Below are 107,747 nucleotides of genomic sequence, written 5' to 3'. Positions count from 1 at the left end.
TAAATTTTACATGATAAAAAAAAACCCAGAGAGAGGAGTAAACAGGCTTCTATAGATAAACATAATTTCACCATTAAAGCAAACGTTTAGTATACATTTCATAGCTCAGCTGATCATTGGCCCCTTCCTGGTATGCCTGGTGTTCCACTTGGTATGTAGGATTTTTCTAGGATAAAACTTTTTTAAATGCAGATATAAACTGTGATGAAATAATGTATCCAAATGCCTTCCTGAGGCTGACATTGAAAGCCTGAAGATTTAAAGAAAACAAATCCCCATTCCAAAAGTGTGATTTTTAGAATGAATCTTTTTTTTCTTACTGTTAACTAGAAACTTAAAGAGCTAAAAGGGAGTGTTTTGACTCTCTTTTAACTAACCAAAGTCAATTTTTTAACGCAAAATCTCTAACCTCATCTGCACCAACACCAAAGGACCAAATCAGCTGGCTGAGTCCATATCAGGGGTCAAGAACAGCAGGTCTTACCTGTCCCTTCCCCCCAGTCTGTTTGGGGATCGTGATAACCAAATCAGAATCATCAGAATCAGAATCAGAATACTTTATTGATCCCTGGGGGAAATTATTTTTTGTTACAGTGCTCCATTTTAAACCAACATTAAGACAAGACAGACAATACGCTAACTAAGAATAGTACACTATATACATATATATACATACATACATACATAAGTCACTTATAAATAAATATTTGGAAAAGAAACATGTGTAGTTGTAGCAGCAAACAGTGTGTTAAGTGGATGCGTTGTACAGGGAGATGGCCACAGGCAGGAATGATTTCCTGTGTCGTTCAGTGGTGCTTTTCGGTAATCTCAGTCTCTCACTGAACGAGCTCCTGTGACTGACCAACATGTCATGGAGTGGGTGGGAGGTGTTATCCAACATTGTCTTTATCTTGGACAGCATCCGCCTCTCCGACACCACCTTGAGGGAGTCCAGCTCCATCCCCACAACATTGCTGGCCTTACGGATCAGTTTATTAAGTCTGTTGGCATCTGCGACCCTCAGCCTGCTCCCCCAGCATGCAACAGCATAGAGGATCGCACTGGCCACCACAGACTCATAGAAAATCCTCAGCATTTTCTGGCAGATGTTGAAGGACCTCAGTCGCCTCAAAAAATAGAGACGACTCTGGCCCTTCCTGTAAAGTGCTGTGGTGTTTTTAGCCCAGTCCAGTTTATTGTCAATGTGTACTCCAAGGTATTTATAGTCCTCCACAATGTCAACACTGACCCCCTGGATTGAAACAGGGGTCAAGTGTTTCCTGGTCTTCCTGAAGTCCACGATCAGTTCCTTGGTCTTTGCCACGTTGAGCTGCAGATGATTCTGCTCACACCACGTGACAAAGGAGTCGACCACAGCCCGGTACTCTGTCTCATCATCCCTGCTGATGCATCCAACCACCGCAGAGTCATCAGAAAACTTCTGAAGATGGCAGGTCTCTGTGCAGTGGCTGAAGTCTGTGGTGTAGAGGGTGAAGAGGAAGGGGGAGAGGACAGTCCCCTGTGGTGCCCCTGTGTTGCTAATCACCTTGTCAGACACACACTGTGGGAGACGTACATATTGTGGTCTTCCTGTCAGGTAATCAACAATCCAGGACACCAGAGAAGCATCCACCTGCATCGCTGCTAACTTATCACCCAGGAGGGTCGGCCTGATGGTGTTGAAAGCACTGGAAAAGTCAAAAAACATGACCCTCATAGTGCTCGCCGGCTGGTCCAGATGGGTGTAGACACGATTGAGCAGGTAGATGATGGCGTCCTCTGTTCCGAGACGAGGCTGATAAGCGAACTGAAGGGGATCCAGATGTGGTCTTACTATGGGTCGCAGCTGGTCCAGGATGAGCCTTTCCAGGGTCTTCATGATGTGGGAGGTCAGTGCCACGGGCCTGTAATCCTGGGGGCCACTGGGACGAGGCGTCTTTGGTACAGGGACGAGGCATGATGTCTTCCACATCACCGGGACCCTCTGCAGACTCAGACTCAGCATAAACAGTTTATGAAAGACTCCACACAGCTGGGGGGCACAGGCCTTGAGGACAAGGGGACTCACTCCGTCTGGTCCAGCAGACTTGCCTGAGTGAAGTCTCCTCATTTGCATCTCAACCTGGTATTGAGTGAAGGTGATGGGTGGGGGAGGGGTGTCAGGAATCTCACAGGAGGCAACATGTGAAGAGAGAGGCTGGCACAGTGGTGTGGCTCTGGATTCCAGGCTGACTGCAGGTGAGGTTGTGGGGGTGGGAGCAGACACTGTGGTGTCGAATCTATTGAAAAACAGATTCAACTCGTCGGCTCTATTCTCACCTCCCTCAGCTCCCCTGCTGTTGGTTGGCCTGAATCCAGTGATGGTCTTCATGCCCTTCCACACCTCTCTCATGCTGTTCTGCTGGAGTTTCCACTCCAGCTTCCTCCTGTAATTGTCCTTAGCCTCTCTGATCTTGTCCTTTAGTAACACCTGGACCTTCCTCACCTCCTCTTTGTTGCCCCCTCTGAAAGCCCTCTTCTTGTTGTTGAGGAGGGCTTTGATGTCCTTAGTCACCCACGGCTTGTTATTTGGGTAACAATGAACAGTCTGAGCTGGAACAATGGAGTCGGTGCAGAAAGTTATGTAGTCTGTGATACACTCAGTAAGCCCATTGATGTCCTCGGCGTGAGGCTCACAGAGTGTTTCCCAGTCGGTCACCTCGAAACAGCCCTGTAGTTCCGCTATTGCCTCCACTGACCACCTCCTAACAGTCCTGGTGGTCACAGGTTCCCTCCTCACAATTGGCACATAGCGGGGGGTGAGGTGAATCAGGTTATGATCTGACCTACCAAGTGGGGGGAGGGAGGAGGAGCTGTATGCATCCTTGACGTTAGCATACAGTAAGTCTAAAGTTTTCTCTCCCCTGGTGGGACAGTCCACATATTGTTTGAATGTTGGTAGTGTATTGTCCAGTGATACATGGTTGAAGTCACCCGAGATCACAATAAAGGCACTCGGGTGCCGAGTCTGTAGCCGAGCTATGGCAGAGTGGATAGTGTCACATGCAGCTGTGGGGTTAGCAGAGGGGGGAACATAAACAGCCACCAAGATGACGTGAGAGAATTCCCTGGGTAAATAATACGGCCTGAGTCCAACAGCACACAGTTCAGTGTCCGGGCAACAAATCCTTTCTTTGATTGTTATGTTGGCAGGGTTACACCACCGGTTGTTAACTAAAACAGCAAGCCCACCTCCTTTACGCTTACCGCTAGCGATGCTGTCCCTGTCCGCCCGAACAGTGTGGAAGCCTTCCACGGAAGCATTCTCATCGGGAATGACCTGGTGCAGCCATGATTCGGTGAAACACATCAGGCTACACTCTCGGTATTCCCTCTGACTCCGTACCAGTGCTGAGAGCTCGTCGATTTTACTTGCCAACGATCGCACATTTCCCATCACGATAGACGGCAGACACGGTTTAAACCTCCTCCTCGCTTCGAGCCTCCGCTGTCTCACCGTCACCTTTTTTCTTCTCTTCTGTCCTTGACCTCTGCATCCCCGATGTGTTTTCCTCCAAATTTCAGCTGGTACTTCTGCGGGCACTTCTGCGGGCCTGGCCAGCGAGCCGGCCGGCATCAGGATGTTTTGTTCTCTTTGTTCATGCAGACAGTAAGCATAGTCGGCTGTCTCAAAGAGTAATTCTTCCACTGTTGTTATGTAGTTTAAAAAGCAGTGAGTTTAATTGTGGTTTAGTGCTGCATATCCTCAGCAAGCCCCCTTTGTTAAGTTCAGAACTGCTTTTTCCTCTTTGGGACATGTACTGACCCACATTAAATGTGTGTTTAACACATCTAATAAAGGTTTTACGTCTTAGCAAACACTCGTGCTGTAGCTGTGATATTTACTGCTTTATTATTTTTATCAGGAAAGGATGCAGGTTAGGAATAATTATCCAGAAACAGGTAAAATTGCTCTGAGTCAGACAGAGAGAATCTGTTTGGTGTGCATAATGATTCACCTGGGCTGTACAGCAGAGAGTCAGGGCACCCGGTGGCCCCCATGTGTGTGTCAGGTGATTGTGAGAGGGTATAATCACCTCCAGTCAAAGTGTCTGTGAGCGGTAAACTAGCTTTGGCACAACAATGGGATTGTTCAAGTATTACTCCCTGAAAATCCTTACAGGAACGCAAAACAGTGACTGCACTGTTCTTATAAAAGCTGCTCTTAACCTTTTGATTAATAAGTACCAACTAACTAACTGACTACCAACAACAGGCTTGTATAATCTAATGCAACAGAAATGCTGAACAGGCATTTTGACATATTAGGAGCCAGAAAGGCTGATCAGTACATATAATGTACTTTGATTGAATTCACCAATTTGACTCAAAAGTTGAGTTAGTGACTGAAAGACAAAATTGAGAAGGATTTGCAAGATTTGGGGATTGCACTTTGCTCTATTTAGTAGATTTTGCCACTAGTATTGAGGTGAATTAAAGGTACAAATAAAGAATACGGTTTTCTCAGAGGGGTATTGCAAAAATGCTTAGAGAAATGTTTGAACATCCCATATATGTTACTTTAAAATACTGTGTAGTAAACTCACTAATCAGTGGTAATATAGCTCCATCTCTGAAAACATGGTGTTTCAAAAGTTTTTTTAAAAAGAGAATGAGCTTCAAAGTAAAATTATAAAATAATTTTAAGCTGTGAGAACAACACTATCAAATCAGGAGACTGACCAAAACATTCTGCCATATCACACAGCAAGCATCTATTATATAACAGACTGCATACAGTTTGCAGTCTGGGGCTGTTGCATGACTGCTCAGTATAGAGTAACATATTCGTCTATCTGGTGTTATCATACCTGTTAGCAAAGGCAGTACATGAGCTGCAAAATGCACATCCATTGTTTGATTTCAACAAATAATACAAAGAAGAAAATGATTTTTGTGTTGAGACTGTAAAGCAGCTGTCTGTGATTTTATAAATGGCTGCTGAGGACCCCGTCAATCACCGATACATCATTTCATATCATTATTTATTTATAAAATGTATCTATTCATTATTTATTATTATTGATTTGTGAACCAAAAGAAAACCAAAAGAATGAGCTTAAAGACACACTGGCTACCCATTTTTAAATTTGGCACCATGACACATATAAATATATTTTTATTTATCTTAACAGTATGACAGCTTGAATATAAATCCTTAAAAAAAATAAAGTGAGAGTAAGGAGATGATGAATCACCCGGCGTGATGAGGTATTTGAATATTTTTCAAATTCAGTGCCAGTAGAAAAACTGCAACAAATGCATACCCTTAAAAATAAACAAATACAAACAAACACCACATTAGGGAGCTGATTAGTGTTTAGAAAATGAGACCATAAGATGACCATTAAAACAAAAGCCCCAGAGCTGAAATTAGAAACAAACCGACTACAGCAAAATGTAAAACAACCCAAATCAGACAGACAGCAACAATACCAGATGCAAAACAGCAAAAACCACACAAACCGACTTCACAAGAGACAAAGAACGGCTGCAAAGGCATGCAAAATTACTAAAATACAACCAAAATGTGCCAAAATGAAAGGGAATGCATGCTTTGGTTCTTCATAGGATGAATGTGGGGCCTTTACGTATTTGTACCCGTTTGACCTCATAGCTTCTTCATCTGTCAGTGACTCTTAGGTAAAGAAAAAGAAAGAAAGAAAAACGCATTGAAGAATAGAAGACTGACAGCCCAGTTGTGCATTCAGTGCTCAATATGCTTTACAGTTTTTACTTGGCGATGGAAACATATGAGTCTAATAAGAAGGTCCTCAAATCAAATAATCATAAAATGCTCATTTTATCGGAAAGATTTTTTTTAAGACATCTGCAAAAATAAAACCAACTTACTCCTCCTGATCTGCTTCTTTCTTCTCTGTATATTTTTTCCAGGAAGCAAAATAATGACTCAGACTCAGTCTCACCCTAGATATACATAGAAGTAGATTCATATTAGGCCTGCTGTGCTATAATAAACCTTTTTAAGCAAAAACCTGGTATGTTGGATACATGTGCACATCCTTTTAAAATCTGTAGAAACATGAACAAAGAGGGCGTATGCTGATGGGAGGGCTGTGGCTCAGCAGGCTCCTCCTCCCTGCATAATAAGCCGGGTCCATTGAAATGAGTAGACAGCAGAAACGGCGCAGGCAGCTCCACAGCGGCTTGTCGGGACACTTCAGAAAACAAGTCCGAAAGTGTCCGAAAATCAGAGAGCAGAATGACTCGTTTCATGACTGGCACAGAGTTGTGAGCAAGTATCCGGAAAAAAAGAGAAAAGATTTTATTATCTTACCGAAGCGGATGGGAATAATTTGGGAATACAGCCCGCTCTCCTCCTCAGCTGTGGTACCCTGAAGTCAGACTACAAAGAGCCGTGAGGTCGAGCACTGGTTAAGATGAATACTTCCTTTTTAGAGGTGAGTTCGCCTGCTTTCTCTATAGCGGTATGAATACTTTTTAGTAGCTCTTTGCTTTAATTTGGAGCCCTACATGGATTTTTGAGACCTTCACGCTCCTTTGTTTTGTTTCACCACACTGTGTTTTGAGCTTTTTATAAATGCGGGATGGGTTCAGACCACTTCATGATTTTCACACCCCTTAAAAGCAGCCCTTATTATGATGTATTCTGCGGTCTTTGTGATCCTTTATCAGCCGCTCATGTGTCCTATACCTCTACAGGATGGAGCCAGAGTGGCAACCTCACTGTCCACAGAAGCCTCTTAGTCATACAAATGTCTGCCCTGACAAAAACTACTACAGCTTCTCAGGGAAAACTGTGTGTAGCTTTAATTAGAGGCTACACAATGCAACTCTCAATGCAGTGACTGCTGAGCTGGATGTGTCATCTGCCAATCAGTCCAGAGAGCAGCACACTCTGATGTACCGGTAGGTGAAAGCCAGGCTGGCTTTAGGTCTGATTTGTCATGCCCCTCTGACTCAGAGGAGGGCACACACACTCACAGAGAAGACAGATGGAGTACAGGGGAGTGAATCTCCTCCCATCCTCTACTTCTGTACCTCCCTATCAGCCATGCCCCTCAGTGATGCTGTGACTCACAGAAGTTTCAGCATGCAGGAGGTGCTCCATACACTTTTCTTTGCAAAGGCAGGTTTAATGCTGATTGGACAATTATCGATGCATTTCTATTTTTCAGTGACTTCAGTCATACAATAATAAATTCAGCAGCTTCGAGTGTAGCTTTCAATAATTTGCTGCACACACCGACTGTGTAGCGAGCAGATGGAGGAGAGCTGGATTTTGACTCATAATCTGCTTTTATTACAGTGATATGCTGCGAAGAGGAAGGTTATTATTTCAGCTCAGTTTTAATCTGGTTTGTGTCTGTTGACCTTTACCAACAGAGCAAGACATCCTGTAGTATTTGCTCCAAATAGGTGTATGTTTTTTGGGGTAGGTTATATTTCATTCTACTTGATTTGTTAGGTTGTCTTTGGACTTGACTGCATTCATTTGCAGTGTTTTAAAATTTTAAGCTAAAATACATATTGGTTTGACTTCGTTGTACTTACTGCTGCTTTTTTACTGTTAAAATTAAACTGAGTCTCTGTAACAGACCACTAATGGACAACAACAGCATAAAAATATATATTTATCTCTACCTGCTGTTTCACATCTCCGGTCTGTGCTGTGTTAGAGGGAATGACTGACCTGTCCTGGTTTTCAAGTGAATTTCGGTGTCATGGAAAGATGCCAGGGTCTTGAACTCCACAGTGCCACAGCTTGGATTTAATTAAGCAGGAATTCTGGAAGTGAATTAAGATAAGGATTAAACTCAACTCTATAAACAAGTGCACCAGGATAAATCATATGGATGTGTCTTTGCTGTGAATGTCGTGGTTGTATAAAGCTGGAACTGTGTAGATAGGAGCACATCTTTTTTAACCTTTTGCATCACAAAACTCTGTTGCAGATCATGCATTAAAGAAATATGCACGTTTACCAATTTGCCAGTTACTAATCTAGAATCGGCTTTTCCTCATAGGCCACTGTTTGTTAAGGTGGAGACGTTGACAAGGGTTAGAAATCATGGTGGACTGAGAGGAGTGGTCATGGGTGTGCTCATCCTGATGGCCCATCCTGTCCACCATAAAACCTTCAGCACTGTCCTTTACCCCACACCCAATACGTTATTCTAATGGAAGTGACCCAACAAAAACACACAAGTATCGAAGGGTGTTTTTTTTATACTGCAAGGCTGCTGGATTTGGCAGACTTTATATTCACATTTTGTTTTTTCAGACATACGAGAAACTCCCTGCCCGCGTCACACCCAAATTTGGATGAATCAGAGCTTCCATTATGAAATTAATTTCGTTTATTTAGCTTTATCCACAATATCTGCTAATTTTAACCGTTTTTCCAGTGAAAAGTTTTATGCAAGAATCCATTTCATATAGCGTATATGAGAAACATTGTTGTGCCTTTGGGCCTCTTCCTTCCTGGCTATTAATTTGCCAGGTAATATGAGCATTATCTATACCTTTGTGCGACCTCCCTTTGTATGTGTGAGCTCCCACACGCACTTTAGATACTTGATACCTTTGTAGAACATCCTGAATCCCAGCTATTTTCTAAACTTGGTAATCAGTTTCTTTATAGCAGCAGCTGCTACACACTGTAAACCCAAGCAAGGAGGACCTTTCCACACCCATTAACCCCTTCATTGCATTACACACCAAATTCCTTCCTCTTAAAGATACTCTGACAGAGGGAATCCCAAATACCCAGCCTTGACCTCCCAAATTCCTGGTCACGGCTGCATGTCATCCATCCTGTAGAGCTGCGGTTGCAAGGCTTTAGGTTTCACACCGTCACCGCTGACCCCTTCACCCTCAGACACATTCTTCCCATCCTAAAAACGTCCCTCGTAGCTCTACGTGTCGCTTATGTCTGGATCTCTGAAGTCGGGGCCGTGGATCGGTATCCGAGGCTGCATTCTGTGGTGAAATGGGTAACGTGAGAAAGGCAAACCTGCCGTAGTAGTAGGTGGACTATTTTCCCCCCTTTGGCGACAGACACTTTTCTGCCCAGTTGTCACTTCCTCCAGCTGCCACTTTAAAGAGCCGAGAATCATTGCTCCCATGCAGCTGGCTGATGGAGTAAGGAAAGAGCCAGGAAGTACAGTTAGGATGTGAAGAAGGAAGGAAGGAAATGTAATGGGACCAGCATTCCTTTTTTTCTTCTAAGCGGTTGTTTTCATTTGTAATTAAAATTGAAGTGCTTATTGTCTGCATTGTCACATCAAATTAGGGGATTTTCAAACAAGGCTCTTTAGAGTTTCGGAGCTGCAGTGAATTAACGGGGCCGGTTGTTTATGATCACAAAGAGGAAGGTATTATTAAGGCAGCGGTTTGAGTGTGCGACAGCAGAACTCCTGCAGCTTTGGAACAATCTGGAGGTGGTTTAATCCACCACAAGAGCACAGAAGCTAATTACCAGCAGCCATTGTCTGACCATGCACCAGAAAACATGGATAATCCGTTCTTATCATGTTACAGATTTGCAGCGTCAGGATTTCGAGACCACAGCTTATTCAACGATTTCCTGAATTTTCCGTTTTAACGTGAAATAAATTGGAGTCAGCGCTCTGCAATATTCTGACCCGATCCCTTCCTAACTCTTTAGCTTGTGTTTGCATTTCTTGTGAGTCTAGCAGTAACCTGACCCCCGTCTATCAGTGCGCTGACCATCACACAGGGAACTCAGCGCTGTGATAACCTCCTGCTGACGCCATGCTGTTGACTTTAGTTTTATCCGCTATGTCACCGAGCTCTTCAGACAAAGCCGTCTGTGTTTGTGGAAATAAAAGGAAAACATATCTCCATCTTTCCACAGTTTCTTTACCAGTGACAAATAACACTGCACGGAATCGTCTCTTCCTGTCTGTTAGCTCCTGATGATGGACGAACTGTTGCTGCGTGGAGTCTCTCGTGGTCTTGGTTGCCTGTAAACCTGAAAGAAATAGTTACCACTCTCACATCTTTACAATCTATATGAAGCTTCTTCTATGTGATGTTCTGTGCACACGTGTTGGAGGTGCCATCATGGTTCATCAGAACTTGGTTTGGAGGATCTTTTTTGTCCTATAGAGTAGATATTTCCTTAGTGATGTAGGCGATTGGTCCAAACCAATGTGTATGTTGATACAGCCACCATTTGAATGCAGCACAGGGAGCACTGTTAAAATATCCATGCATATAAACAGCAGCGCTTAACACTGTTCAGGCTTTACTGACACTATGCTGCCTACACAGTGAGAAAAAATGAAGTCGAATTACAAAAAAGTAAAGAACAGCAACAGGAGGTGACGGTGCATTATTAGGTACTGGTGATGCAAATGGAAAAACGCTACCAAGGTTGGGTTCCCAGGACATCCCCAGTGGGTAGTCCTACTTCTATAGATGTGATTGGTGACAATCTTATCATCTAACTCTTTGCAAATTAGCAAATCCCCAAATTAAAAACAAACAAAGCTTCACTCAAGCTATTCCTTTAACAGCTGACCTTCAACCCACTTGACTCAAATCCATCCTCCATGATTAGAGACCTCTCACTCAGTTGAGGCACTACACATGAAAAATCACTTGTAATCTTCTCTCCAACGCCCATCCTTCCTGCCGCCCTCCCTGTGTGTGTGCATCAGGGCCGTTCTGGGTGTGCTGTTCTCTGAAATATTAATCACATCAGGGCACTTGGGCAAGTAAGTCGGTGATGACAGAGAACACTCTCAAACTATTATATGCCAAATCTGCTGAAAAGATACAGTCATACTGATCTATGTACTTTCTTTATTCAATGATAAAACATTCTCTGATGGAAGTAAGTGACTGGCTGAAAGGCTGCAGGGTTTAACTTTGGACCTGGACCCCTTTCTTGAATGGCAGAGCCTCTTGGTCTCTCCCTTCTTTCTTGCCTGCTTACTAATAATCCTGTCGAATAAATGCGAAACAATGCCGCCCAAAAAATCTAACACTCATCCATCCATTCTTTTTTTTTTTTCACTTAGCAGGGACCAAGTTGTACTACAAGTTGGACCAGTTAACCCTACACAGGACAGGCCCTGTCTGGCTTCTTACCCAGGGTCATTTTGTCAAGGGGAGACCCTACCACGGGTCGGTCCTGGGATCACTTGGACATAGAAACCCCTCCACTGACCACAAATATAGCTGTATCAGTTGTGTCTTGCATGGGTAAAAAGAAGGTCCTGGTTCTTACTGTTTATTAGTTGCACTGATTTTCTTGGGTAGCCTCCAGAAAGATGTCATATATGTAAATGTCCCAGACTGTTATTTTCACATCTCAGTGGCGTCTTTCTGTCACCAGCGATGTTTCTGAATGATGGGTTGTTGATATTGTAGGCTGACTGGATGTCTGTGCCTGGGCTGCTCATGTTACTGGTGTGGTATCTGCGTTTAGTTTAAAGTGTCAGGCATGCAGTCCCTTCTGTCATTCATATCTCAAAATGATTTTCAGTACATCTCCGTGAGGTAAAGGTGGACGACTCAAATCCAAAGACAAATCAGATTTGTGTGCAGGATTTGAGATTTTTACACAGACAAAATTAAAGATTATTGTCGCTTTCCCTCATGCAAAAAATTTTAAAAAAGTGTTTGTTGTCTTTCACCTTGACTGGCCGACCTGATGGACATAGTGAGATGGTAATGAGTGTCGCTTAAATCCCCTGGGTTCCAAGGTTTCGTCTGGCAGCTTAATAACAGCCAACCTGTGATTTACTGCTCCCAGTCCAGATGTTGACTTTCCTTTTTTAGTCCCCTATGATTACGCTGCACAGAGTCAGCCTATTATGGGATGGAGTATGCGTGTTTCTAAGCTACACCATCCTGTGAGTTTAGGTTAAACACATTGCAACTACCATATGTGAATATAGCCTGAGGTGAAATTTTTTTTTTTTTAAAAACAGTAAAATTTGTTGATTCTCGTGAAGCGATTAATGCTATAGCTGTAATTCCAGGACTAATTACAGGGGTGAGCACCCTGTAGAGTTCGAGTACACATCCCACTCTGCATGAGCCTAGCTTGCCGTGGTGTGAAGAGCCTGACTGGAGAAAACAGCACAGCATGGCACAATCCACAGTCATGACATGTTAGCTTTCCCATCCACTCTAAGTGTGTTTTATTATAAGTGTGTGTGTGTGTGTGGTTAGAGGCCCGGGGCTTTTTGTAGGATGATATGCTGAGAAGCTGAGACTAACATGAGGAGGAATGTCCCGTGTTTTTAGGACTCTCTGTGTGTTTATCTCTGCCACTTGAACGCACTGCTAAACATACTTCATCCCCCTGCTTTGTATAAGAAACACTCGCCACAATCCAAGGAGAGGTTTGAGCAGTTTCACTCATATTTGTTCTGGGATTTCTGATTGGAATCAGTCTGTGTGCTGTTGAAATGCTGCGCGACCAGTGGATCTAATAGTTTTGGCCAAAGTTTCTTCATCCTGACCTCCAGTCCTCCCTCTTTCCTGTTATAAATTATACATCTGACTATAACACACAAAATCCCTGTCTGCTCGTTTGCCCGCAAATTCCTCCAACACCATCAGGAGCTGAGCAACCAAGACTGGCACGCAAGTACATCTTAGCTCCCTGAAGGTTCTTATCTATATTATGATGCCATCATGTTGCTTAGCAACCACTTACCAACAGGTTAAAATGACCCATTTGTAGCGTTTATGCACCTCCTAATAGCATCGTATCATTTCAATGTCATGACAGTAGCATCTAATTTATAGCCACAAAACTTGAATTATGCATTATGTGCTGTGATGTCATCATGCTGCCTAGCAATCACCTAGCAGCTGACGAAAATCACAGACCAGACAATACCATAGCATGGGCGTGTACTGGTAAAAGTAAAATGTGCATTGTAAGCATGTGATGCAGTTCAAATAAAAGTTTAAGGGCATATTTCAAGAAGAAAAGTACAGAGAATGGTTGCACGTCACTAGTGACAATTTGGAGGTTAATTGCAGTTACAAGTTGTAAACTCAGATTAAAGGCAGCTTATTATTTTATTCTGAGTCTTTTATGTTTGTTGCTATCATATCATCAGCTCCTGCTGGATGGGTAACATTTGTTTTAAGGATAATGCTGCGGGAGTGTTTCATGAAGCTTTTCACAATTCATTACACAGGTGGTACTGTTTCTGCAGGCGCTAAATCAGCACCATTTTTAAAAGTGAAACAATATCCTTGCAGGTTTTTAGACTCAGGACATGTAAATAAATTCACTTGTGACAGAGGTTAAAACTGCATTTATTTTATTTGCTTACAGAGTCCTAACAGTGACTTTAACATCGACAGTATCACCAATGTGCAGCTTATCATTGCCAAATTGGATTTGATCAAACCATAAATAGCTTCAGTATGAAACACTCAAAATAATAAAATGCTGAAGATAGGAGAGTTTCTAGTAATCAGTGTGGACAGCATGAGCTACAAGGTCAATGGCAGCGTAACAGTAGCCGCGCTGCTTTGTAAGCTACCACTTTGCTTACCGTGCCCCACACGTCTCACACTCTCAAACACAACACTGACTGAGCAGCATTCCTCGAGTACCTCTGGGTTTCCTGCTGTGTGACCCCATAGCTATCAGACGAATAACAGAGGTATGCAGATGCCAGACGGGCGAGATGCTGGCATGTGGCTCGGTAGATATTCCAAGTCATCAAGCTTTGCTGGAAATCCAATCAAACCTGCAGTAATCACATCATTCGTTGCCTATTTGCCCCGTCCTGTAACCTATTCCATTGTGTGCACCCAGGATCAGGGCGCACGCTTTGATCAGCAGTGGAGTGAAAATATGTTTGCACAGGATAAGGAGGTAAAACGCGACACTGTGCCTGGAGTATGTGGCAGAGATTCAAGTGTTTCTCTTCTTTCTCTTTCGCTCCCGAAGACACAATTTGTTATTCAAATTCTCCTCAATACACTCATTAGCAACACAACAGATTAACGCTGTCAATGGATGACAGGGTGGTGCCCTCGAACCCCGCCTTTGCAGACAGTGTGTATCTGCTGACTGACAGATAAATGGACTACCAAACACACTTGGACACAAAAAAGACACACTCACTTAATCCTGCTTGTGCACACAGACTTGTGCATATTTGTTAGATTAATATTGTAACTCATCTCTTTCAGGTCCATCAAGTGTGATAATGATAATGGCTTGCACGACAGTGATAACAGACTACTGTTTGATTTCCATTTAGCTACGGATACTTCTCAAACAGTCCTTCTCAGTTAACAAAAACATTTTCCTCGGTGTAAAGCTTCTTCTGTTCAGGGTTTAGGCTGTTCTTCAGATTCAAGAACAACCAGCGACCCAACGCCCCCCACCCCACATCATCACAAACAGGGAAAGCCCTGTTCCCCAGGGGACTCCTCCTCCTCCATTAGCTAATTTCTGATCAGCTGCTGTCTCCATCATTAATTCATACGTCTTCTAGCACAGATGCTAGAGGTTGCTTTTAATCTTCTGATTTCTCCCCTCGGTCACACACCCTGCCCTCACCCCATGCTGGCTGGGGGTCGTAGGCTGTAACGTGTGCGGCAGGCAGACTGTGTAGTTGCAACGAGGTAACAAAGAAAGACGAAGACATAAAAGGCATGTGCCGAGACATGAATCCTTGGAAAATCTGTGCAACGGAGGATTTTTCCTTTGTGCTGCAACAACCGCTGCTGAAAAACCCTTGAATTAAATTACCTCCCTTTGAGTGAAGCTGTTCACAAGTAGATACATTTATTTTCACACACATTTACACACTAAACATGTTGTATAAATTAAAATAATTCTCAGGTATACTGTAATAAGGTAATAAATAAGTAGCGTCTTGTGTTTATGAGGGTAAAGAAACTGCAGTTAAGCATGGGCCTTGCTGTTTGTAGGATATACAGGAGACAGTGGTTTAACCTACTGGAAAGTCTTCTGCTCAAAAACCCAGAGGGAGCTTTGCCCAGTTTCCCCCTCCAGCTGCCTAGTCCTATTTATTAATCTCACCATCCACTTGGAAGACTCCCACTCATCCCACTCACCCGATGTTCAGGAGATACCATTACAACTCCTAAAATTTGGCTGTGCTCTGCTACAAAGTGATGTGCTGGTTTTTAAAAATATATATATTTTAATGGTTATAAACATCTATGTTTCAGCTGATATCCCAGCAAACCACCCACTCCTACAAATATGTTTACTTTTAGTTCTGAAAGGAAGAAAAAATTCTTTTTGAAAAGTTCGTTTCAATGATTCCAACATAAATAACTAATAACATATTTTCTGTTGAACAATTATTGCACTGGTTTCTGTGAAAGTGCACAGCATTAGCGTGCAAGTACCAATTTGCTGCTTGACCTTATTAAATGCTACAGATCCCGTCAATGCTCTGGACTGCACATCTGTCTGCACAGTGGTAGCGACACAACCTTGTGACTCTGTTTGTTATGCTAATGCAGTCTTAATCTCTGAGGTGTAAATGCAGCACTGGATTACACTTCTATCCATAAAAATGATGGAGAGAAATCTAAATGAGATTAATCGAGAGCTCGAGTTTTGTGTTGATTTTAAACAAGCATGATTGCAAACCAGATTGTTATTAGCGTTAATCGCCACATTAATTCTTTGAAAGGTGAAGTAGAAAAGGGAGAACGGAAACATATTCCTTTTAGTCGAATATGTTGCTGCTGCACATGTTCCACTGCTAACTTTATCCTCCTCCACATGTGAGCACAACAACAACTGATATGCTTGTCAGGATTCGAGCTGGAGGTTCTCAGGCATCGGTCCTACCTGCAGGGCAGCCGTTCGTTCACCATTCCCCAAAACCACTTTATGATCCAAGAAAGTAGCTTATCATAACTAATTGTTCAGCCGAGTCCAAGTCGGGCTGAGTTAATTAGCTTTCTCTTGTTCTCTCTAATAGGATCACCTGATACATGCCAGACGGCAGAGAAAGAGCCGTGGCACCTTGTACTGTGTATGACCTTAAATATTTAAGGGACATTCATTAGCAAATCCTTGAGCTGGATGTCTTTATACAAGCTGCTGAAACTTAAGCCTCCAGCTCCAGGATCACATCATTCAGCCTGAGTGGTCTCTGTGTCAAAAGGCATGATGGGAGGTTGGCGTGCAGCCTGTTTTGGTGGAGTCAGATTACTATTGTCAGCTGGTTCTGCCTCAGCAGTGCTACACATGCTGAGTGACGTGCAACATTAAGAATTTGAAATTAGCTTGAGCCGGAGATGTCATGGCAGCGTTTCTGCTTTGCTTTTTAATGGCGCTAATAAAACATCTGGTTACCAGAAGCAGAGGAGCCCGCTAACCGACTCTTCACAATTAATCCCACTTGCAACTGGGCTTCATCATCAAATGCACACTGTACTTTCCCATGATTACAAATAAAGATATGACTCTGTTTGTCTAGCTTGGAATGGGAAGCTGTGCAGCAGGAGGTAACTGAGGTCTGTGGGATTTAATACGAGCCGCTACCCGTGCTCCTTTGTGTCCCAGCTGGTCTTTGTTTGGGATATTTCCGCCTGGCTAACTGCTGAGGCCTCAGTCAGAGGTGATTGTCTTTGTCCTGACTTAGTGACAGAGCTCCTAAAGATGGAGAGGACGAGGGGGAGGAGTTTTGTTTAGACCATCTGTTGCTGCTTCTTAGACAATTCATCTTGACTTCATACCCTACGGCCTGAGACTCGCATACCAAAATGCAGACGAGTGTCCAATAGTGCCAATGTATATCACAGGCAGCCCTATTAATTTAAGTTTGCATATATTTAATACAATTCTACAGTTTTCTGCAGCTGGTGGCTTATATTTGGCTCCTCACATCACATAATAAGACATTTTTTGGAAGCTAAAGTAGTTAAAACAAGCTAACGTGCTACTAGGGGTAACCCCAGTCTCTCCTATCTGAACTGAGCTTTTTCTGGTTGTGCATTAGAAGTTAGCAAGAGGGATTTCTGCCTATACAGCTTACTAGGAAGAACCCAGAACCTATTTAAATGATTTTCAAACCACATGTTTACTGATATAAACCGAGATGTCAAAGCTGGTCATCAGATGTCATCTTTATAGGGGAAAGAGTTAAGTTTGCAAGTCGGAACTATTATGGTGGAGGTGTTAGCTTTATTATTAAGTCAACTTCCTTTATGATTAGTTTTATTTTTTGTCTATAGTACATAAACAAAACAGCAATACGGTAGCACAGCACAGTATCTCGTTGGGTTTTTTTTGCCCACCTTTGATTATAGTGTCTGGGAGAGATTTATCCAGAGTGCGAGTCACTCTTTACAGATGCTGGTGCAGCAGGCTGAGCTGTTATTAGCATCTTTATGGGCCACTTTGGCTACGTTCACACTGCAGGTCTTAATGCTCAATTCCGATTTTTTGATCAAATCCGATTTTTTTGTCTGCTCGTTCACACTACAAATAAAATGCGACAGCAAACGCGCTCTAGTGTGAACGCTCAAAGCGGCCCGCATGCGCAAAAGAAGCTGTCACACACAACGAGCTCTGTTTAGACCCAGAGCAACAGTATTGTTTGACTGATGGCCCTTAATATGCAGACTTCGGACTTCGTTTCCCAATTTTTGCTTTAAGTTATTTTGTTATTTACATAATAATGTAAATAACCTAATAATGATCCTTATTGCTGTTTAAGAGAGGAGCGGTGCTTCAAATGATAGCTGCAGATTTCTGTCAGAATCTGCAGATTACAGTACAAATAAAATGTTCACATTGTCTTCCCAACAGTTTCACTAACATCTACACTGGATGGCCAGGAAGCGTTCGCGATGTCTTCTCGGGCGCTTCTCTGGCGCTGATAATTGGCTTCAGTCTTGTGTCGGTGACGTAAAAGGCGGATTTAATGCGACTTGACCGTTCAAACAGCAGTCGCTTTCTAAAACATCGGATATGTATCGGATTCAGTACCACATACGAAAGTGACCCAGATCGGATTTGAAAATATCGGATTTGCGCCGTTCACACTGTCATAGCATGATCGGATATGGGTCGCATAGGGTCAAAAAAATCGGATTTGATGCGCTTTCGCCTGCAGTGTGAACGTAGCCTTTGTCACTGATGCTTGGTTTACCATATACAGTCACATTTTTTTTTATTTGAATTCCTAATTACTTTAATCTAAAAAACTACGTGTGGTGGGCATGCAGCTGGTATGCAGTGGGTTTTTGTTCATGTGAGTGGAAAAACCTCTGAAACTGACTCAGCTGCTGAGCCACTCAAAACTTTCCTTCACTTTTTGTAGTGCTGAAATTTCTTTATTGAGGCAATACTGGAATGGGTGTGGAAATTTGCCATCTTATGAGCCATCACAGTCCTCTCCTTGTCACGGCTTGCCCCCTGTCTTATTCTGCTGTACATCTCATGCAATCTGTTTGTTACAAAATACTTTCGGCTCTTTTGTCGGCCTTACTGTTAATGTCAAGTCGTGACACGAGAAAGGAAAAAACCCCTATAAGATGACGAGAACTAGCAATATTCTGCTGAATTCCAGTTATGTAACTGAGGCTGATCTTCTTGAAATCTATAGAGCAAACACTTGTAATCCCTGCACTTGAGCAAACTCACGTGAATCAGCTTTTCCCTGAACAGGCCAGGCATGTAAGGCTGGTACCAGGCAGAAACTGGTGTGAAAGTCACCAGTCGTCTCTGTTAATGGGTGGCCACGTGTTGCAGGATACCTCTGTTATATTTCTGTCCTGATGTTTCTGTTTGTCTGCCTCTTTATTCAACACAATAGGAGGCAGGGCATTAAGAGCTGCTCGCACCCTTCCTCTTTCCCTTCTCTCTTCCCCTCTGCCTCCTCCTCCTCCTAATTTACACGACCCTCTTTTGTCCCACTCACTCCTTTCCCCCGTGGTTTAAGAGCCACATTTAGATGTGCTCCATTAGCTGACTGAAAGAAAAAAATCTGCGATGATGGAAGTGTTTCTTTTATTTTAGACTGACTTGCTTTGTCTAAGAAAGAGGCCTGAATCGAAAAATAAAGAAAACATCAGCAATCAGTCATCACACAAGCTGCTGAGGGACTTCATTTATTAGATTTTTTTTAGCGTCTCTGTGTCTCATCTTGTAAATGGAGAGTGGATAAAACAAAAGCATGTTGGTCTTGTGGCAAACACATCTGTGCTTCGTGGATGAAAGTGTGCACACACGTGGCAGCCTGTTGTTAATAGTTAATGTGGATTGATGTCTGGAAGTGGTGACCTTGTCTAAGGTTTCTTAGTGGAATCCATGCATATTGATCTCTTCACTTTGATCCTTTGTTGGTCACACACTTTATTTGCTGATGCTCGTTGCTTCTCTGGCCCCCCCACCGGTGGCACTTGTGATTATTAACCGTGTTCAGCTGTTAAAGCCAAGCTTATTACAAGAGGTTGCAACTTTTTGGGTTAAATTTTGTTAAAATCCACATCCTAGTCGTCTCCATCAACTAAAATGCTAAATGAGGAATTTTCTTTGAGATCGAGGACATTTTTCATACTGCTTTCATCTCTCCTTTGCAAAACTGCAAGTTTCAATTTGAGATTTTGGCTCTAATGAAACAATTAAGATTTTAATTACACAGAAAGTTGCTGGATTATTGTAAGCAATCAGACATGAAGGTGGTACCATCTGTCTTTCTGCAAAACTACATACTCCCGTTTACTATCAGACAAATGCGTATTTAGTCATGCAAAAAGATTTTTACTTTTTATTCCACAGGGTCAGACAGGCGACTGTTTGTTTTCATTTAGTACAGTCTTTCAAACAAAGCCAAATCTATAAATGTATCCGCCGGTGCTAAAGTGGCAAATGCTGTAAGGAAATGACAGTTTGCCTGAGCAATCAGCCTCAGATTCCTGTTATTGCTCCTAGTTACTCACATGCTAACAAACATGTCTGGGAAGGTCAGCGACTCCGTATGGATACGCAAACACTGGAAACTGGGCCGCTGGGATCAGATATTAGTGTCTGTCTGGAAGCGGCATCTGATAATGGCTAGAAGTGTGCTGCGATTTGCCCGACTGAAATATAGAAAACAAAGGAAGGATGATAGACATTTGAATCGATTGATATGCTAAAGTGGTAAATGCTCATTTGGGGTCATAGTCTTTTCCTTTATAAAGGAGACCAGGCACACTGAAAGCATTTTTGACAGTGTATATGACTGAGTGGTGTTTTGACTCTCTGGCACGGACTCATCATGCAGGTCTGGTGAACAACTTCTTCGCTTCTAATCATAGTTTAATAAGAGACTAACTGTGTCCATCCAATCTTGGTGAAACAGTGGCTACAGTATGTGGCACATAATGGTAAGCAATTTTGAGGGGATAAAATGGAAAAAGACAGAGAGAAGAAAAGCAGAGAGGATAATTCTTACTTTTAGAGAAATTCTCTGCTCTTGCTCACCCAGCTCTTTTATAATATAGCTAAAAAGCCTGTGCGTGTGGGGAGTGGTGGTCGATCTTTGTCTTCCTTTGTTTCTGGTAATATGAAGAATAAGAACATCAATGGAATACTTAGTATCTGTAATGCAAATGTGTAAGACCTTTGTGTAAAGCGCATGACTCCAATGCAAGCCCAGTGTCCAGATGTTAAGGTTGTTGTGCTATTGTGTTGCAGGGGGCCCGTGTGTGGCTGAGACACAAAGAGCAGCTCCGCCCCTCTACTGTCAGCTCTTGTGATGATTCAACCCTCATCCTCACCACCGACTATGGGAAGGTAAGAAGACGTTCTTTTTCACTAGTCTTGTCCCTGATTCGTCACCTTGGCAGTATATCTGGAACATGAAGCTTTTATCGTTGGTTTAAGCATTCAGACTCTGTGTTTGCAAGTTTACGCTTAAACCAACATTATTCCTTTTAAAAATTAACAAAGCAAAGGCGCTGAGGTGCTCAGAGAGTATTTAAGTGTCCACAGCTGATTGTGTCCATTTAAAATCTCACCCTGGTTTTGTCGTGATCTGCGGAGGCAGACCGTGCGGCGGTGTGTGTGGTGGACCCAGGTGCGAACACAACGAGAGTAGACTGGAGTAAACTTAACTGAAAGCGAGCCTTTATTTTGGCTGGTGACAAGGAGTGCAGACAAGGCAGAAACGCAGTGACAAACTAAACTATGACTAAACTGAGAAAGTAAAACTAGGAAAAACTATGAAGACACAGGAAACCATAACTATGAATACTAAGACTGGCTGTGACAACATGGAGGGTGGGAACACAGACGACACGACACAGACTACATGAAACACAGAGACTAAATACACATGAGGGATGATCAGGGGAAGTGGCCACACATGGGAGCACAGCTGACACACATGAACCTAACGACAGGACAGGAGAAGTGACACTGAATACGCTGACAATGAATACAGATTTTCAAAGTAAAACATGGAGATTAGACATGACAAGAACTAAACATAACCACGCAGACATGACACATGAACCAGGGAGACTTAGTACAGGGGGAGATGACATAAATAACTAAGGAACAAAACTAAACTGCAATCTAGAAATTAACTAGGTGAACTAAGCTAGGTGCAAATGAATACAAAAGATACATGAAACTCAAATACTGGGTCGCTTGACCCAGGACCATGACAGGTTTCTGTTAACTCGTCCAGGGTCGTATAAAGTAAAAGGGGGAGGTTTGTTTCCCATTGTGTATATGTGGGAGACCTAATTGTTTGCACATATGTGTTTCATCTGAGGGCTCTGCAGCGGCATCAACATCTTTTGTAATAAAGTAAGAATGACAGGAATGGAGTCCAGCAATTCACTGGCCTCAGCTTATCTGTTTGGCAGTGCGTGGTGGTCTTTGTGTCTGGAGGAAATCCTGTTACAGAGGCAGAGAGAGAAACAGACACAGGGAAGCAGACACACACACACACACACACACACACACACACACACACACACACACACACACAGAGGTGGAAGGTCAAAAATAATTTCTCATTCAAGTCTTTGTGAGTCAAAAACTGTAGATCAAAAGAAAGCTGTTTTATCTTGTGTTATATATCTGTACTTATATGCGCTTTGCCTTCAGAGGAGTCCTTCTAAAAAACGGACTTATAAAGTAGAGAGTAGGTTGCTAAATTGTAAGGAAGCTGCATTTTTTTTTCATGCTCGTGCATTAACTGGTTAAAGGAGTACTTGCTTTATTGTCACTGAAACTTTGTGAAGCTCTGGAGTTTTTGTCAGGTGCCCATTTCCACTGGATGCACTGTTTTTATCTAAAAGAGTGCCCCTTTGTACATTGATGTTGTTAACTTTCACACTGTTATTAATATTGTGGCCACACAAAACCAGTATTGGCAGTCCTGTACTGGTTGCTTAGGGCTTATGACAGTTAGCCATGATATTCGATGTCATCCACCATCGTTGCAAAACATTTTGAGCTGCTGGCTCTGGGTCATTTTACATTACATTCAACATTAGAGCCACACTAGTCTATAACACAACAGCAGCTACACAAAGGGTGCTGTCAACGCAGCACAGCAACAACATATGTAAGTTCACTGTTCATCAGTTCTCTCTCATGATCCTCTATCCTTCCTTCCAAGCTGCATTCATAGCTTTGGGACTTTTGCATCCCCATCTCCCTTTTCACATGGAGACTGGAGTTTCAGGCCAGTTCATCCCAGTCTGTTAGGTTACCTGTTCACTTTCTAACACCATCATCAAGTCTGCAAGTGACATAATGGTGTTTGGCCCAGACAGGTGCAACATGACTCAGTTCACAGGGACGAAGCATGGCACCTTGGTGCAGAAACAACAGTCTGACCTTGAACACAAAGAAGAGCAATGAGCTAATAGTGGATCTAAGAAAACAGAAGCTTATTGCTAGAAGCTGTGAATGCATTCCCATCCATATAAATGGTCTGGAGGTGGAACAGATGTCTGCTTTCAAGTAAACTCTATGGAATATGGAATTAAGTACTGGGCCAGTTTTTGGTGTTTGTAGTCTAATTGCGACAGGACTCTGAATTCGAATATGATATTGTTGCAGAATTCAACTGTGGCAACAAGTCAGCTTGTGAAATTTCTTCCTTCATATATTTTCCACAATCAACTGTAAGTGTTGTTGTTAGCAAGTGCTTGGGAACCATAGTACCTCAGCTACAAGGTGGTTACCACATAAAATTATAGAGCTGAGTGCTGAGGTGCTCTGCTGAGTCAACTGCAGAGATCGAGACCACATCCTCAGTATGAAAAACGTGCGCAGGGAGCTTCATGGCATGGTTTCAATGGCTGAGCAGCTCCTATGGGTGTAGTGTGTAGGTGGCCTTGTACTCGTCCATAAATTGTATCTGTGAGTTCAGGACTTTTAATTGACTCTCAGAGAGAGCCTGGAACAAACAAATCAGGTGACTTTAGTTGACTGCTGCTAACACCTGCATCTGCTAACCAACCAATAGAAATGTCCCATGAAATAATGTGATGAAGTTGACAAAAAAATTGTAAAGAAACAAGAAACAGAAGAAACTTGTAGAAGGATTATTGTCTGCTATCATCATGACTGTATCGAAGATATAGTTGAGAAAGAGTAAAGAACAGTGGAGGACTAGCAGCTGTGCGTGTTGGTTCTAGTTTAGTCTACATGCATTGAACTTGATATCCTGCTCAGGTTTATTAGATCTATGTCACACAGTGTGGTTTCCACAGAGTGCTGGCGCCTTAGATCCTAGTGAACGTTCATTGCCAACGACTCTGCCACAACCACTGACTTTTTTCCATTCTGCCATTCAGGAAGCAATAGAGGCAACTAAACACTTTAGTTTCTTCAGTGCTGGTGTTCTTTGATCTCAGACAGTGAACCATAAATGCACAATCAATAATCTGTGTACATATATACATAATTTTCCCTGTTTTTTGAAACACGTATACATGGCCCATTTACTCATCCTCGGGCCATCGTAGCATCTTCTGCGGTGTTTCTGTGGTCTGTGGAAGGGATGCAGTCAACCCTGCGCTGTCCAAAGGGCAGGGACAACTCTGGGTAATGGAATATGACTGGAGAATGACGTGGAGTGCTACTCCCAAAATATTCCACCACCCTCAGTGGGAGTTAAAAAAAAATAGCATTAGGTTTATGTGGTGCTCCACTTTTTTGACTGGTAGTAGGACCACTGCATTGATGGTGGCCTGAAGCTGGTCTCATATGATCTCGACATGTGAGCAGTGGATGCTGCTTATCGAGCCAGGCACATGTGTCTCTCCTCTGTTTCCAAAGCTGTAACAGAAATGCCAGGAATGTGAGATTGGGAAACAGACCGTCTCCACCATCAGGATTCCTAGCTGACCTGATGTCATCCCCCGTTCCTGGATGACGTACAGTATCTTCTTCTTTTTTTTTTTTTTTTTTTTTTTTGCCTGTCCCATTTGGTTCTTTAGCCATCAGAATTGTTGTCTGAAGACCAACAAGGATACCCAATGGATTTACTTTGCCAAATGGATCATCGTGGCATTGCCGTATTGGTCCATTTGGTCGATCTTTGTTTTTATTATTTATTATATTTTATTTTCAGATGTTACAGACGGGACAGACATGAGTGAGAGATAGGAAAGGGAGAAAGAAAGAGGAAGGAAAGGAAAAACAGAAGGGGAGAGGGACAGTGAGAAAGGGGGGGAGAAAAAAAATAAAAATCTCCTGGATCACCTGTTGAGAGAAGAATAGAAAACAAGCAGAAAAAAAAAACAAAGCAACATACTAAACACAACACCATCGCATTAATCTAGCTAAGTGTAAACAGCAGTAAATACTAAATATTCAATGTTGTTGTGCAGCACGCAGGACAGATGTGCTTCGAAGTAGCAGCCAAGAAAGGTGTAATTTGGGTCTACGAGCAGTGAACACCCGTGTGCATACCTGTGTGGATCCGCGCGCTTGCATTCCAAAGGTTTCTCCATGTAATGATCTGCTAGGGAGTGTGTGGGGGGGCCACAGCCCCGTCCTCCGGGGTGTGAAGCGGGTATGGAGGAGATCAAAACTCCAGACATCCAGAGGCCCCCAGAACACAAGAGACCAAGGAAGACCAACAGAGGGGCAGCCGCGCCACTGTTCCAGTAAGAGCTGAGGAGAGTCCCAGATGAGGGCTCACTCAGCAGCCGCGGAGCAGAAGCCAGGGGGAGTTGCAGTGACGCGCCCATGAGCTCCGCCGGCCCCCAGCTGTGCCTGAGTGACCGAGCCCCAGGCCGAGAGGCCGGGGGCACGACGTACAGTATCTTCTGAGGTTTATAGGCACTTACTGATCTAGTCTCTGTCTCTTATTTAATTAAGCTTCTCTATCAAGCCCAGGGTATTGTGTCTGTGTATATGTGTTGTCTGCCAGCCTGCCTGTGTCTGTTTCCTACCATATCAGAGGGTGTTTGTTAAATGTATTGTGGCAGCATTTTAAACTCGGGGGTTGGGATATACTATTATCCATTGCTCCCTGCCTGAATGCCCAGCTTATCTCCATAGAGCACCACCGGAGTTTCTTTACCCACACGGCCTGGGCCTGGCTCCTGTCATATTAGCCATCATATCAGCATTCATCACTGCCATAGTCCTGACCGGACGGGTAAAATACAGCAGAGTGAATGTCTTTGTGTGTTTGAGTGCATGGATCCATCTGTGTGTCCGTGTGTGTGTTTGTGGCCAGATGGCACAAGCTGGATTAACGGTGTGTGAGTTATCCCCAGAGGAGTCTACATGTAAAGAAAAGCAGAAAGAGGATCGGCCACCTGAGCCGAATACCTGCTGCTGGGCTGTCATTGTTGTCCCACTTGACCAGTGTTAGTCTACGACCACCAATGAATCGTTTTACACATACAGTACAAAATGCATGTGGCTTGTGGCTTGACTAACTGAGAAAATCAATGGCATTTTTATTAATAAGAAGTGAAAACAGTTCCTTTTTGATGGCCTCAGTTAATAGTGACTGTAAACTAGCCTCCGTCCCGAGTTGATTGTACACTAAAAGCCTTTTTCATGACATTAAGAATTTAACTCGAGCGAAAAACCTATTCTTATCCAGTGTGAATCCTGAAGTTGTCCAGAGCCTGTAGACATGCTGTCTGCAGTTTTAAATGGGTCATTGATGGCCCTTCAGCCTTTTCTGGATAATTAGTCAATGGAGCTATTATGTGAGCCTTTATGTGAGTGATGCACATACACAAGTAAGCTGGAAGAAATAACACAAACATTATTGTTAGCATCTGTTTGTGTGATAAACAAAATCGTTTTTGAGGATTTGGATTTACATGGATACTTTGCCTGATTTTTTGAGCTGTACACAATCTCTCTCTGTTATTTCTTTTCATATTTTCACCAAGCCTCACCCCCACCCCCTTCACTGCCTCTCTTCTCTTGGGTCTGGGCGGGATCCCCCTGCAGCAGATGGATTCACTGTAAGACAGAGGGACTCAGAGTTTTTAAAAAAATGAGAAAGGGAAACAGAGAGAGGCAAAACAGCAACAAACAAGACTGTGTTTGTATCCAGAAGCTTGTGATTTTGTGTCTGTCCATGTGCCCCAGTAAAGGCCTGAATACAGCTGACATTAAAGCATAAGTGCTGTGAGCCACAGAGCCTGACTCCACCTATATGTGAATATTAAGTAGAGTTGCTTGGACAAAGCGCAGCAGCAGGGTGTGGTTTCAAGGAAGAGGAAACAAAAGGGAAGAGCAACACAGCTGCAAAACAACTTTAAAACTCAGTTATTTGCTGTTGCTTCCTTTTAGTCTGTGTAATTTTTGTATCATTTTAATTTATGTTATATAAATTTCTTTCTAAGGATGAAAAAACCCCAAACAATCTGCCAGTTATGTATTTCTTTAAGTCATCTGCTGTAGCCTATCCCAACCATCCCAGAGGGAAAGCCGGGGTACACCTGGACACCATGAATGTGACTATCCATTGATTTTCTTTTTATATAATCATTTTTATTTTAGATTAATGTATTGTTTTATCAAGAAAGCAGGGATAGAGTGCAGGAGGAATGACATGGAGGAAATGGCCTGGGGCCAACTTCAGTCCGGGCCCTCGGAGAGACGTTTCAGGACACGGGTCATCTGTTCGACCCAATGAGTTTAATTTTATTCATATTTTTTTATTTGTATTTCATGCACACATAACGATTTTTTTGTGGGCTTACAAGACACAAAAAGTACAGGCACAGTGGTCAAACTTTTCATTAAATTTCTTTTATGTTTGTTATTTTACAGCTTGGCCTTCAACAAAATAATCTTCTTTCTCTGCTCAGCCTACCAAATAAAACAGCCATAAAAAGGTTTTCTTGCAAAAGTGCAACTCACTTTTTATGAGTCAACAGAAATGGAGGACATTTTGCCAACAATTATGTAATATCGTGTTTTTAAATGATGGGAAACAAAACAAAATGAGCCTGATTGTCTCTCTGAGGCTTATGGCAGTGTTTCTGAATGCATGTAAGGCTCAACAGTGTAGCTGTTCTGTGTAATGCAATAAAATCATAATGTATGTTGATGTCTATGTCTTTATCGCTATCTTGACATATTAACAGGTTGCTTAACCTTATACGTGGGGTATCAGATCGATTTGTCACAAAGTAACCTGCTCAAGGAAGTGAATGACACTTTTTTTCAAACAAAATAAAGATTTTTTTACTCATTAGTGTGGGCATGACTGCAAAATGTTAGTCTATATCAAAGCATTTGATATTTTGGGGGTGTGGGATAGCTCTTTATTTTAAAAGCACAGTGTCACAAAGACAGGAAAGTAGGGAGAGATGGACTCAAACCCAGGCCCCTGCAGCTTTTTGGCACATGCGTTATGGGAGGTTCCCATCCCATATCTCCAGTAAATTCTCCAGAGTAATGATGATTTATGCAAACTGGAGATATTACTCCAGTTTGCATAAAACAGAGTTACAACTTTAAGTTCAAGGAAACCCAAAACACCTGCATATGCAGAACACACATGACCTGTAGAGTTATGTGTCCGCACCGAATCCTAATCTGTTAAATTTTTGAAAATTATGTAAAATATGTCTTTTCACTGAGTTGTATAGGACATTAGGTTAAATTAGGAGAGAAACTAAGCGAAACACGGGGTGGTTAGCACTGTCGTCTCATAGCAAGAAGGTCCTGGATTCAAGTCCCCGCCCTACATGAAGCCTGCGTGCCTCCCCTTTGTCCTTCCCCGAGGACTTTGGCCTCTTCCTGCATCCCAAAGACATGCACGTTAGGTTAATAGGTGATTCTAAATTGGAAGTAGGTCTGGATATGAGTGTGAATAGCTGTTCTATCTCTCTGTGTGTTAGCCCTGTGATAGCCTGACGACCCAACCAGGGTGTATCCTGCATATAGTCATCATATAAATGAACACTGGGGCTTTTTGCATTTTCTGCTTTGTGTGCTGCGCGTGTGTCCAGCATCATAGCTCTCTTGTGCATACAGCCTCCATTTGTAGAAGATCAATTTGCACCGCAGACAGCTTTGCTAATCAATCATGTCGTTGTAAGTGGCATGAAATAGTTTCCATCATTACACCACTCCAATCATTAACAGCGGTGACGCTGCCCCCTCTGTGGAACAGGCGTTGTGATAATTGTCTCAGGGATGTCTCGTCTGAAAGGTTATGACTTAAAAATGTTAAATGGACAAATTTAACAATAAATTCAAGCTGTGATTTCATTTGGTTTCGTTGAAAGGAGGAAAAATAGAAATCCATGCGTCTCAGGTGTCTTTTATCTCTTCCCCAAGAGGAACTCGTGCAGTCGATAAATCATTTGAAAACAAATTAATAACGATAAATATTGATGAGCTGTGGCTATTAGGAGAAAGTTCAAACTTCTCTCACAGGAAAGCAACCAACAATGAAACCAAGATCACAGTGGGGCAAAACAGAGGAATGTGAAACCTTTTGATGCCCAAAACTTCAGCTCAGTTTGCCCCTGGGCATCTCTGATGTTTCAGGGAGGAAAAAGTCCCTGCGGCTCGCTCTGTGAAATCTGAGCCACAAGTTATTTAAAGAAGATCAGAAACAAGGTGATAATGTGCACGGAGACAAACACCCACTCTGTGTCCCGACATACACAAAAATGCAAACAGGTAAATTATCTCCCCGTGTTACACTCTGCTCCCAGCCACCTTAAAGCTGCTTTGAACTTGCATTTGGTGAATGCTAACATCAGCAGTCAGTGTTATTGTAGATATCTGCTGTTTGTCATCAGTGTCAACAGAAACGCTTTTTAAACCACGTTTTTGTTTGGCGGTCTCAGTAATTATCTTAAAAAGAAAAAGAAACCAAAGAAAATCCATCAGAGTGTTTAAAAATGGCATCATTCCCTTTAAGTGACTGGTGTAAATGCTAATGCTGCTGACTGTGGATGTATTCAAAGTGAAAAGCCTTTCTGATTTATTAGTCACTCAGGCCCCATAGTGAATCTTCACCAATTTGCCAAAGGAGAGGGTGGGGTTAAAGCCAAATGTTGAAGGACATCTGGCTGCAAATCTGCAAACTTCTGCTCGCTGAATGACATCATTGCACAAATTGCTTTTTCTCAAAGGTCTTTACTCATTTATAAACGTTAATACCACAGAAACATTACTGACTACATTGTTGTTGTGACTTTTTCTCATCATACACCCATTCTATTGTGTTACCCATTGTGTTACTTACTATAAACGGCCTCGTCGACATTTTTCTTTAAAGATTTACTAACTGCACATGTGATTATTTAAGATATTCAGACTCTAACGTATGCCATCCCGGAAAGGGTTTTACAAAATAAGACACATTTGAAAATGCAGGTCATATAGTTTATCTTCATGCAGCTGATTTTTATAAAGGTATAATGTGCACTCACTGGCCAATCTATTAAGGACAGCTGCTGGGATTTTCATACACAACGATCTCTAGCAGACCGAATGTTCTCAGTCTGCTTTGAGCTGACAGGAAGGCAACAGGAACTCAAATAACCACTTTTACAATCAATGTATGAACAAGACCATCTATGAGTGCACAACACATCAAACCTTAAAACAGAGGGGCTACTCCAGATGCCATCTACAAGAACAAAAACTTCTATTTGCATGCTCTATTAAAGGAAAGATTTGATATAGTCCTACTTCATGTTCATTAGATCTACTTTCAAAGAATCAACAGAGCCTCAAATGTTTGACTACAGTCTATTAGCAGCCTCATCAGCCAGCCTTTGCTGACTCAGTGTTTCTCTGAGACACAGTGTCTCCTCCCTGCTGGGACACACATGAACATGCCAGGAGAGCAGCAGTAGTGCATTGGGATGCCACAGCCTCTTATCCATCAGTATCGATCTGGACACCGCTTCCCTGACTGGTGACTGACATAGTTGTGGTCTCTCTGCTCTCTTATCTTGTGCATTAGAGTTCTGATAGCCAAAGAAGGCTGCGACCGTGGCTCAGGGGGTTGGGAAGCGCATCTGTAACTGGAAGGTTGCCGGTTCGTTCCCTGGGCTCTCTGTCCTGGTCGTTGTGTCCTTGGGCAAGACACTTCACCTACCGCCTACTGGTGTTGGCCAGAGGGGCCGATGGCGCAATATGGCAGCCTCGCTTCTGTCAGTCTGCCCCAGGGCAGCTGTGGCTACAACTGTAGCTGCCTCCACCAATGTGTGAATGTGAGAGTGATTGAATAGTGGCATTGTAAAGCGCTTTGGGTGCCTAGAAAAGCGCTATATAAATGCAATCCATTATTATTATTATTAAGAACCTTATTCGCTCTCACTCTTTCACTTCCATTATATAAATGCCGTTAGATCTTATCCATCCCTTAATTTCTCACCCAGAGAGAGGTCGTGAAAGAGCCATCCGGACATGAGTAAGACAGGGGCTCTCTGCCTGCCTGGTATGCTGGCAGCAGGCACAGACAGGCACATATCAGGGGTGCAGTCTATCTTATTTTACTTCAGTTATTCCTGAGTGATATTTCTGATCTACCTGTCACCAAAGCATGCAGCGAAAGACTGACGTTCTGTCAGGAGTTTGATTAACATCTTAAAGGTGACCCGGACATAACTTGTTTTGTTCAAACCCTGATGTAACTGGCTGCTTGCTGTCTTTGTTAGCCATGATTAGAGATGCCATGAGTAAACATGGGGTAATTTATTGTGTTGCTATAGTTTTACAATGGTTTTAAACTTTATTGGTACTCTTTACTTCAGAAATAAAATAACAAAGTTCATTCCACTAAATTATCAGTTACTAAACATGAAAAAGGATCCCAGTTGAATTTTAGTGAAATGCAGGAGGTATCGATGTCGTTTACTCTCCTTTTCTTGTGCAGAGACAAAATGGTGCAGCTTCAATGTACAGCAACTTGTGCAGTTCCACTTATGGGCTCATATAAACCTTGACAATACCTTATGTTAACATATATGTCTATGTACGTGTGCCTTTTGCTGTTACAGGTGATCTGCCTACAAAAAGAGGAGCTGAACAGGGAGATGGTGTACCCAATGCACCCCAGCAGCATCCATGGAGTAGAAGACATGTCCACACTGGCAGAGCTGCACGAAGCGGCAATCATGCACAATCTGTTTCTGCGCTATCAGAAAGACAACATCTATGTAAGTGTTCATTGATGTACCAGTAGAGTCCTGACTTGAGGTTTGTGAGTCAATATTTCTGGGAATAAATAATGTGAGGAACGGTGAAAAGTAGAACACGTCTCGAACAGGGGAGGATATATTTATATACTGGAAAATGGTCAGAAAGTTATACAGGGACAAACAAAGAGGACTGGGGGCAGGGTGATGTTTAATAATATTAAATAATACTTACAATACATATAAACTCTGGAATAATGTGCGCGTATTCAGAACAGGATTTCTATTATCCTTGTTTCACCTACTCTCACCCCCAGGATTGCTTTCAACGTAAAGCTCTGGGCTTCCACGGAAATATTATCCAGGTATTATTAAAATAATCACTCCCCACAGACACACATTAACTATGCCTTTGGAAATCCTATCTCCTGAGCTCATCTCGGAGCATTCGCCAAGCCTGGCTTCGTGGTATTGGAGAATAGTATCACTGTGTGGAAGGATGACCCACAAACACACTTTTGTGTGTGGGGGGGACTTTTTTCCCAAAGCGCATTAACCGAGCAGAAGCAATGGATCCTAAAATATTATCATCCTTACAGCAAACTAGGCCATATGCAGTAGTTTAATACTATTGCTGAATGCAGGTACTCAGTGAATCCACCGAAGTAGGAGTATTCACTAACAGTACTGCAGAGCTCAATGAATAGCAAAGCGATTAGTGAATTATACATTTTAGTGTGTTCTTTCATACCACCTGTGTTATCCTCTGACTTCTTTTGTCTTCCTTCATCTATCTGCTCTCAGACCAACATAGGTTCAATTCTGGCAGCAGTAAATCCCTATAAGCAGATAGCAGGCCTGTACGATGGCGCTGCTGTCGACTTGTACAGCAAACATCACATGGGGGAGCTGCCTCCTCATATCTTCGCTGTGGCCAACGAGTGCTACCGCTGCCTGTGGAAGAGACACGACAGCCAGTGTGTTCTCATCAGGTGAGTCCTGCAAATTTATTGGCTGCACTATAAATCTTGAGAGCAGAATATGAAATAAGGAATATCGTAGTCTTCCTTTGACCTTTGCAAAATAGGTACTCCTATCTGAAAAATGTTCTCTTGCATTTCCCAAAAATACTGTATGAATAGACATAGTAAAGAATACAGTTGACCAACTGAATGCAGCACCGTTGAATCACAGCAAGAATATCCTCGGTTCAAATCTTTTGGTGGAGTTTGCATATTCTCCATACCTGCGTGGGTTCCTGCAGTCATGTTAGGTTAAGCAGTGGCTCTAAAGTTTCCGTACATGCGAGTGTGATTGGTTACCTGTCTCTCTGGGTTAGCCCCGTCCTGATTCTCACCCTGTGAGATCAGCTCCCGCATCCCTGAACTGGATACGCAGTTTAGAAAATGGATGCATGGAGAGATTCAAGCAGATCCGTTTATGTATCTTCTCTGTTTTTTGCATGCTCAGTGGGGAAAGCGGTGCTGGGAAGACGGAGAGCACCAAGCTGCTGCTAAAGTTTCTTTCAGTGATGAGTCAAAACTCAGCAGGTACTCCTCCTTCAGAGAGGACAACCAGGGTGGAGCAGGCCCTCGTCCAGAGCAGGTACTGTGTAAATGCATCTCCCCAGGTGCAAGTCATTATTTTAATGTTTAGGTTATTTGATTTTTAAATTAAAATTATTTGCATGGTAAGATAAAAAAATTTGTTATGAGCTTACCCTCAAATACCAGTTCAAACTCTCCAAACAGCTTGTGGCAATGGCAGTGATGTTAACCTAATTCAGCTTCAGACATTAAATAATCTGGATCCACATCACCGTCACTGCAGTGTGTGCTCACCGGATACATTTTAAAGGCTTCTTTATAGTAACAGATTTGCTTGATTGTCTTTATCCTTTCTGTAGTCCCATCATGGAAGCCTTTGGGAATGCTAAAACAGTGTACAACAATAACTCCAGCCGCTTCGGGAAGTTCATACAGCTCCACTTTTCCCAAAACGGAAACATCCAGGGAGGTTGCATCATTGATTGTATCCTTCACACAGTAAATCAACTCTCACATACTATAAAGATAGTATTTTGCACAGATGATCGAGTCGCTGTAACTTTTTCCTTAACTTTGAGCTATCAGACTTGCTGGAAAAGGTAAGCTTATATTGTGCTTGTGATACAGTCAATATCTTCAGCAAGTCTTCTTCAATGACACCAGTGTTTAAATAAGTAATCGGAATAACTCGTTCAGTTGTAAAGTACTTGTAGCAGTTTTTCTAATCACGCTGTCTTTCCAAGAACCGCGTGGTCCGACAGAATCCTGGTGAGAGAAACTACCACATCTTCTACGCACTGTTAGCAGGGGCAGACAAGGACCACAGAGGTTGGTTTTTAGTCTGTGACTGACTATGATACCCATATAAACACTTCTTTAGTGAAGACATATGACTGCTATGTGACTGCTATCCTGAAAATATGTACTTTGGGGCATCTCTACAGCTACCTCTGAAATAACGTCTGTGTTGTCCGTTTGAAGTGTTTTATTACATCTACTTTGTCCGTTTCTGTGTCACAGATATGTACCTCTTGTCTGAGGGTCCTGAGTCGTATCACTACCTGAGCCAGTCGGGCTGCGTGAAGGACAGCAGTCTAGACGACAAGCAGCTCTTCAACAGTGTGATGGTGAGGATGAAAAGGACTCTTGTACATCATTTGTTTCCCCTCCAGGGGGCGCTGTAACTCTTTTTCATGAGTCAGAGACCTCGCTTCCATAGAACATGAGCCTTGGGTGAACTTATTATTTGGCAATCTCACATTGGGTCTGGTTTGTAGGTGGTTGCATGTTAATTAATGAATTTAATTTGTTTTAGGATTCCTTATTGTGGCACATCTGTGTAACTTTGTGTTGCAGGAAGCTTTGAAAGTGATGGAATTCAATGAGGAGGAGATCAGGGACGTGTTCAAGCTTCTTTCGGCAGTCCTCCAGATGGGCAACATTGAGTTCATGACTGCCGGTGGAGCTCAGATAACTTCCAAAGGAGGTAGAAAAAGAAATTAATACCAAAATCTTAAAAGATCTGGTGGTGTGTTAAACTTTATGTACATGTATCAATTTGTGTAGAACGCACTACTGAATATTTGGTCTGTTGTTGCTTCATTTACTTGCCTCAAAGTTGAGCTCGGTGCACTTAGTAATGCCAGTGGTTACTTTGCGTGTCATTGGTATCCAAGGTGTCGAGTTTCAGTCGACAGTCTCTGGGCACCACAGAGTCACTTCCTGAGTGTGTGCTCTTGATGACACATTCTCAATGTGAACCATATTACTGAAGCTTGGAATTACACAGATTAAAAGCAGTATAAAAACCTGGAAATGCTCTAACTCTATGGTAAAAAAAAAATAGGCCATCCACTTTCTTCTGCTTATCTAATTCAAAGTCAGGGTATGCAGGAGGAGCCACTGTGATAACCACCCCACCACTGTGCCTCAGCTAAATAAGCTAAACTGTGTAACTGGGTGTTACACTTGTATTTGTTTATTTATTTGCTGCTTCTTTTCTTTTGTTGATTCCTTTATTAGACTTTAGTGAAAGGGAAATTTTTGTATGAAAAAAAAAGATCCAAGCAGTGGTTTTAGTACTGAAAGCAAATGCGCAAGCTATGCAGGTTTTATCAAGCAGTTTAAAAAAAATTCCAAAATAAACTCAGTCCAATTGTTTCTGGTGAAATTTCCGAAGTAGAGAACTGGGTTATCAGCGATTTTGGACGGCTCTGCAGTATTCCTCACGGCCCTGAGTTTGACTGACATTGTACCAGCACACAGAGCACCAAGCAGGCTGTAACATGAGCTTCAGGCTCCTTTGTTTGCTGTGTCCGACCTCTTTTCCAAAGAACCTGTGAACTACGGTGACTGCCAACACTACAGACTTGCCTGCAGAGTAGAGTTTCCTGCAGATGGTATAGGATTGCTGTGTATATGCCACATCTGTTGTTTAACATGAATAGGAGTCACCTGAACTGTTTGCGTAAGTGATAGATACCCTGTGTACATCTGTGTGTGCTTGTGTTTGTTTCAGTGGTGAGTAACGTCAGCGAGCTGCTCGGCCTCGACTCCTTCCAGTTGTCAGAGGTGTTGACCCAGCGCTCCATGATCCTCAGAGGAGAGGAGATCTGCTCCCCCCTCACTGTGGAGCAGGTAACAACACATCCAGCCCAATTTCCCCCTCTGTTGCTCATTACATGAATCACACAGTTAACACGGAAACAGAAAAGAAGCACTTGGACCTCACTTCCCAGAATTCAGCGTATAATTTTAAGTTCAGGCACCATGCTCTGTCAAGAATCTTAATCATGCAGTGGATCCATATCTGTCCTCGCCCCTCTCCTTCTCCTGTCCTGGTGACACACTCACACACACAATTTTCTCTGACGCGCTCCACCACATGCCTTTCCAGATCCCCTTGCGTGACTCCCAGCCATTTCCTGCTTTTTGTCTGCCAGATTTCAGGCACAATAAAGCCATCGTGATAGTGATCTGAGTCAAAAGCACAATAGAACCAATGACTGGTGGTGAAGTAAGAGTCTTCTCCTCTGGAGGCAGTGCAGCCAGGCACTGAGACGCTGGCATAAATATCCACTTGTGTCTCCCTCAGCTTCAAATGTCTGCGCTGACATCTGTAATACTGTAAACATTGCACAAGTTTTCATCTGCATGTGTTGTGCTTTTCACCATATGCCACAAGAACACACATGCCACAATCCCTTCTCGGCTGGGCTCAACCCATCGGCCCACTCACGCTCATAAATGTCAGCGAATATGCAGGGAGGACCTTTATTATTATCACCGGGACACGAAAGCTACAAGAAAGCTTTTCATCAGCAGACAAAGAGTCTTGTGCTGTCACCCTGCTGCTGCTTGTTCTGCCTGGCCTTTGAAGCAACTTGCCTCTTAATAGAGTTCATTATTCCAGACCTAGAGTCGGCAAGAAAGACCTCTTCTCACAACAGCCAGGGGTCACTCCCCCTCACAACTTCCAGCAGTAGACCCCCACCCCCCACCCCTTGTCGTGGACAAGCAGCCATTCTTCTCACCCCCGTGACGGAGATCCTGGAGCCAGCAGCGCTCTGTTCGCTCCCAGTAGTCGTACAAGGTGACCAGGCATGATGGATTACTGAAAAGCCCAGGAGCATTGTGGCTCTGAATAAAGTACACACGGCCGCACTCTTGTTTTGTTTTTAAATCAAGCACAATACCTGTCGAGGAAGTGTAGCTGGCAAGCTCAGGCTTTGTATATTCATACACAGGCTGTAAAGCTTCCTCAATGGCAGCTGGAGAAAATTACCCTGGACTCAAATGTGGATGGGAAGTAGATTTTCGTTGTTGTTCACATTGTAGCATCTGTCCTACGAACCACGGAGAAGTAACGTGTCAAGTTATTAATTATGTTCTTTTCATGTTCTTCTGTGGAACTGCGTGTAGCTCACAGGACTTCTCATCAGTTTTAGTTTGAGTAATGATTTGGACAGTTTCATTTTTAGTTTTTACTTGTGAATTTATGCCAAGCTCAAGGCCTGTAGGCCAGAACCAGGCTGCTGAAGGATCCAGCAGACTGGATCCAGAGTGTAAAAATTGCAGAGGAGCAGGGTGTAATTTTGAAACTTTTCACTATATTTTAGAAGCAAGCATTGTGTTTACGTTAGGAATGAATCCTTCATGAGAGGCTTTGTCCGACCTGCTAATTTCATCCTAAGCCTGGGGGCTGACTCATCGGTTTCACAGCCTTACTAATGACAAAGACATTACACCGAAGTAAGATGCAAAGGCCAATGAGTCCTGTGGATGTGTTTTTGTGAACTGGGACAGTTTCCTCGAAATGACAGCACGCTGGCTTAATGTGGAAACACTGAGACATTCTTATTTTTCTTAGGACATCTGAGACTGTTCGTCATCTGTTTTGTAAATGGATGGTTCATTTAACTTGAAGGTTTTTAGAATGTACTTCTTTGTCATTTTCAGGGGTCTGGCCAACAAGTCCGGCCTGTATGTGCTGTATGTGGGCCCATGAATGCACAAAGCTTGACACCAAGAGTTTAGCACATGGCCTCCGTCAAGCCTCTTACTGAAGTAAAAGTGCCAACAATTCAGAAAAAAGCTAAATACATTTAAACCGTATCAGTAATTATAGATCAGTTTTCTGCTCTGAGCACTCAAAGCACTTTCAACTACAAACCTCATTCAGCTATTCACACACACACACTCATACAAGCACTTTTTATGTAACGCTCATGCTCCAGTGGATGCATCAGGGGCACCTTAGAGTTCAGTATCTTGCCCAAGGATGCTGCAACATGTGGGCTGTGGGAGCTTCCAGTTAACAAATGACCCGCTTTACCTCCTGAGGGATCGCTGTGAAGATCTAATGTGAGAGAAATGGACCTGAAGTCAGAAAAAGGGGCACATGTTCATTCTTTCTATGTAAAATCTTACTTTTATTAAACAATAGATGTCAGATAAGCGTTGTACCGAAAACAAAACATCAGCTCTTTCTGAAATTTAGTGGAATGGAAATATAAACTACAAAGCAGCTGAAATAAATCTCCAAGTGAACTTGGATGCCTGCCACCATGAGCCTCTTTCTGCCAGGTGGGCTTTGGGATTTTTCTGTAGGTGTCATTTCCTTTAAAAGAAAAATACTTAAAAAAACAAATAAACTTTTACGCTTTATTCCAGTTTGCCGTTGTTTTCACTGGATTTTTCTAATGTTACAGTGCAGTGCGTCACTCTGAAGATATTTGGGTGATAAAAAACACTGACTGTTGTGAAAACAGACGTCTTCTCAACTGCAGACAGACGCTGACATAACACACCTTTGTCTTCAAGCCACTATTTGTTTTATGGAACTGAGGCCTCACACACGCTATCATTCAAGCAGTCCAAACATATCTTTTGTTTTTAACTTCTTTAACCGCCACCTGATAGAACCGATGAAATGTTTACTGTGTGGTCATAAATGCTGTGTTTAGGGTACAGTTTGCAAAGTTTCCTTTTTTCCCCCTCCTTTTTATTTATGCCTGACGTGGTTTCTGGTACGCCCTCCATCTCTTTTTCCCTGATCTGTAGGCCGTGGACTCGCGGGACTCGGTGGCCATGGCGCTTTATTCCCAGTGTTTCTCCTGGATCATAATGAGGATCAATCAGAAGATCAAAGGGAAAGACAACTTCAAGTCCATTGGCATCTTGGACATCTTTGGCTTTGAGAACTTTGAGGTGAAAGCCCCAAAAGAATCAAATCCTGGTTTAAATCACCAGATAACTTATCTTCTCTGGTGCATTGTGAGAATACCAACACAATGACTGTTCTATCAAAGCATTTTGCTACATTTTGTATTTCTTCCTTATCTGTGCTCTTTTTAGTCACGTGCATTTGACAAACATGAGTCACATCTGCGGTAGTAGCACACACTTGCACACACACACTGAGAGTATTACACCTTTTTTAATACTGATAACGAGACCTGCAACATTAGAGTTTTAACAATTTCCTAGAACAACAATATGCCAAGAAAATATCCCCCACACCATTACACCACCACCACCACCAGCCTGAAGCAAGCTGATACAAGGCATTATGGAGCTATGCTTTCACGTTGTTTATGCCAAATTTTGATCTTACCATCTGAATGTCATGGTAGAAATCAAGCCTCATCAGACCAGGCAACATTTTTCTAATCTTGTGTCCAAATTTGTTGAGCACACACAAACTGTAGCCTCAGTTTCCTGTTCTTAACTAACAGGAGTGACTCAGAGTGAAGTCTTCTGCTGCTGTTTGACTTGTTCTGCATTCAGAGATACTCTAACCCTGCTTTAGTTGCTTTACTATCAACTTGAAGCAGTTTGACCATTCTCTTCTGAGAGTACTACCACTCACTGAATATTTTCTCTTTTTCCCACCATTCTCTGTAAACCCTAGAGATGGTTGTGTGGGAAAACCCCAGTAGATCAGCAGTTTCTGAAATACTTAGACAAGCCCGTCTGACACAATAAAACCATGCCACTTTTGAAGTCACTTAAATCACCTTCAAGTGAATTGTTTGACCTTCAGGGGGTCATCCTGACCATGTCTACATGCTTACATGCACTGAGTAACTGTCATGTGATTGACTCATTAGAAACATGCGCTAATAAGCCGTTGAACAAATTAACTAAATAAGGTGGCTGGTGAGTGTGTGCTTTTATTTGATTTAAATCTCAGAGAGTATACTGAAAGCATGTTCTTCCATTGTGTAGGTGAACCGGTTTGAACAATTCAATATCAACTACGCAAACGAGAAACTCCAAGAGTACTTCAATAAGCACATCTTCTCCCTGGAGCAGCTGGAGTACAACAGGTCAGAAACCTTTACATAGTTTAACATCATACATGGATGCATACAGTGGAAAGAGCAGACAGCGCAGACACAGATGGGGATGGGGGTTGAGCCTCTTTGTGATCATACCGGCAAACTGCCAGACGTTTGGAAATGCCTCACTTTCTCCCGCAGCCAGTTGTTTTCTGGTACAATAGGCCAGCAGCCTGGACATGGCTCATTTCATCACATGCTCACACTGGATAATGCTGCCATTGTGTCTTCCTGGTTGTTGATGTTTATGTATACATGGTGTGTCTGTCTGTGTGGGTGTTTGTCTTCACAGGGAGGGGATCCAGTGGGAAGCCATAGACTGGATGGATAACGCTGAGTGTCTGGATCTCATAGAAAAGGTAACAGACAGTCAGACCCTGACAGAGCAAAGTCATCACCAGGACAGACCGCTAACCACCAGCCAGAGCGGGGCTGACCCAGACGCCACACTGTGCTTACACTGACTCCCATCTCGCAGTCTATCATTATATAGTCTCATTTTGCATGTTGTTTGCACAGTAATGTACACTAGTCAGCGGTTAGAGGTATGGTTAGAGTAAGGCATGAATTTGTGTTATTTTACCACCATACTTATAATGACGTTAAAACTGAGCCTCTACATAAGTGTTTGAAAGATTTCTGGTTTAAAATCACAAACTTGGCAAGTTTGGAGGAAACACTACACTACAACTACTTCATCCCTACATATCTGTCTGATTTTAGTTCATTATAAGACATGAAACTACTCTGCTGAGCGCAGTGCCTCCTCTCTCTTTCTCAATTAAAAAAAGCATATTGAATGAATAACATTGCTGTTTCCTGTACGTATTGTTATAGCTGCCAGATGTGCCCCAATGGGATTACAACTAGTTCCATCATGACTTTGGTGTGTTTCAAACTCTTTGCTCTCTCTCTCTTTTTGTCTGTCTCCCCTTTAGAAACTGGGCATGTTGGCTCTTATCAATGAGGAGAGTCGCTTCCCCAAAGGCACCGACTACACCCTTCTGGAGAAACTACACAGTCGACACGCAGTGAGTCCACACGCACACGTGAAAACCTACATGGCTCCTTTACACACTCTATCCCTCCCCGATAGACAGCAAAGCCATAAAAATGACCCATATCCGCGCACCAAAGCTTCTTAACCCCAGCTGGGGAAATGCCTTCACCGCCCACCAGCTCAGACAGCCTCAAAGAGTTAAACCTCTGTCCTGGCTGATGAATCGCCTGTTGCATTGAATGTCTGAGCAGCACTCGTACACACCCCCGGGCGCTCCGGCACATGAACACAATAATACTGAAATGTGATCAGCCATTCTCTGGGTCTGACCAGCATTGTGTGCAGGAGAAAAGAGTTTTCTATGGCTGACGGAAAAAACAAGAACGATACAGAGCGAGACTTAAGAACCGCATGACCTCGCCCTGAGGTGTTTGCTTGGGTGCGGATCCGTGTGTTACGTTTTAAGGTCGCGATCAGAGCAGAAGATGTTTGTATCACATCATGTAAGGAAGTTGCAAACAGCGTAAATGAATCAACACATGTAAACGTGTACGTTGTATTTTTTTGATAAATTTGTTTATTAATTAGTTTGTAAACCCGGGTTCTAGTATCTTCAGCACAATAGATAGAAACTCATTATATACAGTACTGTGAAAAGTCTCATGACCTACCCTTCATTTCTTTGTATTTTGCTTCGACGCACCCAGACTTTCGTGTATTTTATAAGTGGTCTTGAGCAATAGTTCTCCAGGCTTTCTGAAGGTCATTCGAAGTTTTCTTTGGACACTGGCTGCTTTTTACTCATTTTCAGTCCAAACTGACCTATGAATCATTTAAGAAGAAGAAAAAACCTACCTAACTCAGGAAAGAAAAAGTGTTGTGTTTACACATAACAGACAACTAGCAAGGAAGCAATTTAAAAAACTGTACCACAACTGTCATAAAAAGCACATGTGTTTCCAATTCTTAATTCGAAGGTACAAAAAATTGACAACACATAGTACAGTTTGACAGGCTCGTGCCCCGAAATAGAATTTTGGGATCAACAAAGAGCTGTTAGCCGCTTGGCTAATAGCTCATTGTTGCCCTAATTAAATACTGTTAGCAACTAGCATATCTTGTGCTAATGGTGGAGGACCTAGAAAAAAATCACTACCAATAGCAGATGAACAGTATCATTAAGAAAAATAATTAAGAAATAGCAAAAAAAGACCTGAGAGATTCATCTGGCGTTTCCGTTTATCCACCGACTATTCGCTGAAGCCTCATTGGCAATGGTTTCAATAGAAGGTGGTAATTTTATCTTTTTTTAACCACTGTTCTGGTAGAAGGGCAATTTTACAATGGCTTTTAAAGGACTATAACTCTGTTACCATTTGTGCTAGAGACATAATTCAGTGGTTTATAGAAGAAGAGAATGCTTTTATGGGGATATTTGGTGTATCATAGTAACACAAAGCATTCACAAAGTACTGCAGTCTGAGCACAGATGTAAAACTCAGCTGTTACCATGTGCACGCCACATTATGGGGTTCCGTTTGTAAAGTGAAACATGCTGAAATTAACGGCAAAATTTTTCCACATTTAGCTCAAAACCTTACAAAAACATATTTTTTCGAGTAATTTTTTACAACATTTAGCAAAATATTTGTAACTTTTCATCAAATGTTAAATATTAAATCTAAATGTTAAATATTAAATCTAAATATTATATTTAAATCTAAATGTTAAATCTAAATGTTAAATATTAAATCTAAATATTATATTTAAATCTAAATGTTAAATGTTAAATCTAAATTGAGTCCAAACGGTTCTCATGTGCTCTCCTTTTTCCGTTGCCGTAATTTAGGAACGTGTTGGGTACCCGAAAGCATAAAATGTTGACAATTTGTCACCTAGCGAAAATTATTACGCTTTGGGAGTGAGAACGTGTCTGACCACTACCGGCACACTTTTGCACCGGAGGTTTCCGGAAAGCTTTTATTTTGGTATTTCCGCTGATCCGTGCAATAAATTTGCATGTTAGCCTAAACATTTAGATTTAACATTTAGCATTTAGATTTAACATCTAGCATTTAGATATAACATTTAGATTTAAATATAATATTTAGATATAACATTTAGATTTAAATATAATATTTAGATTTAACATTTAGATTTAGATTTAAATTTAATATTTAAATTTAACATTTAGATTTAAATATAATATTTAGATTTAACATTTAGATTTAAATATAATATTTAGATTTAGATTTAAATATAATATTTAAATTTAACATTTAGATTTAAATATAATATTTAGTTTTAACATTTAACATTTAGATTGAATATTTAACATTTAGATTTAACATTTAAAATTCTGTTTTAAATATGAAAAGTTACAAATATTCATAACTAGGCCTTGTATTAATTTTATGTGTTTTATTTTGTTTCATGTGCTTTGATGTTATATTTGATGTTTAACTTGTCACATGGCATTTTATTGTCTCTGTGAATCCAGCGCACAGTGTCTTCTACTTAATCTCTTTATAACTACATGAGTGGATGTCATGATAATTTCTGTATCTTTGTCCTTTCTCTCCAGACAAACCCGTACTATGTCAAACCAAGAGTAACTGATCACCAGTTTGGCATCAAGCACTACGCTGGAGAGGTATTTAACAACATTTACACATACATACACACATGACACCAGCTTTTTTTTTTTGCTTTTTTTTTTTTTTTGCTCCCTCAATTGTTAGTTTCGGGGAAGTGAGGTAGCTGTTGGACGGACAGTGGGATCTTCCTGGCCAAAATCTGCTGCGGGATGTTGATGCCTGATGCCTCCTCCGCCGTCTTTTTCCCTGAGTCAGGAGAAACTGCTTTATGATCGTCTTCTCCTCCCTTTGCTTTGCAAGATAAGGGAGGTCACTACTGATGTGAGTGTAGGAAAGGCCAAAAAGACACCAGGGCAGGGGAACAATTGCAGTGATTGAGTGGGACAGTGGATGTAATGTGGAGCAAGAGTAGAAAGATTCGCTTTCATATAAAGAATGGCTTTATGAAGCCTGCCTCGGACAAGGTCTCCTTAGTGCAAGTGGGGTGGCTCAGTCACAAGCCTGGCAAGGATGGCTATGGTAATGACCTGGTCCAGAGAAGACAGGCGCTGCCAGGGCAGCCAGTTGTTCTCTCTCTAGACAGTATACTCGCCTCTCTGAAAGCCCTGTTTGTTATTTGAAATGTTGCTGAGGTTTCTGGAGGAAATCGTAGCATCTTCCCACAGATTAGATAATCTGCTCGGCGCCAGAGAAAGACAGATAATTTGAAAAACAGACGGGAAGTTGTCCAAGAAAACTTAATGTCTGATATTTAAGCTTTAAGTGTTTATTGATAGTCCAAATGTATTCAGTTTGTTACTGTGTGCAAACATATTGCATTAAACTGTAATTCCTCCAGACAAATCTAATTTGCTTTAGAATCACGAGACCACCCCTGGTTTACTGTCTGAATTAACGAACCTGAAATTGAGTGACGCAGAGAGCGTCCTATATGAGATTATTCCATTAAACCTGCACTGGAGTGTAATTAGTGTGTCTGCAACAAACATAAACTCTGAGTGTATCCCTCTGGATCAGGGTGAGCTTAGGAATGCCGCGGAGCTGAACGGGACACAACAGGTGACGCCCTCGACTGAGCTCGACAAGTCACCCCCACCGCCACCTGCTCCCTTATCTTTATTTACATCAAGCCTCAAACGCATATTCATAGTCGCTGTAAATCCCTTGTGTCGCATTCGTGAGCGTAGGACATGCAGTGCAAAAGTTTACTTTGATTTTTAAAGTTACGGGGCAAAAGTCATAACTTGTTCCCATCCACAGTGCATTTAAACAGCTGTATTCATCTTATTTCTTTGTATCCTAACTCCTATGTCTCCTATGCTGTTCTTCAATCTAAACACGCTCAGTCTTTTTGGTTTTCATTTCCTCAGGTGCTCTACGATGTGCGTGGAATCCTGGAGAAGAACCGAGACACCTTCAGAGATGACATCTTGTTCATTCTCAAAGACAGCAGGTGAGTAGGGCACGCTCTTTTCCTTTTTTATTCTGAATGCACACCTATGCGATTGAGCTCATGTGTTTACATTCACGTGCAGGCTTGACTTCATCTACGACCTCTTTGAGCGTGTTGGCAGCAGAAATGGAGATGAGACCCTAAAAATGGGCACGGCCCGACGCAAGCCCACCGTCAGCTCGCAGTTCAGGGTGAGACTGAAGCTCCTCAGACCTAAATATCTCTCTCACTTCTACGCACATGACGCCGTGATTGCGTCATTACACTAACAATGAGCCAGTTGTCTCCCAAATACTGCTGTGTGTGGTGATCACTTAACCCTTAACACTACACTTTTTATATTGGCATGGTGAGTGCAAGTGCAGCGGCGTAAATGCAGAACAGAGGGTTGAAATCCTGGAGACACAGATGGGGAGGAGAATGCCGTATGTGTACTTGATCTGCAGTAGATGATGGGTGATGGGCTGTGTGAAATATGTTGTTGTGAGCTGGGCTGCGGGTGGAGGAGGGGGTGGAGTGGAGGACAGCTTAGCATGCTCTAACTGTAGTGTGGAGGGAAGGAGCGGAGAAGGATTTGGCAGGCTGCCCTGGCCTACAGTTCCCAAAGCCAGGGGATTAGGGTTGATGGCTGGGCAGAGAGGGGCCAACCAGGGGCCAATCACACTCAGCTCTGCCAGGCCAGGCCTTACTGGAGACAGTCTGTCTGAGGCAGGAAGGAAAATGAACCTACAGGAGTCTGTGAGGTTCAGGGGTCCTCGGAGTGTGGCTTTGTATATATACATTTGTGTCTCTTATGATAAATGTGGGAGTTGAGAAGTACCAAAGAACATTTACTCAGTACTTTTACTTATTACACCAATACCTTAATAACAACCCACTTATACTTAGCAGACAAAGTACAGAACAGTGAGACAAGTGTTTATATTTTTCGGCAGACTTAAAAAAACAAACAAGCAGTAATATGCTCTTGTGTTTGATGCTTTTCAGGACTCTCTCCATTCCCTGATGGCCACACTAAGTGCCTCCAACCCCTTTTTTGTACGCTGCATCAAACCTAACATGGACAAGGTAAGTCACGTCATTTTTATTCATCGCATAAAAAAGAAAAAAAAAAAAGTTCCTCTCAAGGTCAGCGCCTGTGGAGGTAAACCTCCTCGGTGTTATTCACTGCTTGGGGTTAATATTTAGTCTTGTTGTGTTTATGTTCTTATGCCTCCCACATCGCGATCGCACTTTGCCTCAAAGTCATTTAAATGATCCGTATTGAAAAGTTATTTCTTTTTTTTCCAAGTACAAGCGTTCATAAGTAACAAACGTTGGTGCAAAGGCTCTCATTGTACTTCCTCAAATAAAAGGGCTGTGTACCAGCACATTCCTACCACTTTAGCCTCTTTGCCAGAGGTCAGAGGTCAGTACTGGCCACTCCAGCTGCAGCAGCTTGGCTAATGCTCTGCTGATCTGGCTGCACCAGTGGAATGCCAAGATAAGATCACATAACTGTATTTGCGTTCCAGCTAGCGGGGTATTTATTTACTACTCCTATGCTCCCCTACTGCTCTTTACCACAAAACTGCAACCTGCTTCTTAATCTGTGTTATGGTTTATTAGATAGTTGGAGTGTCAGTTATATCAGCTTCTTTGTTTTCCTTGTGAATGACTGTGGTGTAATCCAGGGACATTCTCCTTCTTACTGTTATTATTGTACACAGAGCCGTGGTTGTCCTTCCTTCACTACTCTTTACCTCCCACTCCATATACGTCATTCCACAGCTTCTTGCTTGCTTGCTTGGATGGAAACTACTCTGTTGTCTGTTTTTCCTCACCCATCTGCTTTTTTTTCTGCCTTTCTGTCTCATGTGTCCCCTGCTCTCATTGGCTGTCTTGTATTCCTTTACCTAGCTTTGGTTGGTCAAGATGGAACAAGCCGGGCCTCTGCTAATCCTACAATATGATGGCATGGCATGCACAATCCTCTGACATGATTACATGCATGCAAATGCATCCAGACACGCACACACCAAGAATGTATTTATGCGATTTCCATGCTCCTGCTTTTCTTAGGATAAATGTCACCGAGGCAAGGGTCAGCTTGTTTTTCACTCAAGCAAGTCAACATTTCGTACCTTTTTCAAGCCGCCTAAATCCTCCGTTAAAGAGCAGAGTTCAGAGCGCGGAGGGCTGCCCTTTCACGTGTGTGTTTGATTATGAGCACGAGCACATGCAAAGCGTGTCTGTGCCTTTGTAAGTATGCCTGTTTCCATGCGTAGTAGCATTAGCCTGTAATTAGATTGACACATCGAGGAATGCTGTGGTCGTGTGGGGCTTATCCAGCACTCTGTGCCCTCTGGGTGATAAATGGCCTTCGTGTGGAGAGCAGTGATCAGGCAGCTTGTGTAGAAGGGCGGCAGACATCACAGATCCTTTTTGATAAGTAGGTCGGAGGATTACTGGTAACACAGAACTGTGAACAATGAGGCTGATTATTCCTCAAAGAAAAGGCAACTCCGTCTGGTTATGTCTTGCTCAACACTGTTCGGGTTTCTCTCGCCGGTGGTGTGCGCTTTCCTTTTAGTAACCTGATTGTTAATGTAAAATGATAGTCCTCGCCATGGTAATTTACTTTTTAGTTCAAGTTTAACTCGACTCAGCAGTAAAACTGTTTGACTAGGCGTGCCTGCAGGTTTTAGCTGCAACACATTTTGCACTACCTACAATAAGGAAGGTTATATATAGAACGCACAACAGGAAAAAAATGGCATCAGTATTCTAAACACTGATGTCTTACTGTTATTATTTGACATGAAAAACATGTTTTGTTGTTTACCAAATACAGAAGGCCAACCAGTTTGATCCTGACGTTGTCCTGAACCAGCTGAGGTACTCCGGGATGCTGGAAACTGTAAAGATTCGCAGGGCTGGATTCCCTGTCCGGAGAACCTTTAAGGACTTCTATAGCAGGTTGGAAAAATATGTGCACACAATAAAACTGAGATAATTGGCTAAATATTGTAGTCGAAAACTATTTTTAAAAAATCAGGAAAGAAGATTTGTGCTGTATGCTTTTTTTTTTCTGCAGGTATAAGATGATCCTGACAAACAAAATCCGCTCAGAGGACGAGAAGGAGAGTTGCTTAGAGCTTCTCACACTTCACAACAAAGACAAGAAAGAGTGGCAGCTGGGGAAGACAAAGGTGCAGCACGCGTTCACACATGGACTCACTTATACACATGCCCAGACTTGTTTATGTCACTTAGCAGTACATGGCACTGACTTTAACTTATGTCCTGTCACTAAGCCAACCCTGCCCCTACCAGTAATCTAAATTTTAATTGATATACCTAATATTATGCAGAAAGAATTTTAATGTTTTACCTTGTGAAGATGAGCTTTTTGTTACCAAAATAGGAGGTGAACCCCCACACCTTATCTCAGGCCCCACAGTGTATTAAATACAGTACAAATGCATGCACACAGACACAACTGGGCAGCCTGACGGATTATATAAACTGCCACTCTGTTTTTCTTTTTCGAATGACTCTCCAGTACACACCTCTGTCAGCTACATGCTCTGATAGCATGCTCAAAAAACAATAAATCGCCATTTGATACTTAAAAAAAAACACTCAGTTCCCTTAAGATGAAACAGTGCACTGAAAGGCTTCACTCAGTAATTATCTGGGAGCGAATCTTTCCCAAGAAGTCGAGCTGCTGTCTTTCCCGAGCTGTTAATGTGTACCACAGTTGCTGTGACTCATGTCACAAAGATTTTTCTGACCGGTTGTGGTCAATCTACGGCTCTCTTGTTGACAACCGCAGAGTTACTCGGCCGCTCCTAAAAACCCTGACACTGTTACTGTAACTGTAACCGAGGGGCTTACAGTAATCCTGAGGCGAACTTATTGTAGCTAGCAGAGCGTTAGCCTCGACACCGACTGAGTTGCTGATTTAATAAACTAAACTGCAAGCAGTGTGATTTCGAGGCGGACGGCGCTGGTGAAATGTTGCAGCCAAGCAGAGCTTTGGAGAACGTTACACATCATGCTTCATCTTAGAAAACTTATAACAGATATGATTGTTGGCAGCACAGCATATCGATGGCCGTCCTTCCTTTTCTGCTCTCATTTTCCAACAATCATCAATCCCCCCACCGCCAACAGACTGCCCCTTTTTTCCATGCTATCACTGAATGATTAACCTTTAATGACTTTTTTGAACTGGACAGTAAAACCTGTGTTAATACTCAGCATGAACGCGTCAGTACTGCGACAAGAAAGGATACAAATAAAGCAGTTTTTGTGGAGCTCTTTCAAAATCGGCTAAATCCACATTCGACTTCCTGCTTTAAGTTGTGGTTCCTGCGTGGCTGTAAAAATCACTGAGACATTTCGGATTTGTTGGTTTCTTTTTGGACACTTTTGTTGTAATACCCAATTTGGCTGGCAGACTATGAATAGTGTCAGCTGCACACATGGCATGCTGTACATCAAGACAGAAAATAATTGATGCGAGCCACATTTGGTTCCTTTTGAATTGGTCCATAACCACTAATGTGCACATGCCAATCTATATTAAATTTCTTGCACATGCACACAGTATACATCCCCGAAGTCACCATGCGGGTAAAGCTTCCCTTCTGTGATCAGCCCTTTGACCTCTGGCTGCCGCTGCTCACTTCTTTGCTCTGCAAAGCTTATCTACACATCGAGGGCGAAGGAAAAAAAAAGGCTAGTTTCTCAAAGCAAAACCCAAAAAGACATAGTGCGGCTGAGTACGTTTCATTTTGTGCATGGCAGGGCAATATTTTGGGGTTTAGGTTAATGTAGTGTGGGCTGTGGGAAAGAGACTGAAACGGAGAAGGGGGATACATTTCCTTTGGAGAAACAATCTGCGTGTAATTATGTATGTGCTGATTGTGTGCAGAGGAAGCGTGTACCCAGAATTAGGGGCTTTGGTGATGTTGCATGGATTGTGTATGTGTGTTTGTGAGCCATTTGTTTTACAGACGAGGGAAGGATGTGGATGAAGGGGAAGTTTCCTCCTCTCACAGACTTTACCGAGACAGGCAGGCAGGGCTGCAGCTGTGGGATCCTTTGATTAGCGCAACATCTGGGACACAAATACGCATACGAGCAGGGGTCTTCCCTCGATCACCCAGTTGAGCGACAGATACTGCCGTGTCTAAGCTGGCTGCTGTTCCCAGCCTCGCAGCATATTCGTACAGTGAAAATCTGATTATGTTTCATGCAGGCATGTTCATTTAAGTCGAGTGTGACTTTCGAGCTGTCAAAAGTCATACAAAGACAAGGTTGCGAGAAAACTCCAGTAGTGAGGGAAGGGTTAACTAAACTCTTTCTCTTTCCTTCATATGAGCAAAGAGGGGTGTGACTTTCTATCTGGACACCAGCCACCATCCCTCCCCCTCATCCTTTCATCACTCCTCTCTCCCTACCTCTCCCCTCCCTCTCTGTGCCTTTCTGCCTGTGCACGTCAGTCGAACTACCAACGCAGCGGTAACAGCAGAAGGGAAATGCTCAGGAAGGACGCTTGAACACAATGAGGCGCTGCAGCAGCAGTAGCAGTAGCAGCAACACTGCAGTCTCAGTGCCAGTTTTCCCTTCTGCTCTGTTCTGCAGACAGGGAGGGCAGCTAGCCTGCTAGCCTCAGCTGCACCACAGCTTCCTCTGCAGTGGGCACGGGGTTCTGCCAGCAGACAAGAGGGGCCCTTTACATCTCTGTGGGCCCTCTTTTACAGCCTTACCAAGAGGAAGAGGAACTAACCCATCCCATTTTTTCCCCCTCTCTCCCTCAACCTCCTTCTCTGTGTCTCTCTGTGTCTGTGTCACTCCTTGTCGGCCGTGGCGCTGCTCTTCCCGCAGGTGTTCTTGAAGGAGGCCCTGGAGCAAAGGCTGGAGAAGGAAAGGGAAGAGGTGCGGCGCAGGGCTGGCATGGTGATCCGCGCCCACATCCTGAGCTATGTGGCAAGGTGAGTGGTGGGAGTGTGGAGGTGGGGGGAAGATGGATGATTGAGTGGCAGAGACAGTTGTCAGTGTTTGTTTTGTAGTACAACCTGCGTGTATAGGAGCGCAGGGCGGGGGGGGGGGGGATTAAGTGCATTTGTGGAATCATTTGCACATTTGTTTACCTCTGTATGTGCGCCTGTGTGTGGATGTGTGTTAAGTGGGCTTAAACCTTGCTGACTTGGCGATGGCCAGCGATTACCACAGTGTTGAAATTGTAGATAGGAAGCCGTTTTCGGGCATGCAGAACCGTGTACGTGCACTGTTTTAAAGTTTCTACCTTAGAAAGCCTTGTAGATTGGAAGGTAAACTCATAAACTGATGAACTGAGACTGCAGAATAGCCCAAACAGTGTGAATTTTTCTGGTCACTTTAGTACTATCTTTAGATCTTTTTACGTTTATTTCTTTAAGATGAACATTTATTTTAAAAGTCTGATGAAAGAAAAGATTCCTATCAAAGGGAGGACACATGGTTAAGAGTGCGCTGGCTTTCATTGAAATTACACAACATCCCGATGATTCCCTGCAATCTAATGAAGTATTAACCCACTTGTGCCGCTGTCCTGTAGCTTCAAAGATGAGGAATTGCATGATTTCAACACCCTTTCAAGGAAAAAAAGGCCAAAACCGTCATCTTTCAAGTTATAAATGGCTATCCCTGAATTACTACATCTCTAATGATGTTCATGATAATTAGACTGCTCTGAAAAAGACAGTTTTCTGAGCATAACAGAGATGTCATTTATTCCTACACTATCAGAAGTGCACTTCTTCTTAAGCAAATCTATGTAAATCTGTCTTCAGCCTAAGCAACAAGTTCTTCGCCTGTCCACTCCGCCTGACTGGCAGAACATCCATCACCGTGGTGGTTTAAGAAGCTGCATTCGTAGACACCCAGGGGCATCTAGCCGTACTCCACCTGCGTGCTGCCATATACAGTATAACGTTACATACAGTCCTCTGAAAGGCTCCACTGGGAGACTATAATGGGACTGATGACAGCATTCAGGTTCTGGGTTTGCTTCCCCTTAGAGACATTCATACTAAAGAAGAGCTTTGAAAAGTTCCCCTAATACACAAGTAAAGCCTTTGTATTATTACGTGTAACTTTATCTTCAGTCAGGGTCCATCCTGAGACCTGATAAAGGCCATGAAGTGATTACCGTGGAGGCTAGGTCGGACTAAGGGTCAGAGAGTCGGAGCAGTGTGTGTGGTCCTGAGAAAGTCACGTGTATTTGTGCGTGTTTATATGTGTGTGTTTTCAATGCATGTATTGTGTGTGGGTGATGGGGCTTAGTCAGAGGGCTAAACAGAGCAGCCCACACCACCACAATGGAAGAGCACAAGCTCGTCAGACTCTAAACATTGCACAGTTCACAACTAGCTTTTTTACCAGTGTGTTTGTTTGAACAGAGAATAGCAGCGGGCGTTAGGAGGAGGCCATGTAGGGCTGTCCAGCTTTACAAATATGTTTGAGGCGAGGCACAAAGTTCCTCAGTGAAGCTGGATTAAATATGATTTTTATGCCGATTATGAATGTCAATTTTTGATTTCGTCCTCAGGAAACAGTATAAGAGGGCTCTGTCCAGCATCGTCACCATCCAGAAGAACTACCGCGCTCACTTTTGGAGACGCGTCTTTCTGCGCCTGCGCTTGGCTGCCATTGTCCTGCAGAAACATCACAGAGGCCAGCTGGCCCGAGCCCTGTATCGACAGCTCAAAGAGGAGAAGCAGAAGCGAGAGGAGGAGGAGAGGAGGAGGAGAGAAGAGGAAGAGGAGCGGAGGCGAGTAGAGGAGGAGAAGAAGAGGATGGAGGAAAGGAGGAAGCGGGAGGAAGAGGAGGAGGAGGAAGAGAGGAGGAAGAAGGAGGAGGAGGAGGAGAAACGGAAGCTAGCCGAAGAGGAGCTGAAGAGGAGGGCAGAGGAGGAGGAGTTGATGAAGAAGGAGGAGCAAAGACTGATTAAGGAGAAAGAGGAAAAGCAGAAATTAGCAGAAAACGGGGAAAAGACAAGGTACAATGCCCTGTGTTTACCGCAGTCTGTGTATGGGTATGTTGTGATGGCAGCTGGTGCAGGTGACACCATCTTTTGGAGAATCGGCCACAAAGGCAGTTTTGAGCCCTTTAGCAGGCATTTATGTCTCTGCCGAAACTTTACAGGTGTGCCATCACAATTAAGGTCGAGAATTCAGATGGGTTTGGTTGGTTCACGCGTAGAGCGACCATTGCGATTGGCTCTGGACAGACGCTTTTTTAAGCTCCGGCTTTTTCCCAGTGGTTGTGAAAAAGCAGGGAAAGGCTGTCATCGCGGGGTGAAGTGCAGGTTAATCTGTCAACATCTCATGCCGCCTACACCACGCTAAACAGGGAGAATTGAGAGGCAACATATAGTCAGGAGCTACGCGGAGATTCTGATGTTAAGCGATGTAGTACTCATGAGACTCACAAGAATAATGTGGCTCAGAAACAGATGTGCAGATCTATGTATGCATTAACACACAAAACAGCGCCTGAAATAACAGCTTTAACTGTTACTGGAATAGAAAAATGCTAAATTTTGTGATTCGTCAGGAATTTCCAGGAGTAGCCAAGTCATCTGTCAAGTCATTTTCTTTCTTCATTTCATGACTAACGTATTCATATTTTATTTTTAGGAACTCACTCATGAACGGTGCTTGTCAAAAGGTAATTTCAGTTTGTCTTCCAATGTCAAAAATAAAGAATGCCCATGAATGCATTCACATAAATAACACAATTCTGCACTTTCTTTACTTGTGTGGTCGATAGAAGGAGCTGTCCCAGACTCTGTCCAGCAGCCACACGTCTGAGGAGGAGAGCCGTCAGATGGAGGAGATCCTGCGGCTCGAGAGGGAGATCGAGCGTCTGCACAAGCAGCAGGAAGACAGCGTGTCGCTTCTTGGGGACGTCTCACGTGAGGAGCTGCGTCAGATGAGGGATGCCGAGATCTACAGACTGGAAAAGGAGGCTTCTCGTGTGGCTACTGAATTCTTGGAACTGCTGGACTTTGGTGGTTTGGAGCCATCCCTCTCGAGCGAGGAGAACCTCCACGACCCAGCTGAATCTACCGCACCTCTAGCTGAAGAGGAGGTGGATGAGGGTTTCCACGCGGAGGATGAGCGCATCGCTTTGCCTGACTTCCCACCTCCAGCTGCAGTTCCTCTTGATAAGGAAATATTCCAAAGTATTCCCCCTCCTCCGCCTGCCTTTGCAGGAGGATTAGTGGTCTCCTCCTCATCAGCCTCCCCTGCAGCAGGAAAGCTAAGCCAAGATACCCCCAATGGACTGAGTCATGCCCCTGTCCTCACAGACTCCCAAATCCCTCCACCTCCTCCACTGGTTACTAATGGAGAAAAGCGGCCACGCCAGAGGGCCTCAGACTTTGAGCCTGTAAATGAAGAGCCAACTCACACGAACCTGCCAGACGTAGAGTCAGACTATGACCAGGAAGAGTTTGAGGAGGCCCATGGGAGTTCAGGTGCTAGCACTAACGATGGCCATATCACAGATGAGGAGGTGCTGCGAAAATCCTCATGCACTCAGAACAGCCTGGACTCCTTCAGAGGCAGCTCGGACTCGGTGAGAAATAACAACAAAAAGTCATGGCTGTTAAATTCTGTGGAGTTGTTTTAACTGGAAAATGTGCAGAGTTTCACTTTTAAATAGCTAGACATTTGGCACGAACTCTGAGGTCCAGTGGAAGAAGAAAGTAAATCAGTAAATCTAGCCAAGACGGGAAATCCCCTCTGGAGAAATTGGATTGTTTGTTAAAATCTTTTAAATTTTTGCTCACAGAGTTTTCAAAAACATGGGGTCACTGAATTTTCTGTTTCCATATCCGGTCTAACTTAAGCCATTGTTCTCCAGTACACCGAAACCCACCTAGATTTCCTCAGCGCTTATTATACTTCCTCGTGTTGCCTCAAGAGAGATTGTCTTAAAGTCGGTTAGAAAATGCATTTCTGCAAGGCTGCGTCTTATCAAAAGGCTTGTTTAAGAATCGCTGAGCAGCAATGCTGAAAATGTTTGTTTTGGCTCTGCTGACAAGCATGTGAATCTGCACTCAGCGACCCAACACTGTGAGATCAGCAAAATGTCAAAGGGGAAGAAGGATGGGTGCATGTAATGGCACGTGTGTGTTTGTGTGGGTGGATGTGTGTGAGCCAAGTTTAAAGGAGATTGGCAGCACCGTGGCTACAAAGTCAGACAGATTTTAGGCCCTTAAAGTGCAAAATAACAGCTCGACTTCACCATCAGAAAAATTAAAAAACGAAATTAACTTAAATTGTTGCTATAAATTTCTGCCTTTGTGGATTTTTTTTGAAGTAATTATTACTTTAAGATTTCAGTTTAAAAGTCTGTCTAATCTATTCAAATGCTGATGTCTTTTTTTTGCAGTTCATTGACAGCGATGAGGACAATGATGGATATGTTGACACAGATGAAGAAGTTTGTAATGGCAGAGTGAATCTGCTGAACGGCACCGGGCCTCCATATTTCCATGGCTACCTCTACATGAAGAGTGAGTAGACTTAATAAAAACACGACACTGACCAGCAGGCATGCACATTGTCTTTGTGCAGCTTTAATGTCCATTTTGTGAGTTTTCTTGAAGGCTCTTTTTGTATTTTACGCATTTGTTTTCCGCTGATGTTTTCAGGTTTATGTGAGGGCTGTGAAGTTTAACTCACTGAGGGAGCTTTTCATGCGTTGTGTTTTTGGGATGCATCTTTCTGTGTGCGCAAAGTTGTGCGATCTCCATCTGTCGTAGAGAGATTTCACAGTAAACAAAATAAATTATCATCCTTTTCTCACCTCTCAGGTGGTTTGATGATCCCGTGGCGCCGTCGCTGGTGCGTCCTGAAAGACGAAACTTTCATGTGGTTCCGCGCAAAGCAGGACTCCCTCAAATCTGGCTGGCTTTACAAGAAAGGAGGAGGAATGTCGACTTTGTCTCGGCGCAACTGGAAGATGCGCTGGTTCGTTCTGCGCGAGTCGAAGCTCATGTATTTCGAGAATGACAGCGAAGAGAAGCTGAAAGGCACCATCGACATCCGTGCAGCCAAGTAAGACTCAGTTCCCTGTTTTTTGATTTGTTTATTTTTTAGCTTTGATTGAACTCATTGTTACCAGCTTGAAACAAACATAGCCACATGCAGTAATGGTTTACTCTTTTTGTTTGTGCAGGGAAATAGTGGACAATCACGAGAAGGAAAATGCACTGAATATCGTAACTGAGGAGAGGACGTACCACATCTACGCAGAGTCTCCTGAAGATGCCAGGTACATCACATCCACAGATTTCTCAGAACAAACTGCAGCTATTTTGTAAATAGTGTTTTCCTTTCACCTCTAAAATTGATGTGTAGAAATAAAGTTCCCCCTTGTGGTTGCCAGTGGAAGTTCACGGTGTCATTTTCAATTACACTTTTGCTGACTTTTGCTTTTCGAACTCCCTCTGACCCATTTAGCGGTTGGTTTAATGTGCTGAGTCGGGTCCACAGCGCCAGTCCGGAGCAGCTCATGGAGATGCACCACGAACAGGCCAACCCAAAGAATGCAGTGGTTAGTGCTGTTTTACCTCTCTCCTGCCTGGGCCCCAGCCTCAACTCCGTATTTCTGCAACAGTGAAGAAGCATGAAATTGAATCGCATAGCAGTCCAGTTCTGGCTCATATAGTAATCTAAACTGAAGAAGAAAAGTGCACATACCACCATCCATTTCTTTGGTCCTAAAAGATTGCTAGATTTAAAAACATATATTTTTATATAAAGATGATTATACTCCTGTAGTAATGACACATTTTTTGACAATTATTGCCATTAACACCATTTTTCCCTGTCCAGGGCACATTAGATGTTGGCTTGATTGATTCTGTTTGTGCGTCAGACAACCCAGACAGGTAAGAAATGAGCAATTTTCCCCAACACCTGCCTGATTGCATATATGTATTAAAACCCTGGCCTGTGGTCCCACAGCAGATACATGAGTAACAAAAACAAGGACAAAAAAACCCAATTTTGCTATGTTTTCTTTCCCAGACCAAACTCGTTTGTGATCATCACGGCTAACAGAGTGATCCACTGCAACACAGACACGCCCGAGGAGATGCACCACTGGATAGGCCTGCTGCAAAAATCTAAGGGAGACTCTAGGGTTGATGGACAGGAATTTATAGTCAGAGGTAAGAGGATTTTGATATTGGATTTAATCTATCTAAATAAGATAAGATAAGATTATTTGCCATTTGTACACATCCACATGTGCAGAGCTTAGAGTCAAAGCTAAAGTCACAAGACCCCCAGTAAAAAAGTAGAAATATGAAAATTTAAATATACAGAGAGACTGCACATCTTATTGTAATATATATTACACTTTTATCACATTTTTTTAGGTGGTCCTCCTTTGTTATTTGCCATCAGTTTGACTATGGAAGTGTGTTGTGTGTATGATCAAACTGCCCACTCTGCTGCGTCTCAAACTGTATGCTGGTTGTTTTGGTCTGAGGAGGTTGTGACCTGGACAATGGCGGGCTCTGATGATGCGTTGTGCTTCACTGATGGAAGATCAGTCCTGACAGCCCTCTTATATGTGCTGGTTTAACAGCTGTGCGCTACGTGATTGTCTGGTGAACAGAATATTGGAGGTATTACAACTCAGCCGTCATTTCTTATTTTACCCCCACAGGCTGGCTCCATAAAGAGATGAAGTCTGGAGCCAAAAGCACTTCTCTGAAGCTGAAGAAGCGCTGGTTTGTTCTCACCACTAACTCTCTGGACTATTACAAGTCATCGGAGCGTAGTGCTTCCAAACTGGGAACACTGGTCCTCAACAGCCTCTGCTCCGTGGTGCAGCCAGATGAGAAAGTCTTCAAGGACACTGGTCAGTTAAACTTACTTCAGTGTCATCTTAATAAATTAATGCTTATAGAAACATAAGTTATCCTTGGGTCCTAAGCTTTAACACTTAAGAAAATATATAAACCCCAATGTGCACAATTTAGCCTTTATGGTTTATTTACTGAAACTTTGTTGTCTTGTGCATGATTATCTTTCCTTCTCACCCAGGTTACTGGAATATAATCGTCCATGGGCGTAAACACTCTTATCGGCTTTACACCAAAATGCTGAATGAAGCCATGAGGTGGGCGAATGCCATACAGGCTGCCATAGACAGCAAAGTTCCCATTGAAACTCCAACACAGCAACTCATCAGAGACATCAAGGTATTTACTGTTTTCCCCCATTTTGACTACAGACTACATCACATTTCATTGACATTTTTGTAAATCAAACTTTTTTCAGTCATGCAAACCTCTGGCAAGGACACACTCTGTAATAAAGTGAGGTACTTGTACTCACTATCTGTGTGCTGTGATCTTCTCTTGGCCTAAGTTTTTCCTGCTTCAGTACTTGTTTGAGTCTCTTTTTCATACATACACTTGGCCATGTACTCGATTTACCGCAGTGATAGTCTGCATCATCGCCGTTATTGCTGCTCTATTATTTTCTTATCAAGCGTAAACTTTCTTTTATGTAAGAAAAATCGATGATTTGAAAGGTAAGATTACTAATCTGCTCCTCTGTCTTACCAGGAGAGCAGTTTGAACGTGGAGGCAGTGGAGCAGACATACTGGAGGAACCCTATCCTGAGATATACCCAGCATCCTTTGCACTCCCCTCTTCTACCTCTGCCTTATGGAGACGTCAGCATCCACTGTAAGTGCGCTGTCCTGTAGCTGCTGCATACAAACTATTGCAGTCGATGAATTTGCTTGTCGAGAATCAGGAAATTTTAAATATTCAGTGCTGAGCAGTTTTTGGTTGAAAAATGTACCTTTATTCATGGATTTTTAAAATTTAAATTGTTGTATATTTCTTCAGTAAGTAGCAGAATCTGCCACTATCTATTTTAGGATATAAAGCAGTTTTTTTTCTTGCAAATCTTGCACATTAATTTAGACTTTAAATACATTAAAACTATTCAAACGTGCTCAGTTGTAAAATAACTGGTTACTTAAGGTAACTGAGCAAGTTCAGTATCGAGGCTGAAGGTAACTTTACCCATTTCTGTCTCCCTCAGTGCAAAAAGAAAAGGGTTACACCAGCCTGCAGGATGAGGCCCTGAAGATTTTCAACTCGCTGCAGGAGATGGAGGCTGTGTCTGACCCTGTGCCAATCATCCAGGGAATCCTGCAGACCTGTCAAGACTTGAGGCCATTAAGGGATGAGGTTTACTGTCAGCTGATCAAGCAAACCAATCATGTCCCGCACCCAAACAGTCCTGCCAATCGCGCCCACTGGCATCTCTTGACCTGTATGAGCTGCACCTTCTTGCCCAGCCGAGGCATCCTACGCTACCTCAAGTTTCACCTGAAACGGTATGGGCATGTTCCAGGGAGAAAAAATTAACACCTGGTTGCAAACCATCCAGCCGTGACAGCATGACTGATATTGTTTTTATTTTATGAGTGCTTATGTGTGTGGGTGTTCATGTTAAAATGTGGTGCTGGAGACACGTATTTTCTTGGGAAAAACCACCAAGAAGGTTGTTTTGAGTTCATGTGTCTTCTGATTTTGTAAAGGAGATGAGTGTCACAGTAAGGAGAGTTGAGTCTGGAGTTGAGATCAAAATAATAATAATAATAATAATAAATTTTATTTATGAGCGCCTTTCAAGTCACCCAAGGACACTTTACAATAGGATAAAACACTTAGTAAAACAATGGCAGAATAAGAACAATAAAATAAAGCACAAGATAAAATGAACAAACAGTGGATTCACAGTGAATATGCAGATTTGAACAGATGAGTTTTGAGTTGGGATTTAAACTGGGGGAGAGAACCAATATTTCTTATTTCAGGGGGCAGAGAGTTCCACAGCCTGGGAGCAGAGCAGCTGAAAGCTCTGCTTCCCATGGTGGTGAGGCGGAAGGAAGGTACAGTAAGCTGGACAGAAGAAGAAGAACGAAGTGAACGGGCAGAACAAGTGGTGGTTAACAGGTCAGAAAGGTAAGAAGGAGCGAGGTTATGAAGGGCCTTGAAGGTGAGCAGAAGAAGTTTGAAAATTATCTGGAATTTCACAGGGAGCCAGTGAAGTTCCTGAAGAACAGGGGTGATGTGCTGGTAGGAGGGGGTTCTGGTGATAATGCGAGCAGCAGAGTTCTGAACCAGTTGAAGCTTATGGAGGGATTTTTGGGGGAGACCATGCAGAAGAGAATTGCAGTAGTCACTACGGGAGGTAACAAGACTATGTACAAGAATGGACGTAGACTGGGTGGAAAGAGAAGGAAGCAATCTGTTAATGTTACGTAGATGGAAGTAGGCAGAACGGGTGAGGTTATTGATGTGTGATTTATAAGAAAGTGTGCTGTCTAGGATGACACCAAGGCTCTTAACCTGAGGAGAAGGGAGAACTGTGGAGTTATCGATGGTGAGTGAGAAATGGTTTGCCTTCAAAAGGTTGGATTTGGTGCCAATAAGGAGGATCTCAGTTTTATCCTCATTGAGCTTTAGAAAATTAGAGGTAAACCAAGATTTTACCTCGGATAGACATTCTGTAAGGGAAGAAGGTGGGAGGGAGGAATCAGGTTTGCAAGAGAGATATAACTGGGTGTCATCAGCAAAACAGTGAAACTGAAGATCAAATTTGCGGAAGATGGTACCTAGAGGGAGGATGTATATTATAAAGAGAAGAGGGCCTAAAACTGAGCCTTGGGGTACACCAGAGGTGACGGGGAATAGGCGAGAGCGGAATGATCTTAGTTGAATAAACTGGGAACGGTCGAGGAGATATGATTGAAACCAGGCGAGGGGTGTGTCAGAGATGCCGAGAGAGGAAAGTCTGCTTAGAAGGACAGAGTGAGAAATGGTGTCAAAGGCAGAGCTCAGATCTAAAAGGACGAGAATGGTGAGAAGACCAGAGTCAGCTCCGATTAAGAGATCGTTAGTGACTTTAAGTAGAGCAGTTTCGGTACTGTGACATGAGCGAAAACCAGATTGAAATCTCTCATAGATGTTATTATTAACCAGGTGTAAATGAAGTTGAGCTGCAACCACTTTTTCGAGTATCTTAGAAATGAAGGGTAGATTGGAAATCGGACGGAGGTTGTTAAAGTTGTTAGGATCTAAAGAAGGTTTTTTCAGTATAGGAGTGACTAGAGCAGTCTTCAATAAGGAGGGAACGATACCGGTGGTGAGAGAAGAGTGAATGATAGCACAGATGAGTGGGAGTAAAGAAGAGAGGCAGGATTTCACAAGTCCCGTGGGCATGGGGTCAAGATGACATGTGGCAGGCTTTGATTTACATATTAACTCGGAAATATCAGATAAATCAGGAAGATGAAAAGTGGAAAACGGCTCAAAAAGGAGAAAAGGTTCTGGAGAGGGCGTAGACACAACATTCGATCTGAGTTGCTGGTGGATGTTATCGATTTTCGTAGTCCAGAACAGCATCAAGGAGTTGCATATTTCAGAGGAATAGAAGTGCGGTGGTAAAGCGTTGGGGGGTTGAATTAGTTTGTTGAAAACTGAAAACAGAGTCCTAGCATTACCCTCATAAGAACTGATAATACCAGAGTAGAAGCTTTGTTTGGCCTTGTTAATGGAGTCTTTATACTGAAGTACATGGTATTTATAGATTTCTGAATCAACAGTTAAACCAGATTTCTTATATTTACGCTCTAGCTGCCGAGCTTTGGCCTTCAGAGCTCGGAGGTCAGAGGTAAACCAGGGAGCAGAGCGAGTGAAGGAAACAGAGTGGGTTTTTACAGGAGCCAGAGAATCAAGGACAGTGCGTAGACAATTATTATAATATAACAACAAATCATCAGGAGTAGAATAGAAGTCCGGAATCTGAACATTGTCCAAACTGGTAGTGAGAATGTCCATATCAATGTTCTTGATGTTGCGGGTCCAGTTAGGCCCATAGTTGGACTTAAGATAAAAAATGTAAAAGTTATAGGGCCTTCGGAGCTGACTGCCTGTCCTGCAGACTTTATACTCCCTATATTAAGTATCTCTTTGTGGTTTCTAAACATGTAAAATTTTCCATCATGGATGTGGCTCAGTTAACCTCAATGGGAAGATGTACTTTGGCTGAAACTTATTGTTCGCTCTCTTTTTCTGTTTCCTCAGGATTAAGGAGCTGTTCCCAGGCACAGAAATCGAAATGTTTGCCCATTTCATTGGTGAGTCTCTGAAGAAGACTAAGACCAGAGAATTTGTTCCTTCCCAAGAGGAAATTATTGCACTGCTTAACAGACAGGAAATGACCACCACAGTCTACTGCCATGGGGGAGGCTCCTGCAAGATTTCTATTAACTCCCACACCACTGCTGGAGAGGTGAGCGATTTGCAGTTGCAACATAGGTTTCTCTGCAAGCCGGCGCTGGGATTTTTTTTTTTTTTTTTTTTTTACCTTAGCATGCACAGCAGGGGAAAGAGCCATACTAATGTGCCCTAAAGGCGTGGTTTTAATTTTGTCTTTTATTGTTCAGGTGGTGGAGAAGCTAATCAGAGGTCTGGCAATGGAGGACAGCAGGAACATGTTTGCCCTCTTTGAGCACAACAACAGTGTTGACAAAGCGGTGGAAAGCAGGGTCCTTGTCGCTGATGTTTTAGCTAAATTTGAAAGGTATGTTTTACACCACATGGATACATTTTTAACAGATAATATGTTTTATCATGCAAACACTTTAAGAGGTACATAAACATTTATGTCCAGGACATGATGAGAAGAAAAGAAGATATTGCAGTGATAGACAAAAACAGATGTGAAAGTGATAGTTTTATGCGTTCTTCCTCAGACTGGCTGGCAGTGAGGAAGCCCAGGATGAAGGCCAATGGAAACTATATTTCAAACTCTACTGTTTCTTGGATGTGGAAAGCATGCCAAAGGAAGGAGTAGAGTTTGCATTCATGTTTGAGCAGGTATGCTTAACCATTCATATTCTAGTTTATTTAAGAGAAAATCAAGTGCATAGTTTGCATCATTGTGTTTTTTCGTCTTCCTTCAGGCCCACGAGAGTTTAACCAGGGGTCACTTCCCTGCCCGTGAAGAGACCCTGCAGCACCTTGCCGCTCTCCGCCTACAGTTTCTGTATGGAGACAAAACAAGAGTCACGTGGAACCTGGAAAACATCTACCCCGTGGGTCGCCTGCGCAATCGCATCTTACAGTTTACCAAGGTGGGTGGAGCCTCGGGGTCAGGCCAAACTTTGGAGCGTCGGAGGACCAGTTTCCTCGATGGGACGCTGCGTCGCGGGCTGAAGACGGGCTCCATGAAGAAGCAGCGCATGGAGGAGGAGCAGATGCTGGAGATGTGGATAAAGGAGGAGATGTCTGCAACCAGGGCGAGCATCATGGAGAAATGGTCCCGCCTCAACGGTTTGGACCAGCACCAGGCTATGCTCAAATATATGACTATCATCAAAGAGTGGCCTGGATATGGATCCACACTGTTTGATGTTGAGGTAAGCTTAAATCTTAAACCGCATTGCTGTCAGTAATGGACCAGTCCGAGTTTTTATTCCCTGCATTATTACTTCCGATACATTAACAATGGGACCCTGTAGATGCTAAGTATTGATCGAGCGCTTTCTTTCTCTTAAAATCTAAAATTTGTTCACTTCACTATGTGAAATGATTTCTTTGAAGTTGAAAACTGAAGTGTGATTAATCGCCCTGCTACTGCTTTTCCTACATCATCATAATTAATGTTTCTCCAGCAGGAACACTGACATTGACCTGTTACATTGTTTCAGCTCGTAAAAAAAAGCCTTAACATCAGTGGGATTTCTTAGCTCCAAAGATGATACTGATGCCTTTGGTTAGCTGGTGTGATTTGAATGTAACTCAGAGCTGAAACGCCAAAACTTTATAACGATAATAGCAAAGAAACTGTATATATGTGGGTTATCATTATATCTGGCCTATACCCAGTCTGCCTAGTTCATTATCAGCCTGCAATATTAAACTGACAATTGATAATACTGTATTTTCGTGTCTTGGCAGTGCAAAGAAGGAGGATTTCCACATGATCTGTGGTTAAGTGTGAGTGCTGAGAATGTGTCCGTCTACAAACGAGGGGAGCCAAAGCCTCTGGAGACCTTTCCTTATGAACACATCATCTTCTTTGGTGCTCCACAGCCCTGCACCTACAAGATCACTGTGGATGAGAGAGAAATGTTCTTTGAAACCCCGCAGGTACACATGTTTGTCCTCTTTGTTTTCATTAGCGGGAGCTTCTTTTCCAAGAGTGATAAAACATTGTGGCGAGAACAAAAGGGCCACAGTTCCAGACAAAGAGGAGTCGGTTCCCCTTAATTTAAACATTACTTTTTTAGTGCAGCTTTTAAAAATAAATAACTTTCATCTGTATATTGGCAGGTTGGAGAGATCACCAAGATCATGAAAGCTTACATAAACATGATCGTGAAGAAGCGCTGCAGTGTGAAGTCTGTATCCAGTTATGGAACCAGCTGGATCAGGTGATTCCACTGGGCAGGACCACAGCACGCACTCAGCCACCGACACCTGGCAAAGGAAAGGCAACAGAGATTTTGACTTGAGCAGCGTAGCAACACGGGCAATCTCCACTCAGAAAGATTCCTTTCTGCCATGACACAATGTTGATTCTTTACTGCTTGAAGCACATGTGGGAACCATTCAAGCGATGGTGTGCCGCCGCCCTCCGTGCAGTCGCCGAAAATGTCAGCTGATCGCATTTCTCTTTACACTGGTCCTTTCTCACGTTACTTGAAAAGCTATTCAGGTGTCCTTTCACGGATTTATTTTAATGTACAGGCTAATTCGCAGGAGCTCGCGTGCTCTTTCCTCCCAAATTTCATCGCAAAATCAACAGTTCAACTCTCTGATTGCCACTATAGCGCTTTTCTTCCCCATTTAGAGGTCGTAAATGTGTTGCAATGGAAAACAAACACTGACTGAACTGGCACCTTTAAAAGCGGTTATTCTGTTGAATACTGCAATCCGTTGTGATGAATGTTCCCCTAAAATGGAGTTTCCCTCAGGTTATTGTGTAAAATAACTGTCATTCTCCCAGGAAGCAGAAAGTTTAGCCTCTTCACTTTGCCTTGTGGCTATTGTAATAGTTTTAAGAGTAGACGTGGCCTTGCAGGATCATAATATAAAATGGTGAGTTGCAGTTCTAACTGCAGTTTGCCTCGTGTAAGACAAGAACGAGAAATTAAATGTGAATATCAACTGCACCACAGTGTCTATAAACACTGTATTGTCTCATAAGGCGATGATGAATAAATCGGTCATAATATTTGTGCTTCTGTCCTCAAACAGGCACTCTGAGTCGAGCTGATGTCATGTTTGAGCTGAGTGTATGTAAAAGCCAAAGCTGATGTTCGCGGACGTGTTTGACAAAGCATACATGAAAACGCCTTCTCTGATTTTTGTTGTTGTTTGTTTGTTTGTTTGTTTGTTTGGGGGTTTTTAAGCGATGTCAGCAGCCATGTGAGGATGGGTTATTTATTTATTGAAGTGTAAAAATTGTTTGGGAGAAGCGAATTGTGTTCTTGAAATGCAGTGACGCAGTTTTGTAGTAAGTTTCTGTGTCTGTTATTTGTGGACGGAGCGATGCAGAAAAACTGATGTGTTTCAGAAGCGGACGAGCTGTTCATAACTTACTGTTGATTTTTAGCCACTCTGTGTCATGTTTCTCAGCTTCCGCCACTGCTGAAGTAATTGCTGTGTGTGTTGCCCTCAGCACCCAACTCGCTGAGTTTCTGTCTCACTAACCAGAAGACGTTTGCTGCGCTTATGCCATTGTTAAAGAACACAAGTGAATCAAGCTTATGCCAACCTACAGTATAGTTCATGATAGGATGATGCGATCGCAACATATTAAACTTAGTATTTACCTCACATTACATCACTGTCTTCCATAGCTCTCCAATCATACTCACTTTAGGCGCTCTGGTCAGCTGCCGGCGGCCAAACCAGAGATTGATCTTGCCATCGATGATGACTGTATTTCTGAGATTTCTGATTGTTTTGAAGAAGAATCAGAAAATGTTTTATATCAGAATTTAAAGATGCTTTAATAAATTATTGTATTTCAAAAGCTGTTTGAATCTTGTCTTTTATCATATCTACCTGACAACATATTGACATGACAACATTTATACTGTAAGGTAAAGACCCACTCTCTGTGAGTAAACTCTTTCCTGATGGTGGGAGGGAAAAACTCCCTATGAACAGGAGGGAACCTTCAGCAGAACCAGGCTTGGGGAGGGCAGCAAACTGCCATGGCCAGTTGGGGGGGGGGGATAAAACAGCACATGGAGATGAAACAAAACACAAACCAAAGAAAAGACGAGACTTTATGACATGAAAATATTGCAAAACGCTACCACATCTCACTTACGGTCCCGCTACAGCATTTTAATCAGGTTGAGCTCAGGACTTTTCTGGGCCATTGCAACACCCTGATCCTTTTCTCTTTCAGCTGTTCTCTTGTGGATTTTTTACTGTGCTTGGGAACATTGTCCTGCTCTGTAGCACACAGATGGCCTCAAATTTGACCCTAGAATACTTTACAGACGAGTTCACGGTCGAATAAATGACTGCAAGGTGCCCAGATGCCGTGGCTGCAAAACACACCCAAATCATCACCATTCCACCATCATGCTTGACAGCTGGTATGAGATGTTTGTGCTGATATGCTGTATTTGGTTTTCAAGTAACGTGGTGCTGTGCATTATGACCAGTCATCTCCACTTTAATCTCGTCTGTTTTGAAGGCATTGCGCCAGAAGTCTTGTGGTCTGTTCAGATGCAACTTTGCAAAGCTAAGCTGTGGTGCCATGTGCTTTTAAAAGAGAGGATACTTTCTCCTGGCATCCTTCCAGACAAGCCATACTTGTTCGGTCTTTTTCCAATTGTATTGCCATGAACTTTAAAATTTAACATGCTAACCGAGGCCTGTCAAGTCGGAGATGTAGCTCTTAGGATTTTTGCAGTTTCTTTGAGGATTACACAGTCTGATCTTGGAGTGACTTTAGTGGCACCGGAAGATTGGCAATCGTCTTGAACATTTTCCACTTGAGAATAACATTTTGTAGAATGATGAACTTTAAATTGCTTGGAAATGGTCTAATAACCTTCCCCAGATTGCTACTCTAAGATCAATACTGATTTCTTTCCTGCTTCCACTCTGTTAATACACACCTGAGAGCAGCAAACTGCCAAAAGTAATGCTTTTATAGAGGTGCTCACACTTGCTGGTGATCAGCTAATCCTTAGTAGAACCTGATAGATAGATGGGACTGCTGCTGGTTGGTAGTGCTGGGGTCAGTAAAGTCGTATTAAAGTCCGTAATTATACACCATAAATTATTTTCTGCTTGTATTTTTGTTTTATAAACTCAAATCTGCAAAGTTTTAAAAGATAAGGGAAGACAGGAAATACTTTATTTATCCCAATGACAGCGAAATCACGGTGTTACAATAGCAGAATAGCTTGGAAAGGCACAAAATTAATCTAAAGAAGATAGAAAACACAACAAAACCCCAATAAAGCTCACTAAAACGTCAATATTATACGATAAGAAGCTTGAATCTAGAATGAATGCAAGCATTGTGGTGCGAGGTGGTAAAGATTTTCCATGTCTGTCAGATACGGAGTATAAATAATATAAGTGGGTTTTTTTTCTGGTATGTGCTGAGTCTCAGAGAGCTAATGAGCACAGTGCGTCCTTACTCTCCGCTCTCCCTCCCAATAATAAAACATGTTTTTCAATGAGATGTGTCACCCTGCAGCTGCTTGATGACACCAGAGTCAGGAGTTCGTGACGTCACCGCTAGTAAACCAGGGGTTCAGCTTCACTCCTCTCGAGCCTTTCTGTTTTTTCCATGCAGTCCAGCGCTCGTGTCACCATGTACGGCCCGTCCGCCTTTGTTTTTGTCCTAATTTCCTGCGGTATTATTACAGTTACAGCGCAAACACCGACTCCTGCTCCAGCGGACAGTAAGTTTGTTCTTCTTGTATGTGTTAGTGCAGCGCTTTGTTTTGGAGTGCCAGAGACGGGTCAGGAGGCAGTCACATGACATCTACACAGTGGACTTATCGTGATCGTAGAAGCAAATGTAAAGATAATCCTCAGTGGCTTTATACATATTCTTGTAGTATTCACACACACACACAAACACAAAAGAAAAAGTTTCTTTTGCCTGCCTCAGTTAGGCTAACGTTACTTCTTTTGTTGCAGTGATCCTTAATATGTCACAGAAAGTTAAATTCTCTCAGGGTTATATTAGTTTACTTCTTGTAGGTGTGTGTCATAGCTTTTCTCTGTTTCAGCTCCCTGTGCCTTGAAATCCAACACCACTTGTGATGAATGCTTGCAGAATGTGACAGTAAGTTTCCTGCAGTTCAGCCAAAAACATATCCTGTAAATGTTTGCCATAAAAAGGGGACGTTATAAGATAAAATGTAACTGTTTATGACTGTGTTTGTTGCAGTGCCTGTGGTGCATAACAACCAAAAAATGCATCGAATACCCGGTGAAGAGCATCCTGCCCTCCAACAGCGTTTGTCCACTGAATGATGCACGTTGGGGGCTATGCTGGCGTAAGACTGGCACACACACACTTGTTACTATTATTATTTAATGCGTGATGTTTGCATGGGGGAAATATATTTTTTTACATTGTCCAGGAAAGCTTCTCAGTTGTGATGACTTTCTCATTTTCTTGCTGGACGGTAAAATGAATATATGAGTTTGGACTTTGAGTTCAGTTTGAAGATCTTACTGCAGCTGTAAGTTGTCTGTAAAATACATTTATGACATTTTAGACTTTGAACAAATAAGTGAAAAAAAGCCCAAACTGCAAGATTAACCAGTAAGAAAAATAATTTGTAATGTACCATGTCAGCCAAGAAAGAAAAACTTATAAGTGTGCGTTTTTCCCCTGTTTTGTGGTGCAGGTCTTCTTCATAAATCATAATCATCTTTGAGTAAAATACATTAGCATCTTTTCCACTTAGTAGTTCATTGCTATGTTTACTTAATGATAAGATTTGCTCATGCAAGCTGGCGTTTTTTTTACGCTGTCCTTGTGTCCACGTTTGATTTACAGTCAACTTCCAGATATTGATCATCACCGTGTCAGTGCTGGCTGGTATTATCATCATCGCTATTCTTGTTTGCTGCTTCTGCTGCTGCAAGTGTGAAAAAATTGGGTAAGCATTAAGTCACATGAAGTGCTCACTGTTAAATCTGGATCAAAATGTAAGCAGAAGCAGGAGGAGGAGGACGAGGAGGATGGGAACACAATGGGTTGTTATTCTGTGAGGCTAGGCTGATACGGCTATCTCCAGAAGGCTGCCAGAATTTGTGGCTGCAGTAACTTTGGTCTTTCTGATTTTATAACTGCCTTCAATTTTGTTGCTCTGTAAATGTATAAAGCTAAAAGCAAATGCTCATATTTGATATATAATATAAATGTCTATGTGCAGATACATAAAGGTGGTGAATTGATGTAAACAAAAATGTCTTTTTAATAGGAGAAAGAGAGAAGACATGCAGATGGAGCGACAAACTCGGCTGAGGAAGGACCGCCAGAAAGCGAGGTGAATGTCTGTGGAGTATGTGTTTTAACTTAAATCTTCACGCATATAACACAATTTCAGAGTGTCTGATTAACTGAAACCTTACTACTGTGCCTGACTCAGATGGGCAAAATATTAAGTTCTGTGTAAGGTCTTGAGTAAGTTGATCCATATACTGTAGTATAAAGGACCCAAGGCACGCAAAGGTTTTATTTACAATGTTATTGAATTTTCCTGCTTGTGCAGCTTTCCACCTGCCTCACTCCAGTGCAGCACACAGCTCTCATCAACTCCTGGCATCCTGCTCATATAGGGGAGGCATGATTAAGTAATAGAGATCAGCTGTGTGGGTCAGCCTCCTCTGACGCCACACCCTGATAATGATAATGAAATAAATCTAGTTAGGCTCTTTGCTCTTTTGGAGCAAACGCCATCAAAAACCCATGCCAGGTGCTTCACAGCCTTCCCCTGTTTCTTTTTCTTCATGGGCTCCAGGCCAGCAACTGTCTTGTGATGTTGGGCATGCCCAGGACATCTCTACCTTCTCAGGCTCTCTTCTTCCACGGTCCATCGCTCTATCTGTTGCTGCAGGTTGATGTTGCTCATTTTTTATGGCCACTAGAGGCACTAGTCCACGAAAGCTTTTGTAGCTCTCCATGTCTGCTTCGCACAGAAGCAGAGACTCTACATTTTTCATAACTATACAGTTATGAAACATGAAGATTGTTCACAAAGTCGCCCAGATTATTAATTAGTCATCTAAGTCTTAAACCGAATTTAACATTTATCCTTTTGATGGACATGAACATTCACAGGTTATTTGTACAATCAATCTCAACTATCAAGTTTTAGCCATTAAACATAGAATTAATGTTACTTTAGGCTGTAGTATATGTTACCACAAACCTAACCAGTGACTTAAACACTGGCATGTGAAACTTTTAAGGTAATCGTGTGTAAAAATCGAACTCATCCATAAGGAACTAAATGTGTTACGTTATTATGCGGCATAAAATCATTGATGTTACATCAAAAAATAAGAAACATAATGTCACGTGTTTATTGTTGAGATTGAAAATGAATTTAACTTCATTAGATAAACAGCAGGCTGATCTCATTCCCGGGGTGCTGGTTCATTTTGCTCCTGGACACCATGCTGGAAAAGTAAATATTCTGGGAATCCAGCACTACTGTTTGGCTTTGTGTTTCATCACAACTGTTATAATTGAATTAGACTAATTGGACGGTGCCAAAAAAGAGCAAAAAAGATTGACAGGCAGGAAAGGTTTTTTTTCTGTGAAAATTTTGCTTTCTACTTCATAAACTAAAATAAGTAAATAAGTGTCATGTGACAGTGTCAGCGTCCTCTGTTGCCTAACAATTTGTCTTTGTTTCCCTCTCAGGAGGTCAGAAATGCAGATGAGGCACGATGAAATCAGGCACAAATACGGTGAGACTAATTCCTTTTTCTGTGTGGCTTAAACGGGTTATGTCTGTGAAGGTTCTCAGTCATCCAGGTCATCGTAGTCAAAGGAGCTTGCAAAGAAAAGCGTCTGGACTTCTTTAAGTTGCTTGAAGACGTTTCACCTCTCATCCGAGAAGCTTCTTCAGTTCTAAGGTCAAATGGTGGAGAGTCCCAGATATAAACCTAGTGGGAGTGACCCCCCACAGAGGGACAAAAGGACCCCCTGATAATCCTCTAATCGCCTGAGCCAAGGTGGGAAACTGGGCGTGGGTCCCAATCAGCCAGAGTTTCGGGTGTGTTCATTGTGAAACCTGGCCCCACCTTATCATGCGAATTCCTGAGGTCAGATGGCCCAGGATGTGAGTGGGCGTTAAGGTGTCTGGGAAGGGAACTCAAAACTGGATTATAGATGGCAGAGAGTTGGTGTCGTAAACCCCCGCCTCTGTTCAAAGATGGTCGCTCACAGTGGACATAGATGGCTTCTTTCACTCCTCTTTCAAACCATCTGTCCTCTCTTTCCAAAATGTGAACATTGGCATCCTCGAAAGAGTGTCCTTTATCCTTAAGATGCAGATGGACTGCTGAGTCTTGTCCTGTGGAGGTGGCTCTTCTATGTTGTGCCATGCGCTTGTGAAGTGGCTGTTTGGTCTCTCCAATGTAGAGGTCTGAGCATTCCTCGCTGCACTGTACAGCATACATCACATTGTTAAGTTTGTGTTTTGGCGTTTTGTCTTTCGGGTGAACCAGTTTCTGTCTGAGCGTGTTGCTGGGTCTGAAATACACTGGGATGTCATGCTTGGAGAAAACTCTCCTGAGTTTCTCTGATACACCGGCTACATAGGGGATGACAATGTTGTTGCGTCTGTCCTTCTTATCCTCCCTCGCTGGTGACCAGACACCAGCGAGGGAGGATAAGAAGATGAGATCCTGAGATCCCTTCCCAGACGCCTTAACGCCCACTCACATCCTGGGCCATCTGACCTCAGGAATTCGCATGATAAGGTGGGGCCAGGTTTCACAATGAACACACCCGAAACTCTGGCTGATTGGGACCCACGCCCAGTTTCCCACCTTGGCTCAGGCGATTAGAGGATCATCAGGGGGTCCTTTTGTCCCTCTGTGGGGGTCTCTCCCACTAGGTTTATATCTGGGACTCTCCACCATTTGACCTTAGAACTGAAGAAGCTTCTCGGATGAGAGGTGAAACGTCTTCAAGCAACTTAAAGAAGTCCAGACGCTTTTCTTTGCAAGCTCCTTTGACTTAAACGGGTTATGAAATGTAAATTTTGATTATCAGAGAGGTTTGTTTTGAAAGTGCTCAGTTTGTATGCGCAGTGATCAAACAGCAGCAAAATAGAAAAAAAAATAAACCACAACACTATGATGAGATAGATTAAGGAACAGTTAAAGATAATGGAATCTGAGCAGAAGAAAACAAAATGTGAAAATTAAAAAACCCATTTACACAAAGAGGGCGGAAAAAAGCTATCATTGAGTGCCATCTACTGGAGAAATACTGTACTGCACATATTTGATAAACTACAATTCAGTGTCAAAAGACTTAGATTTTAAATCACATTAATGAAATGTAAACCAAACTTCCCTGAATAATTTCTATTTTGGACTCAGTTTTATTGATTACACATCCTTCTTTTCAATTATTCTTCTCAGGTATGTCGAAGGATAACCCATACGCCCGTATGGATGATCATTGAGAAGCAGCCGTTCGTTAAGTTGATCCTATTGAAGCCAGTAACACGAAGATACAACCTACAAGGAGCTCATGATAAACTGTGACTGTCTGATTGATTTCAGCGCGACAGTGTTTTCAGAATACTCTTAGCCTGATGCTGCACTGTTTTGCTTGATTAATATTTCTTATGCATTAATTTCAATTTAATTTGAAAAAGCAAGCATCCCCAGTTTAGTTTGTAAAAGTCCAAAGCTGACGAGTGCTGTGGTGCTTCTTCTGTAACAAGCAGTTTCACTTTCATACTACAGTTACAATATTCTCGATTTGACTCATCCATGTCTGCAGCTCAACACTTCTTTTTCTTTAAATAGTTCATGTAACATATTTGTCCTTTTCTCCATTTTTATTGCATTCCAGAATTATTTTCGTTTTTTATTGAACAAAAGAAAATGCATGTTTTTGAACTGCATCTGAATCATCTGCCAATAAAAAATAAATAAATAAATAAAAATCATACATTTTTTTAGTTGTTTTATTTTTTTCCCTCTGTCTCTCTCACACATGCTCTTTTATGTTTTGGCCTATGAACAAATCAAATTTCTAAATATTTTTAATAAGTTAATTTTCCAAAATATCTCAACTGACAGTGGAAATTAAGCAATCTAAGAATGTTTCAGTTCCTGAGAATAATATTCTGCTCACTTGTTTGGTCTTCTGGTCCAGCCCCACCATGACAATAACAAAACGGATAATACGTTTTGGGGTGATTCATCACTCATTTTTGTAATTTTGGCTCTTATACACCACCTCTGTGGATTTTGATTACAGACATTTTTCTATACAGTCCCAAATTTCTGTACAAATTAATCTTGGTTTCATCTGCCCAAATAATTTTTTTCCAGAACTGTGTAGGCTGTTTTAGAATCTTTCTGGCAAAGTCTACTCTGGATTTCTTGTTCTTGACTGTAACCAGTGGCTTGCACCTTAAACTAAATCCTCTTTCTTTACGTTCATGAAGGCGTGTCTTGATTGACAATAATACACGTCCCTCCTCAGGAGCATTCTTGACTTAGCTGGATGTTGTGGAGGTGGTTTTCTTATCCATGGAAAGAATTCTGTAATCATGCACTTTAGTCCTTTTCAGAGTTTTTGATAACTCTCTGATATGTTTATTTGTAATCTTGAATCTCAAAGCTGACAAAACAGTTTATGCAACACTTTGCAAAATCACTGCTCATCCATGATATAATAACAAGAAAAGGTGTGACTATCCAAAAACTTAAAGACCTAAGTGTATATGGCAGATCTCTAAAGATTAATAAAATTAAAAATACAACTTTTGGATTCAAGGGATAAATAATAACGAGTCTATGTAATTACTATGGTAATGAGATGAGTGTGGCCAGCTTCCGTGGTAAATTAGCTGCCATTTGAAAGCTTCTGTCCTGAGCTCCCGCGTTTTCTTTGATCAGGGCCCTTTTGTTTCCCCTATGTCACGGGAGTGCGCAAATTAGCGGACGCTCACGCATCCGCGGCCCCGACGAAAAATGGATCACGTGACGTTTTTGGTCGAATTACATTTTAAATATCACTGCGCGCTCCCTCGCCAAACGAAAGAGCCGGAGGAGCTGATAAACCGCTTCACCATTATCGGCCGGAGTCCACGTTACTCTTAAATACCGGAGGAAATAGCAGAATGTCTGAAGAAAAGCCAAAGGTCGGTGCCGCGCTCCTACAGAGACACATCTGGGTCATGTTCATCTTTAGGTGCTCATTATGCCCGCTGCAAGCAGCCGTTAGCATGTTCTGCTAAGCTAGTGCTGCTTAAAGGCTGCAGTTTCCTAGTTTGAGCGGGTAGACGGGGGAAACAAAGGTTGCTCAATTTGCGGATATTTTGGCTTTAAGCTCAGTTTGTGCCTATCCTGTTCTGTATCTTCCATATCCAGCCTCCTGCCTATCGGCATACCTTTCAGTTAAACTATGTTTGCTAATGTCGGTAACAGAGAGTGCTAGCGAAATGAATGGCTTGTTTTTTTCCCCTTTACTGTTTGCGCCATTGTGGCTTTCTGCGCCAGTTTGAACACGGACTAGCCTGCTATGCTAACGCTGGGAGAAGGCGAAAGGAAGTGTGTATGCGTGCGGGTTTTGGGTTTGAAACCTACCTCCCTCCGTTATCACGCTTTCTTGTAAACGTAGTTGGCTAACTTAGGTTGGCTGCTACTTTGAACTAATCGGGGCTTACTCCCGGACGTTTCTGTTGGTGACCTTTTTGCTTTTGTTGCAGGAAGGAGTGAAGACGGAGAACGACCACATTAACCTCAAGGTAGCTGGTCAGGATGGCTCGGTTGTACAGTTCAAAATTAAAAGGCACACTCCATTAAGCAAGCTAATGAAGGCATACTGCGAAAGACAGGTATGGGGCCCTTTGAGCTTTTTTGCTCATATTATTGCGTATTACCTTGTAAATGATTAACTAGATGCAGAATCTAAGAGAAAATTCCTTTCTGTCTTTTCCAGGGATTGTCGATTCGGCAGATAAGGTTTAGGTTTGATGGACAACCAATTAATGAAACGGACACACCTGCACAGGTTGGTAAAATACTAAAGGCCCAGTTCATTATGGAGGTTTGAAGATGCAAAATAGCATTGCCCTTGTTTTCTTTAACTAGAAAGTCTTTTATGCTAGCACAACAAGTACAGCCTTCAGGCCAAGTTGTACATCTCAGCTTCTCCAGAAAATGCCCAATCACAACCTCAAAGTGAAGACTTACAGCTATAAATCATAAAGTTAATGCATTTGGTTGGATATTTGTAATGTCGTCATTAAAGTGATGCAAAATGGCATGTAACAGCCAAATCGGAGGATAAGATCTACTTGTCCTCTTGTATTTTTATGCGTAATGAAAAGATATTCAGCGTTGGATATCAGTTTTATATGTTTATATAGTGTGAAGCATAAGACCACTTTTTTTTCTGCTCTGTGTTTAGCTACTTTATAGTTGCAACACTGAAATAGTACAGGGCTTAACAAATATTTTGAATGTAAAGTAAACCAAAGTCAAATTCTTTGTTTGTTGCGCAAACTTGGCCAAATAAGTAAAGATAAAGATGTAAAACCTTTTTAATCAGTAATATTTAGAATGCTAAAAAATTAGGAAAAAATAATAAATCCACTAAAATGTGGATTTAGTTTATTTGCCTGATAAATAAAAATATAATTTTTAGTTTTAAGCAACTTTTTTGACATTTAAAAGAAAGAAAAGGAAGATGTTTCTGGCGCTACTCTGGGTTCTCTTCCCAGTTGGGCATGCCTTGCAAAGAGAGGACTTAACCACCTCGACTGGCTCCTTTTGTAGGAGGAGTGGTTCTACTCCAGAGATCCTTTCAGATTTCGGTGTTCCTTGCCTTATCTTTAAAGCATGATTTAGACTTCTGTGGGAAATCTACATCGTTACTTATGACGTAACTGAAAATCCCTATTAACCCTATGCTGTAACCTTCCAAGTAGGGATGGGTATCGTTTAGGTTTTATCCGATACCGGTGCCAAATCGGTACTTTTGAAACGGTGCCGGTGCTCAAACCTGTGCTTAAAGAATGGAGAACACAAAATTGGTCCAAAAACCTCTCATGTTCAGCTGTTTTTTGTAAAAAGATAACAATGTTAGCCTTTTCTGCAGCTATGGGGCATATATGGTATCACTCTTGGCTGGAAGCAGTGCTTAAACAATGGAAAAAAACACAAACTTTGTCCAAAACCTCTCATGTTTAACTGTTTTCCACTTTTTTCCTTTGGTCATTTTAGCCTTTTTGGCCAGGGTGAAGGGAGTATCTGCCATCAAACAAGAGGACAGCTGCATGTAGCTATGATGTTTGCTAGTTCACCTTACATGCATTCATTTAATAACATGGTTAGCCTACTCAACGTAAATTACACACGAACAACATTAAGCTACTCGCGCAGAGAAGAACGGCTGCTGCTGCATCATCATCCGTCATCATTTCTGCTACACTGGCAGGGCTAGGGGCCAGGACTCTACTCTTCGTGTTTTTGGGGGATGTTGCATAACAGGCAACCCACCCGCAGTAGATGTGCTCGGTGTGAGGTCTCGCAGCAAGCTATCAAATACGGTGCATTTCTGGGCTTTTAAAAAAACGCTATGCGTCGCCAGGTGTTTCATCGGATTTGAGGTGTTACCTCCTTTGACAGTATCACAGTATCAGCTTAAAGCACTTGTTGCAGGCTGCTGAGTTTGCATATTTTGCTGTGAAGTACAACCAGACTTTTGACCGCTTCGCCTTGGACATTTTTAATCTGTAGCTCTGCTCTAAAAGAACGTACGTACCTGGGCCCGCCTACTATCCTCGGAAACGTAAAATGATTGGCTAGAAGTGTATCACAGCTCAGGAAAAAAAGCACCGAAATAAAGCACCGAAATGTGCGCTGCTTTTCGGTCTGGTTACTACCGTTTGTCAGAATGATGGCACCGGACACCGGTACCCATCCCTACTTCCAAGCCATTCAGTTACTTCGTGGTGCATCAACCATACATGTAGTTACATTTGTCAGGAGGTTCACATCAAGCTACTTGGGAAGTTACTGGTAGAATCTAAAGGTTCCGGTTACGACGTAGATTTCCCCCAGAAGTCTAGATCATCATCACACAGTCAGTTTTCCTGCCGTTAAGTGCAGGAACCCGGTGCAGTATTCTCCTGAATGATATATCTGAGCTTCTGTACTTGAATATCATCAAAATGACTGTAAAATCCTAAATGACTGTACACACATGTCTTTAGCTTAGCTGCGGCACAACGTGCCAGTTTGCAAAAGTCGAGAGGCGGACGACCAGTCAAGGCGCTACAAATACTGTGGGTGTGCATCAGGCAATGTGACGTCAAACTGCACACACCACCCATGACGGAGGGTGTGTGGTGAACATGAAAACGCCATAAATCAGCCACCCTACAGAGGAAACTCATTTCTGCCACTTGTATTTGTGACCTTGTTCTTTCAGTCACTACCCCGTATTTCATAACCACAGGTTAGGGATGGCATGTAGATGGACTAGTAAATTGAAAGCTCCTTTCAGCTTAGCCCATTTCTTTATTAATGGGCCAGCACAAGCGCATATTACTCCTGACGTCACACCAGTCGAGCAGTCCAACTCACGCTTCACCTTCCCATCACTTGTGAATAAGATCCCAAGATACTTTAACTCTGCTTGAGGCAGCTTGTCTTCCCTAACCTAGAGCGAGCGTTCAACACATTTTTAAATTTTTGTTTTAAATTGGCGATGCTGTCAGTTCTAAATTTTCTTTCCTGAAAGACTTCCAGCCTTCTGTTAATAATTGTGGTTGAGTAAAGCTCATACTTTCTCACAAACCATTTGCTTTTTGCCACTGGACTGACAAAAAGCAGAATGAAAGTCCAAAACGCTCAGTGCAGATTTGAGAAAGGGAATCCTATATTTGTGTATGTGACAAATTCCTGAACAGCTGCACATTACAAGACCATCGGTTCAAATGGTCAACAAGTTAGCCAAAGTCTGAAAAGACCAAAGAGGTTGGCTGAATGGAAGCTGGTTTGGATGGTGTGAACCCATCAAGGCATAGACCCATCATGAACTTGAAGCTGCTGGACCATTGGAGACACTCATGAGTTTGTATTGCTGTAGACTGAGGCTGCCATCCAAAAAGGACATGCAAAGCTAAACAAAAGCTTTCTGCTGACCACATGCACAAATGTTCTCCAGGAGAATGTTAATCAGATTAGACAAAACTGTTTCTGAGCAGAATTACCTGAAGTATGTCTGGAGGAGACATCCTTCAGACATAAACAAAGGAACTGTTACTAGCTGTTCCACATGCAGGTTGTAGCATGTTGATCTGGAACTGTTTAGCTACCAGTGGAGCTGGTACATTGAACAGACTGGATGTTGTATCTACCTCAGGATTGTTCAGTAGAAATCATTTCAAAGTGCAACGACCTCAAACCTATCAAAAAAAAAAGTGGAATTATGGTAAAAGTCCAGTGTCTGCAGTGACCTTTCGGGGAAACATTGTCCAATATTAGTTGTGCTTTACACATACAGGGTACAAAATACGTGTAAATTTTGTTTATTTCAGAAAGCTCTTTTTGTGCACCAAATTGTCAGTGTTCGTTTTAACTCTAATAATATATATTACACCTCAGGGATAAGACAGACAAACAAAACAGTCCTAACATGGTAATTTAAAAGTGGTAATTTAGGCAGGGAAACCTGCCTACATGATATTATTAGCATTACTGAAAACTTCCTGTCAAGACATGGTCTGAGAGACTAATGTGCACGTGTCTTTGTTGCAGCTGGAGATGGAGGATGAAGACACTATTGATGTATTTCAGCAACAGACGGGAGGAGTCTGTTAAGTGGAAAGAGTCAACAATTTTTTGTTTTGTTTTGTTTCTCCTTTTCAATTCAGTTTTCTTTTTCTATTAGGTTTATCGACTGTGCTTCCCTAAATGAAAGACTTCACACAACAAAAAATAAAAAGGATAATAATGATCATTTGGGGCCAAATACAGACTTTGAGATTAGGTAACTTAATGTTTTATTCACCAAAACCGATTTGAAATTCATAAGGACAGAGTACATCTCATATTATGGTTTGTAATGACGGGACCATTGTGGGGTTTTTGTGATGTTCAGCTGTCTGAGTAAGCTAAATGACATGCTTTCTTTTCTGTTTCTTGATATTTGTTTAATTTTTTTCCAGATAATGGTAAGAATTCATATTCAGGATGGACTTGACTATTTAAATATTCATGTACTTATGAGGAATGCTGCTGGGATAGTCAGTAGTGATCTGTTCATAGATGGGAGATTTTGTGACATTATTCTCATGTAGATTTTAGTCGCGTTTTTAAAAGAACATTTAGAAATAATCTGTCCATGCACAGTTTCTTCAACAGGAGAAATACTTGTGCTTGGAAAGCGTCATTATGGATGGTTTACCTCAATACTGTTACCTTCAAAGTGGATTTATCTGACTGGTAGTACAGTAAGGTTCTTGGACCAAAAATGCTAAATGAAAAGGTTTCTTTTTATAAAAGGGTTTGACTAATATAAAAATGTAGATGTAAAAGTTATTGTAACTCAGTGGTTGGTGGTATTGCACAGCAGAAAAACGGTTGTTTTCATGTGTAAAGTTGATTTTATGCCTGTCCAGGACTTTAAAAGGGGAAAAACTCCTCACCTTTTATCAGAGACATTTTATCTCATCCAAGAATAAGTATTTCACTCATTGTATACATACATACATACATGACATGTTGCCAATTTGAATACGTTTGTAAAAAGTCTATCCAAACATTAACGTTGTTTTATGCTTGTGTGTTGATGGAACCTTTTTTGTTCTTGTTCATTTTCACCTGCGTTTCAAATTTAAACATTTTAGATTTGCATGGTGATGTTGGCAAATGTTCTTTTTCTTTAATTTTTTTTTTTTTGTCCTTATACTGTATACAATAAATATAGTTTGATACTCAGCTGCCTGAACCCTGTTGGCTTTCATTTGTGTCAGAGTACTGTAAAGTCTTTAGTTGCCAGTGCAGAGCGGGTGTAAAATATTTACATCTTTGGCATAAACGGGAACTCATTTAAAATAGCGGGCAAAGAAACGTGCCTGATTTTCTAAATACAATGATGTGTTGGGTTTTTTATTTTTTATTTTTTTTATATATCTGTGGTTCTTCCTCGTCAAACTACATGTGAAAAAAAGTATCCTGGACACTGGTTATGATGGGAAGTAAATATGTTAGGTCATCGTAGTCTAAGGAGCTTGGAAAGACTTCACAAGGCCAGGTCAAAGAAATCTGCCAGCATGATTCTTTGGGCTTAAATTCTAAGAAATAAATATGAAAATTTACAGAAACCTCTGGTAGCTCATTACCCACTCTACTGTAATAAGCTTTTACTATTTTTTAAAAAAAAAAAAATACTACTTTTAAAAAACTTATTACATTTAATGTTTTGTTTTGTTTTTCTCATGCGGACCCACCATAACAATAGAATTTTCTATTGTAGATTGGGGGGGGTGAATAGAAATTATTTACTTTGGTGTTGTCTGCATGTCAGTAGGAAAAGCTGTTAAACTTAAATATAGTCAAGTCCCAAAACTGCCCTCAAGTGGCCACTTTCTTTTTTTTTCTTTATTTTTGAAAGGTGTCCTGTGGCCCAGATTTGAGTCCTTGGCAGGCTACTTCTGGCCCCTGGCCCATATGTTTGGTACCCCTGACCATTAACCATAATGATCAGGTTATTTAGTCTTCCTTTAAAGGGTTGTGGACATTTAGCTTTGTCTTAATCTGCTCCAGAGTAGGAAGCAATATACACTAGATGGCACCATTATCCTTACGATCTGTTGGTACTTGATTCAATCACTGCACCCTCCAGCGCCATAAGTTAAAATACAAAGACACATTTGTTAATCTACTCGAGCCTTATGAAGGCTATAACTTCATGAGTCTCCTTTTAAGAGAGCTTGATTTCACAGATGTTACTAAACTGAGCAGCCAAGTGAACTCCCTGTGAGATTCCTCACACACTGGCGTGATTGTGCTGCTTTTATTTTTGGCACCTCTTTTGCATTTTATATTTCCTCATGGACATATCTGAGGCCATCATACCACCCCCCCAAGATTTTTCAGAAATGCAGCTGCAAGATGCCGCCTCCACCCATACATGCAACATCGTGCTGGCATCTAATGTACAATCTTTGGAAGAATATTCAGCAATTTGTGTTAGGTAGAAAACTGAGGTGCTGTTGATTAAATGAGTAAAAGAAAAATTATCTGTTGTTTATTTTAATTAAGCTTATGTTAATCACCTTTCTGCACATTCTATATCTACTAAAAATGAAACCATTATTTACTTTGAGGGGTAAGAATGAAACAGTCTTCCTCACTGTTTGTTTTTATTGCTGCTGTGTCACCGTCCGCTGTGTCAGGAACGCTTGTTATTTCAGCACACAACCTCATTTGTTTGACACTGCACTTAATCGACACACAGTGTTGTTGTCATTGTTTTAATGTTAAGTCATTGTTGAGCTCGTGTCATGTGCTGATCATTGTAAAGTAAAGGCTGTTTATTGTCTGAGATAATAGGTGGATTATAGAGTGAGCTGCACATTTAGATTTATGTAGAGAAAAAGAAACAATTTTCAGAGAACAAATGCAAGATTCAAAGTTAAATTATGTTGACATTATTATCGTTGTTATTTATATTGCCATAAAAAAAAACATGGAGCCCCAAAAGTCTGTAAAAGCATACAAAGAAAATATCTCAAACAAAATTACACCACCAGTTTGAACCGTTGATACAAGGCAGGATGGCTCCATGTTTTCACAGGTTTACACCAGATTCTGGTTCTACCATCCAACCATTAAAAGTTGCAGCAGAAATCAAGACTTTTCAGACCAGGCAATGTTTTTCCAATCTTCTGTTGTCCAGTTTTGGTAAGTCTATGCAAAATACAGCATCATTTTCCTCTTAGCTTACAAGAGTAGCACCCGGTGTGGTCTTCTGCTACTGGTTCTACGTATTGTGTGTACGGAGATGCTCTTCTGTGTACCTTGGTTGTAATATTAGCTCAAAGCAGTCTAATCGTTCTCCTCTGACCTCAACATCAACAAGGCATTTTCACCCAGAGAACTGCCGCTCACTAGGCCGCCTGGCACTAATTCTGATGCTCAGTTTAAACTTCAGCAGATCACCTTGACCGTGTCAACATATCTAAATGCACTGAGCTGCCATATGACAAGCTATTTGTGTTATTGAGCAGTTGAATTGGTGTATGAAATAAATTTGTTGGTAAATTAGTATCTTCAGACATCAAAATGAGCATAAATGGCTTTTGAATAAGCCAGTGCAGGGGGGAGGGGTTCTTACAGAGCAAAATAACAATACTCAACTTTAAACACGTAATGAGCGAATGAGGTCAGTCAGCATCCTTGGTGTTTGCAGCCAAGTAACCTCATATATGACACCCTCCCCTACTCGGTCAGTCAAGCAGGCTGAATGAAAGCACTGTGCATCTGGAGAACCTCTGGATTTTCTCCAAAAGGTTGCATGCTGATGTCACCCAGTTGTGCGTAATGTGGTCTCCACCCTGACCGCATCAGATTTCATTTTAAGCCATGTTGAAGATCCTAATATGTTTAAAAACAAAAACAGACTGGATCTGATAGGAACTCTACAGTGGATGTTGACTGCCCTTCACCACTGAATATGTACTTAGTATAATACAGAAATATATGTATATATGTTTATTACACAAATGTTAAGGTGTCACAACTGAGCAGACTGCTACTACTGTCACTGAATGTTGATCATCACATTTTACACTGAATCCAATGTTCAAGAGGTTCAAGAGTTAGTTTTTTAAAATGTAAGTTCATTGGGGGGGAAATGTTTGAAATAGCTGATAAACCATTTTGATCAAGCTTATAGTTTGGGTCGGATGTTATGATCCTGAACCACCCCTTAGTCACATTGAGGGACTTTGCCTGATGCACTGGGCACTTCTCCATCCATCCATTATTAACTTTCCTCGCATCTTTGTTTAGCTGTCATTTGTCCCGTTTTTTAGAGGTCTCTCTTTTCCACCACATAGCTGTCCCACCCGGAGCCTGATTCTGCTGGAGATCGCTTCCTGTTAAAAGTTATAAGTTATAAGTTTGCTGTTGCTATAGAAAAGTACACACAATTAAAAACACCTGTCTGTGTTTGTTGCTTTGACCGCAGTGATTGGTTTGCACATTTTCAGCCAATAAATATTGTCTAATAAATGACTGTTCTGAGGGAAAAGGTCATTGTGTGCAAATCTTTTCCCTCAAATAGTCATGGTCAAAATTTAGAAATAGGTGTAAATTAAAATAGCCTTATCTCATTGTGACTACTTATGATGCCTGGAGTTACTGATTTATTACACTCATGTGCTGTTTTTGGAAAACATTGTTCAATATGATAACTGGTTAAGCTCAAAACTGATAATCATACATGTGTAGAAAACGCTTGACTAATGAAGTCATTGTGACAGAGTTTGGCAGGATATTATATAACAAATTAAGTTTATCTACACAAAAAGTGAAAAACACACCGTAAGAAGGATGGATTCACTTCACAGAGTCCCTGCACTCGCTCTTCTTTTGCACGAGGGCGTCCCTTGATTACTGGCCCCTGACTCTGGACTCAAAGTACCACAATGCAACACCGAGCATCTCCTTAGCTACGGCTTTGGGAGCTACGCCCCAAGAAGAAGTGGGAGGCTCGCCCCCCTGAAAGGACTCATTGTAAAAGAGGGATGAGAGTGTGCGCGCAGGCTGCGAGTGTGTCCAAGTGTGTGTGAGCGTGTGGACACCCCCTCCTCCTTAACTAGCTGGTCAGCAGTGGAGGGATTAGGAAAGCCGGACCCGCTCACTCACTCATTCACTCAGTCACTACTAAGTAACAGATAGGGTTGCAGTAATCGTGAATCATGCTCGTCGTCATTACTACCGGCTGGGAGTGGAGCCGAAATTGTGCAAGATACGGATAACTGCATAGAAAAGGTCCGAGTGAGTAAGAGGAGTCACGTTTCCAGGTTTCTTCCCTTTGCCGTGAAAATGTTTCATCAGGGACTCCTCTGCCGCCGCCGCCGCTTGCGCTCGGACCCGTCGCATTATGTTACTTCCCTCACATGTGCTTTATGTTGAAGAAGAAGAAGAAGTGATCTGGATAAACCTGCGAGGATCCTGCCAGGGCGACTGAGCAAAGCGAAGAGCGTGCGGATATTTCCCCTTTTTATCGCCGTGCAGAGTTTTTTTTGTTTTGTTTTTTTCTCAAGTGGACTAAGAGGGGAAAAAGTTGGGGTTTCTGGTCAAAAGAGGAATCATGGGGAACGCAGGGAGCATGGACCACCACACTGATCTCAGGGGACACAACATGCCCCTGAAACTCCCCATGCCAGACGCAGGTGAACTGGAGGAGAGATTTGCAATCGTTTTGGTAAGAAAAAAGTCGTTTGCATCTGTCTTCTCTTTGTTCCCTCCATGCTCCGGTGCCCCGGGACGGGACAGCTGTGTGTGTAGGTTGGACCCTCTGTTTCTCGTCCTGCACGCCCCGATCCTCTCTTTGTTGCTCAGTTAAAAAAAAAAAGTCATTCCAAACAGAAAAGTGTTTGTTTATTTGCACAAGATCTGCATCTGTTCCTCTGATATGACGTTTTTTGACCTTGACAAAACTTCTAAACTTTGTTGTGTGTTTTTTTTAAACCGTAATCAAAGTAGCGATGAAGTTGTAGCAGGACTGGGAATTTATTGATACCTTCTTTCTTTTTGATTCAACAAGTATCTGAGTCAGCTTTTACACTTTTTACCACATAGTCCTGAAATAGATCAGACACTACGTTTTGGCCCTATAAATAAATAAATTTTAAAAAAAAAGATAAAATGTTAATATTGTAGCACTTCCACAAGTATATGCACGAGACACCTACACTGGTAACTTTATGAGTCCAGACACAAGCTCCCCATTGAAGCTTTAAGTGCCTGGCATGTCAGGTCCTTTGAAACATCTGTCACATCATAGGCAGGCAGTGGATCTGTCAACAGTTACCTTACCTGGGCACCAACATAAAGAGTCCTCCATGCAAAACAGTTCTAAACAGTTGATCAAGATACTGACTGTGTTGCAGGGATTCACAAAAGGTTTGTATATAATAGGTTTTGATTGGCCAGATGTGTTGCTCATTTCTTGGTGTACTGGTGTACTAAAGTGTTATTTACCATCTTCTTGGACAATTTTATTTATTTAAGCCATCACAGAGTAACACATGACTTTCTGCTCTCCAGCTTTGTGCCCCAGTCAGTGAATCAAAACCTGCACAGAGGAACAGTGAGGTGAAATTTGAGAGCCGGCAAAATGTGGGTCAAACGTGATTGTCGCCTGGCCTCACGCCCTCATACACATTAACTGCTTTAGGAGAAGGAATTTGACTTGAGCTAGCCGGTTCTTATCACTGCATCGTCGTGCACTCGTCACGGAGACGAGGAGAAGGTTTTTCATTTCGAGCTTGTCTTTTTTCTTTTTTCAACTCGCTACAGAGCATTTTTGTTATGTTAGTGGTGGCGGGGCAGATCGTTTAGCCTGTAAGCACATCACAAAAAAGCAGTTTAGGTGGAAGTCAATTCGCTGTGCTGTGTTGGGGTGTGATTGCTGCTTGTCAGACACTGGTGAATCCCTTTCTGTCCTGGAGGCAGCACGGAGAGAGAGGTTTGACGTCACACTGCCGAGGGATTTAGGCCCTTTTCTTAATCACATCTGCTACTAGAACCACCTACTTCCTACATTTTACAAGCATTAGGAATTCCCCTCTCAAATGAGAAATAGCAAAACAGTTGGGATCTAGAAAATGTAGTTTGTTGATTATAAAACTCATCATTATTACGCTTCCCAGGATACAAACCCCCGCCCTAATCAAACTATTTAAGTCTAAAATTTCTTAGGATGGCTATCTGAAACGCCCGTCCTCATACCATGTCAGGAACTCCCCCGCTGACTCCCCTCCTCTTCCTTGCTGCCAGCATGATGCCTCATCTCTTGGTGGGATGGAAGCCCTCCAGCATTAAAAGAACTTAGTGCTATAATCACAGCATTTAGTGTTAGTTACTGCCGTTTAAACCCTAATGTGTCTCAGCTGTGGCTCATGGCAGTTGGCACTATCAAGTGGCACTACGTGACTCTGATCACCTCACTTCAGTTTGAGTGGCAAACGATTAGGATGATTCCCCTCGCTCTGCTTTGTGTCCTGACATAACAGAGGCCTTCAGAGCTGATCAAGATTTAAGTGGGCCATTTAGCCCCTTGTTAGTCACCCATAAAGTTTTATCGATCTGATTGGCTGGTTTCCCCTTATCAGTTATGTAAACTATAACTAAATGACTGCTTTTGGACATGATGATATTAGTCTTCTTGTTGCATATTGACACCAGATTGGTCAAATAATAGCTGCAGGACTGTTTACTTGCCACTTTTAATAGATTTGATCAACAGGCAAGCTTTGGATCACAGCAGGGAACCATTTGGATTAAAGGCTTGCACAGTATGTAACCACATTCAAGTTGTCCACAGCTTTGTATTTGTTTTTTTCTTTTTAATCGAGGACATATAGTTCTTTGCAATAGTCTTGAGTTGCCCCTCATTTCATGATATTTTGTCAGGAAAATGGGAAATAGACAGTGATTTATTAAAGTGTGCAAACATGAAAGATTAAAAACAAAACATATAAGGCAAAAACAGAGTTTGTACTATTCTAATGAGGTTGACCATCACTTGTTGTAATTTCTTTATGTATTAGTCTTCAGGATTAGTTCTCCAGGCTTCTTGAAGGACATTCAAAGCTCTTCTTTGGATGCTGGTTGCCTTTCCTCATTGTCTCTGTCACTGCTTCAATAATGCTGAGGTGTTGGCTCTGAGGAGGTCAATCCACGACTGATACTGCTCCATCATTTATTTTTTTTCTATCCATTGTTCTGAGCTCCTCCGTACACATGATGACACTTTGATCCAAAGATTACAAATTTTGATTCATCACTAAATAAGACCTGTTGCCACCGATTCTTAGTCCAGTTCTAGTGTAATTTTTCATAACTCAGCCTTTGCTCTGTTTTTTCTTCCTTATGAGTATCTGCGTTAAAACCACCCTTTCATGTGTTATCGTTGGCATTTTTCATGAATTCAATTAAAGAAATGAGGACATATGCTTTTGCAACAGACCGAGTAAAATAGCAGTTAATGTCCAGAGAAAAACTTTCAGCAAGCGTGGAGAACTGTTGCTCAAGAGCACTTAAAAATTACATGAAAGTCTAGAGCCTTGGAAGCAAAATATAAAGAGAAATGAAGGGTGACAAGAGTTTTGCACAGAACTACACTCTATTAAAATTTGCACGGTGTGTGATGTGAAAAGCTTTTCAAATATGAACTCGTGACTCAAATCATCTGAGCAGACTGCATCTGTGTGTAACCACACATGTAAAATTAACCTAGTTTCTACAGTAAAGATTTTGTGTAGCTGCACAAGTAATGTTGACTTGTGTTGTACAGGAACTGGTGTCACGGTGTTCTGTTAAACTACCCACTGAATGCTAGAAGATCCAGGAAGTCCAGGATCTTGGCACAGTCCACAAGATGAGTTAATGTGTCAATGCCATTAAATGGTCCTTCACTGGAGATTGTTTTAGCAAAAATGTTTCCAAGGTCAAGAATAAACTGTTAAGATCAATGCAAAATTCAGTGTTGTTAAAGTTTATCACCATATTATGTCTGTAGTTAATGATTTGTGTACATGTGCCAATCTAAATTATACTTAGAAGTCCCCACTTCTTGGCCGTTGTAATATCTTGTTGTTGTTTTTTTGTACTTATCGCATTTATCTCATTAAAATAGTTGAAAGTTTGTATTTAAGACCCAAAGAAATAATAGAAACTATAACCTTTGCCTGTGCTCAGTGAGCTAACCCTAACTTATACTGATGTAGTTTTAACTGCCTTCAGCTCCTTCAAAGCTGTAGTAAGTTAAATTTCAACCCACCTTCCTTAGATATGGTTGTTTGCTCTCACTGTGTGTGATTGTCATACAAGTGGCTTGCCTCTGGTGGAGTCTGCAGTTTCTACCAAATGAAAAGCTCCCAGTGAAGTGGCTCATTAGGCCAAGAACTGATCTCTGAAACAGACTTGAGCTAATAGTAATCTGAGGCCTCTGCTGTGATCGGACTGCCTGATTCACATGCAGCCTTGGCCTTCAGTCAGAAGGAGATTAAACCCAAATAATCTTTGTTTAGACGGCGCAGATTGTCATAGAGACATAAATAGGAATTTGTTTGTATGCCAAGGCTCTCTGCTTTCTATGACTCCTCATTGTTGCTGGTTCTTTTAAAGCATCTTTGCTCGCTTGTTGTCGTAGTATTGGTAACATAAGTCAACCACAGATGAGTTCCACATGATCATGAGTGAGCCCTCTTGATGTCTAATCTGCACGGCACAGTTCTGTCATGTCAGTGTGCTGCTGATCAGTTAACCATGCACTTGCCAGATCCAGACAAAATTTCTGAACGGCATTTTTAACATGTTTCTTGGCTTATAAGTGCACAATAGCTGAAAGCACGTGAAATGATTACAGTCGGTCTTTGGGAGTCACATGTACAGTATTAGTCAGTCTATATGCTTCACACTGAACCAAAGGAAAATGACTCTGTAACAGGAATGCAGCCAAGGCCTCATGTCTGCTCTTCTGCCTCAGCTAACCACAGAGTTGACAATCAAATTAGATTGCACCCACATCCAGGAGACCGTCGAGTTGAATCTCTGAGTATCGTGCCTGCTGTCATGGAGACAGAGAAGTTCAGAGTCATTACTTGTTTAAATGCCATATGGGGGGGACTGTAGCTTGGATGCTGTTGTTGCTCTTCTCAGTAGTCTGCCCAGATTACGTCTAAGCTGCTTTGTTTAAAGGCTGCGACGCACCACAATCTGCTGTTATTTCTGCTGTGAGGTACCGCATCTGAAATCCACTCCAGCAGATTAATCACAAGAGTAGCCCTCATGTTTAAATGAAGTCTAATCTGTCACATCGGCAGGTCCAGAGTGGGTTTTTACCTGGAAAACGCTTTCTGGTACTTCCCAGGGTAAGGTGTATCCAAAATGCATTGGTGGTAATATGCAAATTGGCTTTTTGTTAGAATGTCATTCAAATGTGCGAAGACACTGAGCCCTGCATCTCACACAGTGCTACATGAAACCCAGGAAGTGACTAAGCTAAACCTCTTAGGTTTTTCCACGTTGACTCTTCTTCATTAATAAAATAGAACAGTGGGTTTTGTCTGTGGTGCAGAGGATGAGCAGTGGCTGAATCCCGTGCGTCAGGACCACCAGACAGAGCTGCTCTTTATTCTGTGTGAAGCCCAAGACGGAGCCTGGCACTGGACCCAGAGCCGGCAGGCCACGAGAGGCCTCCACACATACCCGTTTCTAAGCGTGTGTGTGTTTGTATCGGTTTCTGCTGTGCTGGATCCCCAGGATACTCACCCACCAATTAGCCAGAACAGCACTGAGGATGTTATGCTCAGGGAGCAATGAAATCCTGCAACCAACGCTCTGGCCTGTGAAATCTCAGAGGGGATGTGAGGTACTGCGGTGTGAAGCGATAATGTGCTGCTCAAGATCCCAAAGCATAGCCTGGAGGCATCTTGCCTGGCTGGCAGAGGCTCAGCTGATTATGTGAGAAAAAGTCTCTCAGCTGTGTGCAGTCACCACCCAGTTGAAACTACTGAGGGTCCAATCAGTATCGTTGGTCTAACTTCAGTTTTGACATGTGCACATTCGGGGGTTCGGTTTTCTACTCCACTATGTGGGTGGCACATAAACCCAAAGGAAATCATTGACTCTAGAATAATCTTTAAACCTGTCAGCTGGACTTTGTTTTGATTTTACTTTGCTTTTGTTTACCTGCTGAATGAAGTTTCAGTTGCGTGGTTGTGGACTAATAAAGCAGCCGAACACTTTGTTTGGCATCAATGAAATGTTGAATGCCAGCTAGCAACTGTGTTAAGAGGAAAAGAAAATGTCCCTGGGAGTTTTGACATCAGCCTGGAGTCATTGTTTAGACTTGGCCATCCATAGTTATATTTGGTGTAATTCTTCCTGCAGGTGTATGATGATGGAGTCTTAAAAAGACCAGTCTGATCCTTTCATGTGGGTAACAGTCCATTGCCAGGACCAGTCCAAAATTCACACAAAAGAGCAACAGAGTTGCAGCTCTTTTGAGAAGTGCATTATGGTCAGGATCTGTCCAGGCTCCAAGGTGGCAGCTGCACTAGAAAGACATTCTGCTTGGTCTGTCAAAGTTCTGCATAAGAGTGGGTGTTTTGTTGTGACCTCTTAAGAATTAGTTAATGTTAATGATGTTGAGTTTTATCTAAAACTTCCAGCAAATTCATCAGTTATTAGTGTCATTATGACAAGGATACACTTTATCCTCTGGGATTGACACTTGTCAATCCTGGGCCTTGAGCTTAATTTTTGTCCTCAGTTGTGATGTGATGTAACACTTTGTCTCAAAAGTTAGCTTTAACATTCTTTTTCAGGCTTTTATTTTAGTATGTTTTTATTATTTTATTCTTTGTGAGACATAAGCTGCTTTTGAAATGGCCACAGTAAAAAAGGCAGGTTCTGTCGGGTAGCAACTTGCCAGAATTAACATCTGCGGAGCAGAATGGGAGGTGCTGTTGAATTTGAATGGACTCCATTAGACCTGAAGACAATGTGGCAGTCTGCTGTTTCAGGTTTTATTGGACAGAAGATTTGCCTTTTACTCTAGACTCTTTACAAGTAGCTACAGAGAAGCACCAGCCTATCCGGGGTTATGATTTGGATTCAGTACCAACTCAAGCGCTTCCAGTAAATCTCAAAAACAGAGATAGGAAATTGGCAAGACATCAGTTTTGTTTCTTTCCTACAGTAGAGGCTTCAGATTGCTTTTTCGTTAAAAAAAAACACGTTACCAACAAATGGTAAATAATTTTATGCACCTATAAAATAAATCTATAATATATAATAATAGATTGAATCCTTCAAATTCAGGTGAGCAGGCAATTTTCCTCTCCTATGAAAATCTTGTATTAAGATGCTCACCATGGGACAGTTGAACAGGTTTGAATAATACCTGTGATCACTGACGCTGGTGTTCAGATGTTTCAGCTTTGAACAGTTTGATCCACACTGTTAAGTCTGCAGGCACCGTGTCCGTGTGCTCGACAGGGATGCCACTTGCAGCCCTTTTTTTATACCGTAAAAGCAGCTCTGTGCTCAGTAATCATGTGGTTTCAAGCTCCCATGCAAAAGTGTACTTTTGTGGCGGGCACCTGCTGTTCAGAGTGCCTCTATCGTCTCGTTAGAAAAAGTGAGTGTACGGCTCTTTGGCGTTTGAGGGATGCCGGTTTAGACAGGGTGGGATTGGATGGTCAAAATTTACAGGTGTGTTTGGGGGTTTTTTTGTGGGGGAGGTAATCATGATTCTGTCAGAAATGTTTGCACGCCTTCCAGAAGTGTCACAGAGCAGGAAAGTAATGTTTTAGCTGCAGTGCCACATAAAGGCGTTGAAACTGCAAACTAGGGGACAGTAATTCTTTCGAAGCAACGGTAAAGCTTCCTGGTTTTCCAGTGAAAATAAAGCGAAAGCACTCAGCTCTCAGGTTACGTCATGCCTGCCATCAGTGCGTGCGGGTGACATCATGGAAGCCATTTCAAAGGCTTTTTATTTTATCACTTTTTCTTGTGAAGTTTGTATGTAATCAGTTTCGTTATTGCATTTAACCTTTGAATTCCACTCTTGTGACTAATGAATAAGTGTGTATAACAGGATAAAAAACAACCCCCACCCACCCAAATGCACACATAAAACAGGATGCTGAATACTTTTACTTTATTACAGATCTAAATGCGACACAGTGACACAAATGTGGCCATCATTGTCACAGCTTACAGTTAGGCACTAAGCTGGTTGTATTTGTCAGGCTTGTGTTAATAAAGGACAAATTAAATGCTATTATTGAGCAGTAGTATTAAATCATCCGGCTTCTTTTTCATTTCATTGAAGATTTCCTGCCACAGGAGGAAGATTTAAAAGGTTCTTTTAAATATTATAATCCATGTAAACTAATTTTTCTCATCATTTTTAACTCAGCCGAGCCATTTTTTATTAACTGTTTTGAACAAACAACATTTCGGGTTCATATTCGCTCTGGAACGTGGACTCCACCTCAGTCCAGTCACTTTCGCAACCTCACAACATCTGGTCTGGCCAGAGCGCCTCTGTGTTCATGTATCACTTGTTTTATTTGGATAGCTTCCTGCTGTTCCACACCACCTCCATGATGTTTCCGGAATTTGGATAGCATCCAGCACTCAAGCCACAGTTTTTTTCCTTTCTTTTTAATCCACAACTTAAACATATTTTTGCAATATTTTGTGTATTTTACCCACAAAGTGTTATAGATTTTTTTTCTGTGTCATGCTTTAAAATTGAACAAAGCTGTTGGGCTCCGATTTCAACATCGATCATTTGACTTCTTCTGCGTTTCGCTGCATTTGTGGCGAGCCTTGCTGAAGGCACTTTGATGGCATTGTGAGCAGCGTGGATAAAATGAGAATAGCGAGTACCCACTCTTGTTAGAGAGTGTGAAGCTGACAGATGGTCTGCTAAGTCCAGTATGTCATGTTATCGGTGAGCGCAGTGAGGTAAATGGATGAAATGTCGTTGGAATGTGTAAAACGAGAGGCAAAAACATTTGACTCACCGAGTGGTCAAGAGGCATTCTAGTGAACAGCTTCACAAACACAAACGCTACTGTCAGGTCAGGGGGGTCCTGGGGATTACAAAGCTAATCTGAGGACAGACAGGGGACACCTGTGCCCCCAAAGAACGCCAGGGATTACAGATCCACGCTGACACTCCATTATGAATATGACAGATTTCGATTCTGCCTGAGCTGCGGGGCTCCTCCGCTCCCCTGAAGGTTAACGTGAAAAGCAAGAAGTGAAGTGAATCATTTATTATGCAGTTTTGCCGTCACATATTAATACTCATAGGGATGGTGTTTTACAACTCACACTAGCCTGAAGCGCAGCATTAACCTCAATATAAATCTGTAAATGCCTCAGAAACAAAACACCCCAGCATTTGATGAAGCAAGCATTGGGAGAGACCAGTACAGCATCCAGTCATTTCCGTAGCGTTGAGCAATTTGAGGATTATTGCTCTGACTAGTTTTTAATAACTGATGCAATGTGAGGTTTTCTTGTTGTGGCACGCAGCGTGGCATCAGTCTGCTCATTTAAAAAGACAAGTGAGACGTTTTAGCGAAAAGCAATTGATTAGAGGTCGGAACGTGGCTTTGAATGATGCAAATTGGTTGTTTACAGCAGAAAGACGGGTCTTCTATTAAGGTCATTAGTTTCATTAATGCTGACAAAACAGTTATGCCGCATCTGTTGGTTTGAACACAGAGATTAAGTTCTTCTGGATTGTGGTGCGTTAGCAGGGAGAAGGTAGACGCAGAGGAAGAAAGAGGGGAGCGTGGGTTTGCTACCAACTCATGGCAACCCAAATCCTCAAGGAGAAACCAATCACTGCGCTGAAAGATATCTGAGAGGAGAGCTGGTGACAGTGAGGTGATGTACGGCACACTTTTGTCAGGTTCTGTCTCATGTTACTGTGTAGTAAACACAAGTAAACGCAGTGGAGCATGTTCTGAAAGTGGATGTTTTCTTTAATAGGTGGTCTACCAGGGTTTCTTGATTTTCCTAGTTGGATCGAGCTCTTTTGTTTGCATTCGCTCAAGCCAAAATTGCTTGGTATGTGAGATCACAGCAGGCAGCATGTGGAGTGATGATGTGAACATGTGGTTGTGGATTCTATCTGATGTAAAATTGGTGCTTTATCATTTTTTTTGTTGGCTGTCACAGAAAATTCAAGTGCTTCTCCTTAATCCCAGATCTATGTTTCAACTGCAGTTACCATCAAAGACGTTATGAAGTTTATAACTATTTTTATGTATACTTCACAGTATATGTTTTACTCCTAGTTTGTTCTGTGACACATTTGAAGACCTGCAGGGTGTTTTAAGAAAATGGAAATAAAAATGTGTGTTTTGTTTGTGTGTGTGTATGTTTGCACACCTAAAGGTGCAAAACACTACATTTTAGACACGTTCCAAAGCAAGTAGTTAGTTAGCCAGTTGTGTCAATATAGTTTAGATCTTGTAGCAGCATTACTGACTGAAGCAGGTCCTTCATGTGGGCTGTGTGTTTGCTTTTCTAGCCAGCTGTGCTGTGAAGGCTGTGCCTGAGCAGACCTCCTGGTAGGTAGTGGTGGTTGGTGGGCTTTGAGCCAGCAGTCTATTTTTACTTCTTTTATGACTTAAGCTGGATAATGATAGGATACGTGGGCTCTAATAAGTTCTGATGTGAGTTAAACATTGGCATAAAGTTATTAGTAGCAACTGTTAAAGTTGAGCTACACTAAAATTGGCCCCCTGTATCTGAGTAAATATGGCATAGTTTAGCACGACATACTGGCTCGTTGTCTCCACAGTACTGACAGTTATTAATGACCTGGATTCATGTTCAGGCTACAGCTTTGTTTCTAAAGGAACTCACTCAGTAACTGTACAGATGTGGGACAGCTGCTTTGGAGATGAAATGTGACTTTGGCAGCATGAAGGGAGGCTGGAGAGCATTGAAACCCCACATTTCACTGAGAGGGGATGGTCATCTAGCACAGTGAATTCCACTATTTTTTTTTCTCCCTCTTGTCGTTTGCGTTTTGTTGCCGTCTGGAGGGAGTCTCCGATGCTTTGTCAGGGTCTCCCAACAGGATTGTCTTGTTGACTAAATCCCTTTCATTGTGCTTTTTTAGGATTTAAACTTCCTTGCAGCTGCACTGGTTGCACGCATCTGCTTTACCAATACTTAAAATGGCTTTGCCACCATTTTATATCAGATTATTATTAATTTTCAGCATGAATGAGTGCATCCTTTTAGCGTGTTTGCCTGTGTCTCAAATTTCTGTTATGCTTTACTGTTTTACTAACCAGTTAAATTTAGGTGCGTATTCGTCAGGGTGGTCTGCCATCAGGTGTTGGTTAAAAGCTGCCCAGCCCTCCTCAGCTGCACCCCATTAATAACACAGTTGCACAGATACCAGTGTGGTTGTAGACATGGGGTAACCCAGTGAGCTGAGTGCTTGTCACAGCTCATTAGCAGTGGGATGAAATGAAGGCTGGTAGAAGTGGTCTTTTGCTTTAGTTGGAGCCTCACCAAGCAGTTCAGTGCACCCACAGCGACTCAGCAAACCACCCAAGCCACACAAGCACCCAGGCCAAAGGTACTCTTAATTCCAAACAAAACAAGGTAGACGTTTAGAAGTAAAAGTCTACCCTCCTTCAGGTTTCTCTCTCCAAAATGTAAAAGCACTTCTGTGTGTAACATAGTAAACCCGCTGGTGGTTTTCTGTCACTTAATGTGACCGTCCGCTCAGGCGTCAGATTGTATTTTAATGTGTTTAGGGAAGACGAATGGATACAAAGCCTAGTCATCTGGTCAGCAGCCAGAATGAGTCAATAGAACCCTTATGACTCCCAATTCCCTGCAGTCAGCACAGCAGCGATCATTCGACTCAAAGCTTCGGCAGAATACTAATTCAATTTCCTTTAGTTAAATATCTACAGGCTACAACCTGAGTTTTTACCATATCCATTAGCCACCCCTATTTTTTTTTTACTATTTTGCCAGGAAAATGAGAAAGGGGTGAACAATTTATATAAGAGTGTATAACAGTATATAAGAGAAAATAGTTTGTGCAATTCTAGCAAGTTTGAAAGTCAATATCTAGTATGACCACATTTATTCTTCAACACTGCCTGAACTATCTTACACAAGCTTTCTTGTAATTTATTTAAGTCATCTTCAGGAATAGTTCTCCAGGCTTCTTAAAAGACATTCAGAGCTTTGGATGTTGGCTGCCTTTCGTTCCATTTGTCACCAAGATGATTACAGGTTGTTTCAGTAATGTTGAGGTCCATGGTTTGGGGAGGCCAATCCACGGCTGATAGTGTTTGACTCCGTGTTTGTTCTATCCATGCGGGGTTTCACTGCACTGACACTGTTTGGGATCAATGTTAGGCTGAAAAATCAAAAGCTTTCCAGATGATGATACTTGGTGGATCAGACTCTGAGGATACTTTTCTATGTTCATATTTCCATCAGTTTTCAGAAGATCCCCAACACTGCTGGCTGAAGTCTGTCTTCTAGGAGGCAAAACAAAAAAAATAATAGGTGGTGCAAGTAGGGCTGTTGTTTCATTTTACGCTATTGTTTGTTTCGTGGTGTCGCAAAATAAACTCTTTACGGCAATGTTTTTTCATCGTTTTGATGGTCACTGTAGTGGCTATATTCATTTCTTAAAGTTCTCTCTTTCTCTTATATTTTATATAACCACACTACAGACGGACAAGCCCCTGTTTTTAAGCGTTGTGGTTAGCAACAACGACGGTAACACCATCGCGTGTTCCACATAAACCTTTCACAATAAAGCTCAAGATCCTGTTGAGACTTTTCAAAATAAACCGAATCACGTGAAAGAGCAGATTATTTACGGATGAGAAGTAAAAAAGAGCCGCCGGGTGCTAATAAATAAACCTTAGACTCAAACGTTAGAACAAGGAAAAGTAGAAGCTGAGTGCGGTACCCGCTCTGATAGATGATGCAGCCCAACCAGTGTGGATGGGAAAAACAACCTCAACTCTAATGGTTATGTTTTCTAATTTTTTCCCCTGCTCTTTGCTGAATGGCTCTCTCTCACACAGCTGTATTGTGCATCTGTATTATTGTGTATTCTCTATGACCGAAAGCTGCAGAAACACTCAGTTTAGCTATACACCTCTATGCTATTTTTGTGCTCTTAATGTGTTTCTGTTTTATTTCTATAAGAATAGCTGGTTAACCAGTATCCAGCTGGGTCGCACTTGTGTTTCCATGTTCTTTGCGCAGCATACTGGGAGCGCTGGATAATTGTTTGTAGCCTTTCTAAATCCACACGAGGGTGTGGTGAATAATGCTGGAAAGTGCAACATTTTGGACAGCTGCAGAGGTGTTCGTACATGAAGCAGATGTCGATAAAGTAAAACCGGATAAAGAGAAAGAGTTGTGCAAGAGTTGTGTTTTTTTGCACGATCTAAGCTTATTTTCAGTCTTAATGTGTTCGCCAACACATGGGTCACATTAGGTGTGACTGAACAACAGGCTCTTCACAGGAAATCACTTGCTTAACCTCATCAAAGAGGAACAGCTTTAAAAAAAGTTTCAAAGCAAAATACTGAAAGATGTTCAGAGCATCCACCTTTACTTCAGACTCACTTCTGTACTTACGCCTTCGTTTCTTGCCCTGGGATAACTGGCTGAAGAGTCATAGCAGTAACTTAGAAAGCAGGGTTAGATGTTTACCTGTCCTGCCTCAGCAGATTTCTGTATCTGGCAAGACAGATAAACCATCAGCTGTTTGGTTAGTGGAAGACTTGATATTTTATTTGTAGACTGATGGCAAAAATCTTGTAAGGAATGTAAAAAAAATTCTACTTAGCAACAGGCTCAAACTAACACACACACACACACACACACACACACACACACACACACACACACACACACACACACACACACACACACACATATTAGTTGGAAAACAAATTCATGGTCAGATTTCCTTAATCATAGAAAATCTTTTTCTGTGCGCTGTTTGTCCAATCTTGTTTACAGAACAGAATATTTTCTTCTTAACAGAGTGGAACTTTTTGTGTTTCCTTCTAAACTTTCCTTTTGTTTTCTGTTTATATATTGTGGCCCATTTTTGTAAAACCTCTAAGACGCCTTAGGGAGGGGTCAGTTTCATTTACAGCTGGATTATCCCAAATGAACAGGAGGGAAGAGCACATGTAAACATTTTTGGCGACCTTTCCCTAATGATCCTCACTCACACTTTGGCTAATGTAACTCTTCTGTTGCCTGCTCATTGCTATGTTTAGCAACGAGAGAGCCCGTAACCAGCTGTTAGGTCAGAGGTCCATTAAGCTTGCAATCTCTTAATTACTCTCTTTGGGAGCCACGGACACCCTGATGTTGTTGGTGCAGAGTATAGTGTATAGATGCTTGCATCTTACCAATGATGACAGGTTTCTTAGTTTGATTTTATGTTTGGGATTAATGATGGTATTTATTCATTACATTGATCATCGTTTTGATTAACTGGGACCTTTCTCTCTCTTTCAGAACTCAATGAATCTTCCTCCAGACAAAGCGCGGCTCTTGCGACAGTATGACAATGAGAAGAAGTGGGAACTGATCTGTGATCAGGTGAGCATCAGCCACTCATCTAAATGATGTGATCCGATGTAGCTGCTGCATAAGTCACATTTAATTGATTGTAGCTGCTTAATTACTAAATCATTTTAAATGCTGAAAACATCTGGGTAAGGTTCACACAGAATGATGTTATATGTGCTGTCTGGACTGTCAGCTGAGCGTGTAATCTAGGAGAAGGTCCCACCCCACTGTGTGTCGTGACCGCAACACTCATGCTCCATTGCCCTGCCTTTATCCAGTAAGCCTTTTGCCATCTTTACACGCCACCCTGGCTTCCTTGGTCAAGTGGGTTAAGTGGCACAGCAGGGAGCGCACATCACTTAGCTAGTTGAAAAAACTCAGCCTCTTATTGGCGTCAGTGCTGCGTGTAGGAAATAACAGAGGGTGCACGTTGTGCAATGAGCTGTGGTCTGAGCGCTCTACTCAGTCCGCAACCTCTGTGCCAGAAAGTTTTTCTGCCTCCTTGAACAGAGGAGAAAAGCAGAGACAAGATCAAGACCACCACCCACCAAAAACTGTATTGATAGTTATTGACCCTGAGAGGAACTGTAACAGAAACCACCAGACTGCTGACCAGCAGTCAGAGATCTTCATGGGGCTGACTGCAAACTGTCACAGTTGAAGTAAAAATAGTCGCTTTCATTGAAGCTAAACGTTGCCCGGTGATTTTTGCTGACAGTCTTGGCTTCTCGATGGTCACGCACAGAAGAAGGGAACATGCTCGCCACAGTTCATGTTCATAATAAACGTTTTATATTGTGAATTTAAAGTTTCTTATCCTTTCTGTGAGGATGGGAACCTTGAGACAGACCGCTTTGAGCTGGAAAACTATGGTGGAAATTTTTCCAGCCAGAAAATCGGTTCTGAAAGGAAACTAATTTTCAGCGCAGGAAAGTTACAGCAATGAATTTGTGTGGTAACTTGTGCTAGTTTGTGTGGTACTGAAATTAGCAAGGAAAAAACCACAGTAAATTCATCTAAATATAGATTTACTATGGTAATGCTTTAATCCTGTCAGATATAACATCTAGTTATATAATTCTCTCTTATGAGAAAGGTTACATTTGGAAAACCAAATTTAGAAGCTTAACCTGCTCAGACAATAAAGGTGGACATCAGTCATTTGAAAGTATGCTCCATCTCTTTCCTACACTTTGTTTGGTATTAGGTTGAAGTTATAGAATGAAATAATGCATTTTCCTCAGTTTTACTGTTGACATCAAAGAATATTGCTAACCCAGTTCTTCCAGTTCTTTATTCATTTTTTGTTTTCAAAATAAACCTATACCCATGACACTGCAGGCAGCTGTGGGACTAAGTTACTTTCTGTGTCATAGCTACAGTGAAGCCCTTAATGTAACCATGGCAACAGAGAGAAGCAGAGACGACAGGTACACACCCCCTCTGGAAAACAGCCCTTGCGGATGAAATATTAAACGTTTTCGTTCCAGCAATTATGAGGATTTATGAAATATTGATAAATTGTTGAGGTTGTTCTTGAGGTGAACGCAAGGTTAAAACATCCCGAGTACAAAGAGGGAGATCGGCACGATCAACTCTTCCCAGTCGAGTGCTGTGGTTGTGATCTATTTCTAGCCATCGGAGCGTTGTACAGAGGCGTAGTTCATATAGATGAGTCGCTGTGAGAGTACAACAACTGGTTGGCAACTCTAATTTTAAAAGGTTTCTCAGATGTAGAGCAGGAAGTAAAGATCACTGCTCAAACTTAACTTAAACCTGCTATTCTGGACTCTTCATTGCCACGTAGCATGTTGAAACCCGCTTATATTTCTCTACATACCAAACATATTTGCTCACTGTGATTTCACCGGTCTTTATAAATTCACACTTTTATATTTGTGAGGTATTTACACACCTCACAGGTCTTTGCGCTCGTCATGATTTGCACCGTACCGTTCGCTCGTTATTTTGCAGACTCTCCAGCTCGAGCTTCCAAGCTTTAGAGCTGTCCGCCTGCGTGTTGCTGTCTGCTGAGAGCCGGCTCTTTTTCCTGACAGCTCTCTCGTCTTTCCTGTTTTTATGCGACAGACCCTGTGGCAGTGACAAATGTGATGTTGTCGATCCGTTCTCTGTATCTGTGTGCGGAGGGTGGACACCTTTCCAGGATGTGATTCATGACAAAAGCGGCACAGCAAATACTGCGCTGATGAAGCTGACAGTTTGAAGTTGTTTGCATAAAAGCATGTGATATGGATGGCTTTTGGTTACCAGTGAGGGAGGTTTGCAAGTGTATGTGTTCCAGTAATTCGCACACATGTACGGCCAACCTGTAACTGTCGCTGACCTTTAACGAGATCAGAATCACTGTATCCTGTTACATTTGTTTGAAGAGATATGGCTGTCCGTTAGAGGAAAGCCACTGGGAGATCAAGTTCTTGTCACTGCCTGCTAAATTCTCGCTCCTCTTTTTGGGGAATCTGACGCTGGACAGTAACTTTCTTTCTTTTTTCTTTTTAAATATTCTTGCTAGTAAGTGAAACGAGCCGCCGATCTATATCACCTCCCGATCTATAAATCTATACAAGATCAGAGCATTCAAAATTAGGAAGAACACTGGAGAAATGTGACCGCACTGCATGAAGAACACATTTTCCTTTCTGTGATATGGCCTGCAGTCTCAAACTGATGCAGTGTGGGCTACGACGCTCTTTCCTGCTCAACACAGTGATCCAAATCCAGCACTAATCTGCTGTATCGTATATATTTAGAGCATCGTATATAATGGTCTGGCGTCAAAAGTCTTGCTGGTTGAACTTGGGAGACTTAAACATTCATGTAGCCAGGTGTGGCCACAGTTCTCAGGCAGGCAGCTCTTTACAGCACGCTGAAATTAATGAAAAGATCATCAGTGAAATTTGTTTTGCATATAAAGGCTGGTTGCTGTTTACTAGCCATGAGTTCAGACTTGTGAGGCTGTGGTGTGTGTGTCTGTGTGTGTGCAGTCATCTGAATGAACAAAGTGGCTCTGTCAAACAAAACTGTGAAACTGTGAATATAACTTCCACTATTGTTACACGAGAACTGTCCAGATGTTTAGCTTCTGCCCTGTGCTCTTGTTCTCCTCTTCCTCTCGTCTTGTTTCCTCCCACCCCTGCTCATTTCAGTATTTTTGTTTTTTGTTCCTTTTTACAGGAGCGATTCCAAGTGAAAAACCCGCCTCACACGTACCTCCAAAAGCTGAGGAGTTATCTAGATCCAGCGGTCACAAGAAAGGTGAGTGGCCTTGCTAAAACATGCTTCCCTTTTCCACTGGCCGTTTCAGCGCTGTGGCTTTTCCTTCCCCTCTGACCCCTCTATCTCTTGTCCAGGATATCTCTACAACTGAGGAAAAATTGTGCACATGAGTTCTGGAGGAGACAACCTGGGAACTAGTTGCAAAACGGGCATCAGAGTGACTTAGATAGAAAGGAGACAGTTGTTTATCTGGAACCGCCCGGGTTTGAGAAAACCACTGGCCACTGCTGTTCTGTGGCTGAGGGCATGCTCTGCACTCACCATGCACTGCCAGAAAGAGCAATGGAGAAATAAAAGTTTGAAACAAGCTACTTGAATGCAGAGCGACGCAGTCACATGAAGCGCTGCACTCACATCACCTTGTAGCATAGCAGGGACTAACTGAAGAGATCAGGAGCGTCCCAGCAACATGATAAAGATGGTCTTATGTCATCTGAGCAGCCAGTTCTGGTTGTTTTCCTGGCAGCTTGGAAGGGAGAAGGGAGTAAAAGGAGGAGCTTCGTGAAGACAAGTATCAGCCAGCTCTTAGGGGTTTGCCAAAATGAAGTCTTTTTGGCCTTGCTGAGCGAGCTGTGGGGGGAAGGTTGGGAGACCAGCGTCTGTGATAAACAAATTAACCAGAAGACTCTGCCAGAATAACAACAAATCACTGAATAATTCAATTTGGATTGACTGGAGTTAAGATGTTAAAGCACAACTGGTTAGCTAGAGCAGCACAAACAAAAGCTGTGATGACTAAGGTAAAAAGAGGAGCAGAAATGTTTTATTGGTGCAAGAAAATACCCCAGACAGCACATTCTCTGTGTGTAGCCAAAATCAGCGTTATTAATGGGTACAGTGAGGAGTGACTCCTAATGGTAAATTATGCAGCTTAGTCAGGAATGAAAGAGTAGCTTCAATAATCTTTAAAGAGAAAGAACATAAAATTAATGCGATAAAAGTTTTCTCTGCACATACTGCGTCTCCTAGTACACCTAAATTGTTGAAATGCTGACAGTTCAATAATACGAGGCTCTCACAGAATTTTAAGAGCATTTTGAATGCTAGTTTAATTTACAACCACTCAGGTTAAGACTGACTGGTGATGGTGGCTTAGGCTGCAAAATATATGCTTTTCAATGATAAGTTCAGCAGTTTGACTCCTAGTTCTCGGCCTTGCCAGGCTGGGACTTTGTTTGCTTTTTGGCACAAAGAACTGCATTTGCAGCATGTTAGATGGTGACGATAAAGAGCTAACTAGGCTGATCTGGAGTATCGACCGTCACAGAGACTGCTTCACCTATCTGGCTAATGTAATGCCTGAGAGATTGCACTTATAGAAGATCTGATAAAGGCAGAAAGCACAAAGAAAGTGACGCATGTCAAAGGAGACATGATAGACAAAACACTGAAAGGCTGTGTCAGTGGTAGAGGTGCAGGTTTGTTGACAGCTAGTATAAATCTGCCTCGGTAACTGACACCGACTGTGAAACTATAGATGGAGAAGTACTCCTCTTCCCTTCCTTCACACATGCTGCTGAAGTTTTCACACATGAATGCCTAGTATGAGGTAGTTACTGGCTATCACTGTGTTTAATTTTCACATTTCTTATCTCATAAGAGAACCGGAAGAATATTTTCAGGTGTGTAATAAATCTGTTTAGCTGTAGTTGCTAGGAAATGCATAAGCCTGGTTCTGGCTGAAGGTAACAAAATCCACCTACAAGCACTTTTTAAGCTCTCAAATTAACTTTTTTTTTATCCGCCTAAAGCTGAGGTGTCAAAAACAATGTTGTTGATTGAGCTTTAGTGGTGCTAGTAGGTGTAATTGTAAGCAAGGCTGAGCTGTCCACCTCCTGGTTGCAGCTTTAAATTTGGTGTCTCAACTTTCTCCTCCAAATCTCCCGTAAAATTTGACTAAGCAAATTTTCCACAGTGCCATACTTGAAGGAGTTGGTGTCTAAACACTCAGCACACTCGTTGTTGGTTCAAGTCGCATCCTCCTTCTTTTCTCTTTATCTTAAAGTCATCTGTGTCTACATGACTAACTGATCTATATTAAACCCCTTTAAATAAAACAAAGCTCTCTTTATTTATTTACCATCATATTTTTACCGATTAGTCTCATAGGCTGAGTGGGCCCATGTGGGATTTTGGAAAGTCTTTGCCTGTTCTTTGCCCTGATCGGAAACCTCAAGTGGTCAGGCACAGGGGAATCAAATGAAAACAGAAAGTGAGTCGGGTAATGGCGAGGGAGGGAACAAGAAATAGTGAATAATAGAGCGGGTTAAAGGGGTAGGTGGGGGGGATTTGAAAGAGATGGACAGTGAATGAGAGAGTGAGAGACAAAAAAAGCATGAGAGAGTGTGGAGGAAAAGAAAGAGTTATGGGCTTCTTTCTACATTCCTGCACCATCCCCCTTTTCTTCAAGCTCAAACAATTGCCACTTTGTGCCACTGTGAGAGAGCTGGAGGTCATTGCCTCTGCTTTTCCATAGGCAGGCTCCGGTGCATTCCTTGAGGCAGCTCTCAACCAATAGGCAGCCAAGGAGGAAGAGCTGCAGTCCAACTAGTCCCCAAGAATGTATCAGCTATTGATTTGTTTCCAGGATGAGCCCTCCTGAGCTCACACTTCCCTAAAAACTCCCTTTTTTACCCTCCCTTCTCTACGGTTTCAGTGCTTTCCATGCGCTTGCTTTCCCCTTTCACTTCTCCCTCCGCGTCTCCTCCTTTTTCTCATTTCCCCTCGTGTCGTCTTCGCCCTCCCTCCCCACTGTCTGCTCCTCTCTCTTCCTGCTTTCTCCGTGTTGCAGCTGGTAGCACTTAAAGTGTGGAGTGCGGGGTGTTTGGTGGGGGCTCCGAGAGCCTGCGCAGTTCTCCCAAAATTTGCTCGGCTTTCCACACAAGCGCACAAACGACTCCTCCCTAATAAAAACACTCTGTTTCTCATCTCCTCATGTTCCAGACACACGCCGCCTAAGCCCAAAGACACAGGTCATAGCTATGGGAACAGCTCTTGTGAATGTTAATAATAGGTTAACGTGGGACTGAGCTTCGTTTCCCCCCCTGATACAAACGCATCATGGAAAGTGACTAGGCCCTCCAACCCTCGATGGACTTCTCTTCTCTTCTCTTCTCTTCTCTTCTCTTCTCTTCTCTTCTCTTCTCTTCTCTTCTCAACCACAGCTATCGGCCCAAGATGACCATATTAGGGATATCCACTCTCAGTGACATCATATGGAGAACAGCAGAAAAAACTGTATTTGCTTTAGTCTCATGAGGATTGCCTGCACTTCTGCTGACCTCGTTTTTTCTGCATACAGGATGTGATCAGCTGACCTGCGCAGCTGCTGTGTGCTCTTTGTGGATTTGACTGAATTCAACGACCCTCGATGTAACCAAACATCGGCCATAAACACCCCATTTTGCCCTATAACAGTCCAATACGCTGCATTAGTGCAAAATTCATCACAATACTGGAAACGAACTAGTTTAACATGCACTAAACTGCAGATCATGCTCATGCAATGTTTAAATAATACAAAAGTTATATACTTTAAATTGTTTTTTTAAGTCATTCAACTTAAGTAAGTTCGATCCAATAACTGATTAAAAAAAGATATTTAAAGCAACATTTATAATCTACCCAAACTTGAATTTCCAGTATATCAAATTGTCCTTGCTGAGCAGTCCTTATTTTCTTATCTTCCTCTCCTGTCCTTTATTTTTTTAATATCTTTCTCCATCTCTTAGAGCAAATGCTAACATTTTCTCCTCCCTCTAAAACTTTAACTTGCAGTCACACGTTTGTGTTTGGTGATATTTCACGAGCTCTTTCCAACACTGGAAATTGCCTGAGTTCAAGCACCGCTCCGATTACACTCTTCTGAAGTTTTTATTAACAAGACGGCAACGGGATATGAGATGGTGTTTTCACCTTTTGACACACTGTGTTTCAAACTCCAGTGCCAGTGCTCTATTATACAATCAATTTTCTCCCCTCCTCTCCTCCTCACTCCTCTGATGTAACACTTTTACTCTCCCCCTCTCTGTCCTGCTCTCTGATCAGGGATCCTCCCCGCCCTCCTGTTGCACTGTGAGGCTGTTTGATCATCACTGGTCACTCACTTCTCTTGTTTTGTTCCTGTGATTGTATAACAGCCTGAAGGGCCTTTTTGTTTTTGGTTTTGCAGAACACCTCCCGTTAGAGGATGAAAGAAAAGAGGAACCCGCTCATCTTCTCTGTTCTCTCGTTTCTCTTTCCCTCACTAGTTAGTTCACAGCTTCCTGCGTGCTGTCTTCTGTCTGTAGCCACAGTAACAGGGTTGAGAATGTGTGTGTGTGTGTGTGTGTGTGTGTGTGTACAATTGTGTTTATGTAGCTGTTACTGCTCCTGGCCAGGCTTGAGAGGTAGCCAATTAGGTGACTTGATTTTATCATGCTGCTTCCAGGAGGGATTATTGCTATTTACAGAACCAACATGAGCAAACAGAAACAACATAAGTGGATAAAAAAAAAAAAAAAAAAATCCAACTCATGCACTTTCACAGTTTCCAATGACTCAGCTGGCCTTCTTGTTTAGCCTCTTTATTGGTTACTGGCAAATAAAAGCATCATTTAGAAACCTATGGGAACAGCTCCATCTCCTCTTTCATTCTTTTATTTTGTAATCAGTGTGCAGGCTGCCTGCTTTTATATCTAAATGCCAATGTGGTTCCTTCTGTCTGTTTGTCTGACCTTTCTGTCAGAAACAAAGCTTTCTCCAGCCAAAATATCTCTGTGCTACCACATGTTGATTTACAGGAGTATGATGAAACTTTACCTCCCCCACTTTCTTTCCTCCTTCAGAAATTCAGACGACGAGTACAGGAGTCCACCCAGGTCCTGAGAGAACTGGAAATTTCGTTACGGACCAATCATATAGGGTGAGTCACTGCAGAAAGTGCGCGAGGCTTGTGTAGCGTTGCATGTCCGCGACCTGCCTATATTAGATTTAAGGGGAAAAGTCTGGCATTCCAGACACCCGGAGACGCAGACACTGACACTAACCACCACCATCCCCCATTCCTATCTGTGCTCTGACCTAATATTACATCGAAAGCCATGTGGCGACGAAGAAAAGATGAATCAATTGATTGTTTCGGGCAGCTGACACATGAACGGCGTCTGGAGGGGAAACACATTTCTCTTGCAATAGTTGCTCGCTAGTCTGCGATTCTGGAGACGTATTGATACGGTTGCTAAAGAGATACTGATGTTGTAACAGATAAAACAATGATGCATTCATCTGCATTTTCTGGTATTCCAGGGTAACAAGCCTCGACTGGCTGCAGCTGTTATTGGTTCAGTGCTGTATGTTTAGCCTTGAGGAAAGATCAATATCTCGGTGAGAGTCATACAAGGTCTCAGTGTTTTGTCTTGCTGAAGATCACAGGGCTCGAGTCACTAACTAGAGACCCTGTATGAGGATAACGATGGCCTGCTCGACATTAATGAGTCCCACTGGATTCTGGGACATGTTGGATTCAGGAGACTTCTATTACTACTTAAATAAATGAAGATGGTGCAAACATTTAGAAAGAGACATAAAAAAATTTACAGTTTAATTTTCTTTTGCTTGTCAGCTAAGCAGAAAATATTCTTTGCTTGGTTAAAAGAATTAAGAGGTTATTACTGCA

General features: G+C 42.2%; 4 protein-coding genes across 12 annotated transcripts in view; all 4 read left to right on the top strand.

The window, feature by feature from the left end:
- The first annotated feature begins 6,189 nt into the window (after positions 1-6,189).
- myo10l3 (myosin X, like 3) lies at positions 6,190-66,203 on the top strand. Its single transcript, XM_085434151.1, has 41 exons — positions 6,190-6,461; positions 20,711-20,809; positions 31,495-31,653; positions 32,437-32,624; positions 33,103-33,237; positions 33,539-33,663; positions 33,765-33,778; positions 33,923-34,007; positions 34,200-34,306; positions 34,536-34,665; positions 35,698-35,816; positions 38,742-38,888; positions 39,909-40,009; positions 40,314-40,380; positions 40,960-41,052; positions 43,606-43,674; positions 44,989-45,071; positions 45,154-45,262; positions 46,059-46,139; positions 47,905-48,029; positions 48,148-48,262; positions 50,949-51,055; positions 52,654-53,103; positions 53,744-53,774; positions 53,877-54,686; positions 55,506-55,629; positions 55,930-56,173; positions 56,295-56,390; positions 56,579-56,672; positions 56,954-57,009; positions 57,149-57,291; positions 57,795-57,989; positions 58,175-58,332; positions 58,702-58,825; positions 59,190-59,487; positions 62,243-62,450; positions 62,605-62,741; positions 62,914-63,037; positions 63,124-63,579; positions 64,121-64,312; positions 64,496-66,203. The coding sequence occupies exons 1-41, from the start codon at positions 6,441-6,443 to the stop codon at positions 64,598-64,600; spliced, it is 6,324 nt and encodes a 2,107-aa protein (XP_085290277.1). The 5' UTR covers positions 6,190-6,440; the 3' UTR covers positions 64,601-66,203.
- A 1,722-nt stretch (positions 66,204-67,925) lies between these two features.
- On the top strand, positions 67,926-73,366 carry pttg1ipb (PTTG1 interacting protein b). Of its 3 annotated transcripts, none has more exons than XR_014915512.1 (7): positions 67,926-68,106; positions 68,440-68,495; positions 68,601-68,709; positions 69,219-69,321; positions 69,646-69,711; positions 70,186-70,281; positions 71,094-71,140. XR_014915512.1 is itself a non-coding variant. In XM_085434148.1 (7 exons), the coding sequence occupies exons 1-7, from the start codon at positions 67,992-67,994 to the stop codon at positions 72,868-72,870; spliced, it is 540 nt and encodes a 179-aa protein (XP_085290274.1). In that variant the 5' UTR covers positions 67,930-67,991; the 3' UTR covers positions 72,871-73,366. The 3 variants fall into 3 exon arrangements, 2 of the variants coding, with proteins under 2 accessions (XP_085290275.1, XP_085290274.1); XM_085434148.1 differs by lacking the exon at positions 70,186-70,281 and adding an exon at positions 72,827-73,366 and having other exon boundaries at positions 67,930-68,106; XM_085434149.1 differs by lacking the exon at positions 70,186-70,281 and having other exon boundaries at positions 67,927-68,106; positions 69,646-69,726.
- A 1,056-nt stretch (positions 73,367-74,422) lies between these two features.
- sumo3b (small ubiquitin like modifier 3b) lies at positions 74,423-80,374 on the top strand. The gene is made up of 4 exons (XM_085434147.1): positions 74,423-74,565; positions 75,133-75,261; positions 75,366-75,437; positions 79,193-80,374. The coding sequence occupies exons 1-4, from the start codon at positions 74,545-74,547 to the stop codon at positions 79,253-79,255; spliced, it is 285 nt and encodes a 94-aa protein (XP_085290273.1). The 5' UTR covers positions 74,423-74,544; the 3' UTR covers positions 79,256-80,374.
- A 3,753-nt stretch (positions 80,375-84,127) lies between these two features.
- The window catches only part of fmnl2a (formin-like 2a), a 49,969-nt gene continuing 26,349 nt past the window's right edge, over positions 84,128-107,747 (top strand). For all 7 annotated transcript variants that reach the window (XM_085434142.1, XM_085434138.1, XM_085434143.1 and 4 more), the window contains exons 1-4: positions 84,128-84,872; positions 98,744-98,827; positions 101,990-102,070; positions 106,918-106,994. In XM_085434142.1, coding sequence (XP_085290268.1) covers positions 84,759-84,872; positions 98,744-98,827; positions 101,990-102,070; positions 106,918-106,994 — 356 coding nt within the window. In that variant the 5' untranslated portion in view covers positions 84,128-84,758. The remainder of the gene's footprint in view (positions 84,873-98,743; positions 98,828-101,989; positions 102,071-106,917; positions 106,995-107,747) is intronic.

This window comes from Copadichromis virginalis, linkage group LG16 (assembly GCF_057382275.1).
Source record: "Copadichromis virginalis isolate Kocher_CV1m ecotype Utaka linkage group LG16, C_Virginalis_male_GT1.1, whole genome shotgun sequence".
NCBI classification, from domain to species: domain Eukaryota; kingdom Metazoa; phylum Chordata; class Actinopteri; order Cichliformes; family Cichlidae; genus Copadichromis; species Copadichromis virginalis.
The sequence above is the reverse complement of the archived record's forward strand: the minus strand, read 5'-3'. Positions and strand labels throughout refer to the sequence as shown.

Excerpts from the sequence above, each read along its gene's own strand:
- myo10l3 (XM_085434151.1), top strand. The coding sequence starts at position 6,441 with ATGAATACTTCCTTTTTAGAG. Across the intron at positions 41,053-43,605 it reads AACTACACAGTCGACACGCA|ACAAACCCGTACTATGTCAA; the intron begins GTGAGTCCACAC and ends CTTTCTCTCCAG. Across the intron at positions 54,687-55,505 it reads TCAGAGGCAGCTCGGACTCG|TTCATTGACAGCGATGAGGA; the intron begins GTGAGAAATAAC and ends TTTTTTTTGCAG.
- sumo3b (XM_085434147.1), top strand. The coding sequence starts at position 74,545 with ATGTCTGAAGAAAAGCCAAAG. Across the intron at positions 74,566-75,132 it reads TGTCTGAAGAAAAGCCAAAG|GAAGGAGTGAAGACGGAGAA; the intron begins GTCGGTGCCGCG and ends CTTTTGTTGCAG. Across the intron at positions 75,438-79,192 it reads AAACGGACACACCTGCACAG|CTGGAGATGGAGGATGAAGA; the intron begins GTTGGTAAAATA and ends TCTTTGTTGCAG.
- pttg1ipb (XM_085434148.1), top strand. The coding sequence starts at position 67,992 with ATGCAGTCCAGCGCTCGTGTCACCATGTACGGCCCGTCCGCCTTTGTT. Across the intron at positions 68,710-69,218 it reads ACGTTGGGGGCTATGCTGGC|TCAACTTCCAGATATTGATC; the intron begins GTAAGACTGGCA and ends TTTGATTTACAG. Across the intron at positions 69,322-69,645 it reads TGCAAGTGTGAAAAAATTGG|GAGAAAGAGAGAAGACATGC; the intron begins GTAAGCATTAAG and ends TCTTTTTAATAG.